This window comes from Toxorhynchites rutilus, chromosome 3 (assembly GCF_029784135.1).
Source record: "Toxorhynchites rutilus septentrionalis strain SRP chromosome 3, ASM2978413v1, whole genome shotgun sequence".
NCBI classification, from domain to species: Eukaryota; Metazoa; Arthropoda; class Insecta; order Diptera; family Culicidae; genus Toxorhynchites; species Toxorhynchites rutilus.
Genome location: NC_073746.1, coordinates 264,301,072 through 264,440,736, shown reverse-complemented (window position 1 = coordinate 264,440,736; position 139,665 = coordinate 264,301,072). Strand labels below are relative to the sequence as shown.

The 139,665-nt window shown below is 38.5% G+C and overlaps 5 protein-coding genes and 2 non-coding genes across 15 annotated transcripts; 3 read left to right on the top strand and 4 right to left on the bottom strand.

The window, feature by feature from the left end:
* Nucleotides 1-24,135: 24,135 nt before the first annotated feature.
* Nucleotides 24,136-50,325, bottom strand: LOC129776763 (uncharacterized). Of its 2 annotated transcripts, none has more exons than XM_055782598.1 (4): nt 50,301-50,325; nt 25,238-26,454; nt 25,043-25,178; nt 24,136-24,975 (listed from the first exon to the last, which is right to left on the bottom strand). In XM_055782598.1, the coding sequence occupies exons 2-4, from the start codon at nt 26,124-26,126 to the stop codon at nt 24,708-24,710; spliced, it is 1,293 nt and encodes a 430-aa protein (XP_055638573.1). In that variant the 5' UTR covers nt 26,127-26,454; nt 50,301-50,325; the 3' UTR covers nt 24,136-24,707. The 2 variants fall into 2 exon arrangements, with proteins under 2 accessions (XP_055638573.1, XP_055638572.1); XM_055782597.1 differs by lacking the exon at nt 50,301-50,325 and adding an exon at nt 49,821-49,899.
* Nucleotides 47,936-48,017, top strand: Trnas-gcu (transfer RNA serine (anticodon GCU)). Its single transcript has one exon. It is a non-coding gene; the product is annotated as a tRNA-Ser (tRNA).
* On the top strand, nt 48,857-48,938 carry Trnas-gcu (transfer RNA serine (anticodon GCU)). The gene has a single exon. It is a non-coding gene; the product is annotated as a tRNA-Ser (tRNA).
* A 15,761-nt stretch (nt 50,326-66,086) lies between the features above and the next one.
* On the bottom strand, nt 66,087-100,595 carry LOC129776757 (protein kinase C). Of its 3 annotated transcripts, none has more exons than XM_055782585.1 (11): nt 99,843-100,595; nt 85,711-85,904; nt 81,639-81,806; nt 77,952-78,025; nt 74,271-74,302; nt 73,338-73,408; nt 72,981-73,262; nt 68,768-69,478; nt 68,455-68,707; nt 68,253-68,392; nt 66,087-68,190 (listed from the first exon to the last, which is right to left on the bottom strand). In XM_055782585.1, exons 1-11 carry the CDS (start codon nt 99,991-99,993, stop codon nt 68,026-68,028), a joined length of 2,241 nt encoding a protein of 746 aa, XP_055638560.1. In that variant the 5' UTR covers nt 99,994-100,595; the 3' UTR covers nt 66,087-68,025. The 3 variants fall into 3 exon arrangements, with proteins under 3 accessions (XP_055638560.1, XP_055638559.1, XP_055638561.1); XM_055782584.1 differs by having other exon boundaries at nt 72,981-73,265; nt 99,843-100,591; XM_055782586.1 differs by lacking the exons at nt 74,271-74,302; nt 85,711-85,904; nt 99,843-100,595 and having other exon boundaries at nt 72,981-73,265; nt 81,639-81,778.
* Nucleotides 100,596-105,552: 4,957 nt separating this feature from the next.
* LOC129776758 (protein HBS1) lies at nt 105,553-117,736 on the bottom strand. 3 transcript variants are annotated; one of them, XM_055782589.1, is made up of 7 exons: nt 117,705-117,736; nt 117,237-117,392; nt 116,967-117,181; nt 116,653-116,884; nt 106,763-107,319; nt 106,297-106,702; nt 105,553-106,238 (listed from the first exon to the last, which is right to left on the bottom strand). In XM_055782589.1, exons 2-7 carry the CDS (start codon nt 117,274-117,276, stop codon nt 105,607-105,609), a joined length of 2,082 nt encoding a protein of 693 aa, XP_055638564.1. In that variant the 5' UTR covers nt 117,277-117,392; nt 117,705-117,736; the 3' UTR covers nt 105,553-105,606. The 3 variants fall into 3 exon arrangements, with proteins under 3 accessions (XP_055638564.1, XP_055638563.1, XP_055638562.1); XM_055782588.1 differs by lacking the exon at nt 117,705-117,736 and adding an exon at nt 117,485-117,696; XM_055782587.1 differs by lacking the exon at nt 117,705-117,736 and having other exon boundaries at nt 117,237-117,696.
* Nucleotides 117,737-132,013: 14,277 nt separating this feature from the next.
* Nucleotides 132,014-132,606, top strand: LOC129776767 (peptidyl-prolyl cis-trans isomerase NIMA-interacting 4). The gene is made up of 2 exons (XM_055782605.1): nt 132,014-132,205; nt 132,262-132,606. The coding sequence occupies exons 1-2, from the start codon at nt 132,127-132,129 to the stop codon at nt 132,576-132,578; spliced, it is 396 nt and encodes a 131-aa protein (XP_055638580.1). The 5' UTR covers nt 132,014-132,126; the 3' UTR covers nt 132,579-132,606.
* On the bottom strand, nt 132,595-135,020 carry LOC129776760 (protein-cysteine N-palmitoyltransferase Rasp). Of its 4 annotated transcripts, none has more exons than XM_055782593.1 (5): nt 135,002-135,020; nt 134,179-134,320; nt 133,363-134,105; nt 133,092-133,309; nt 132,595-133,029 (listed from the first exon to the last, which is right to left on the bottom strand). In XM_055782593.1, exons 2-5 carry the CDS (start codon nt 134,276-134,278, stop codon nt 132,609-132,611), a joined length of 1,482 nt encoding a protein of 493 aa, XP_055638568.1. In that variant the 5' UTR covers nt 134,279-134,320; nt 135,002-135,020; the 3' UTR covers nt 132,595-132,608. The 4 variants fall into 4 exon arrangements, with proteins under 4 accessions (XP_055638568.1, XP_055638567.1, XP_055638566.1 ...); XM_055782592.1 differs by lacking the exon at nt 135,002-135,020 and adding an exon at nt 134,453-134,829; XM_055782591.1 differs by lacking the exon at nt 135,002-135,020 and adding an exon at nt 134,453-134,828 and having other exon boundaries at nt 134,179-134,393.
* Between the last annotated feature and the right edge of the window lie 4,645 nt (nt 135,021-139,665).

Sequence of the window (139,665 nt, the reverse complement as noted above, 5' to 3'; positions counted from 1 at the left end):
GGGTAGCTAGGCCGAGCGCGTTAGTACCAGTGCACCAGTCCACCTAGCCGCCGTTATATAGTTTCGGTCGCCGAAGTGATCGAGTTGGCTGGTAAAGCTGCTCGCGACGATAAGAAAAACCGCACTCAGAACAGAACACATGAAGACAACAACAGGCAGTTGCAGCGAGTGGCGAGTGGCAAACGCAATCGCAAAACGGCAGCAGGTAGCAGAAGAAAAAAGTTTGTTCTTTATACAATCTGCTTTGGTGGCAAATCCAGAACAAGGCGGCATCGAGGGCGTTCGAAATGGTTTTTTTTTTCAAAACCACGAGTACTAAGTTTTCTAAATTGGAACCATTCCATAAAACAAGGCGCTTTTCAGGGCCATTAAACCTTCCAAAAAAGAGTTTAGGAAATAAAGTTCAATGCGTTCTAAAACATTATCCAAAATAATAATAAAACACAAATTGATGTTTTCATAATTTGTTTGCCAGGATCTGATGAGTATGTGAATTTGGCAGTAGTTCTGAGCTTATTGATAGTTGGGGACTTTCAAGATTATTCAATTTTCACCAACTCTTAAATTGTTTCCAGATTGAAAGTACACTAATTTACAATTAGTTCGACATTTAGCTAATTGGACGGACATGTAATGCGACTTATTTAGTTGGACATTTTTGTAAACATAGAGATCCAAATTATGACCGCACATTGAAAGTCGACACTGTACCACTGTCATCGCAAATGTTCAATTACAGGTTCAAATCGCCTCCAATGCGACACTGAGTGGCGCTTCGGTACGTTGCATTGAATGTAATTTACTGTAAAATATGTCACAAGCTGGATGGGAAGAAATTTTCCAACTGTGAAAGCTGAGGCGAGTGGCAAATGCAATCGCTAAACAGAAAGGTTTAGCCGAACAAGATGGGGATATCGAGTGACAACAAAACAATAAACTCTTTAGATTGAAGATAATTTTGTGATCCTGAAAAGGACCCTTTTTAGCCTGCATGTGAATCCAACGAGCGAACAAATCGTAATGAATGTATTTTTTTGCCATCGCTCCCTTTTAACGCTCATTCGTTCGTCTCGTTGGACTCGCCCCTCTGGCTGAGTCTGCCGATTTGTCTCTATCATGTGAGTGTGTACCGCTAGAGTATAAAACACGCGGATCCCAAAAAAATATCTTATTTTCTTTCAAACCGTAAACCCGTGTGGTTGTACGGCATCGGCATCGTGGACGTAACAAAGGAGGACAAGTTAAGGGAAAGGCAAAGTCTCACTCGAAACGTGCAGGTCTCCAGTTCTCTGTTGGTCGCATTCACTGATTGCTCCGCAAGGGTAACTAGGCCGAACGGATTGGTGCCGGAGCACCAGTATACCTAACAGCGATTATAAAGTTTCGGCCGTCGGAGTGCTCGAGTGGGCTTGCAAAGCTGCTCACGACAATCAGAAAACCCGCATCAAGAACAGAGCAGCTTCGGTTCGGCGCTCATCAAGGCAACAATTAGTTTCAGTGAGTGGCAAAGTGCTTCTCCGGCACGTCGCATTAAATGTAATTTACTGAACAATATGTCACAAGCTGGATAGGAAGAAATTTTCCAACTGTGAAAGCTGTGGCGAGTGGCAAACGTAATAGCTAAACAGGAAGGTTTAACCGAACAAGATGGGAATATCGAGTGATAACAAAAACACAACACCAAAGGTTCTTTTCAACCCTCAACATATTCATAAAGAGTAAACAGTAAACTAATCCATTTTTCAGGTAGATAGGTAGGTATTCACGTAGGAGAAGAAAATATAATAATGTTCTCGTAATTGGGATGTTGGTGTCTCCAATGCTCTTTACGTGTGCCCGACACGGGATACTTCCTATTGGGATGTAGCTGACCATCAATCAGCAACGCCCCCTAGTCTGTACCCCATATCTAGCGTGGTGCGTCTTCTCGACTCGAGGAATCCAGGATAGAATGGTCACTAGCCGGCGCAATCATCAGCTCGTGTAGAGTTGTCATGAGCGGTACAACCTTTGGCTCTTGTTGAATCACCAGTGGACTGCACAACCTTCGGCCCGTGTATCTGTAAAGAGTGTGTGTATGTATTGCCGCGACTAAGTAAAAGTTTATAGATCGGATATGAGGGATATGAAACAGGGACACATCTTCTTTCTTTCTTTGTTTTTAAGAGGCTTTAAACTTTGAAGTTCATTCGCCTCTAACAGGGACACAACGAAGGAAACATCATTAAACGTTGACATCGTCGTTTCTGAGGAACAGGTATAGATGAAGCAGAAGATCAGGATCACGGCTACCTAAGATATCCCGGATGTGGACACAAATCATCGTCGTGTCCAGGCCAGAAAAGCGACACATGTTGCAAATCAGTCATGTGTATCAATATGTGTATGAATATGTAATGTTTATTATGCATTTATTATGCGTGGACGTGTTGACGCGTGCTGGTGCTTTGAGCCCAATGCGATAGAGATGCGCGTTTAGGTTGTAGTGATTGGACATGAGCCGAGATATCACGCGAATGAAATCACGACCTACATTCAATCCCTTAAACCAAGCACTCGTCGAGACCTTAGGGATAATCGTGTGTAACCAACGACCGAACTCATCTTCACTCCACATGCGCTGCCAACTAACGAGTGTGTGCTGACGAGGAATCTGAAAAAATTCATTATAGGAAATTTGCCTTTCAAAAACAGGAAGTGGGTTATATCTATGGTATAACCGCAATGGTGACGTAGGACTATCGTTGATTCAGTGATCATTTGTTTGAAGTTGAATCTGAATCCATTCTGAATGAATGACTAAATGAATATTTGAGGCACTTCGAAAACGAGAGCTCTTTCGCTTGCATGTTATTTTCAATGCCAAGAGGAACTGGCAGATTATTTTACAGCAGCGATATCTTTCCGGATTCTTCTCGAAGTCCACCACCAGTGGTGAATGCTAACTCGATAACCACCTGTTAATTGCACTTGATTGAAAAACCACAAAATCAATTGTATTTGGTCGCAGTATTATATGGATAGAAAACGTTAAAATAAACTCTTTCGAATGTAATTTTCAATTCCAAGGGGAACTGACAGATTATTTTTCAGCAACGGTCACTTCTTTCCGGATTCTTCTCGATAATCAGCCAACGTAAAGAGTTGTGCGCGTGTATGTGTGTGCGAGTGTGACGGTTGCTCCGATGTCTCAAGCGGAACCAATTTTCGATGCTGGTATTCTCTCGGTCGTTTTCTCTTCTCTTAATGATAATGAATCCCTTGATCCCTCGCCGTCCAGCTCGTCCAGCTCGTTCAACTCGTTCAGTAACGATGTTGTCTTGTCGATGTCCTCACGAAAAATGAATTCATTTCAAGGAAGGAATGTCTTGTATTATAGAGACTTTAAACTTTTACAGTTCATTCGTCTCTAGCCTTGAGAAAGGCCCTTTGAAAACTCTACTCTACTCTACTCCAGCGCTACCACCTCCACCCTCTTGCCTTGAGAAAGGCACTCGATCCCTCGCCGTCCAGCTCGTCCAGCAACGATGTTGTCCAGTCGGTGTCCACACAAAGAAATGAATTCGTTCCACCACCACAATATCGCTTAAGTATGCTTTTTATCCGTGACTGAATCGAAAGAAGGTGTGGTTTACGATGAAAATTTGGAAGGCAAACTAGAGGCGAATGAACTCTTTGAGTTTGAAACTTTTGGGCGACTGAGCAATAATTGAATATTATATGATTTTCGCGATGCGAAACATTTTCCATTGCGCGCGCGAACTGTATTCGATACGAAAATATTCTACTGATGGGGGAGAATAATCTACAGAAACTTTCCTGCTAATTAGTTGCACTTGATTGAAAAATCACAAAACCAAATGTATTCGATCGCAGCAGTACTATGTGGATAGAAAACATTAAAATAAACTCTTCCGCTTGAACATAATTTTCAATTCCAAGGGAACTGGCAGATTATTTAGCAGTAATGATGACATCATTCCGGATTTTTCTCGAAGTCCACCACCAGTGGTTAATGCTAACTTGATAACCACCTGTTAATTGCACTTGATTGAAAAATCACAAAACCAACTGTATTTGATCGCAGTTTTACATGGATAGGAAACATTAAAATAAACTTTTTCACGTGAATGTATTTTTCAATTCCCAGGGAAACTGGCAGATTATTTTTCAGCAACGATTGAATCTTTCCGGAATTTTCTCGATGCTGAATGGCATCCAAACGAAAAAAAAACCATGCGTGTATGTGTGTGTGTGTGGCGGCTGCTTCGATGTCTTCCCGGGGAACCGTTTTTCGATGCTGATACTCTCTTGGTCACCTTCTCTTCTCCTCCTGCCTCCTGCCTCCTGGCTTTTCTGCCCTCCCTCACAGTTCCTTGATTCCTGTTAATTGCGATCGATTGAAAAATCACAAAACCAAATGTATTTGGTTGCATTGTTATATGGATAGAAAACATTAAAATAAACTCTTTCTCATCAATGTATTTTTCAATTCCCAGGGGAACTGACAGAGTATTTTTCAGCAACGATTAGTTCTTTCCCGATTTTCCTCGATACTCGAAGCCCACCAGTGGTTAATGCTAACTCGATAACCACCTGTTAATAGCACTTAATTGTAAAATATTTGGTCACAGTATTACATGGATAGAAAACATTAAAATGAACTTTTCCGCATGAATATATTTTTCAGTTTTCAGGGGAACTGGCAGATTATTTTTCAACAACGATTAAATCTTTCCGGATCTTTCTCGATGCTGAATGGCATCCAAACGAAAATAGTTCCGCGCGTGTATGTGTGTGTGTTGGCTGCTCCCATGTTTCAAGCGGAACCGTTTGTGGCATCACTGACTGACTGATGGATTCCCTATCGGCCTAAGGTGCACAAACAGGCTCTTGGTGACACCGTTCATCCGCGCTTTCATGATAAACGAAGAGCTTCACCACAACATCGACAACATGCTCCAATCGCTGTTCAATTATAACTGAGTGAATTTCCGAGTGGTGCTCGCTTATATACCGATTGGTGATTTCAATAGCCTGTTTTGAAAGCAATTTTAAGAATATTGAAACAAGTTTTTGGATCAAAAAGTAACAAGTATATAACGCGTAGACATTTTATCTTTCGAATGAAGTGTTAATCATACCATTTCGTTCAGTTGTTTAGGAGCTATTAACGCTCAAAATCTCGGTCTCCGGCGTAACGCTTTCGTTTTCGAAACTTTTATTTTACACCCCGGTATAGAAATGAAAGACGTAGTCCTACGTCAAAAGTGTGCCTTCTGAAGCGCTAGCGAGTCCGCTTTCTCATTCCCCGGAATCGAGCAATGAGAGGGAACCCATGCTAAGGTAATTTAGATTAATTTTTCGAACAAAACATTCAATAGATGTCTTATTCTTGTTAGGAATTAAGATGAGCGTTTATCAACTTTCATTGTCTGAAAAAATAAAATAATGGTCGATGGGCAGTGTTTCAATGATCCCTAGAGCATAGTATATCGCACCCATTTCTGCGACATACACGGAACAAGGATCTTTGAGTTTGAAAGAGGCACTGGGATTTTCATTGAAGATGCCGAAGCCAGTGGACCCGTTTATGAATGAACCGTCAGTAAAGAACATTTTATCAGATCTAACTTTCCCATATTTTTCCGAAAATATCGACGGAATAGCATTGGATTGAAGATGATCTGGGATTCCATGGATTTTTTGTCGCATGGACAGATAAAAAATGACAGAGGAATCACAACAAACTTGGTTGGAGATGCCTGATGAAGGGTGCACGTCGTGGATAAGGTACTCATGGTATGAAGACATAAAACTTGACTGAGGAGTCAGTTGGAGTAGATTTTCGAAGCTATCAATCACCAATGGATTCATGATCTTGCAACAGATGAGAAATCTGTAGGATAATTCTGTGAACCGAAGAGTAAGCGGGAGTACTCCTGCCAAGACTTCGAGACTCATCGTATGTGTCGAATGCAAACACCCCATGGCTATACGCAAGCAACGATATTGTATCCTCTCCAGCTTGAGAATATGAAATACTTGGTTGCTCTTGAATAATGTAATGTAGTTGTTGAACATACGGAAATGTAGTTTTATTTCCTCTTTCTATAAATTACTCTAGAGATAAAGCATAATCTATCATGAGTTTAATAATCGATATCTCGCATACTCTTGTACTCAACTCTGTTTTATTCGTTTGAAGAGTGAGAAGAATTTAGTATAGGTCAACGTTAGAATATTTTTTTAAGAACCGTTTCTACAATTTTGATAAATAATAATATTTTCTATATCTCAGAATAAACCCGAATTTATCCATCTCATGATCAGTATAATCTGAGCTACTTCCATATGGGATTCTGAAGTTTAATCCTCTTATCCTTCCCTTTTCTCGTGTAATTTGATATACGGGACATGAGATTTAATATAATTATTTAAACAGAAACTGGTCAGTAGTGTCGGTCAGACGCATAATTTTCATAAGGAACATCTGATGAGCTTCAAGGAATTTGCCAAAAGCAGAAAATGATTCAGATTTTTTTTAGACGGATATCAAAATCATAGAAAAAGAACTAGAGAATAATTTAAAAGCTTTGCAATAATAGATTATTTTTTCTTATTTGAAACTTAAATATTCTTTCATTCAGAATATGTCTTCAAAAAATATCGTTGAAAATATCTATTACGTAAAAACAAAAGATCAATGGCCTTATTAGATATAACTATCGTTCGAGTCTTGTCCGCCAATTGTGAATGTTTGAATTACAAAAACTAGCTCTGCAATGTTGGAAAAACATTACAGTTATTATTTTATATTCAAAATATCAACAAATCATTCTTCGGCATAAGCTTCGAGTAACCGGTCGTGTGCTGTGAGCGTCTCCGTTGAAGCATTGTTTTCGGTTACCGTTGGCTGTTATTATTTTTTTTGTCGCCCGGGTGTGTTTTTTTCGCGCGTTTTCGAATTGTTCGAGATATCGTGGAACGCAGTGTGAACTCGGAATTGGTGAGAAAGGCTGAATCGTCAAAGCCTGGCAAGGCCAGCCGGCTTTCAGTTATCGCCGATTTGTCGCCATCGCAGTCGAAGTCGGACATCGGTGGTCAGTTGCACGCACACAATACCAGCGCGATTCGCTGCTAACTTACAGCAGTGTGAAGGAGAGCATCACTTCTTAGTGGTGTGTGATAGTGCCGAGCGCTCAAGCGCTTCGATTGAGAAGCAAGCAGCGGTTGCCAGTTCATCAGCACTGGGGTGCATTGTGGTGAATAGAAATAAATAAGATATAAGATTTATTTTTTTTTTAAATTTTTTTTTTAATTATTATTATTATTATTATAAACAAATTATTAGAATATAAGTACCAATTACAGAATGGCAGAAGGAGGGGGAGGATCTCCAGATATGGAGATCTCTGATGATGACTCCCCTCTGGTTGAAAAAAGTTCTAATAAAGGAACAGCGAAGACACTTAAACGCGTTCCTACATCAGAGGATGTTTCGTCCGGGGACGAGTCTGCTAACTCTAGCAAGCCCCCCTCTAAAAAACCTGCAAATACCTCCTCTCCAACCCCCCTCGCTCCTACAACAGCTCAGATTTCGCCTCGCCATCCTGTTGTCCCCGATCCCCTTCAATCCTCGTCATCTCCTTCTCGTCCTGTAGTCTTCTCTCCACGTGTCAAGGTCTATCCTGAAGATGCACCTGGAACTGGTCCGTGGGTTGTTTTCTTCAGGCCTAAGCCAAACGGAAAAGCACTTAATGTTATTCAGATCATGAAAGATCTGGCAAGATACTCCTCCGTGACAGAAATTTCGAAGGTTAGACCGACCAAACTGCGTGTTGTCGTAGCTGATCGGAAAGACGCAAACGGTATTGTCGTCGACCAGAGGTTTACCCTGGAATATCGTGTCTACGTGCCTTCCCATGACGTAGAAATCTCGGGGGTGATAACCGAAACGGGTCTGACGTGCAAATCAATTATGGAAGGAGATGGCAGATTTAAAAAGCTGCCTTTGATTAAGGTTAAAATCTTAGAATGACGACAACTCGGCAAAGTCTCCCAGGAAGGGAAAGAATCGAAATTTACGCCGTCCGACTCGTTTAGAGTCACTTTTGCTGGCTCCGCCCTCCCTGACTACGTTATGGTGGACAAATTGAGGCTACCGCTGCGACTCTTCGTGCCAAAGCCCATGACTTGCCTGAAATGCAAGTCAGTTGGTCACACAGCAGCTTACTGCGCCAACAAGGAGCGCTGTGCCACTTGCGGAGAGCAACATGAGGACAAATCCTGCAGTGCGATTGAGCAAAAGTGTCCATATTGCGGAGGAACTCCGCACGTGCTCTCGGCTTGTGAAACTTACAAGAGTCGCTGGGAGAAGCAGAAGCGCTCTTTAAAGGAACGCTCGAAGCGCACTTTTGCGGAAATTTTAAAGGGCGCTTCTCCATTGGCCCAACAGCAACAACCTTTAACCGCAAACAATGTCTTCGCTTCGCTGCCAGTTGACGAAATGGAAGCGGATACAGCTAACGAGGGCACACCGTACATCTTCCAAGGGAATCCCCGGCGCAAAAATGTGACCACTCCCAAAGTTCAAGTACAAGCCCCTCCGGTTATACCCTCTGTTAGAATGCCTAAAAAATCGAGTGCAGCGGACAAGCAAAATCAGGTTCCTCCTGGCTTCCGTGGGAATAATTCACCTTCGAACGACCCAGCACTCGAAGGAACATCAAAAAACCCCAACTGTCCCTATTTTACCGTCAAGTTCAACTTCCCAATCGGGATATATAAAGTTGACTGACCTTGTGGCTCAAATCTTCACATGCTTTAATGTTTCCGACTCCATCAGAACCATTGTCATATCAATGCTTCCAGTATTAAAGACAATTTTGCAACAATTGATGCAAACATGGCCCCTCCTTGCAATGATTATCTCTCTTGATGTCTAATTCAAATAGAGAGGTCGGAGATATCACTGTTTTACAGTGGAATTGTCGTAGTCTTATCCCTAAATTGGATACATTCAAATTTTTAATTCATAAGTTCAATTGTGATGTTTTTGCTCTGTCCGAAACTTGGCTTTCTTCGCGAGATGATCTCTCTTTCCACGATTTTAATATTATACGCTTGGACCGTGATGACAGATACGGAGGGGTGCTATTGGGGATCAATAAGTGCCACTCATTTTTTCGAATTGACCTTCCACCTATTGGAGGGATTGAAGCTGTTGCTTGTCATGCAAACATCAGAGGAAAAGACCTCTGTATTGTCAGCTTGTATTGGCCTCCGAGAGCTGCGGTTAGCCGCAAGCAACTTGTTGACATGTGCTCACTCCTTCCTGAGCCACGATTGATCTTGGGAGACTTCAACTCTCACGGAACTGCCTGGGGGGAACAGTACGACGACAATCGTTCACTGTTGATATATGATCTTTGTAACAGCTTCAATATGACACTTTTGAACACTGGGGAAACAACACGTGTACCTAAACCTCCTGCTAACCCAAGTGCTCTTGACCTCTCGCTTTGCTCGAATTCACTATCGTTAGATTGCAAGTGGAATGTAATCCAGGACCCCAACGGTAGTGATCACTTGCCAATCAAAATTTCCATCACCATTGGGTCGAATTCTCCTGAATCTATAAACATGGCATATGACCTCACAAGACACATTGACTGGAAAAAATATGCGGACGCGATTGCTCTAGCCATCAATTCCAGAGATGGTTTATCTCCATTGGAGGAGTATAACTTCCTTTTTCGTTTGATCTATGACAGCGCGGTTCGCGCTCAAACGAAACCCATCCCAGGTTCCACCATTTCCCGAAGGCCTCCCAATCTATGGTGGAATAGCCAATGTTCCAAGCTTTATGTAGAAAAATCGAATGCATTTAAAGCTTTTCGGAAACGTGGTACCCCTGAAAATTTTCAAACGTATTTAGCCCTTGAAGATCAATTTAAAAACTTAATCAAAGGGAAAAAACGTGCTTATTGGCGAAATTTCGTGGGAGGTTTGTTACGAGAAACGTCAATGAAAAAAATATGGAAAGTGGCTCGAACCATGAGAAATCGCTCTTCAACGAATGAAAGCGAAGAATATTCACATCGATGGATTTTTAATTTTGCACGGAAGGTTTGTCCTGATTCCGCTCCTGTGCAAAAAATTGTTCGAGATATACCACAAGATAGGTGCGATCTTGATTCCGAGTTTTCGATGGTAGAATTCTCTCTTGCTCTCCTTTCATGTAACAATTCTGCTCCGGGATCGGATAGAATTAAGTTCAACTTGCTGAAAAACCTCCCTGATGTGGCGAAACATCGCTTGTTGAATTTATTCAATCGGTTTCTGGAGCATAATATTGTTCCAGATGATTGGAGACAAGTGAGAATTATAGCTATTCAAAAACCCGGAAAACCCGCGTCCGACTTCAATTCGTACCGCCCAATAGCAATGCTGTCTTGTATACGGAAATTGTTGGAGAAAATGATCTTGTTTCGCCTCGATCGATGGGTTGAAACGAATGGCCTACTCTCAGATACACAATATGGGTTCCGCAGGGGCAAGGGGACGAATGATTGTCTTGCGTTGCTTTCTTCAGAAATTCAAATGGCTTACGCCGGAAAAAAACAAATGGCTTCAGTATTCTTGGACATAAAGGGGGCCTTTGATTCTGTTTCAATAGAGGTTTTGTCAGACAAATTACACTCTCGGGGTCTTCCGCCTCTATTGAATAATATGTTATATAACTTGCTTTGTGAGAAGCATTTGAACTTTTCTCACGGAGATTCGGCAGTAAGTCGGGTCTCTTACATGGGCCTCCCCCAGGGCTCATGTTTAAGCCCCCTTTTGTACAACTTCTACGTAAGCGACATCGACAATTGCCTTACACAAAATTGCAGCCTAAGACAACTTGCAGATGATGGAGTGGTGTCTGTCGTAGGATCAAACGAATCCGACCTGCAAGGACCCTTACAAGATACTTTGAACAATTTTTCAACCTGGGCCATTGGGCTAGGGATCGAATTCTCCACGGAGAAAACAGAGATGGTGGTTTTTTCTAGGAAGCATAGACCAGCAAAACCAAAGCTTCAACTTTTGGGTAAACCGATCACTCATGCTATGTCATTCAAGTATCTTGGGGTCTGGTTCGACTCCAAATGTACTTGGGGGGCCCATATTAGGTATCTGAGTAAAAAATGCCAACAAAGAATAAACTTTCTCCGTACAATTACCGGCACCTGGTGGGGAGCCCATCCCGAAGATCTTATAATGTTGTATCGAACAACTATTCTCTCAGTGATGGAGTATGGCAGTTTCTGCTTTCAATCAGCTGCCAAAACACACCTCATTAAACTCGAGCGAATTCAGTATCTTTGTCTCCGTATTGCGTTGGGATGTATGCCCTCAACGCATACCATGAGCCTCGAGGTTTTGGCAGGCGTACTCCCACTAAAAGATCGCTTCAATTTATTATCTCTTCGGTTCCTCATCCGGTGTAAGGTTATGAACCCATTGGTGATCGGAAATTTTGAGCAGCTGATCGAGCTAAATTCTCACTCTGGATTTATGAGCCCATATCATGAATTCATCTCCATGCAGGTTGATCCTTCTTCGTATATTCCCAACCGTGTTTGTTTTCCTGACTACATCAATTCCTCTGTACATTTTGATCTGTCCATGAAGCAAGATATCCATGAATATTCAGATTATCAACGATCGAGGATCGCTCCAACGATCTTCGATGCAAAGTATGGGGGTATCAATTGTGATAATATGTACTTTACTGATGGGTCCACTATAAACGAGTTCACAGGATTTGGAGTGTTCAACAAAATTTTCAGCACCTCCCACAGTCTTCAGTTTCCTTGCTCAGTGTATATTGCTGAATTGGCAGCGATACACTAGGCGCTGGACAGCGTCGCCTCACGACCTGTTGAACACTATTACATTGTAACGGATAGTCTTAGCTCCGTCGAAGCTATCCGTTCAGTGAGGCCGGAAAAGCACTCGCCGTACTTCCTTGAGAGAATACGAGAAAATTTGAGTGCTTTATCCAGACGCTGTTATGTCATTACCTTTGTGTGGGTCCCTTCTCATTGCTCAATTCCGGGTAATGAGAGGGCTGACTCATTAGCAAAGGTAGGTGCGATTGAAGGCGATATTTATCAGCGTCAAATCGCCTTCAATGAATTTTACTCTTTAGTCCGTAAAAATACCATCGCTAACTGGCAACGCAAATGGAATGAAGGTGAATTGAGCCGGTGGCTCCACTCGATTATCCCTAAGGTTAGCCTCAAACCATGGTTCAAAATTCTGGACTTGAGTCGGGACTTTATTCGCACCTTCTCCCGACTCATGTCCAATCACTGTTCGTTAGACGCGCTACTCTTTCGTTTCAATCTGGCCGGCAGCAATATCTGCGTTTGTGGCCGAGGCTACCACGACATCGAACACGTTGTTTGGTCGTGTGAGGTGTATCTTGTTGCCAGATCGAATTTAGAGAACTCCCTTCGGGCTAGAGGAAGGCAGCCCAATGTGCCGGTGAGAGATGTGTTGGCTCGGTTAGACCTTGATTACATGTCCCAAATATATGTTTTCCTTAAATCTATCGATGTTCGTGTGTGATTATCCTTATATCCTTATACCCTCCATGTCTTCCTTTATGAGTAATTGGTCCGCTTGCTATAAACAGGAGAATGAAATGTAAATTCACAATAGATGTACGATTATCAACGATTATCAAATTTTCTCGTATGTTCGCCCGATCCTGTAGAATGCATCTGCTGTTTGGGCTCCTAATGATGTCACGTGGAACCTAAGGATTGAACGAGTGCAAAAGAGGTTTGTACGGCTTGCGCTCAGAAATGTACCGTGGCGTGACCCATTGAACCTACCAGCATATGCTGACAGGTGTCGCTTGCTTGGACTTGAAACACTTGATCGGAGACGAAAGATTCAACAAGCGACGTTTGTAGTTAAACTACTCAATGGCGATGTCGACTGCTCGTATCTCCTATCGCTTTTGGACTTTCGAGCCTCGGGTAGGATGCTGAGATACCGATCCCTAATGCAGCCGGGATTTCATCGTACTTTGTATGGATACAACCAACCTGTTTGTGCAATGATCCGCATGTTTTCGTCCGTAGAATCAGTGTTTGAATTTGGAATGTCCACGTCACAATTTGTTAATAGTATTAGAAGACTGCATGTATTTTAAAACGTGATAGATTATTCATTAAGACTATTTCTGTCAGATGAATCAATAATAATAAAGAATAAAGAACGAATAGATTTAAGAATTGAGTGTGTGTGATTATCAACATTGTAATAATTTCCTTATACCCCATCCTTTTCCTAAGAAAAATATGTCACCCTTCTAATCTCGAGTTCACCGCGAGTAATCGGTTTCCCACATTACTAACCATAGATTTAAGAAAATTGTTCATATATATAGTGTTAAAAATATATTTAAGATTTCGGCTCCTTTAAACTTATGCAACTGAGCCTGTAAAAATAAACGAATTTATAAAAAAAAAACAAATCAATGCTATACGTAATCAATCATAATTATCGTTTTGGACCAGTGGCCTCCATTGCCATTTTATGGGGTTGCAACTCGCTGTTAGTCTAATCCTTAAAATAGAAACAAAAAATTTCTATTCATTTAAGGCAATCGTAATTAGACCTTTCGCCATGTTTCAATCGGTCTACGGGAGCTACATTTTTAGTCCTCAATTATATCCCATAGCGCATTTATCGAATCCAAATAAACAAAATCATGTTCTCTGGATACGTCAGGATTTCGTTCTAAAAAAACCACCAAGCGGGTAAATTGCTGTTTGTTTATCTTTTCTTTCTCTAAAAGCAAGACAAGATTCAAAATGTTAGCAAAAAAGCTAAATAAATCCTAAATTAAACTTACTCCATTCCGCGTGACTAGCTTCCACCATCTAAAACACAAGTGACAAATATACTTGTTTTTCCCCGTGACGTGACAGTATCGTGGTATTCATAATAACACCGAGTTCATCAAAGTTTTCACGACGGATGAACTCTTCCGGATTCTACAGACACGGTGGCAGCCGTAATAACGTTGTGTACATTCCACTTCGTTTTCACCGTCAAGTGACGTTCGTAATCAGGCCCTAAATTTCACGAGAAATTCCTTAGATACAATGCGCACAGAACTACGGCCGAATGGCTATCGAGAGAGCAATTTCTGTTTTTATTTGTATTTCGACATGCGACAGCTCTACTGGAGTACAGGGTGACTCAAAAGTCATTGAACTCTTCAAACATAAGATGACCATCAATACGGCATCTATAGTCAATAGTTATACTACCAAGCAAGCAGGTGACCACTTTACCCCCATGACCAATTTGCCCCCACTACCTCTATGCAATGTATGACGATTTTTGTTTGTGATCACCGTCTGATTTCCTCTTTTTCCTGCTGTACGGTGGGCGTCGGGCACAAATTACGTAACGTGAGAAGGGGAGGGGTGGAGGCTGGTCATGATCTCGTTACATAATCATAAATTCACGCGCCCCTATATACTTGAACATCGATTCTGGGACCGAATGAGGTTTGTTTCCTGGGCCAATATGATAAAGGACGTGTTGTCCATGGTTTTGAGAAAAACGCGTTTCAAAATTCGTGCATCAATTCTATATTCCTTGATGTGACCTCATACTTTCGGCTGTAACTTTCCAACGAAATCAAATATCGAAAAATACTTTTAGGACAACATTTCTGAGGACATAAGCTTCCCAAAATTGCAAAAAATCAATTTTTAGCCCTTTCAGACCGGGGACTCCCTTAAATAAGTCATACCTAAACGTTAAAATAAACATCGACAAAACCAAATGGCCGAAATCTTCATCAATGACGATCTTTTTCATATACCGCACAAAAAAGAAAATCGCAAAAAAATCGCACATGAAAAAAGAACACAAAACAGGTTTTCCTGTACCCCCTCATTCTTGTGAACGGCTGTATCGATATTTCCTTAAATTTTATCGCTATGATAAATGATGAGATGGATAAAATTCAGGATTAGATACTACATTTCAGCGTGTCGACATTCTAATGAGTAATCATCCCAATTCTTTCAATTCATTTAATACGTTATTTTTTCAGAAACAAAACGTTCGACTAAACGATCGATTTCTATGGCTCGGTACTTGATGATGATTGGGGACAGGTTAAAAAATACTAATGCCACCATCGTTCACTTGTTCAACATCAACGATTAGATTTCATTACATCCTCGAAGGCCAACGATTTTCTCCGGCAGCGTTGTAACAATTATTTTTATCCACTTGTATATATATCGGTGCCATACAAATGAAACACTAATTTCTGAATTACTCGAGAATTATTCAAGCAAACGAAACCAAATTAGGTATATGGAGGTTTTAGGGCGCAATAAATGTTTTCACGTAAGTTAGACACTCCACCCACTCTTTAAGGGGGAGCTGCCATACAAATGAAAGACAAATTTCTGCATGACTCGAAAACTAATCAAGAGAATAGCAAATTTGGCATGCGAAGGTTTCAGGGGACACAAAACGTTTCTATGGCGAATAGACACTCCTCCCGTCTCTCTGAGTGGGGAGGGGGGCTGCCATACAAATGAAGCATACATTTCCGCATAATTCAAGAACTAATCAATCAAACGGAACTTAATTTTTTTCATGTGTATGTTTCATATCAAACATATCAAACTAAAGCTATTTAGCTACTCATTCTTGGAAAAATGCTACGCTTACAAAAATTCTAGGTTTCGGTTTTGTCATTATTGATTGTATTTGTTTTTTACAGTTTTCATGGTCTCGGGACCAATGCGCTATATTTTTTTAAATTTTTTATGGAAAGCTGAGGATTTTTTACATAACATATCTCGAAATCAGGAAAAAGTTTTTTTTTCGTTTTTGAGTTATGATTTTTCAAAGTTAATCGATGGTCCAAAAATCATTTTATTCCTATTTTTTCCACTACAAAAAATCATAACTTTTGATCTGCTGTACAGATTCAGATGATCGATGTATAAAATTAAAGCCAATGAGCTGGTCTTGTTTGAAGATATATTACACTCGGAATAAAAATGGATGTTTTCGCAATTATTGATTATATTTGTTTTTTATAGCTTATATCGTTTCGGGACCAAAGGCGCCCTATTTTTTTATAATTTTTCCTGAAAGCTGAGGTTTTTTTCACATAATATATCCGAATACCAGAGAGGTGTTATTTTCGTTTTTAAGTTCCAGAAGTTCAAAAGTAATAAATTTTTGAAGAAAGTCATTTTTGGGAAAAAAAAGGAGAAAATGATTTTTTGGACCATCGGGTAACTTTGAAAAATCATAACTCAAAAACGAAAAAAAATGTTATGTGAAAAATCCTCAGCTTTCCAGAAAAAATATAAAAAACTATAGCGCCTCTGGTCCCGAGACAATGAAAACAATAAAAAACGAATACAATCAATAATAACGAGAGCAGAATCCGAATTTTCTGCAGGTAAAGTGGTTGGCTTTAATTTGATATGTTGATCATCTGAATCGGTCTAGTAGTTCAAAAGTTATGAATTTTTGAAAAAAGTCATTTTTGGCAAAAATGCGAAAAAATGTTTTTTTTTTTGGACAACCTTAAAATGGATGGTCACCCTAACAAAAAAATAAAAAAATACGGGTCTCATATATAAATCTCGTGTCACGATGTTCGTGATCGAACTCCTCCGAAACGGCTCGACAGATTTTCATAAAATTATGCATAAAAAACTTGGTAGGCATGAGAATAGGACGTAAACTATATATGATACCGCTAGAGTACCGATTACCATATGTTTAATACCGGGCCACCCTATACAGAAAAAAATAATAAAAGTACATATAACCGCAAAGGTTCACCCCCATCTCCTATGTTTCAGAAGAGAAATGTTTATCAATCATCAATTAATTATATAGTGTAGGTCCAATCAGTTTGGCAATAGAATCTATCTACACATTACCACAGCTTACAACACTTCATTTACACAGTTCAATTACTGTAGCAGGAAGTAGTCTAGTACCACATTTTACCATTGTTTCATTCTATCATTGTTGCTACACCAATACATAAACGCCATGAAGGCAATAGATGAATTATATATAGGGTTGGGGAAAAAGAAATGTCGTATTTCTGATCGAAATTTGACGCTTTATTTAACATACTTAAAATTATTCAATTTAAGTTAAATATGTGCCGTTTTGTTCGCAAACGTGTTTCCATTTAGAAGACAACTTCATTTCCCCCCCCTTATAACCCCCCCCCCCCCCTTATTTGCATAAAACTCAGACAGCCAGTTTTCGCAAGCCTCTTTTGAGGCCAACTTTATATCACCAAAAGCGTTTTGCATGGACCGGAAGAGGTGACAATCACTTGGAGCCAGGTCCGGACTATACGGTGGGTGCAATAGGACATCCCACCCGAGCTCCCGTAGCTTCTGGAGGGTCATCAAAGATGTGTGAGGCCGAGTGTTGTCCTGGTGGAAAACAACACCATTCTTATTGATCATTTCTGGCCGCTTCTGGTTTATTTGCGTTGTTAAATGACAGATGGCGCTAAGTTTACTTTATCAAACTTTCATCCTCATATGCGCAAATAACCTTAATTCGGGTAAAGCCATGCGTTTTGCCAGCGAGTTGGAAGACTTTTTGAATAAACATAATGAATTATTGAAATTATATCATACATGCTCGGTTTTCATGGTGAAAATCATGTTATTGTCATCAATTCTAATAAAAGACGAACAGGAGAACACGTGTACACATTCAATGCGTATATTGTTCAATACATTGCAGGAGTCATGGTAGGCGACTGCGCAGCGACGCGAGGAATTGTGATTCGAAGAAGAAAAAATTATCTGAAGTTTATCGTTGACACCCACCGTTCAAACGACGCTCTCCATCTTCTTCTAGTGATTTCTTCGATATGGGGATATATTCACTACATCATGTCATGTATTTCATATTCTTCATTATGAAATCCATATCCATGGCACCTATCGGTATCGAATTATCATCGACACCACGATTTTCGCTAAATGCTCCTTTCAGTTCGGCCTGTAAAAAACTTTTCTGAACTCTAATCCATCAAATTTGGAGCCCTGAAAAGGGCTGTTGATTATATGCTAAGCTAATATAGCACGCTCTCCTCGGATACGATGGGCCAGCTGGATGTCCTTGGGCATGATGTGACGCGTTTTGCATGGATAGCACACAAATTGGTATCTTCGAATAAGCCTCCTGCAGCGTCATAACCGCGGAACTTTGGAAGCGCAAGTCGGTTTTGAAGTCCTGAGCAATTCCACGAACCAAATGCTGCAAAGGTAGCTTGCGGATCAGCAATTCGGTCGACTTCTGATAGCGACGAATTTCATGCGAAGTTCCCGGTCGATAGCGATGTGGCTTCTTCACACTTCCTGCGGCTGGTGCGCTTATCCGAGCTGCTTTCGTGGTGCCTTACCACCGAAGGACTAACGAGCTGTCTGCTTAGTCCCGATGAAACGAGTCCTCACGGTGCGAGAGTAGAGTAAGAAATGAACGAAAGCAAGGGAAGTGTCATTTTATAAAACATAAAAGAATCGAATGTAAACCCCACTCTCTTTATTATATAAGCTTACTGTATACTCACGAATATAATAAGGGTGGGATTTAGATTCTATACTTTTATGGTTTATAAAATGACGCTTCCTTTGCTTTCGTTCATTTCTTACTCTACTCTCGCACCGTGAGGACTCGAGCTCGTTAGTCTTTCGCAGACAGCTCGTTAGTCATTCGATGGTAAGGCACACGAAGTCAACTCGGATAAGCGCACCAGTAGCAGGATAGGTGGAGAAGCCACATCGCTATCGACCGGGAACTTTGCGTGAAATTCATCGCTATCAAAAGTCGACCGAATTTCTGATCCGTAGCTACCTTTGCAGCATTTGGTTCGTGGAATTGCTCAGGACTTCAAAACCGACTCGCGCTTTCAAAGTTCCACGGCTATGACGCTGCAGGAGGCTTATTCGAAGATACCAATTTGTGTGCTATCCATGCAAAACGCGTCACATCATGCCCAAGGACATCCCGCTGGCCCATTGTATCCGAGGAGAGCGTGCTATATTAGCTTAGCATATAATCAACGGCCCTTTTCAGGGCTCCAAATTTGACGGATTAGAGTACAGAAAAGTTTTTTACAGGCCGAACTGAAAGGAGCATTTAGCGAAAATCGTGGTTTCGATAATAATTCGTTACCGATAGGTGCCATGGATATGGATTTCTTAATGAAGAATATGAAATACATGACATGATGTAGTGAATATATCCGAAGAAATCACTTTGGTGAAACTGCATTATAAAATTATTTGTGTACGAATGCCGCAATCGATAGTCGACTCTAATTTGCGCTGAGTAATTTCCTCGGAGGACTCGATTCCTCCTTTGAACATTAATAATCTCTTTCTGGAAAAACGATGTGGTATGAATCACATTATTTGAATGATAGAATGAAGAAGTTTTCTGCCAATTTCCTTCAACCTCCAAACGTATCTTTCTCCCGTTTGTCGTTTTCGCGTTCGCTAATCCTTTCTCACAACACCCATTTCTCGTTTGAGAAATCGTTGAGTAAACATTGTTTGCCAGTGCGCGTAGAGCGGGAATTCCTAAAGATTCATTGCACCTCTAATAAATTGCCGAAAGACGTGGTCTTACGTTGATCGCACTTGATTGAAAAAATCCAAAACGAAATGTATTTGGTCGCAGATTTATATGAGTAGAAAGCAAATAATCGCTCGAAAATGACTTGATTTTCGCGATGTGAAACATTTTCCGTTTTTCATGTTATGCATCCAATATTGGATACGAAAATTTCCACTGATGGGGAAAAAATATTCAGAAGCTTTCCTGTTAATTGCGATTGATTGAAAAATAACAAAACCAAATGTATTTGGTTGCAGTGTTATATGGATAGAAAACATTAAAATAAACTCTTTCGCATGAATGTATTTTTCAATTCCCAGGGGAACTGGCAGATTATTTTTCAGCAACGATGATAGCAACGAGAATTCCGCGCGTGTATGTGTGTGTGTGTGTGTGTGTGTGGCGGATGCTCCAATGTTTCAAGCGGAACCGTGGCATCACTCTCCTCCTGATGGATTCCCTTTTGGCCTTAGGTGCACAAACAGGCTCTTGGTGACACCGTTCATCAGCGTTTTCATGATAAACGACATTAGCTTCACAACAACAGCGACAACATGCTCCAATCGCTGTTCAATCATAACTGAGTGGGTTTACGAGCGGCGCTCGCTTATATACCGATTGGTGATTTCAATAGCCTGTTTTGAAAGCAATTTTAAGACTATTGAAACAAGTTTTTGGATTAAAAAGTAACAAGTATATGACGCGTAGACATTTTATCTTTCAAATGAAGTGTTTATCATACCATTTCGTTCAGTTGTTTAAGAGCTATTAACGCTCAAAATCTCGGTCTCCAGCGTAACGCTTTCGTTCTCGAAACTTTGGTTTTACACCCCGGTATAGAAATGAAAGACGTAGTCCTACGTCAAAAATAGTTTAGTTAGGCTCAGGACTATGTCTTCTAAGTAATTAAACAACATCGAGTAGATATTTTCATTTAAATTTCAGCAACTTGAAGTTGATTTCGAGTCTGCTAATTACGGAATATGGGTTACTATTCGATATTGTTACCACAAACATGGTTCATGAACGTGTGCTGATCTAAAACTTTGATAGCATGGCAGATGGAAAATGCATAATGCATGTCACCATAATGCAGATTTCATCAACGACATGACCGCAAGCCTAGGTGGATGTACAAAGTATCAACGAAGAAATACTGAAAATGATGGACAATCATTCATAAAAATTAACAACACAGACATTGACATTGAAAATATTCGCCTCAGCTGAGCAAAACATTCGATGCTCATATTAATGTTGAGTTCTGTGATTCGATGAAGAGCAACAAATACATTTGCAACAACGAAATTTATATTGATTTCCTTTATTTAATTTGTCTACTTTACGACAAAAATATATTCCTTTTTCCACTTTACATTTAACGTTCAAGAGAACAAACATTTCAGATTCGTTAATGGAATGCATCGGGAAAGGAATATAAGGAACGGTTTGTGTTTTATTTTTATTTTTTGACGGTGGTCATCGACTTGGCGCTATTTTCCTCGGTATGACAAAAACAAGAGTCACGAACGATTCACGTATGTGTAGATTGTTAAAACATTTAAGCACACTTACCACACATTAGTTATTTTTTATTTAACAACCAAAATATTCACTGGAAATAATTTTTATGGCAGAACAACGTTTGGTTCAGCTAGTATTTAAAAACAAACCCCTTAAACTGTAACAGTAAAAAATAATCATCAGCCACCAATTAGTTTCTCAAGTTATTAGTATACAATTCTTCCACAAGTGCAATTCTCTTACAATTGTGTATATGTATGAGATTTTGCACCTTAGAAACTAACGACGTTCTTATTTTTTATTCGTTCATTCCGGTGACAAAAAAGGCTTAAAATCAAATAAGAATAGTCCTGTAATAATGTTATTCACTATACCCAAAAAATATTCTACACCAATAAAATTAATTTATACATTTCATTGAACAATACTCTACGATAGAAAAAAAAAATATAGGAGGTGGTGTCCACGACACGACCGCATTGTTACATTACTTTCTCATGCTCGAGATAAGCGCAGCTGTCATCCTTATTGGAGAAAGTTCTGCAAACGAAACTAAATCACATACAAAGTGGCGGAATAAATTCTTTCTGTTAATCTTAATAACATCGAAAAAAGTAGCTTTGCTTCATTATGATCAAGATTAGCGCAATTACAATCCTAGTTGAAGGCAGTTTTGCGACCAGCACGCGAATCCAATAACTCATAACATTCCAGCACGATATTTACGATGGTCTAACTTGGTATTTCCCAAATAAAGGGTGTGTCACATCAAATTGCATCACGGAAAAAACGCTGTAGAAATTCGCCCAGTAGACCGATCCTTTTCAAAATTTTAGACAGTAAAATAAAAACTATTAAACAACTTTTGGCATTTTCTTTTTATTCATACTTCGAGCCCAAGCCCGTATGCTCGCACCTTCCTATTTACCCCGTCCATAAGGTTCTGTACAACGTCAGGTTGTAGTTTTTTTTGAACAGAAATCCATTTTCTCTTGAAGTCCGCCTCCGATTTGACAACTTTTGGGTTCTTCCGGAGGGCCTGCTTCATAATCGCCCAATATTCCTCTATTGGGCGAAGCTCCGGCGCGTTGGGCGGGTTCATTTCCTTTGGCACGAAGGTGACCCCGTTGGCTCCGTACCACTCCAACACGTCCTTTGAATAGTGGCACGAAGCGAGATCCGGCCAGAAGATGGTCGGGCCCTCGTGCTGCTTCAATAGTGGTAGTAAGCGCTTCTGTAGGCACTCCTTAAGGTAAACCTGCCCATTTACCGTGCCGGTCATCACGAAGGGGGCGCTCCGCTTTCCGCAAGAGCAAATCGCTTGCCACACCATGTACTTTTTGGCAAACTTGGATAGTTTCTGCTTGCGAATCTCCTCCAGAACGCTGAATTTGTCCTCTGCGGAGAAGAACAACAGGCCCGGTAGCTGAAGAAAGTCCGCTTTGACGTAGGTTTCGTCGTCCATTACCAGGCAATGCGGCTTCGTCAGCATTTCGGTGTACAGCTTCCGGGCTCGCGTCTTCCCCACCATGTTTTGCCTTTCGTCGCGGTTAGGAACCTTCTGAACCTTGTATGTACGCAGGTTCTCCCGCTGCTTGGTCCGCTGGACGAATGAACTTGACAAATTCAGCTTATTGGCGACATCCCGGACCGAACTTCTCGGATCACGTCTAAACTGTTTAACTACGCGCTTGTGATCTTTTTACTGACGGAGCATCCATTTTTGCCGTTCTTCACCTTCCGGTCGATGGTTAGGTTCTCGAAGTATCGTTTTAGTACTCTGCTGACCGCGGATTGGACGATTCCCAGCATCTTACCGATGTCCCGATGTGACAACTCCGGATTCTCGAAATGAGTGCACAGGATTAATTCACGACGCTCTTTTTCGTTCGACGACATTTTTCCAAATTTACGAAAAATTGACAGTGAAGCATGGCCAACGTGATCTATACACTCTTATCTGATTATAAGCGAAAGCTGAAGATATAATTCCTAAAAATTAAATTTCTACAGCGTTTTTTCCGTGATGCAATTTGATGTGAAACACCCTTTAATTTTTTGGCGCACAATCTTAACGCCAACGCGCAATGTCAAAGGCAGCAATGAAGCCCTTATGATGACGGAAATCAAACGATGTTAACTACTTGGAGTTATGAATAAGACAGAATATTTGCCTCAGCATAGATTCATTACTCATACCCTAGCGCAAACATTGCCCTCCCGCTATCTTCCCTTCTTGTTTATCTTTAGCATAATTTGCATCACCAAACAATCGTCCATCATAATTTCCAGTAAGACGCATCAATACATAGAGCAATCCTACCCCAAATCAGCTCTCCAATTTTTTTTTCAAACCTTGAATATATGGTGGCGGTTACCTAAAACCACATTTTTTTTAATTATAAAGTGAGCAATTTCTATTGCGGCTGATTTTTTATAAGGGCGAATAAGTTCTATCCAAAGAATCATAACTCGAAATCTAGAAGTCTGTTTGAAATATGATGTGTTGTAGGGAAATCAATGAACTATTTAAGAAAAATAATATTTTGAATTTTTTTAAATGTATGAAATTTCAAGACTTTGAGAAAAAGTAATGATTTAAGAAAAGTAATGCAAGAAATGGAATCTAAGTGTGATTCTACATGGAAAACTATATATAACGTTTTATTCTAAGACTAGGCGTTCTCGAGATATGACCAATTGCATATAATGAAAATAATGTTCATGAAATAATAGAAAATGCATATTGCCGTTGTACATTACGACTGAGGTAGAAATTCTAAAAACATTTTTGTATTGTATGAAATTGGTCATATTTCGAATTGCTGAAATTGCTCTATAAAATAATATTAGAATGAAAAAACTGATCCAAACTACAAGCATTTTCTTCGACCAAATTTTTATCGTTCCACCCTTCATGACGATAAAATTATTATTTTGAGTGCATGTTGTTACCGACAGATTAGCGTCCCCTCAGTCCCAACAAGAATTATGTGAACATCAGTTGCAGTTTTTACAGGAAAGTGGTATATTTTTGTATTGAAATTCGACTTGTTCAGCACTGTAGAGAATAGTTTACACTTTGGCAAACTACACACACGACTTTCTCGTAACGGTATCAGCGTGAACTTAATCATGATCTCAACTGATAATACACAATACAGGGTGGCGCATAAGTCACGCAACCGATTTGCACAAAAAATCGTATAAAAAAATGTCTCACGATATAAAATCCTTATTCTCGAATAAAAAACGATACAAAGTCGACAAATGATCCGCCCAGGAACCAACACGCTCGATGGTTTTTTTTCCTTCAGAGAGCGTTGCTTGACTTATGCGCCACCCTGTATATAATTGCATAATTGACTCGTTACCGAAAACCGTTGTACCAATTTCAGTTCATTAAAACCTTCACACACATTAATACATCAACATCGCATCACGCTAAACTCCCATCCTAGATCTCACCAATTGCTTAAACAGTGCGGATCCCGGTTTTCCATTACAATCTCGTCGATAACCGCACGTATTTCCGCTGAAATGTCCGTATTGCGTAGATCGAACTTTTGCAGGGTTTTATTCTCACGAACTCGTTCCGCCAATCGTTCGCCCATCATTAGACCGAGTTTGTTCGACGAAAAATCCAAGAATTTTATACTTTTATTGAAGCGAAGTATCATCAGTAGGTATTCCTCTATTTCTTCGTCGATGGAACAGCAGCTTAGATTGAGCCTGTAAATGAAACATACTCAACATTTAAAAAAAAAACTACAGATGAAAACAGTTTTGCTTTAATTACTCTTTCAACGGGAGATAGAAGACCATGGTTAGAACAAATATCGCGCCTTCAGTGAGAATCGGATTCAACCGTAAATCTAACCGTTCGATTGGTCTTCGTCGAATCAAATGAATCAAATCAAGTATACTTTCAGAGGCTGTGAAATGATCATAATTCAGAAAACAGAAAAAAGGATAAAAAAGAATGTTTACTGACACAGAAAATTGTTGGTAAGAATCACTTCTTTCGCTTTAGGTAATGATTCCTGAGATAAAGCCTCGAAAAACGCACGAATCCCAACGTCTCCACAGCGACAATGCGGAAATGCTATAGTGGTCAAATTTGGACAACCTTTATCCATTGCTGCAGCCAGACGCTTCATCATGGCAGGTTCTAGTTTAGTGCTATGCAGCCGGAATTCGGTCAATTCGTAGCAACGTTCCAAGCCCCGTGCCATTAGTTTCACATCTTTGTCAGTGATTGATGCACAACCAAGGTAGAAATTATGACCTGCATTTTTCACGTCGTACGTGATATCAACTTTTCGTAGCTCTCGCAGGTTCGATAAAACCAAATCCAGCGGAATGTGATCGTTATTATCTCCGATTGGTGGTTGCAGTTGACATATTTTAAGTTCTTTAACATGCAAAGAACATAGATTCACGATTGGCTCAACGCTTTCCTGCGCGTAATCTGCGGGATTCATTTGCTCCAATGTCTCCGAAACATGCTTCTCCAAATATACTCTTATCCAAGGTTTCCCGTTTATATCCACCGGGTAGTAATTTTTCCATCGACTGACGAACGCGCGCTTCCAAAATGCATTACTGCGTATCCGAGAGCAAAGGATGTCCAGCGGAAACTCAATATCCAGCAGATCCAACAGAAAATGCCTATCTTCACACAAAGGAATTTCACGAAAAAATGGTATACTGAGCCAATTGTGGGCAATCGCTTTCAGGCAAAGTATTTTAAGTGATTCGGGATTACAGCTGTCCCAGTCAAGATTAATTGCATCCACTTGGCGATTTTCATCACGTGAGAGATGAGCCGGACAAAAGTACGCCCGAAAACTGTTAAAATCCAATGTATTGGGAAATTTCATTTCTTCCTTAAGCTAACGGACTGGTTATTCGCGGAGAAAGTAGCGTTTGATCGATGCCGTCGCTGAGTACTAACTGAGGCACGTTCCTTAACAGGAGCAGAGCGCGATTCTGAAAATGGTTTATTTTGTGGAACGCGCCGCAGCGAATTTCGGCACAATGCAAGCCGATCATCGGGGAACAGTTGGTGTGAACATTTTATTTTGCTACCATTGACAACCAGAGACAGAGTGGCGTTTGTTTATTTTTATAAACTAGCAGCTTCTGTTTACATTCGAATATACCGGAGGCGTTGGACATCATTTTCCCGCTTTCGCTGTCTATGTGTTCCTATAATTAGATTAATAATGAATTTACTGTTGTCTGCCTTCGTACAAGTTTTGCACTCTTGACACTGCAAATTATTAGGAGTAAATGGTCGATGGGTTGTTTTGGCAGGAGCGTTTGTTTTCAATGAAGGTGGCGTCCTCAAAATATGTGGAAGATCGTTCAGCACGGAAACACAACACCTGTTCTTGTGAAAACAATTACAGTGTGTCTAACGATCAATGGTTTTTTTTCATGACAGCGATTCAAGATCAACATTATTTTAGTATACTGAAGATAACAGCATTATGTTGGTTTGAAACAACAAAAAGCATTAACATTAATTTTATTGCATTGCACAATGGTTAAGTAGCATGCATTTAAGTGGAAATTAGCATTTAGAGCTCGACAGTTATTCTCTAGACAAAAACTGTCTTCGACAAAGTTGTTACATACGATAGAGCGCTTATTTTCATGTTGCCAAAAATAGGGTGACCAACATTTTCGATGAAATAAAAAATCTAACTTTCTTATCTCTATAGATAGAGGTAAATATAGTTTGACAATGTTGTAGTCCCCGTTATTTAAAACATCTTTGTAGAACGAAGTTTTTTTCTATCTCTTGAAATAACCGATATAACGCCTTTTTCCTAATTTGCGTTGGGGTCACCATTAAAAACTGTTTTTTGCTCTAACTTTTATATTTCAAATTCTACATACAAACTGTCTTCGAAAGACTTTTAGAACATACTGATACAAACATTTTGTGATGCAGAAGTTGTCATTGGTTTTTGGGTGAAAAACCATCAATAACTTTGAGTAGGATTTAGACATTGACAAGTTATGTACCGCAAAATGTCTTGATAAGCTCTGAAAGTCGTATGAAGATAGCTTTGATGCAGAATTTGAAATATAAAAATTAGAGCAAAAAACCGCTTTTTCATGGTCACTCTAATGCAACTTAGGAAAAAAGCGCTAAATCGTTTATATGAAAAGATAGAAAAAAGCTTTGTTCTACAAAGTTAATTAAAATAATTAGGGCTACAATATACTCGAACTATGTTTATCTCTATCTATAAAGATAAGAAAGTTAGATTTTTTATTTCATCGACAATTTTGGTCACCCTATTTTTGATAACATAAAAATGAGCACTCTATCATATGTAACAACTTTGTCGAAGACAGTTTTTGTCTAAAGAATAAATATCTCCCACAAAGTTGTTTTTTAACTAAGTTGCATTAAGCTAACCATGAAAAAACCGGTTATTTCACTCTAACTTTTATATTTAAAATTCTACATCAAAATTGTCTTCGTACGACTTTTTTAAAGCTTATCAATAACAACATTTTGCGATGCAGAATTTGTCAATATCTTGATCCTACTCAAAGTTATTGATGGGGTTTCACCCAAAATTCAATTTTAATTTACTCAAATACAAAAAATAACATATCTTTGAAAATCACATATTATATAGACTGAAATTTGTTCTTTCAAATTCCGTCAACAAACTTTTTTTTTCATGTTTGTCCCAGAAAGAATGGCAAGTATAATAGAGATGAACCAGGCTTTGGCTGAAAATCTCTTTAATAAAGAAAGAAAAAAAAAGAATGGCAAGCAATTGCAGAGAGCGTATTTTTTGGGAAGAAATATTAATAACTTTGAGTGAAGTTGAGATATTGACAACTTCTGCATCGCAAAATGTTTGTATCAGTAGGTTCTAAAAGTCTTTCGAAGACAGTTTGTATGTAGAATTTGAAACATAAAAGTTAGAGCAAAACAAACAGTTTTCTTAATGGTGACCACAACGCAAATAAGGAAAAAGGCGCTCTATCGGTTATTTCAAGAGATCGAAAAAAACTTTGTTTTACAAAGATGTTTTAAATAACTGGGACTACAACATTGTCGAACTATGTTTAACTCTATCTATAGAGATAAGAAAGTTAAATTTTTTATTTCATCGAAAATATTGGTCACCCTATTTTTGGTAACATGAAAATGAGCGCTGTCGAAGACAGTTTTTGTCTAGAGAATAACTGTCGAGCTCTAAATGTTAATTTCCACTTAAATGCATCTCGTGGACCATTGTGCATTGCCAGATCTATAAAAAAATTGTAGAATTGTTTCCGAAGACATGACTGCATAGTTAACGTAGGATTATGTTTCCATATTTGTTACACGCCGAATTTGAATATCTCGAAACTGCTACAGTCGCAGTCGGCCACGTGTTAAGGGGGTAGTACACTATAAACTTCATGAAAAGTATGTGATTTTCGTGATTTTTTTAAACGAGAAAATAAATTACTATGATTAATCTGATATCACAGTTTTATTAGGTACATATTGCTTAACAAATTAAAAAAATTGGTGTCAATTGGACTGTTCCCTGAATAGCCGCAACTGGTCTGTTGAACTATTGCAGCCAAAACCTTGTAAACTGGTGGGAGTTCTACAAGTCTTTCTAGTGGACCGATTTCAACCAATGATTTTTTAACGTAATCTTGGATATATTTCCTGCCATCGTACGTAGGATTTTTCAAAATATTGATTTTTGACGAAATGACAACATTTTTTGTAAAAAAAAATGCGTTTTACCCCAAAAATCAGGAAATTTAGTGGAGAATCTGAGAAAACCTATTCCATCGAAACCGGATGGACCGTTCTGGTGGTAGAACTCGCACCAGTTTGCAAAACGTGGTTTCGAGAAAATTTCGGATTCGCGCTCCTTACGCAAAGACGTGGGTCCACTAATTGGCTTGTAACTTTGGAACTGAGCTTCGAACAAACCTGGGACAAAAACTACAGTAAAGTAGACATCCCAGAAAACATTTTAGGCCAGAAATATTTTTTTATGTTCCCTCCTCTTGTTATATGCCAAAAGTGCGGACAGCGCGATAGCGCTGTTCCTTCTTGATGTTAATATAATATTTTTGGCTTGGCACCTCTTAACGTAGAATTTTGTCTTTCGGGGACATTTGCGAAATAGAACTTCACGCGCTTTGTGCGATAATTGCGAATGAAATTGTGTAAAAGTAATATTCTCATTATTTAAAAAATATATATATTAGGCTGCCAAAAAAGTCCTGCGGTATTTTTTTTGAATTTTGATTTGTTCATAAAATTAGTTACAATCATCTGTTTTAAGTCATTCGCTATCCAACTCTTGACGAGTAAAGTTCAGTGTCGGTATTGTGCGTTGCCACTTTTGCTATTGTGCTATTGGTACGAGTGAATCGTGTACGAGTGAAGGTCATTGCTGTCCGCTTTCGACCTGACCTTTTGTTAAGTGGAACGAAGGAACAAAGGAAGCAGCGTTCTTGCAGCGAGCCGGATTGCGGCTGTGGAACTGATTCGGCATAACGGGATCGCCATCGCGTGACTGTCGCAAACGCGATTCATCATCACGTGGCTGCGTAAGCTATTCTTGCGCTATTGTGTTGTCTCCGTAGCGCGTAGCCTCTGTCTCTCCCTGATTAGGGCAGTAGAGCGCATTATTGGAACAACTTATATATTAAGGTACACATATTTATTATTAATATTATTATTCAATTCATTTGTTCATTGTTTGATATTATTATCATAATTTTTTTTTTGCTATTTTTTTTTAAGATTATTATTAAAATCAATAATAATTTAGAAATAAGACAGAAATTTTTGTAAAATGGAGAATAGTGGAGGATCTCCAGAGATGGAGATCTCCGATAATGAATCTCATACAAGATCTGGGAAAAAACATAAACGAGTCCCTCATAAGGAAGATAATTCTTCTGGGGACGAATCCGCTCATCCTACAAAGCCCCCCTCTAAGAAAATTACAAGCCTCCCTTCTCAACCCACTGTTACTTCCACTCCCCCTCTCCCATCATCGATTTCGCTTCCCCCTTCTGATGCTTCCGATCCAACCCAATCCTCGTCCTCGTCCTCATCCTCATCCTCGTCCTCGTCCTCGTCTTCCCCCTCTGTTGTCTCCGCTCCACGTGTCAGAGTTTATCCAGAAGATGCACCTGGAACTGGCCCTTGGGTTGTTTTCCTCCGGCCAAAACCGAAAGGAAAAAACCTTAACGTGATTCAGATCATGAAAGATCTGGCCAGATACACTTCTGTATCTGAAATTCGCAGGGTTAGACCAAACAAATTGCGAGTTGTCGTGAATGAACGGAAACACGCAAACGAGATTGTTGCTGATCAACATTTCACTCTCGAATATCGAACATTTATACCCTCCCATATCGTAGAAATTGAGGGGGTGATAACTGAAACGGGTCTGACGAGCGAACAAATAAAAGCAGAAGGAAAAGGCATGTTCAAGAAGCTCCCCTCAATGGAAGTGAAAATCTTGGACTGTCGCCAACTCGAGAAACTTTCCCATGATGGGGACCAAACTAAATTTACGCCGTCCGACTCGTTTCGAGTCACCTTTGCTGGTGCCGCCCTCCCTGACTACGTTATGGTGGACAAATTGAGACTACCTGTGCGACTCTTCGTGCCAAAGCCCATGACTTGCAACAAATGTAAGTCAGTTGGTCACACTTCGGATTATTGTGCCAACAAGGAGCGCTGTGCCACTTGCGGAGAGCAACATGAGGGGAAATCCTGCAGTGCGACTGAGCATAAATGTCCATATTGCGGGGGATCCCCACACGAGCTCTCAGTTTGTGAAAATTACAAGAGTCGCTGGGAGAAACAGAAGCGCTCTTTGAAGGAACGCTCGAAACGCACTTTTGCGGATATTTTAAAGGGCGCTTCTCCACTGGCCCAACAACAACAACCAATCAACACACAAAATGTCTTCGCCACGTTGCCCGTTGACGAAATAGAAGCGGACACAGCTAACGGGGGCACACCGTTCATTTTCCAAGGGAATCCCCGGCGCAAAAATGTGACCACTCCCAAAGTTCAAGGACAAGCCCCTCCGGTGATACCCCCTGTTAGCATGCCTAAAAAATCGAGTGCAGCGGACAAGCAAAATCAGGTTCCTCCTGATTTCCGTGGGAATAATTCACCTTCGAATGGCCCAGCACTCGAGGGGACATCAAAAACCCCAACTGTCCCTGTTATTCCGTCCAGTTCAACTTCCCAATCGGGATTTATAAAGTTGTCTGACCTTTTGGACCAAATCTTCAAGTGTTTTAATGTTTCCGACTCCATCAGAACCCTTGTCATCTCAATGCTTCCAGTATTAAAGACAATTTTGCAACAATTGATGCAAACACGGCCCCTCCTTGCAATGATTATCTCTCTTGATGTCTAATTCAAATAGAGAGGTCGGAGATATCACTGTTTTACAGTGGAATTGTCGTAGTCTTATCCCTAAATTGGATACATTCAAAATTTTAATTCATAACTACAATTGTGATGTTTTTGCTCTGTCCGAAACTTGGCTTTCTTCGCGAGATGATATCTCTTTCCACGATTTTAATATTATACGCTTGGACCGTGATGATAGATACGGAGGGGTGCTTTTGGGGATCAATAAGTGCCACTCATTTTTTAGAATTGACCTTCCACCTATTGGAGGGATCGAAGCTGTTGCTTGTCATGCAAACATCAGAGGCAAAGACCTCTGTATTGTCAGCTTGTATTGGCCTCCGAGAGCTGCGGTTAGCCGCAAACAACTTGATGACATGTGCTCACTCCTTCCTGAGCCACGATTGATCTTGGGAGACTTCAACTCTCACGGAATTGCCTGGGGGGAACAGTACGACGACAATCGTTCATTGTTGATATATAACCTTTGTAACAGCTTCAATATGACCGTTTTGAACACTGGGGAAACAACACGTGTACCTAAACCTCCTGCTAACCCAAGTGCTCTTGACCTCTCGCTTTGCTCGAATTCACTATCGTTAGATTGCAAGTGGAATGTAATCCAGAACCCCAACGGTAGTGATCACTTGCCAATCAAAATTTCCATCACCATTGGGTCGAATTCTTCTGAATCTATAAACATGGCATATGACCTCACAAGACACATTGACTGGAAAAAATATGCGGACGCGATTGCTCTAGCCATCAATTCCAGAGATGGTTTACCTCCATTGGAGGAGTATAATTTCCTTTCTCGTTTGATCTATGACAGCGCGGTTCGCGCTCAAACGAAACCCATCCCAGGTTCCACCATTTCCCGAAGGCCTCCCAATCTATGGTGGGATAGCATATGTTCCAAGCTTTATGTAGAAAAATCGAATGCATTTAAAGCTTTTCGGAAACGTGGAACCCCTGAAAATTTTCAGACGTATTTGTACCTTGAAAATCAATTAAAAACCTGATCAAAGGGAAAAAACGTGCTTATTGGCGAAATTTCGTGGGAGGTTTGTCACGAGAAACGTCAATGAAAAAATTATGGAAAGTGGCTCGAAACATGAGAAATCGCTCTTCAACGAATGAAAGCGAAGAATATTCACATCGATGGATTTTTAATTTTGCACGGAAGGTTTGTCCTGATTCCGCACCTGTGCAAAAAATTGTTCGAGATATACCACAAGGTAGGTGCGATCTTGATTCCGAGTTTTCGATGGTAGAATTCTCTCTTGCTCTGCTCTCATGTAACAATTCTGCTCCGGGATCGGACAGAATTAAGTTCAACTTGCTGAAAAACCTCCCTGATGTGGCGAAACATCGCTTGTTGAATTTATTCAATCGGTTTCTGGAGAATAATATTGTTCCAGATGATTGGAGACAAGTACGAGTTATAGCTATTCAAAAACCCGGAAAACCCGCGTCCGACTTCAATTCGTACCGCCCAATGGCAATGCTGTCTTGTATACGGAAATTGTTGGAGAAAATGATCTTGTTTCGCCTTGATCGATGGGTTGAAACGAATGGCCTACTCTCAGATACTCAATATGGGTTCCGCAGGGGCAAGGGGACGAATGATTGTCTTGCGTTGCTTTCTTCAGAAATTCAAATGGCTTACGCCGAAAAAAAACAAATGGCTTCAGTATTCTTGGACATAAAGGGGGCCTTTGATTCTGTTTCAATAGAGGTTTTGTCAGACAAATTACACTCTCGGGGTCTTCCGCCTCTATTGAATAATATGTTATATAACTTGCTTTGTGAGAAGCATTTGAACTTTTCTCACGGAGATTCGGCAGTAAGTCGGGTCTCTTACATGGGCCTCCCCCAGGGCTCATGTTTAAGCCCCCTTTTGTACAACTTCTATGTAAGCGACATCGACAATTGCCTTACACAAAATTGCAGCCTAAGACAACTTGCAGATGATGGAGTGGTGTCTGTCGTAGGACCAAACGAATCCGACCTGCAAGGACCCTTACAAGATACTTTGAACAATTTTTCAACCTGGGCCATTGGGCTAGGGATCGAATTCTCCACGGAGAAAACAGAGATGGTGGTTTTTTCTAGGAAGCATAGACCAGCAAAACCAAAGCTTCAACTTTTGGGTAAACCGATCACTCATGCTATGTCATTCAAGTATCTTGGGGTCTGGTTCGACTCCAAATGTACTTGGGGGGCCCATATTAGGTATCTGAGTAACAAATGCCAACAAAGAATAAACTTTCTCCGTACAATTACCGGCACCTGGTGGGGAGCCCACCCAGAAGATCTTATAATGTTGTATCGAACAACTATTCTCTCAGTGATGGAGTATGGCAGTTTCTGTTTTCAATCAGCTGCCAAAACACACCTCATTAAACTCGAGCGAATTCAGTATCTTTGTCTCCGTATCGCGTTGGGATGTATGCCCTCAACGCATACCATGAGTCTCGAGGTTTCGGCAGGCCTACTCCCACTAAAAGATCGCTTCAATTTATTATCTCTTCGGTTCTTCATCCGGTGTAAGGCTATGAACCCATTGGTGATCGGAAATTTTGAGCAGCTGATCGAGTTAAATTTTCGCTCCGGATTCATGAGTTCATATAATGAATTCATCTCCATGCAGGTTGATCCTTCTTCGTATATTCCCAACCGTGTTTGTTTCCCTGACTACATCAATTCCTCTGTGCATTTTGATCTGTCCATGAAGCAAGATATCCATGGATATTCAGATTACCAACGATCGAGGATCGCTCCAACGATCTTCGATGAAAAGTATGGGGGTATCAATTGTGATAATATGTACTTTACTGATGGGTCCACTATAAACGAGTCCACAGGATTTGGAGTGTTCAACGAATTTTTTAGCACCTCACACAGTCTTCAGAATCCTTGCTCAGTGTATATTGCTGAATTGGCAGCAATTCATTGGGCGCTGGACAGCGTCGCCTCACGACCTGTTGAACACTATTACATTGTAACGGATAGTCTTAGCTCTGTCGAAGCTATCCGTTCAGTGAGGCCGGAAAAGCACTCGCCGTACTTCCTTGAGAGAATACGAGAAATTTTGAGTGCTTTATCCAGACGCTGTTATGTCATTACCTTTATCTGGGTCCCTTCACATTGCTCCATTCCGGGTAATGAGAGGGCTGACTCATTAGCAAAGGTAGGTGCAATTGAAGGCGATATTTATCAGCGTCAAATCGCCTTCAATGAATTTTATTTTTTAGTCCGCAAAAATACCATCGCTAACTGGCAACGCAAGTGGAATGAAGATGAATTGGGCCGGTGGTTTCACTCGATTATCCCTAAGGTTAGCCTCAAACCGTGGTTCAAAAGTCTGGACTTGAGTCGGGACTTTATTCGCACCTTCTCCCGACTCATGTCCAATCACTGTTCGTTAGATACACTACTCTTCCGTTTCAATCTTGCCAGCAGCAATCTCTGCGTTTGTGGCCAAGGTTATCACGACATCGAGCACATTGTTTGGTCGTGCGAGGTGTATCTGGTCGCCAGATCGAATTTAAAAAACTCCCTTCGGGCCCGAGGAAGACAGCCCAATGTACCGGTGAGAGATGTGTTGGCTCGGTTAGACCTTGATTACATGTCCCATATATATGTTTTCCTTAAAGCTATAGATCTTCGTGTGTGATTGCCCCTACATCCTTATACCCTCCTTTCCTTCCTTTGCGGGTAATACGTCCCCTTGCTATAAATAGTAGAATAAGTTGAAATGTAAATACACTATAGATATACGAATAGATTTATAAATTGAGTGTTCATCAACATTGTTACAATTTCCTTATATCCCATACTTCTCCTAAAAATATGTCACCCTCCTAAACTCGAGTACACCGCGAGTAATCGGTTTTCCACCTTACTAACCATAGATGTAAGAAAATTGTTTATATATATAGTTTTAAAATTATATTTAAGAATTAGGCTCCTTTAAACTTAAGTAACTGAGCCTGTAAAAATAAACGAATTAAAAAAAAAAAAAAAAAATCTGTTTTAAGTCAAATATGCGCCGTTTTGTTCGATGACTTGTTCCCAACGAGATGCCAACTTCATAATACCCCTGTTATAGAAGCTCGCTTCCTTATTGGCAAAAAACTCGGATAGCCAATTTTCACAGGCCTCTTTTGTGGCTAACTTCTGACTTCCTAGCTCGTTCGCCATGGACAAAAACAGGTGGTAGTCACTTGGTGCAAAGTCCAGACTATACGGCGGATGCAAAAGAACCTCCCATCCGAGCTCCCGGAGCTTCTGGCGCGTCACCAAAGAAGTGTGTGGCCTGGCGTTGTCCTGATGGAAGACAATGCGGCCTCTGTTTATCAAAGATGGCCTCTTCTTCATGAGTGCTACCTTCAAGCGGTCTAGTTGTTGGCAGTACAGGTCCGAATTGAGCGTTTGGCCATAGGGAAGCAGCTCATAACAGATTATTCCTTGACAATCCCACCAAACACACAGCAGAACCTTCCTGGCCGTTAATGAGGGCTTGGCCACCGTCTGAGCCGTGTCAGCGGGCTTCGACCACGACCGTTTGCGCTTCACGTTGTCGTAAGTGACCCACTTTTCATCGCCAGTCACCATCCGCTTCAGAAACGGGTCGATTTTGTTGCGATTCAGCAGCGATTCACATGCGTCGATACGGTCAAAGATGTTTTTTTTGCGTCAACGTGTGTGGCACCCATACATCGAGCTTCGTTGTGAATCCAAGCTTCTTCAAATGGTTAATAACGGTTTGATGACTTATCCCCAGCTCTTGGCCGATGCTACGGCTGCTACTATGCCGGTCTTTCTCGGCTAATTCAGCGATTTTATCGCAATTTTCGACGACAGGCCTTCCGGAGCGTGGCGCATCTTCGACGACATCTACACCAGAACGAAAACGTTGAAACCATCGTTGTGCGGTGGAAATGGAAACTGTATCGGGTCCATAAACTGCACAAATTTTATTGGCAGCTTGAGATGCATTTTTGCCTTTGTCATAGTAGTACTGTAAAATATGTCGGATTTTCTCTTTATTTTGCTCCATATTTGCGACACTATAACTCACGAACGACTTAACCAAACAAAACACTGTCAAGCAAAAATACCTTTCCAACAAGCTATAGTATGACTCGATACAATGAATACAACTAGAACTACACGCTTACAACGACATCTCACGGAAATACCGCAGGACTTTTTTGACAGCCTAATATATACAAATAAGGAAGTGATAATACATTTTATAAAACCCACTTTTTATGTGTGTTTTTTCATTAATACAACTTTTGTGACCTAAACAGTTATCTGCGTTCTTTAGTATTTTTTCAAATATATCCAAACTCATCCGCTTTTTTAGCATATGCTCACAAAATTTGCTCCGCACTCAAACGGTTAAGGAAACGCTTTGCGCTACAAATAAATGTATGGTAAATCAGCAGGTCTCATTTCAACCCTATTTTCTTATATTGACTATTTAAATTGTCAGAGTCTTTCACTGCTATAAAACTTGTTCAGCTTTTGATGAGCTTTAAAAAAAACAATGAAATGGTCGGGATTCAAACGCGTGACCTTTGCAGAAATGATTTTCAAAACGTTTCTCTTGCATACTACACCCACACCTCGCTATACGGCCGCTCTTTTCGATCGAAAACGTGGGCCGTTATAGTGAAATGCAGTATTTCACTATAACGGCCCACGTTTTCGATTTACGGCCTAAAATGTTTTGTTATAACGGCAAAAATAATTTTGAGGATTGGCTCAAAAATCACTTTTGTACAGAAGTGAAAAAATATTTGCGATACAATAACTTAAGCAACATACAAATTAGGTATGTATTCATACACATATTCCATGTAATATGATGTTGTTTCATTTTTGTTTATAGATTATTGTTGGTTTTCATGTATGTATGTTGTATGTTTTTTATGTTTTATGTTTATGTTACGTATGCATTTTTGATTTACATGAAATAAATTTAAATGAATTTAATGTTTGATTCAAATAAAATAAAAATTAAAAAAAATAAATGCATTTTGAATCATAAATCACGTTATATATTATATTTAACAAATTTGGAACCGATCTGATTGAATTTGTATGAATTTGTATTAGAATAATTGATTCCTTATACGGCTTTTCGCTTTGTGGCCGAATTTCGTGGAACGTATCTAGGCCGTAAAGCGAGGTATGGGTGTATCCAGTATCAATGGTTGAACAAAAGCTTCAATTTGGTATAAATAAGCTTTTATTCAACGTATAGTTCAGCATATCGGTTTGTTAGGCATGTTCCGTCTGCTGGGAACTGTGGGGTGGACTGTATATGTCTGGTTGATCCACTCATGGAGACAACCGGTGCGTGGAAGGAACCCTTGTGTTCCTCACCTTACTCTTCTGGGTGGGAGCCCCTGTGGCTCCGCTCCATGCTCTGAAAAGAGCAAGTAAACTCTTTCCTCTCTAAGGACGTGTTTTAGGAAATCTTTTTGTTGGATCTGGGTCAGAGTAATGCAAGGTGGGCGCATGATGTTTGAGAACTTTATGCTATATACATTTTATTCTTCTTAAATTCACTCATTTCAATATGTACACTTGGTTGCATTAGTTTCATTGCTGCACATGCGAATGTGCCACTATTCTGCTACTGGAGAACTGTAACCTCGCTCATGTGGTTGAATTGTTTTCATACTGCTACTGATGTTGAGGTTATGCTACTGCTGTTGCTTCTCTTGCAACGTTTGGTGTTTTCTTCTTCTCTTGCTGCTCGATGATGTTGGGGCTACTCTTGCCGCTGCCGGTACACAGTGATCGCGGCTCGTGCGATACTGATACTTCTTCGTCTTATCACACTCTTGCGATGATGTGTTGACTGCTTGCTCCTCTTGCTGGTGTTCTCGATTTGCACTTGGTGATGGTTGAATGAATACTGTTTATTCGCGCTTTTTTTTTTTTTTTTTTTTACAAATTAAATGCATTTTTATTCAGATGTTTTGCTATTTGCATACATATTTTACAGTTCAAGTGACACAGTCTGGGCTTTACATCTTCGGTTCAGCTTTTGGATTTAAAATCATACTGTTAAGCAAAAGTTCCTTATTTATAATTTGACAGTTGTTCACCATTTTAATGGTATTGTTTGAAATTAAATTTGAAAGAGACTACTTATAAACTACTAACTAACTAACTAATAACCAACTAACTAATCTACTATATACAACTTTTTTATCAGGTCAAATTCAGAGGATCTAGATTTCTCAACAAATTTAGCTTTTGTTTCATACATAATTGCATCTAGTTTTTGGATATTAGCCTCTTGGTGTAGATCCGAGATCCTTGTGTCAAAAGGACGATCAAGAATCATCCTCAATGCACGATTTTGCGCCACTTGGAGTTTGTTCCTGTGAGTCTGAGCACATGACCCCCACACCACAATTGCATAAAGGATGGCAGGAGCTATGATTTGATTGTAGACGGCCAGTTTGTTCACCTTTGAGAGACGGGATCGTCGACAGATCAGAGGGTACAGAGATCGAACCAAAGCGGAACACCTATTCAAATTCTTCTCCACGTGCTGACGGAAGAGGAGTTTCTGATCTATCACTAGCCCCAAATATGTTACTTCAGCGGACCACTCAACCCTTGTGCCATTCATCACCACAACGCAAGATGGAGGAGGTTTGAGTTTGGGAGACTGCCTGTGCAGGAACATGATTGTTTGGGTTTTGGAGGCATTGATTTTAATTTTCCATATGTTAGCATATTCAACAAAGGCGTCAAGGCATCGTTGAAGCCTGTTTGTTATTTCACGAGGCATCCTCCCCTTGACGGCAATTGCGGTGTCATCTGCGAACAGAAAGGACGCGCAGCCATCTCCCAGGGGAGGAGTGTCAGAGGTGTAAAGGCTGTACAGCAAAGGGCCCAGCAGACTTCCCTGCGGGACCCCTGCCTGGATGGAAAATGTGTTTGACAAACAGCCATTCAACGATACCCTGAACGACCTTTGCTGAAGGTAACACCGGATGATTTTCACGAGATAAATTGGAATGTTAAAGGAACAGAGCTTATATACAAGCCCGTCATGCCAGACACAGTCGAAAGCCTTTTCGACATCCAACAGTGCCAAGGCTGTGGACTTGGATACAGCCCTGTTCCTTTGGATGGTGTTCATCACTCTCACTAGTTGGTGGATAGTCGAATGCCCCCGTCTAAACCCAAACTGTTCAGGCAGGAGGATGTTGTTGACCTCAACAAATTTTTGCAATCGGAATAAAATGATTTTTTCAAAAAGTTTGCCCAGCGCTGAAAGGATGCTGATAGGTCTGTAGCTTGAAGGTAGAGTTGGATCCTTCCCGGGTTTGCAGATCGGCACGATCTTCGCTTCTTTCCAGATGCTTGGATAATAGTGCAATTCCAAGCATCGATTGAAGATGTTGCTGAGCAGCGAGTAGACTTTGGGAGTGAGCCTTTTCAGGATCAGGTTGAAGATTCCATCAAACCCGGGAGCCTTCATATTCTTAGTGGCCTTCAGCGCTGAGCAAACTTGTTCTGCATTGACCTTATCTTCCCGAGGTATGGCACATGGGGAGGTATCTAGTTCTTGGACGCACTGCGCAACCTGCTGTTCGAGCGGACTAGCCATATGCGAGCCAAGCAAATGCGACGATGCAATGTGATTGCCTATCGCATTCGCTTTCTCAATAGGCGCAACGAGGAGACTATCGCCGACCTTGAGAGGAGGAACTGGTTTCGGATGGTTTTTCAGCACTTTGGCAACCTTCCAAAATGGTCTGGAGCGATCATCCAAGTTTTGTACGGTGCGCCCGAAGCTGTTGTTTCGAAGAGAGACCATCCTGGAAGCAATCTGCCTGTTCAGATCGGCCATCTCTTCCTTTCTGCCGAGATCCCCGGTCCTCTGAAACTGGCGTCTACGCACATTTCGCAAGCGGATCAATAGTTGAGTGTGAGAGTCAATAGCAACGAACTTACCCCTCACAGGAACACGCCGCACACACGCCACATCAGCCACGGAGATGGCGTATTGAAGACCCTCTAATGCTTGGTCGATGTCCTCCACTGAATGCAGCAGCGGGTTCTCCTCGAGGTGATGGTTCACCATCCTTCCAAACGCCAGCCAGTTGACGTGATGGTAATCCTTTCGAAGGTAGATGGCTGGAACAATGTTGACCCCTACTTCAGCAACCACCGGAAGGTGATCGGAGCTGAGCTCGTTTACCGCCACCGGCTTGGTCAGCATGATGTTTGAAAGGAAGATGTCCAAAGTCGATGGATTTCCCGCAGGTGAGGTGAAGGTTGGCTCGTCCGAGAACTGTACCGCATACTGCCCATGTTGCGCGTGGTCGAAGAGAAGCCGCCCGTTTTGATTTTGTCGGTAGTTCCGCCAATCCTCATGGCGGGCGTTGAGATCACCCCCAACAACAAAGCGAGAAGAGGTGCGAGTGATGGCAGTCAAGTCATTTTGGAACTAACGCGCCATCCTGTTGCTGTTCGGACACTGATGAGGACAGTACACGGCAATGAAATGGATGTTGCCGTTTGTCAATGCGACCTCCACACTAATCGCCTCGATGACCGACGTGCGAACGTGCGGAAATATGTAGAGCTTCAGGCCTTTCCGTACGATGACCGCAACACCGCCCCCCCTAGAGCTGGTGCGATCAAGCCGGATGATGTTGTGATCCGGCAGCCAGAAACTGTCACCGGATTTTAGGTGGGTCTCTGAGAGCAGACCCACGTCGATGCTGTGTCTGCCGACGAAATCGGCAAACTCGATGGCTTTTGCTCTTATCGAGCAAGCGTTCCAAGTGGCAATTTTCAGAGACCTAAGAGCCATATTCAATGATAAACTTACCAAGCACATTCATCTGCTCGGGCTTGTTGCGGCACGCGCGGAGGGCGGTCATCTTGTCAAAAATTTCCAGTAGCTCCGTCGGGGTGAACTTTTCGGAGTTGGTTTCAGTTTGTGGTGGGCGCCAAAATCCAGGGGGGGTGGGAGACGAGCGCTGTCCGGCGGGCTCGCCGGAGGTACGTTGAGGAGGGGCAGCTCGATCCCGAGCGCTTGGATGAGTTGTTTGCTGAGTGGGGCGAAGCGGAGGAAAATCTTCTGCTCTAAACGACTTCTCCTTCTTCCGCCCCGGTTGATTGTTGATAGACGCCTGCTTGCGGATATGTTTGAAATTTTCGCGTTTCGGGCATTGCCGGTCCGAACCCTGATGAGCGCCGCCACAGTTGATACATTTGTACTCCACTTTACCAGCTTTGTCCACTGGGCAGTCATCAGTGGCGTGGTCCTTAGCACACGTGCTGCAGCGAGGTTTGATGTTACAGTTGCGGGTGCCATGTCCAAAATTCAGGCACCGCTGGCACTGGGTGACGTCGCGACGGCCGCCACGGTAAGGTTCCCATCGGATTCTCAGGGAAAAAAGAGAGCGGATCGCTTTGAGGGCATTCAGCGTCACCGTCCCTTTCTGAAAGTGCACCAGAAACAGACAGTCCGGGTACATCTTCTCGTTTTCACCTCTACGTTTCATCCGGTAAATGGCGGTTACGACTAGCTTAAACCGATCCTTGAGTTCAGCGGTGATCGTCTTCGGGTCGTAGTTAGACAGGCCGCGAATAACAGCCTTGAAGGGTTTGTCCCCCGGGATGTCGTGGGTGAAAAACTCAATATTGGCATTCTTCAAAAACGCCACGACCAGATCAAATTCATTCCGCGTACGGAGGAAAACTTTAGTGCCGATGCCACATAGCTTATATTCTGCTTTAACGCCCATCGATGCAAATTCACTGATGAGTTTGTCGAGAGCGACCGCCTTCACCACCAGCGGAGGGAGTTTGATTTTGGATGCTGCCTCAGTAGCAGAGTTTGCATTTTCAACCGTCGCGCCGAAGTCGCCTACTTCAGTGCCGTTCGATGCGGTGTCACAGTCGCGAAGGCTCGACTCTGTGCGGGCACTTTTCACCGCGCCACCATCGCGTGCATCATTAGATGACGCTTGCCTTGAAAATTTATTGCCCCTGGCAATGCGATCATTTTTTGCAGGGCTCGAGCCTGCCTTCCTCTTCTTCTTGCTCATCACACACTACGCGAAGCGTCAAATTTATGACGCGGTAAGAAGAAAACACACGATACGAATAACGCGAAAAACGAAAAGAAAAAACCGCACGACGATATCCAAGTTGGATTACCACTGGTGGGGTCCAATCTTAGATCGAAGCGCAGCGAAAGCAAAGTGAACTGGACTGCTCAACAGTCCGATGCCGAATGTGTTTACTCGCGCGGTCGGGTGGCTGCTTTTATGCTCGGCTGTTGCGTCACAAAAAAAGGGGTAGGATTTACAATCTGATTCGTTTCCCTTTTCAGTGCGCTTCTCGGAAACTGACGTAAATAATTGGAAAATAAATTGGGTAGATTCTCCCGCAATAGCGGGTGTACCAGTAATAGTATGCGAATGAAGTTGTTCATTATTGAGATATACCTGAAATTATTTACTGTTATCAGATGATTCCTAACAACTCTTTGGAAGTACTTCTGAAACCTGGTGACTTATGATGTTTAACTGATTTGTTCTAGGATGATCAGAATTTGAAATTTGTAGGCAATGAAGAGTTTCCATAACCAAAAAAAAAACAACGAAGACATTTTGCTAGCACGAAAAGCACATAAAGAACGATTCTTAACAATTATTTCCACCTTAATCTGTATAAATACTTTGAAATGTTCGTGTCGATTTTGAGGAAAAGCATCAGTTTTTATAGATAGACATACATGTATTGAATCATATATGCACATTTAATTCAAAACATTTATATTAAACATATGGAAACGCATGGGTGGTTTGAGGTTAAACATAGAACCTAATAGTTTAAAAGATATATACGAGGGTCATTTAAAAAATTCAAAAATAAAAACTACTTAATTGTTTGGCTTAAACCTTTTTTATTTTTCAACATAGTCTCCTTTCACGCTTATACACTTCGTTTAACACTGAGGCGTGAGCTGTTGCGTTGTCTTGATAGAAAAAAAATCACTCGATATTCTCGATTCAAACGAATTGCAAAGACAAAAAACGGACCAATCTGGCCGAAACATGGTGTGTGTTCTTCCAAGAGATGCTAACTAAGCATAATCTGAATACGCGCCATGAGCGCCATCGCGCGGAATTTTCACACGACCATCGAATCCCAAAAAATTGGAAAATATTCTTCCAAGAATGATGATGTTTTATGACAAAACTTGCATAAAGACCAATGCGACGTCTGTCACCTCGAAAACCAAAAACAACAAACATGTTTTATGGTTTCGCCTAATAATAGACATTTATAATGCCACATATTTATATATATATATATAGATATATATATATATATATATATATATATATATATATATATATATATATATATATATATATATATATATATATATATATATATATATATATATATATATATATATAAACTTGTATAGGTATAGGTATATATATATATGTAGATTAGATTTTTTTTTTTTTTTGACGTAGGACTACGTCTAACCGGAAGATATAGGGGGTGAAATGGAAATCTAGGCACTGAACAAGTAGGAAAAAATGCAAGATTTGGAACGCTTATAACTCGAGCATTTCTCAATAGATCGCAAAGGTTTTTGCATCAATTGAAAGGAAATATATCTACGCATCTATCATAACGAATAACATTTCATTTTTCTTGAGATAAATAATTGAATAATTGTGAAATATCAAGCATTGTCAAAATGCACTATGTGCCCATTTTTGATTGGTCCATTTTGTGCTCCTCAAATCGTACCGACCAAAACGGGCAACCAGAGCAGCAGCGAAATAGAATGAAGCACGATTGGAAAGGAAAAAGAAAAAATGAACGAAACATTGGTCGCAGTCTAACACATGCGTAATTCTCGAGCCAGCCAGTCAGCTTAAAAATCCCCGCTCCGCTGCCGTAACGATCATTCTTTGTGTGGACACCGACTGGACAACATCGTTGCTGGACGGGCTGGACGGCGAGGGATCGAGTGCCTTTCTCAAGGCAAGAGGGCGGAGGTGGTAGCGCTGGAGTAGAATAGAGTAGAGTTTTCAAAGGGCCCTTCTCAAGGCTAGAGACGAATGAACTGCAAAAGTTTAAAGTCTCTATAATACAATACCTTCCTTCCTTCCGTAACGATCATTCTCATTCAAACCGTACACCACATCAGTTCGCATCACAACACATCAACAAACCAACCCAAGCAGCCGTATCTGGACATGGCAAAGGAGAAAAAGTGAAGGGAAAGGCAAAATCCCGCTCGAACCGTGTTTAGTTTCGGCCGCCGAAGTGATCGAGTTAGCTGGCAAAGCTGCTCGCGACGATAAGAAAAACTGCATTCGGATCAGAACACATTCGGTGGACATCAAAACAACAGGCAGTTGCAGCGAGTGGCGAGTGGCAAACGCAATCGCAAAACGGCAGCAGGTAACAGAAGAAAAAAGTTTTTCTTTTTACTTTGGTGGCAAATCCAGAACAAGACGGCATCGAGGGCGTTCGAAATGGTTTTTTTCAAAACCACGAGTACAAAGTTTTCTAAATTGGAACCATTCCATAAAACAAGGCGCTTATCAGGGCCATTAAACCTTTCAAAAAAGAGTTTACGAAATACAGTGCTTTCTAAAATAATATCCAAAATAATAATAAAACACAAATTGATTTTTTCATAATTTGTTTTCCAGGATCTGATGAGTATGTGAATTTGGCAGTTGTTCTGAGCTTATTGATAGTTGGGGACTTTCCTGATTATTCAATTTTCACCAATTCTTAAATTGTTTCCAGATTGAAAGTACAGTAATTTACAGTTAGTTCGACATTTAGCTAATTGGACGGACATGTAATGCGACATATTTAGTTGAACATTTTTGTAAACATAGAGTTCGGGGTCCAAATTATTCGTCATTCGGTTCGGTGGACATCAAGACAGCAACAGGCAGTTGCAGCGTGTGGCAAACGCAATCGCAAAACGGCAGCAGGTAGCAGAAGAAAAAAGTTTGTTCTTTACACAATCTGCTTTGGTGGCAAATCCAGAACAAGGCGGCATCGAGGGCATTCGAAATGGTTTTTTTAAAAACCACGAGTACTAAGTTTTCTAAATTGGAACCATTCCATAAAACAAGGCGCTTTTCAGGGCCATTAAACCTTCCAAAAAAGAGTTTAGGAAATACAGTTCATTGCTTTCTAAAACATTATCCATAATTCCTGATTATTAAATTTTCATCAATTCTTAAATTGTTTCCAGATTGAAAGTACAGTAATTTACAATTAGTTCGACATTTAGCTAATTGGACGGACATGTAATGCGACTTATTTAGTTGGACATTTTTGTAAACATAGAGATCCAAATTATGACCCCACATTGAAAGTCGACACTGTACCACTGTCATCGCAAATGTTCAATTACAGGTTAAAATCGCCTCCAATGCGACACTGAGTGGCGCTTCGGCATGTCGCATTGAATGTAATTTACTGTACAACATGTCACAAAGCTGGATGAGAAGAAATTTTCCAACTGTGAAAGCTGTGGCAAGTGGCAACAAATCGCTAAACAGGAAGGTTTAGCCGAACAAGATGGGAGTATCGAGTGATAACAAAACAATAAACTCTTTAGATTGAAGATAATTTTGTGATCCTGAAAAGGACCCTTTTTAGACTGCATGTGAATCCAACGAGCGAACAAATCGTAATGAATGTATTTTTTTGCCATCGCTCCCTTTTAACGCTCATTCGTTCGTCTCGTTGGACTCGCCCCTCTGGCTGAGTCTGCCGATTTTTCTCTATCCTGTGAGTGTGTACCGCTAGAGTATAAAACACGCGGACCCCAAAAAAATATCTTATTTTCTTTCAAACCGTAAACCCGTGTGGTTGTACGGCATCGGCATCGTGGACGTAACAAAGGAGGACAAGTTAAGGGAAAGGCAAAGTCTCGCTCGAATCGTGCAGGTCTCCAGTTCCCTGTTGGTCGCATTCACTGATTGCTCCGCAAGGGTAACTAGGCCGAACGGATTGGTGCCGGAGCACCAGTATACCTAACAGCGATTATAGAGTTTCGGCCGTCGGAGTGCTCGAGTTGGCTTGCAAAGCATCTCACGACAATCAGAAAACCCGCATCAAGAACAGAGCAGCTTCGGTTCAGCGCTCATCAAGGCAACAATTAGTTTCAGTGAGTGGCAAAGTGTTTCTCCGACACGTCGAATTAAATGTAATTTACTGAACAACATGTCACAAGCTGGATGGGAAGAAATTTTCCAACTGTGAAAGCTGTGGCGAGTGGCAAACGCAATAGCTAAACAGGAAGGTTTAACCGAACAAGATGGGAATATCGAGTGATAACAAAAACACAACACCAAAGGTTCTTTTCAGAACCATCAACATATTCATAAAGAGTAAACAGTAAACTAATCCATTTTTCAGGTAGATAGGTAGGTATTCACGTAGGAGAAGAAAATAAAACAATATATTTAAAATATATATTTAACAAAAGCTGTCCCCTTTGTATAGTCCTACGTCACTCCGGTTATGTCCCCGACATTACCCACCCGTCTTTTTTTTTTGCAGAGTCTACAGTTTGCACTCAAGAAATTATGAATCGATTGATCCGTTCAAAAGTTAGGAATTTTCAAAAATAAGTGTATTGGCAAAATAGCAGAATGCCCTAAATTGGAAATATGTACCCTAAGGGCGAAATAAAAAAAAAAGTTGTCTAAAAGTTTTCGAATAAGGAATACATATGAGCATAATCAGGGATGATTATCTTTCAAGTACAGTAGAACCTCGATTAACCGCGGAATAGTCTGGCTCACCGCGAATAACGAAAATCTCGGATAACGCAATAAAAGACTAAAAATGAGTTCAAAACACGAAAAAAAATATTTCAGCGTGAAAAATATGTTTTATAAATACAGAAATCATTAAACTATCCATTTAGAAGGTCGTATACACCAGTGGTCAGATAATGTGAAAAACTATGATCAAAACAAAAGTTCATGAGCCCATCACTCACTGAAAAATTTCGGAACAGGCCTATGGATTTACTATGGAACTCGCTGTCGCGCATAATCCACACCGCGGATAATCGGAGTTCCACTGTACATCCAATTTTATGTGTCATCTCTATTTGATTAAATAAGAACAAAATTCGGACATTCATAGCGAGTTCTAGTAATTAAACTTAATTCACATATTATAACTGACGAGGTGGCCGAGAGGTTAAGGCGTTGGACTGCTAATCCAATGTGCTCTGCACGCGTGGGTTCGAATCCCATCCTCGTCGGGAAGATATTTTTTTTGCTCAGTTGTAGCTAAACAAATTTATTTTTGTTCAACGATTTTGTTTTGAAATATTCTGCTCATAACTATCATCTGATATAATTATGGAAAGCGGAATTCTATCATTTTGAGCAAACGAACCATTCAACCTTTGTTGGTATAATCGTGAACCGATTACTCGAGATTACTGAATATAAATGTTTCACTTTGTGTCGAATGTCACAAATGCAAATGCATTATTGAGAAGATCGTAAAAGAGATCCAAAATAGTAAGTTGCTTAGTTGAAAACCATATAGGTACTTTCAGGATAATTAATATATTCAGAACGTGACACATAAACATCTTTCATTCATTCATCTACATTTTTTCACAATGCGTTAAAAACGTCGTGATGCCAACTTGTTGATGTATTTGTTTTATATGTGCATTGCTAAAAAATGAGTTTTTAGACTACTTCTATACATAAGTTGCTGTATGTGCTCTACATCGAAATAATATGCTGTTAATGGAGAAACGAGAAAAACACTTGTGTTTCCAAGCAGCTGTCAAACAAAACTAAAACAGCATCTTTTGCCTAGTCATATTGATATCGATATCGATAATGTAGCGTTTTCGACCCAGTGTTTCATCTGAAAGGTATGCGCACATTTCCGACCAACATTTCGTGAGCGGAGCGTGAGCTGCTTCCTACGTTCCGACGCCCTTGGCATTAGATAGACGTATTCTTGCAATACACTAATAACATTTTCTGTCAGTGTACCCTTCTAATAGAGTATCTTGTGATGTTAGCCAAATTCAGAGAAAAATAGTGTAATGCCGTCAAGCACGCCTGCAGACGTGTCGACGAGGTGGCCGAGAGGTTAAGGCGTTGGACTGCTAATCCAATGTGCTCTGCACGCGTGGGTTCGAATCCCATCCTCGTCGAGTAGTCTTTTTTGTGTAGTTCAAGTATAAAAATGCAGCACATAAGCCAACAAGAGATTAACTTTCTATTATATTATTTTTTGAAGAATTTTATTGAGTGAATAAAATCAAACTATTAAACATTCTTAGATGTACCTGTTCTTCTTAACGAAGAAATATTTAGATGATGTAGTGACTTGGCGAAGGATATTATGATTTTTGGAATTATTCTTGTGAATGGAAATAGGAAGGCAATCCGTTAAAAAAATAGGACTCCTCCTGATAGAAGGTCCAAGAGAAAGGAATCGAAATTAGCATAATGTCCACCAATGAAATCACAAAGACTCTTCAATTGTTCCACACGAACACACAATTGGCAGACAAGCTCTTTCTTTGAGAATACAATTCAAAAAACAAATTTCACCCAGATGTGCATTCGAAAAAGTATTGCAAATAACGACAAATGAATACACTTTTTTATACTCAGGATACGGTACGGATTGTGAGACAGACAAGACAATCAAATATGATCGGTGCTGTCCCGTTTCAAACCGGTGAGCCTAATTATGACGTAATTATTTTCCATGTACAGGGTTTTTCAGATTAAACGCTCACGCCACAAATTTTAATAACTTCTACAAAAGTGAACCGATTTTTTTTAAACGGAAATAAAGCTTATTTTAGGACATTTTCGATATGATCACCCCTTTTTTCGATAAAACGTTTTAAACAGTGAACAAAATTCTTCATGCACAACTCTAACATTACGATTTCGATGCTATTGAAAATCCAAGTTGTTTCTTCTGTAAGTTACTCCAAATTTGGTGGCCTATTAACATAGCAACAGTCCTTCACGTATCCCCAGAGGAACTAATCGACGACTAGAAATGTTGAAATTCTTACCATAAGAAGACAAAGTTTCATTAAGGCTTCGGTTGCTCGAGTAATCCGATTTCACTAAAAATACACGTTCTTGTAAATTGTACATCTTGACACTAAAAATCATCCGATCAGACTGAACGAGTAGCCGAATATTATCGTCCCGAAGTGGGGAATGCAGTGTTACCATCGACAGAGTGAAAACAATTTTTTATAAGGAGTAATTCGATTTTTTCGCGTGAGCATTGAATCTGAAAGACCCTGTAGTATAGATATCGCAGCATTCCAGCGTATAACACAAGGGTTACGGCCCGGCTTGGTCCGAACAATCGGATAAGAAAGAAACACATTCTTGTTCGTTACACAAAACACTCTATTTACACGAAAATTACACATCTGAAATTCTAATCAAACATCTTCAGAAAAAGTCCTGGATCCGCACCTGGAGAAACAAGAATAATCAATGCTTTATGCTTCATACATAACAATGCGTACTTACATTACATATTTTTCGGGAACATCACAGAAACACTCACTACGAGCAATTGAAGAATTGCATCAAATAATATAAACAATAACAAACGCAATCCAAACAATAATAATAGAACTGACAAGGCGTTTCGAGAAAGGTATCGGTCAAATTCTATTGCTATAGAACAAAGCTCAATTGTTTATAGCGAATAATCTAGAACAACCCGAGCAAAGACACAATCGAACTATAGACAATAGAATTACTGCAGCGTGTACCGTATAAATAGAGCACGAAATGTTCAGTTCATCGTTCAGTCGCAAAAAAGCCACATTTCAGTATAAACCCACCAGCTTTGACTATATACGAAGTGTGACAAGTCCAATCAACCCTTGGAATTTTGTTTCATTATACACCTATTCTGCAAACACATTTTAAATGTACTCGACAATAATGTTTCCACTTCGGTAGCAATGATACCTGTAAATCCTTCCAACCCTGTAGAATTACATTATTTTTCTCATATCTTCACCCTAGAATGATGATTCGAGAGTTTGAAATTAGCGCTAAACAATGAAGTTGCAGTGTTCGATTTGAATAAACGAAAATAGGATACGGGATTTGGGATTTTAATTATTGCGTTGCTCGTTGATTTAATCACATATTTTATATATATATATATATATTTATTTCTTGTTATATAATATTTTTGGTAATTATATATTAATTTTCATGCTTTCAGATATTCTGCATGTAACCATTTCTGTCCTGTCTTGCGTCGGATTTTTCTAAAAATTTATCTCCTCTCGTCGCAATACCATCTGTGGCTTTATCCGTTTGTTCGACTTTAGAATCATTAACATTTGTAACTAGTACTCTCATAATACGTCTATTTCCTCCTGATGATTCGGTTAGCAGAAGTTTATTTAAAATATCTCTGTTTTCACCAAACATGTAACAAGTCCTCCCCGACATCGGATAAACTTCGCCGGAATCGCACGAGTTTATTTGATAGAGGAATATATCAAACTACTATTTGTTCTCATTGTGTGTTGCTGCTGTATGACAGAGTCTCACAAGAGCTCACCTATGACTCCATTAACTCAACAGTAAACTCAAAAAAAGGGCTCCGTAAAGCTTATAGAATAAAAACGACGTATTTGGGTCGTCATTCGTTTAGACTTCATGGATTGTTGCAGGGAATAGTAATTTAGTTACGGTGGGATGTTTCCGGGGGGAAAGTAGGTTGGTTCACCTGTTCAGTTGTTGACGGTTTTTCTAGTATGAATTTCTCTGTTATTTGGTTTAAATTTACTAAACAATAAAAATAAAAGTTAAAACTGAACAGCTGTCTGCAAAGAAAAATGGCAAGAACATTCGGATTTCTTTATTTTACACTAGAAAACTCACGATGGTACGCTAATGACAATCGTAAATAAAAAAGCATTAAATAAATCTCATGATTTTGTTTCCCTAAATACAACATCAATTAAATATGCACAACAGTCAAACGTTGTTTTCTTCTTTATGCAATATTTCCTTGTATTTTGTTGTTGTTGAATTTTCTCGATTTTGTGCTCGTCTGATTACCCTATTTTTATTACACATTGCATCCGCTACTTGCCTTGCATTGTTTAAAACCACGATTCGTATTCTTGCAAGAATATAATATAAAAGTGATCAGAACGTCGCATTTGATGACACTACTCATCACTTTATTCTTCTTTTCACATTTTTGGTAACATTCAGTGCACTAATTACTGCTGTCAATTATCTTGTTTTAAATATTTATATCCACACAAACACGCACTGCGTTAGTGTGCTTTGTGCATCATTTAACAATGTCTGCGCTCTGCTTTACGTTACCATTTGTTTCATGGTATGTTTCATACTTGTAAATCGTTAGCATATATTCAAACAATACACGTTACGCTTTTCATTTCCAACGATTTCCTCCACACTTGCAGCAATATGATTTAGATTAATAATATAGTGGTTCTTTAGTCTACCTAAACATTTAACTAATTTACACGGATTTTGCTTTATTGGTTTCTTTTTGTTATTATGTTTCTGTTATCTTGTCTTATACGGCTGATTATTCCTGTTTGGAACCGAAAAAAATATGTGATAAACGACAATAAGCTAGCTAACGAAATTACCATTTTGATAAATAAATATCTGAAATCTTCACTCTTAGTCTAATTTAGGATAGGTTTGACGGTAGGAAATTTACACTGTTGAACGAAATGTACTTTGCTCACCTTTACTGACGCCTGTGTCTAGCTATGCTTTTCTGTGTCAATTCGCCGCTAAACCGAAAAATCAAAAATCGATAAATTTCATATCTGCCTATCGCTGGATACTGTGTATTTAAAATCTCATATTTTTTTTAGAACATTACGTTATTCTGTATTATACAATCAGACGGATTTTCTTTTTTTTATTCCTTCATCATTCATTTTGTAAATACCTAGTAAAACATGCCAATAATTCTTTCTTTAGTTAGATGCATTCCATACCTTACCCAATTCTTTGTTTTGCTTTGATAACTCAGTAGAGAGGATGTACAAAATAAAGCTCTAGAATCTAGAATAGAATTATTTAGTTTCTCCTTGAATAAAATATGAGAAAATTCGATGAACGACAATTAACTAGAGTTTGCGCATGAGAACGATTTGGCAATAAAAAATATAATTGACGTACACCTCCGACTGGACGTGGACGACATTTATAAGTTCAAATAATAGATTTTGTCTATATTTTGGCATTTCTCCCGTTACAGTTGACGTTTTTATAGAAATTTCGCTAATTCTTGGACATACATTTAACGACACAAATAGTACTGATATAATCAATCTTGTATAGGTAGTTAACCAGTTCACTAACTCTTGGACTCAAGCATAAAAAATATATATATGTGTATGTGTGATTTTGATTGTATTCGCCGACCTGTCCACCGGCTAGAAATATATTGAAACATAACTTTTATGTTCTCCAAGCGTAGTAAACCGCCGTTGTTTGCGGTTTGAATCCTTGTGTATACTTGTTTTAACAAAGGTGTATACTTGTTTTAACAAAGGTTGTGTAAAAACAGAAAAACGAGCAAACTGTACTAAAAAAATTAGGAACTTCCTTTTGTTAGAGAAATGCGACTGTAGTGAAAAAAATTAAACCCAGTTCAGTGATACTACCGTAACTCCACCTAACTATGCGCACTTTCGTATTTTTTAGACTAAATATACCAGTTCGCGTTGACGGCATTGACGGTTCGTCTTCTAATAAGTGAATTGAAAATGGTAAAGGCTTTTCATGTGGAGTGAACAAACTTTGATAATGAAAATTATTAATAAAAAGTGTTTGGTATCTAAACGTGACTTATTTGAAGTGATTAAAATAAATAAACTCTCAGAAAAAGAGGATTTATATCAGCAGCTTGTTCTGGCTATGGAGATCACAAGAAAAGGTATTTCGAAATGCCAAGCAGCAAAAACCCGGAAAGTACTCTCCGTGCACAACTGAAATTAAATGGTAACATGAAACGCCCTGGGAAGCACTCAGTTTTGCGGAAGAAAAAGAAAGAAAACATCGTCCAGTAGGTAACCGCGACATCCAGAGCCGGGTTTTCAATTGACACGAAACGTTTGAAGACATCCGTGGTATATTTTCTGCGAACCATTGAAAGGGAAATAGGGGATATAGTCTGATTTGTTTATTTTTGCGATGACAAATGTACAGTGTCGACGTCTGGTGGCGATATTACTGCCTTTAAGCTAAATTATTCTCTATCAGATCAGAATGACCAAGTGCAGTGTAAAATTATAAAAGTTTGAATGAAAATTTCTACTTCATTTTGTTTGATTACCTAACACATGTAGTCCTGACACTCATTTAACCATTCGTCGATGCATTCCCTGTTCGCTCCACAAATAATTACCATTATAATTTACAATCATCATCAGACACAGCTTTCGTTTAATATGTTTTTGCAATTCCGAAAAACACCCTTATATCATCACAATCTATAGTTAGTTTCGCCTTCCAATGAAACAACACGAACCTTAATGCCGTCTACGCGGATATACTCTTCAAAATTCAAAATCAGAATCCGAATTGGATTATGATTCCAATAATACAAAAGCAAAAGCAGCAGGTTTCCCATTTTCATAGTCTTTATTTTTAGATTTTCCAAAACAAAACTCGAAACTTGACAGTTCAGTATACAGAGTGGCGCATAGGTCACGCAACGCTCTCTGAAGGAAAAAAAAATGGGTGGGTTATAGCTATGATATAACCGCAAAGTTGACGTGGCACTAGCTTAGCTTAGCAATCATTTGTTTGTATTGATTAAATTTTTGATTGAATTAAACAATTTCCGAATTCAATCGAATTCAATATATTTGCTTTGTAAGTAAACGGATTGAATAAATGCCATGTAAGGTCAAATCATGCATTGTGGTGGATTATGTTCTTCGTTACAAGTAAATTTAATGTCCTTTTTCGTTTAGTACGATACCTCCGACAAAATATGTGAACGGGAAAGTTATCAAACGATTATTTTATTTTACATTTCCTTCTGAAGTTTGCATCTCTCAAGTGTACGTACTTCTCGAACCGCAAATTTGTTTGATTTGATGAACTTCAGGTACTCAGTGCCAGAAATTCAGTGAGTAGAAGATATGAAGGCATTTCCTTCAATGCAATATTGAATAACCGAGCCAAAGCGTTGTGTTCGTACCCGTTTTTGTAATCCGTGTTAGGAAACATTTTTCGGAGTGCAAAAAAAAAATGCGGGTGCAGAAGTACCCCCGGCTTGCATGAATCAACAACTTCAACTTATACCGTGTTCAGGAAACGTATTCTAACTTGCACAAAGGCAGGTGAGTACAAAAGTACTCGCAGTTTGAATTTATTTGCAAAACCCATTTCCCCAGACATCTTGGTTTTGAAGACTGTGTTAAGCAAACACATTTCAGTTGGAACAAAAATACCCCCGACCTGCATGAATTTGCAATGCCAATTTCCCCAGACACCTTGGTTCTGAAGTCTATGTTGGGGAAACACATTTCAGTCGAAACAAAAATACTCCCGACTTGCATGAATTTGCAATGCCAATTTCCCCACGCTCCATGGATTTGAAGCCTTTGTTGGGGAAACACATTTCAGTCGGAACAAAAATACTCCCGACTTACATGCATTTGCAATGCCAATTTCCCCACGCTCCTTGGATTTAAAGTTTGTGTTAGGGAAACACATTTCAGTCGGAACAAAAATACCCCCGACTTACATGTATTTGCAATGCCAATATCCCCACGCTCCATGGATTTGAAGTCTGTGTTGGGGAAACACATTTCAGTCGGAACAAAAATACCACCGACTTGCATGAATTTGCAATGCCAATTTCCCCACGCTTCATGGATTAGAAGTCTGTGTTAGGCAAACACATTTCAGTCGGAACAAAAATACCCCCGACCTGCATGAATTTGCAATGCCAATTTCCCCAGACACCTTGGTTCTGAAGTCTATGTTGGGGAAACACATTTCAGTCGGAACAAAAATACTCCCGACTTGCATGAATTTGCAATGCCAATTTCCCCACGCTCCATGGATTTGAAGCCTTTGTTGGGGAAACACATTTCAGTCGGAACAAAAATACTCCCGACTTACATGCATTTGCAATGCCAATTTCCCCACGCTCCTTGGATTTAAAGTTTGTGTTAGGGAAACGCATTTCAGTCGGAACAAAAATACCCCCGACTTACATGTATTTGCAATGCCAATATCCCCACGCTCCATGGATTTGAAGTCTGTGATGGGGAAACACATTTCAGTCGGAGCAAAAATACCACCGACTAGCATGTATTTGCAATGCAAATTTCTCCACGCTCCATGGATTTGAAGTCTGTGTTAGGCAAACACATTTCAGTCGGAACAAAAATACCCCCAACTTTCATGTATTTGCAGGCTGCTTAGTTTTGATGGCTGTGTTGGAGAAACTGTAAATCGGGCCTATCAAAACAAAGTAATTAGGGCGTTTAGATAACGCTTAACATTTTACAGTTATTCAGTTGTTTATCGAATAATAAACAACATTTTATTAATTACGATAGATGCGTAGAAATATTCCCTATCAATTGATGCAAACATCTTTCCGATACAGTAAGAAATATTCGAGTTATAAGCATTTGGAATCTTTCATTTTTTTCCTGTATGTTCCGCGTGTAGGTTTTCATTTTACCCCCCATATACTCCGGTTAAATGTAGTTCCACGTCAAAAAAAATAACGATCGCGCTACAACTATCGAGCGCTGAAGATAGAAATGGTACGAGCGCTCAATTGATTGGTGCACGTTAAATGCTGGAGAGTCAATTGAACGACATCAGTTTGTGCCACTTTTGAAAGAAGCAGTAGATGATATGGCCAATCTCAGTAGTACTCTGAAAAATGGCTTTAGGAAATGTGGACCAAGCTGCTGCTAATTACGACAGGATCGGAAAAAAACACTGAAGAATCAGTGATTACTTCCGGCAATACAATAGTAGAACATTGGCTGGTTTGGAGGAATTCCTCAATGTAGCGACTTCGCCCAGTGCTGTAAGCGATGCAAATCTGTTTTATACATGGCAACAGATAGAACATGAAGCAACTAGGATTGGGCGATCTTTTGAAAAAAAGTCGATCTTGATGGATCGTTTGTTTGAGTAGAAAGAATCGATCCGAAAAATCGGAAATCGAAGAGAAAAAGATCGATCCAAGATCGCCCGTTCCTATTCACTGTCACTTGTTGACGTGGGACTACGTCTAACCGGAGTATATGGGGGTAAAATGAAAACCTAAACACAAAACATGCAGAAAAAAATGAAAGATTCCAAATGCTTATAACTCGAACATTTCTTACTGAATCGGAAAGATGTTTGCATTAATTGATACGGAATATTTCTACGCTTCTATCGTAATTAATAAAATGTTATTTTTCGTTGGATAAACAATTGAATAACTGTAAAATGTTAAGCGTTATCTAAACGCCCTAAGCACCTCGTTTTGATTGGCCCGATTTACGGTTTCCCCAACACAGCCATCAAAACCAAGCAGCCTTGAGGAAATCGGCATTGCAAACACATGAAAGTATGGGAACTTTTGTTCTCACCGAAATGTGTTCCCTAACACAGACTTCAAAACCAAGCAGCGTTAGAGAAATCGGCATTGCAAATACATGAAAGTCGGGAGTATTTTTGTTTCGACTGAAATGTGTTTCCCTAACACAGACTTCAAATCCATGGAGCGTGGAGAAATTTGCATTGCAAATACATGCTAGTCGGGAGTATTTTTGTTCCGACTGAAATGTGTTTCCCTAACACAGATTTTTAATCCATGGAACGTGGAGAAATTAGGCATTGCAAATACCTGCAAGTCGAGGGCATTTTTGTTCCGACTGAAATGTGTTTCCCTAACATAGATTTTGAATCCATGGAGCGTGGGGAAATTGGCATTGCAAACACATACAAGTCGGGGGCATTTTTGTTCCGACTGAAATGTGTTTCCCCAACACAGACTTCAGAACCAAGGTGTATGAGTAAATTGGTATTGCAAATTCATGCAGGTCGGGGGTATTTTTGTTCCGACTGCAATGTGTTTACCTTCTAAACGAAGGTGTCTGGGGAAATTGGAATTGCAAAAACATGCAAATCGGGGGCATTTTTGTACCGACTGAAATCATCATACCAAACGTAAAAAGACTGTCATTAAATTTACTTGTAACGAAGAACATAATCTATCACAATGCATGAATTGACCTTACATTATACAATCTTCTCACTCACAAAGCAAATATATTGAATTCAATTGAATTCGGAAATTGTTTCATTAAATCAATACGAAAATTAATCAATACAAGCAAATGATTGCTAAGTTAAGGTAGTCCCACGTCACCCTTGCGGTTATATCATAGATATAACCCACCTATTTTTTGACATCCTCGAAAGCAACCCAAATGTTGACATTATGTTTATAATTTTTTTTTTTTTTTATTAATCCGATTATTTGTACAGGCTCAGTTACATAAGTTTAATGGAGCCAAACTCTTAACTATATTTCAACTAGCATATATCAACATGTTGTTTCCTTAATTCTATGGTTAATGAAATAGGAAACCGATTACTCGCGGTCGACTCGAGTTTAGAAGGGTGACACATTTTCATTAGGAAAAGGATGGGATGTAAGGAGATGTGTGTTTACACTCGCATTTTTTTTTTTTTTTATTCTTTTTTTTTTTTTGAGAGGCTTTCAGCCTCCTGGGCTGGTTCGCCTCTGTGTTTACACTCGCACTCACATTCACATTCTCATTCACACTGACACTTCACACTCAATTCTTAAAACTATCCTTACATTTAATATGTGTTTACAATTTAACTTATTCTAATGTTAGTAGGAAGGGAACCGATAGCTCGCGAAGGACGAAAAGGAGGGGAAAAGGATGTACTCACACACAATCACACTCGAAGATCGATAGCTTTAAGGAACATATATTTGGGACATGTAATCAAGGTCTAACCGAGCCAACACATCTCTCACCGGCACATTGGACTGCTTTCCTCCAGCCCGAAGGGAGTTTTCTAAATTCGATCTGGCGACAAGATACAACTCGCACGACCAAACAACGTGTTCGATGTCGTGGTAACCATGGCCACAACCGCAGAGATTGCTGTCGGCAAGATTAAAACGAAAAAGCAGCGCGTCTAACGAACAGTGATTGGACATGAGTCGGGAGAAGGTGCGAATAAAGTCCCGACTCAAGTCCAGACTTTTGAACCACGGATTGAGGCTAACCTTAGGGATAATTGAGTGGAGCCACCGGCCCAATTCATCTTTGTTCCATTTGCGTTGCCAGTTAACGATGGAATTTTTACGAACTAAAGAATAAAATTCATTGAAGGCGATTTGACGCTGATAAATTTTGCCTTCAATTGCACCTACCTTTGCTAATGAGTCAGCCCTCTCATTACCCGGAATTGAGCAATGTGAAGGGACCCAGACAAAGGTAATGACATAACAGCGTCTGGATAAAGCACTCAAAATTTCTCGTATTCTCTCAAGGAAGTACTGCGAGTGCTTTTCCGGCCTCACTAAACGGATAGCTTCGACAGAGCTCAGACTATCCGTTACAATGTAATAGTGTTCAACTGTCCAGCGCCCAGTGTATTGCTGCCAATTCAGCAATATACACTGAGCAAGGATACTGAAGACTGTGTGAGGTGCTAAAAAATTTGTTGAACACTCCAAATCCTGTGGACTCATTTATAGAGGACCGATCAGTAAAGTACATATTATCACAATTGACACGCCCATACTTTGCTTCGAAAATCGTAGGAACGATCCCCGATCGATGATAATCTGGAATTCCATGGATATCCTGCTTCATGGACAGATCAAAATGCACAGAGGAATTGATGTAGTCAGGAAAACAAACACGGTTGGGAATATACGAAGAAGGATCAACCTGCATGGAGACGAATTCATGATATGAGCTCATGAATCCAGAATGAAAATTTAGCTCGATCAGCTGCTCAAAATTTTCGATCACCAATGGGTTCATAACCTTACACCGGATGAGGAACCGAAGAGATAATAAATTGAAGCGATCTTTAAGTGGGAGTACGCCTGCCAAAACCTCGAGGCTCATGGTATGCGTTGAGGGCATACATCCCAACGCAATACGGAGACAAAGATACTGAATTCGCTCGAGTTTAATGAGGTGTGTTTTGGCAGATGATTGAAAACAGAAACTGCCATACTCCATCACTGAGAGAATAGTTGTTCGATACAACATTATAACATCTTCGGGATGGGCTCCCCACCAGGTGCCGGTAATTGTACGGAGAAAGTTTATTCTTTGTTGACATTTTTTACTCAGATACCTAATATGGGCCCCCCAAGTACATTTGGAGTCGAACCAGACCCCAAGATATTTGAATGACATAGCATGAGTGATCGGTTTACCCAAAAGTTGAAGCTTTGGTTTTGCTTGTCTACGCTTCCTAGAAAAAACCACCATCTCTGTTTTCTCCGTGGAGAATTCGATCCCTAGCCCAATGGCCCTGGTTGAAAAATTGTTCAAAGTATCTTGTAAGGGTCCTTGCAGGTCGGATTCGTTTGATCCTACGACAGACACCACTCCATCATCTGCAAGTTGTCTTAGGCTGCAATTTTGTGTAAGGCAATTGTCGATGTCGCTTACATAGAAGTTGTACAAAAGGGGGCTTAAACATGAGCCCTGGGAGAGTCCCATGTAGGAGACCCGACTTACTGTCGAATCCCCGTGAGAAAAATTCAAATGTTTCTCACAAAGCAAGTTATATAACATATTATTCAACAGAGGCGGCAGACCCCGAGAGTGTAATTTGTCTGACAGGACCTCTATTGAAACTGAATCAAAGGCCCCCTTTATGTCCAAGAATACTGAACCCATTTGTTTTTTTTCCGGCGTAAGCCATTTGAATTTCTGAAGAAAGCAACGCAAGACAATCATTCGTCCCCTTGCCCCTGCGGAACCCATATTGTGTATCTGAGAGTAGGCCATTCGTTTCAACCCATCGATCAAGGCGAAACAAGATCATTTTCTCCAACAATTTCCGTATACAAGTTTCCGGGTTTTTGAATAGCTAAAACTCGTACTTGTCTCCAATCATCTGGAACAATATTATGTTCCAGAAACCGAGTGAATAAATTCAACAAGCGATGTTTCGCCACATCAGGGAGGTTTTTCAACAAGTTGAACTTAATTCGATCCGATCCCGGAGCAGAATTGTTACATGAAAGGAGAGCAAGAGAGAATTCTACCATCGAAAACTCAGAATCAAGATCGCACCTATCTTGTGGTATATCTCGAACAATCTTTTGCACAGGAGCGGAATCAGGACAAACCTTCCGTGCAAAATTAAAAATCCATCGATGTGAATATTCTTCGCTTTCATTCGTTGAAGAGTGATTTCTCATGTTTCGAGCCACTTTCCATAATTTTTTCATTGACGTTTCTCGTGACAAACCTCCCACGAAATTTCGCCAATAAGCACGTTTTTTCCCTTTGATCAAATTTTTGAACTGATTCTCAAGGGCTAAATATGTTTGAAAATTTTCAGGAGTTCCACGTTTCCGAAAAGCTTTAAATGCATTCGATTTTTCTATATAAAGCTTGGAACATTGGCTATCCCACCATAGATTGGGAGGCCTTCGGGAAATGGTGGAACCTGGAATGGGTTTCGTTTGAGCGCGAACTGCGCTGTCATAGATCAAACGAGAAAGGAAGTTATACTCCTCCAATGGAGGTAAACCATCTCTGGAATTGATGGCTAGAGCAATCGCGTCCGCATACTTTTTCCAGTCAATGTGTCTTGTGAGGTCATATGCCATGTTTATAGATTCAGGAGAATTCGACCCAATGGTGATGGAAATTTTGATTGGCAAGTGATCACTACCGTTGGGGTCCTGGATTACATTCCACTTGCAATCTAACGATAATGAATTCGAGCAAAGCGAGAGGTCAAGAGCACTTGGGTTAGCAGGAGGTTTAGGTACACGTGTTGTTTCCCCAGTGTTCAAAACGGTCATATTGAAGCTGTTACAAAGGTCATATATCATCGATGAACGATTGTCGTCGTACTGTTCCCCCCAGGCAGTTCCGTGAGAGTTGAAGTCTCCCAAGATCAATCGTGGCTCAGGAAGGAGTGAGCACATGTCAACAAGTTGCTTGCGGCTAACCGCAGCTCTCGGAGGCCAATACAAGCTGACAATACAGAGGTCTTTGCCTCTGATGTTTGCATGACAAGCAACAGCTTCAATCCCTCCAATAGGTGGAAGGTCAAGTCGAAAAAATGAGTGGCACTTATTGATCCCCAATAGCACCCCTCCGTATCTGTCATCACGGTCCAAGCGTATAATATTGAAATCATGGAAAGAGAGATCATCTCGCGAAGAAAGCCAAGTTTCGGACAGAGCAAAAACATCACAATTGAATTTATGAATTAAAAATTTGAATGTATCCAATTTAGGGATGAGACTACGACAATTCCACTGTAAAACAGTGATATCTCCGACCTCTCTATTTAAATTAGACATCAAGAGAGATAATCATTGCAAGGAGGGGCCATGTTTGCATCAATTGTTGCAAAATTGTCTTTAATACTGGAAGCATTGAGATGACAAGGGTTCTGATGGAGTCGGAAACATTAAAACACTTGAAGATTTGATCCAGAAGGTCAGACAACTTTATAAATCCCGATTGGGAAGTTGAACTGGACGAAAAAATAGGGAAAGTTGGGGTTTTTGATGTCCCCTCGAGTGCTGGGTCGTTCGAAGGTGAACTATTCCCACGGAAGCCAGGAGGAACCTGATTTTGCTTGTCCGCGGCACTCGATTTTTTAGGCAAGCTAACAGGGGGTATCACCGGGGGGACTTGTTCTTGAACTTTGGGAGTGGTCACATTGCGCCGGGGATTCCCTTTGGAAATAAACGGTGTGTCCCCGCTAGCTGTGTCCGCTTCTATTTCATCAACTGGCAACGAGGAAAAAGTATTGTGTGTTGAGATTGGTTGTTGTTGTTGTTGGGTCAGTGGAGAAGCGCCCTTTAAAATTTCCGCAAATGTGCGCTTCGAGCGTTCCTTTAAAGAGCGCTTCTGTTTCTCCCAGCGACTCTTATAAGTTTCTTTCTAAAATTTGTCAGGTGATGAGATTAAAATTAATGTACACTGGAAAAAAATCTAAAATCGAAATAGTCGATGGAAAAAGATCGATCTTCATGATTTTTTCGGGTATAATGAATCGATCCAAAAAATCGGAAATCGAAATGGAAAAGATCGAACTTCTGAAAATCGATTCAAGATCGCCCAATCCTAGAAGCAACTCCAAATCAGGGCGATTCGGAAGCGTTCTATGGATTCACCGAATCAATGGTAGGTAGTTTATACCAGTAGGAAGTACGGAAGCATTATAAACACAGTAGAACCCTGATTATCCACAAGCGGATGATCCGCGGTGTGGACAATGCGCGACAGCGAGTTCCATAGTAAATCTATAAACCTTCCAGGAATATGTCAGTAAGTGATAGGCTCATGCTCTTTTGTTTTGGTCATGTAATTCACATGATCTGACAACTGGTTAACACGACCTTATAGATGGATAGTATAATGATTTCTGTACTTATAAAACACAGTTTTTATGCTGCTTTTTTATGTTTGTATCTCAATTTATTGCGTTATCCGTGATTTTCGTTACTCGCGGTGAACTTGCCATACTATTCCGCGGATAATCGAGGTTCTACTGTATAATCATTCTATTACCCTCTTCAGATCACTTCACTTCACTTCTCTGTTTTTAAGTGGCTTTAAACTTCGCAGTTAATTCGCCTCTAATGTTAGATCAACGTAATCGTATTGACTCGGCATTTAGTAACGCACCGTGTCAAGAGAAATAAAGGCCACTGAAAGACGGTACACATTCGACACTCGATACGGAAAACAAACCGCATCTATCTGGCAACATTTAATCTGCAGGTATGCGAAGTGCTGCTTACGACGAAGCTTTCCAAATGGCTTTTCCGAAACACTCCTTGCCAGCTTAAAAACCAAGCAGAGTTACAGTTCGTCCACCGCGACCCGCTGTGGTCACTAGTGAAGAGTACAAGAATCGTTACAATGATTTGGAAGCTGAAAAACATAATCATGAACAAGAACGATCGCAGGAGATAGACCGCTAAAGAAGAAAACTAATGAATGAAGAGCCCAATCCCAGGAACAGAGCAAAGAAAGAAACAAAATCACTGCAGATAATTTGTAACTATTACATGTGCAATAATTTGAATAATTTCAATAAATAACGTTTGTCTTCTCCACTTTTCTATCAAATCTCACCCGCGAAATAGGAATTTCTCAGGATGACTATCATCATAAATCGAATATATGATGCAAACATGTTTTTCAACAATGTTCGCGCATAAATAAGAAAAATAACCTTTTCAACAGCCGGGGTGCGTAAAATTAGGAACACACTTGCGTAGAGTTAGGAATAATATAATTTAGGTGGACAGAATTAGGCACACAGCATATGTTATCAAAAATTATTTCTCTAAATAGTTTTCTGAAGCATTGCATGTGATGTTCTTTCTTAATGTTACTACTAATGATATAGTTTCTAGACCGCATTGACTGTTTTGTGATACGGTATATATTATTGTTACAGAATGGTTTTAGTTTTGAAAAGTCTCAACTGCGCAGAATATGGTTGAGTTACGGCACTCCTGAAATATACGCATCATACAAAGATGGTTCAAAAGATGGCACAAAGTTGCCTAACATACTTTTTTTCGACATTAAAAAACCACCTGTGTTCGAACACATTCGTATGACGAGCTAAATAAACACAGTGAAGCATGTTTCAGTGAAAATTCGAACAAATTCCTATTGAACATCAAAATGTATTTTGTTGAATGTTCTGGACGAATTTCATGCCAACTCGTCAGATAGCAGCGAAACGTTGTGGGTGTAAACACATTGGTCTTTTAAGCAACTTTACATACTTGAAATAATAAAAAGAGGAATCGACTACTTTTTAGAAGGGGCAAAAAAATGTATTGATATTTTTACAAAAAATAATAACTCAAAAACTAAAATACCTACAAAATTTGGATCAAAGGATGAAATGTAGAAAATTGTTTAAATTTTCATAAAAAATACCGATTTTTTAAAAAAAAAACAACTAACATTTTTGCGTGTAAATTCTCGTGTTTGATATGTATAGAATAGAAAAAAGTTATAAAATTTATAAAAGATAATTTATGAATTATGAATTAAACATTAATAGTAATTTTTCAAAGAAAAACAACGAAAGGTTATTGACCGAAAAACTTTTTATCTTGAAAAGTGCGTGATTTACATGCTCAGCTAACTTTTTCCTATTCAGAAACATGTCGGACGCGCGAATTTACACATAAAAATGTAACGAGTAAAACATTTTTTCAGGGGTTTCCTTACAAAAATGCCATATATTCCAGAAACTATAAAAGATAGAAAGTTGACGCCATCCTCCGATGAATGGACGACATAGTGGAAATTCCTAGGGCTATTTATATAAGTTTTTGAAAATAATAAAAAAAAATGAATTTTAATTGTTTTTAGCGAAATTTTTTTTTAATTTTTCGCATTTTTTTTTTGAAAATTTAACAATTTCCTACATTTTATCCTTTGGATCTTTTCAAAAAGTAGTCTAATTCTTTTTTGAATGTTTCAAGTATGCAAAGTTGCTTAAAAGACCCATGTGTTTACACCCAGAACGTTTCGTTGCTATCCGAGATGGTGCTGCCAACGGCCAGTAGAGTTGGCATGAAATTCGTCTCTGGTCGATATACCAAATACGACAACTATTTCCACATCTATATATATTTATATATATATATATATATATATATATATATATATATATATATATATTTATATATATATATATATATATATATATATATATATATATATATATATATATATATATATATATATATATATATATATATATATATATATATATATATATATATATATATATATATATATATATATATATATATATATATATATATATATATATATATATATATATATATATATATATATATATATATATATATATATATATATATATATATATATATATATATATATATATATATATATATATATATATATATATATATATATATATATATATATATATATATATATATATATATATATATATATATATATATATATTTATATATATATATATATTTTTTTTAGCCGTATGCAATCAATGGTGGTGATTTTGGTACATGTTTTGTCAATCAATGCAATTCCGGGATCGTTAGCGGGATATTTAATATATAATATATCGATTTGTACTAAACATTGTTAAAATTACGTTACAAAACCTTTGCAAATTAGTTTAAATTTAAAATTCGTGATTCGAATCCGAAATCAACTTCACTAGTTGAATGGAAATTCTTTATAGGTAAAAATCTGCCAAAGAATAGCGAATAACGAAATTCTCTTTTTTTTATTTCAACAGCGATTCAACAAAGCTTTCCAGCTTGCTTAACGACAACGAAAAAGAATACATTAGGCATATAGCTATCAGAATGTCAAATAATAACATTTCAAAAGTTTAGTACGACTATAAATCACTCATTAAAAATTTAATTTATCTAAAGGGGATACTACAAACGATTCTAATGACTAGCATAAAAAGCGCAAGAGAATGAACAATACGGCATTCTTATGGCGGGTTTACATTAGGGAGATCTATAGCTATAGATGGATTTATTCACGTAAAAGTAGGTGTAAACGGGTGAGAATAAATATGATACACTTATTCGAGGTATATATAACTTGAATAAATTCAGCATATGTAAACGCTTGTGAATTTCTCACTGGTGAGAAATCACTAAAGTTGGATGCAGTTCTACTTCAGGTGAATAAGTTCACCGAAAATATGAATATATTCATTATAGAAGTTCACGCTAGTGTAAACGGTTGATGCGATTTCTATAAATCTCATCATATTTCTTCACATGAATATATCACTAGTCTAAACTCACCCTTAGGGTGGGTTTAGACTAGTGATATATTCATGTGATGGAATATGATGAGATTTATAGAAATCGCATCAACCGTTTACACTAGCGTGAACTTCTATAATGAATATATTCATATCTTAGGTGAATTTATTCACCTGAAGTAGAACTGCATCCAACTTTAGTGATTTCTCACCAGTGAGAAATTCACAAGCGTTTTCATATGCTGAATTTATTCAAGTTATATATACCTCGAATAAGTGTATCATATTTATTCTCACCCGTTTACACCTATTTTCAGGTGAATAAATCAATCTATAGCTATAGATCTCCCTAGTGTAAACCCGCCATTAGGAATATCGAAGTACACCGAACTGTTATATTATGCACCACAAGATGGATTCGAGAGATCGCAATGATTGTGGGTGGTGCGGTGAACCCGGTGACTGTTTGGCAGACTTTTTTAAGTACTCGAACAGACAATTAAGTCTCCCATCGCGAAAACTGAACACCAAAATGATTACCCTAATTTGAGGAAGCGGACATACATACCGAGTTAATTTTGCAACTGCTAAAAAGAAGCACAAATTAAAATAACCATAGATTAAAAATAATTTAACAGTAAAATATTGCACTACCGAAAGCTCTGCTTTAATATAGTTTTTGTTAACGTAATAAAGCTATTTTGACTCGCTAAAATTACTCTAAAAGCAAATGGTTCCATCATTTGCTCGATTCATGGCAACTGATCCAGTACGTACTAGAATCTAAACAGATTCTTCAACTAATTGATAGTATTAATAACGCTATCAAACAATACAATGAAACTACGCTATAAAATCGACTGGTTTCCTGGCATTAGCAATAACTCTTCCATCGTCAACTCTAAATCTCAATGTAAGAACATGTCGAGCACTTTGCAATACTTCTCAATACAATTTCGTCAGTATCGGGGTCGTTTGTATGCTGCACTGGTAATAAAAAAAATTACTAGCAAGTCATTATAAAATTTCTTATAACAATCTCGCTCCTTTTCCTCTAATGCTCCTGCAATGGAGTGACACTTATTTGTGTGTGTGTTGTGTGCATAGTTTTGTTTTACTCTTTGGTATTATCACTTATAAGCGGTAAGCGCGCAATGTATAGTATGCGTTCTGTGGTTGCTTTTTTTAACAAACAATCTTACGTTCCGGACCGAACTCGGGATTCATGAAGGAGAAACCGGCGAACTCTTCTTGATTGATACAACGGATGATATCGTTCGGCACTGGGGTTAATACTGGATCCTCTTTGGTAAACTCTGTGTCAAAGTTGAGGGCATCACGAGCACTTCGCTGAATTATTATAATTCAATATCGTTAGGACATGGTCATGATTTAAACAAACAGTAACTTACCACTCGTGGTCGGAATGGAGGTCGTACTTTCCTTTGCTCCAGTGCATCCCAATCCATGTCCTTGAAGAACGGATGGGTTCGAATCTGATTTTCACCATCAGTGCAACCTAGCCGCTTTGCGGCGTTCTTCGTCATGAATCCTGTGAAGCAACCAATTAATTCAGTTTCAATAAGTAAATAAATAGTTTTAAGTATTCTATACCCTTCAAAATCGAGACTGCCTCACGTGACAACCAAACCGGGTAAAGCACATCGTCCCGCAAAATTGCTTCGAACAGATCATCTTCATTGTCAGCTTCGAAAGGTGGTTGCCCCGCCATCATCTCATACATGAGAACTCCCAGTGCCCACCAGTCGACCGAGGGACCATAATCCAGCTCTTGTAAAATCTCCGGGGCGATATAATCGGGGGTGCCACAGAATGTTGATGTCAAATTGTCACCAGTGATGCCCTCCTGGAAAAAATGTATCGATTATTACTTCCCAAACATTACATACTTCCGAAACAAACGCACCTTACACATGCCGAAATCTGCTAATTTGCAATGACCTTCGGCATCCAGCAGAATGTTATCTAATTTCAAGTCGCGATAAATTACGCCATTGCGGTGTAGAAATTGCAGTGCAAGCGTAACTTCAGCGGCATAGAATGCAGCCCGTGGTTCGTCAAACTTACGCGCGCGCTGGATCTGGAACATTAGGTCACCTCCGTTAACATACTCCATCACGAAGAACAATCGATCCGGCGTCTGGAAGCACGATTGTAGCGCGGTAAGGAAAGGATGTTTGGCTGCCATAGCCAAAATCCGCTTCTCGGTCATTGTGCAGTCCACGTCATCGTCTTGCAAAATCACATCCTTTTTCAGGACCTTGATAGCGTACACTTCATCGGTGCCTTTCCGCTCCGCCAGCATAACCTTACCGAAGGAGCCCTTTCCGAGCACCTTGATGAAGTTGAAATCATTCAGGCACGTTTTGCCAAACGACAGCCCACCGCCTACCGTACGATTGCTATCTTCCTCCTGAGATGTCACACCAGCAGCGGCACTGTGCTTCGGTTGCTGACTAGATGATGTTGCCCGATTGCCTTGATGCTGCTGCAGTGCACCAGGCTGTGACAGCAGACTGTCCGTATCTTGGCCGCTCTTGGTAGAGAACGAATCGAGTGAGGTCTCGTCACTGCGTTCCGAGGTGGATGAGTTATCACTAGGCGCTTGATTTAAATACTTGAGGAATATTGTTGAGATTTGATAGTTAGTAGGGGTATTAATATGGTGCTATAGTGGTGGATGGATTGCGGCGGAAGGCTAAATAAAAATAACATAATGATGTTGTCAAGAAGCTAGGACAGTCAACACTTGAGGCAACTCGCGCTGTACGTAGATTCGAATAAGTGAATATGTGTACAAATGACAGAGTATGTGGTAGGTTGCATGCGGTTTTTGTACAATCCATTGGGCAATGACTAATTTTTCAAAATATTCTAAAACGTGGTTTATTGGAACTTGGTTTGGATTCGTCATGTTTCACACATAACAAATGCTTAGTTTGCTTTGCTTTGTTTCATGAAATCGTTGCATTTGGTGTCATATCACATGTAATACAAGAGTTGCCATCAATGCATCTAAAAAGAGCACTAAGGTTAGAGTCCGGAATCACTGTTCATTTTATGGCAGTGGCGGTAGTAGGCGTATCTGAAATCTTCTGACAACAAATTGTTTGGAAAATCTGTATTCTCGACGGTAAAAATTCCACGTTGATCCGTTATGTTTTGAACAAGTTGTGCAGGATGGAAGCCGAAAGAAAAAAATTGATTCTGGATACCGCTATTAAGAGCCCGGCGTGGTCAGGTAGTAAAATCGCGAAATAGTTGAAAGTGGCTGAACTGCCAGAGGAGATGTGCCCAGGAAATTTAAGTTCGTTTTCACTGATAAATTTGCCAGGAAATTCTTGATAAGGCAAGGAATGAGCAGTTGTGGACAGAAAACCAAGGTTATCATCACAAACAAAACGATGGACTCGAAAATGTATAGGGAAGAGTGCCTGCAGAAACGTCTCCTTCTTCTTCTATCTAGTCTTAAGGCTTACAAAGGTCTGGTGAAGTTTTGGTCAGATTTGGTAAGCTGCCACTACAGTCGATAGGTGCTTCAAAGGTACCGTGGCATTGGGTCGATTACATTGAAAAAAACCTCAATCCTCCCTAATGCCACCAATTTCGTCCATTCGAAAACTTTTGGGCAATTGTCAAGCGGAAATTGAATAAGGATGCCAAAGTTACTAGGGATATAGAAGATACATAAAGAGATCGTGCAATAAAATGGCCACTGAGGTTGACCAACAACGAGTCCATACTTTGACTGTTAGGCGACACAAACCAAACCTCCTAGGGCTTTAAAGTGGCATTTTCAGAATGATGAAATCCTGCTAGAGCTTTCAATTGGCCCTCACTTCCCGGTCTTCGCATGTCTTCAGATCACTCCAACACACAATCATAAATCCCATATAATGATTCTGGACTAGTGAAAAGAAGGCTTGAGCCGCGACTTGCAAGTTCATCTGCTAGTTCGTTTCCCTCTGTACCACAAAGGCCAGAAATCCAGAATAGCTTCAACGAACCAGTCTGACTTAGTTACCGTAAGAGGCAAATATATTCCCACACAATTTTTGAAGAGCACTTGAGAGCTTCAAGGGCATCAAGTAACGCTTAACTGTCTGAGGATGTAGATGTTATCGTGTCTATATTTTCTATTGAGACAGACATTTGTACACACTATTAGTGTAACCATTTCAGCCTGATAAAATGTTGACCAGTTTCCAATAGCTACTGTTTTTTTTATTCTGGGGACATACGCCTGTTCTGATCAGTGTTGCAACATATTCATTTGTACTGGAAAGGGAAAAGATCATTTCATCTGTACTTTTCATTTCCATACACAGAAAAATCAGTTTCATTGGCATTACAAATATTAGACAAGCCATTGATCAATTGTTCTTTGCTCTGGTAAAACTTAGACTGCATAACAGTTTACAAATGGTCCGAGCAGCCTTTTCACACTGTTTAATCGAATTTTTAGATGTCAAAATGGCGTTCGTTGTGTCATTCCTCTTGACTTTTGTTGTTGATAAATTCAGGAAAAAACGCTCGACGGTTGCCGCCAGGCATTTTGAAGTATCCGAATTTCGTCCACCAATCCTGCACATGTTCGTTTCCTGTACCAGTGATTTTCGTCCGGAAATTCCTTTCACTTTGAGGATTGAATGCTTTTTCCAACTCTTGTAAATCCACGTCGCAAAAACCTTATAAAATCATCCAATACTACATTGATGTTTCATTAAATTAAAATGGTTCTGAGATTTACACTGAAAAAAAATGTACCTACCGTACAGAATCTGTACCAAAAAAACGAAAAAAAAAACTGTACTTTTCCAGAGAAATCTGTACATGTGGAAACACTGGTTCTGAAGCTTATTTTCGACCCATCAGTATAACGGGTGAATCATACTTAGGGGGCTAAATTCATATCACGTTTTCCGCTGAATGCGCTAAAAGGGAGAAACAGCTGCTTTTTTCTCCTTTTCGTTTGTTTACGATGACGGTTTCGGGACAGAACAGTTTTATCCGAGAGCGCGTCTTTCGGACGCTTGGACAGTAGACAAAATGACTGAAGGGAATGTGAGTCAAAAACCACAATTTACAATATGTCTTAGACATTGGAATAAGTGTCATCTGCAACTACGATGCCTTTACCCTCGAAGCTAATGTTATTTTGAAAATCTCGAAAAAAAGGATTAGCGGGGTAAAAATCGTCAACAATTAAGTCGCACCTGTGACGTCGCTCGAAAAAAAACAACAAAAACAGAAAGGATTAATCGAATTTACTTTACTGAACAGTTTCTCCAAACAACAACGGTGCAATAAAATAGCACTGATCTGATAATAAGTGACTTGATCGATTTTCTCTTCATCAACTTTTTCTTTCGTGAATAACTCAACTGCAAAACGTTCCAATTTGATTTTGCTATAGAAACCGATAATTGAGGTTCTGACCAGTGTTGCCACATTTTAATCTGTACAAGAGGGATTAAAAATCTTACTCTACTTTTTCTTCTAAGAATCTGTACCATCGAAAATATTCGTCGTAGAGAAAAATCTATTTTATTAGCATAAAAGATACTCATCTATTTACTACAAATATCACCTTTAGATTTCATTCGTCATTCTGATGATTTTACATAGTTTATTTCTGAATCTAGATTGCATGCTATCAGTTATACAGAATACAGAATCTGTACCAAAAAAACGGAAAAATCTGTACCTTTCCAGATAAATCTGTACGTATGGTCCTGATCTATTGCCCACATTGCCAAATTAGCTGAAAATGTGTTTTCAGCTAAGTTATGACCAAAAGAGAAAGTTGATGAAGAAAAAATCGAACATGTCCCTTACACTGCTTTCCTTTTGAGCCCCTTAATTGCAGTTGTTTGCGAATCAATAAAACTATCATGAATTAATTAATAATGAACCTTATCTTTGAAATTATCAGTTGTTGCGGTTTATTAAAACACAACAAATTTGTTAGACCTACAATTGATTACAACTTTAAACGTTGTCTTTTTATCATATCATCGTTTGTTGTCTCTTAGAACCAATTTCTCAAACAATAACAAAAAAAAAACAAAACACTTCCGGGAGCACCATGAAAACTGAGGCTACACTTTTTAGTTTACCTTAGATCTACGTGGTGGTGTTTTATCCATAGTGATGCCCATCTCATTTAGCAACTCAGCCAGCTGCTTCGTGTTGATGCCGCAGTTATTCGCGACGTTGCCCTCGCAGCGCCGGTGGATATTCATACTACACACCTCGCACTTGAGACCCTGTCTGATGATGCCGTACAGCAGTGAGCCGCAATGGTCGCAGAACGTCAGCCGCTTGAACGAGTGCACTGAAAACCTATGTGGTATATTTACATTGAAGCGTTGGGCCACATCTTGCGTCGTAGGTTTGGTCTGCTGTGGATAGCAAAATTTCATCAAATAGAATAATACGACCATACATAATCTATTGAGCTATTGTAGACATACCTCATCCTTTTTCTTTGGACATTTTGTAACAACTGAACTATGGCACCTTTTGTGAACCACACATGTGCAAACTGAAACAAAATAAGTTATTGATTTATGCTACAGCTAATTAATATACCTAATTGAATAAAAAGATTATAAAAATCTCAAATTTGCAATGTCAAAGACGTTTTTCATTCGTTAAAAAGCATATTACTGTGTTAATGTTGACTGAGAATTTGGATAATGTTATAAAGGAACATCATAACTGTCAAACATTAGTACATATAGGTAGTGTTTGTTGTTCAAAAGGTGTTATGGCGAGAATAAAACGAAACATCGTTAATTTAACGGATGGTGTAAAGCACATCAGGAAACGCATTTTCATGAAATCATAGAAATAGAAATGTATATAACAAGAGAGATTGATAGAAAACCCAACAGCCATGAGTAAAGCTTGATTCTCACCTAACGAAATGGCACTGTGTAGAAACAGCAACATAATGTCTATGTTGCCTATTCTCACTTGCAGCAGCACCGTCGCGTCAAACGCCAATGAATGATTTATTTTAGGCTAAGCATATAAATTAACCAACATTATAATTAAATATTTGCAGTACCAATCTTGACAATATTTGAAGTTAACGTTTGCAAACGCTACGTGACTGTACTGGTATAGCGGAAAATGTATAATCTAAAATAAGACATTTTTTTGCATTCGACAATACCTCGCCGCAGCAAGTGTAAGTTGCAGGCACCGTAGATATATTACGCTTTCATTTTCATTGTAGTGACTTACGTTGAGTGAGAACAGGCCTTGAAACGGAAACTGCAATCAACATTCGATCTGTGATAGAAAAGTGTTTGTGATTCTGGGCACAAAAAAAAGGAAAAATCACAACATTCATTAAACAGAAAAGACACGTTCCGTGCAAGATAGAGTGCCCTTCTTACCTTGACATTGATAGCCTTGTTTGCCTAATCCCCTGTAACGTACAAGAGTAAAAAGAAAAATAGTTCCATAGTTTGATTTTTTTTCCTATGAGTGAAATTATACAACATTGCGTATACAAAACAAAATCTGACAAACTGGTTTTTGAAGAATGACGACGACATGAATAGTTGTTCAAAATAAAACATGCTCTAACTATGGTTTTATATTTGTTATAAAGCGAATGTGAGTGATCGCTTGCTTCTAAAAATATGAATACAAATCAATTATAGAGTGATCAAAACTAATGGTTCTGAACATAGTACAGTGGTCATTTTCACTATTTTTTTTATTTATGGTATCAACTGAATTCACAGGATTCTGAAAATATGACATCTGTTTTATAAACAAATGACCTTTTTTTTTTCTTCGGAAATTCAATAGACTTGTAAAATAAAGCTCCTAAGCAATGATTAGGAACCAAGAAATGATTTCCAACTAACCGAATCAACTTAAAAAATATAACCGACCGCTTCTTGAACTTATGCTAAATTCGGTATCAGTCATCCGCAGTCCCTTCTTCAAACAGAATTTTGAATTACTTTGATAGAAGAGCGTGAGAACATATCCTGTTCCAAACATTAATTCTGATCAATGGCTCCGAATATGGTTTGACCACGCGCAAAACACTCCATTCGAAACAATTCGAGGTCGCAACAAAAAACGCATCGAAACTGCATTGTCAGTGAGGTACAGGGTTCGGTTCAATCATGCCCTACTCAACCAATTAACACAAAAAATCTGCTCCCAGGGGTTACGGGGTGAATAATCGATCTAATGTTGGTTCGACAAACAGAAAGACTCAAGGATACACCATGCGTATCAAACCATCAAGTTATAGAATGATACAGACATCACAGTATCCGCGATAAACTGGATATCTTCAAAACACTATAACTTTTGAAATATTGCAGCCATGAGTGAAATATTTCGAACAAACATAGGTTGATGTCTGTACTAAATGAGGTTGTAGGAGTACAGTAGAACCCCGATTATCCGCTAAATAGCCCGGCAAAGTCAGTACGGATATCGAAAATCGCGGATAACGCAATAAAGTACTGAAAATGAGGTTCAAACACGAAAAAAATTTGTTTCAGCACGAAAACCATGTTTTTTTAAAAAAAACATTAAAATATTCATCTGTAATGCCGTGTACCCCAGTAGTCAGATAATGTGAAAGCCAATACAAAAACAAAATAGCAAGAGCCTACCACTCACTGACAGCCATACAAATTAAACACAAATTTCTACATTACTCGGGAATTAATCAAGCAAATGAAACCGAATTAGGCATATTGAGGTTTTAGGGTGCAATAAATGTTTATATGGTGGTTAGAATCTCCACCCCCCTCTCTAAGGGGGGCTGCCATACAAATGAAACACAAATTTCTGCATTACTCGCGAATTAATCAAGCAAATGAAACCAAATTTTGCATCTGGAGGTTTTAGGGTGCAATAAATGTTTGTATGATTGTTAGACTCTCCACCCCCTCTCTAAGGGGGGCTGCCATACAAATGAAACACAAATTTCTGCATTACTCGAGAATTAATCAAGCAAACGAAACCAATTTTGGCATGTGGAGGTTTTAGAGTGCAATGAATGTTTTTACGGTGGTTAGATACTCCTCCCTCTTCTCTAAGTGTGGGGGGGAGGCTGCCATACAAATGAAACACAAATTTCTGTATTACTCGAGAATTAATCAAGCAACTGAAAGCAAATTGGGCATATTGAGGTTTTAGGGTGCAATAAATTATTCTATGATGGTTAGACTTTCCACCCTCCTTTCTAAGGGGGGCTACCATACAAATGAAACACAAATTTCTGAATTACTCGAGAATTAATCAAGTAAACGAAACCAAATTTGGCATGTGGAGGTTTAAGGATGCAATAAATATTTCTATGGTGGTTAGACACTTCTCCCGCTCTCTAAGGGTGGGCTGTCATACAAATGAAACACAAATTTCTGCATAACTCGAAAGCTAATCAAGTACAATTTGGGATGTGAGGGTTTTTGGGTATGAGAAATGTTTCTATAATGGTATGACACCCCTCCCTCCTCTGGAATTGCGAGGGGGGTCCCATAAAAATATTACACATATTTCAACCAAAAATATTCCAGCCAAACATGACAATTGAAAATTTTCGGAAAACTCTGAAGGAAAATTCGGAAAATTAAATTACTATATGTTCTACAATTACATAATGACAAGTGATGTTAGTCCATTTGATGTTTACGCTAGCAAAATTGATCTTTGTTCGAAACTGGAAATGGATTTTAATGTGATGAAGCGCACTCCTATATTTTCTTCTATCTATACAAAAAAGAAAGGATCGCCAGATGTGTTGATAAGAGCAGAACTCGAGGAAGGAATTGTCCGATTTAGGGCTGTCTTTATTCTATCATATTTTTCCTATAAAACATTTATTCCATGTAACGGAGAAACATGTTATTTACAAGTGGTTGAAAAATCTTGAACGAGAATTGTGTCTGAAAATAATCTGATATTGTAATGAAGAGTTTTGTTAGAAATACTAGGAATTTTATAGTAAAAAAAATTTAAACGGAGACGAATAGAAGATCAATCAATGAACAGTTCTGCGATTGGACCCATGAACTTGCTGATAGTAAGAAAACGCGAATGTTGGAAGGTATTGATAACAAAAAACAAAGGTATTGGTAACAAAAAACAAATTTTTGGCGGGACGAAGTTTGCCGGGTCAGCTAGTAAATGATAAAAATATTAGATGTATGGATCGTGATGTGAACAGAAAGGAATCCGAACCTTTCGATTCAAACTGTGGCTCGGAAAATAAGAATGCCGCCAGAATGCGTCCACAAGTAGACGAACGTTCTGGATTGAAGCCATACAAAGTTAAAAGAGCCTAACAATAAACAAAATTCAACAGTGAAATCACGTGCTCGAAAACTGTATTGCGATTATTTGACGAAGTTTTCATGTGTTGTCATGACCGATGAAACTTACGTTCTGAACTCTTGAGGAATTTCGTTCGCATTCGATTCATTTGATACTTCATTTTCGGGAGTTTGAAAGTTTTTGTTAGACGAGCGACAGAGATGACGCCTGTAGAGTTTCGTGTGATTTAAACTGGGATTTTAATTATAAATTTTACATAAATCTTCCGAGTTAAAGTGTGGGCCACTTATCTTGCATGACAGTGAACGCTCAGCTATCGGGACCGCTTTGATTAATTCACTGCATCAGTACGATTGGGAAGTTTTGCTTTACGGATCCAACATTCCTGGTAGGCTGATGCCACAACTGAGCGCTTTGGATTTAGTTATTTATAAACATTTCCCATGATATGTAAGGTTAACTTACGATAGTTAAAAGACAAGTTGAGCTATCAATAACAATCAAGAAACCACAAATGTCGTCGATTTTTTCTCTCCAAAATATGAAGATCTATCCGAGTATATTCATTTTGTTCTTGGAGTAAGCTATTTGTAAAACTTAGGAAAATAGTTTCCCCAAACAGTCTCATATTTGGAATGTTCATACTTAGTGTTCTAACACATGATATAGCAAGTGTTAAGATTTTCGAAGGAAGTACAGAAAGAAATTCATGAGAAACATAAGGGAAATAAGTGCAACTTCAATAGTAATCAGCAAGGAAACATTACCATATGAACTCCCGACAGTGAGAACAAAACGTTGGCTGGCGCAAAAATGTGGCCATGAATTTGTGTCCATTGACCTGAAATCAGAAAGAAAATAACGGTTAATATTCAAATATACAATATTATTACAAAAACATGTAAAGTGTAATTTTGTAAAAGTGATAACAATAGAAATTTGATTACATGCTTTCTCGCTTACAATCTCGTTATCTATGCGTAGTTTCGCGTGTATATTTCCTCAACAATGTGTTTAATAAGTTTAACGACATAGGTTCAAAATGTTGAAATTTTCATATGCCTATATTATGGAATGCGAGCATATACAGAGTGTTAGTTAGCTTTTGGTGATCTCTTGTTTGATGAAACAATCACTGTACACATAGTGCAATTCCACGTCAAATCAGTCGAAAAACGGCCGATTTTGACGCGATCATTTCCCGTTTTTTATATCTTGAACATATGGTGGCGGCTACCCAAAATCACAATTTTCATTATCATATGACCAATTTAAATTACGACTCGTTTTTCATAAGGGCGTATGCAGAAACATTGAACTTTTTTTTAAATTTTTAACTCCAAATCAAAATGTCGGATCCAAATATTATGTACGACAAAGTTGTTGGAAATAAGTATGTTGGAACTATTTAGGAAAACTAATATTTTAAATAAACTGTTAAAAATATTACTTCGAAAATTGAACCTAATTTTAAAAACTTTTCTATCTTGAAAGACCCCCTTCGATATTTTTTAATATACTTTTATAAGAAAACTTCAGTTCACCAAATTTTGACATGATGGTGCAGTGTCGGACACTTCAAAATGGAGATATGAATTTTAAAAAAATATCAAATTTCAATACCTTGCGACAATTAAAAAAAAGTAATATAAAAAGTTTGATCCTCATACAATTTTACATGAAAAACTATATCAAACGTTTTATCCTAGGATTAACCATTCTTGAGATATTTCCAATTTCATATTAGGTACACCGGGGTAAGTTCAAACGGAAGCTATAATTTTTACTTGGAATGATGGATTGGAGTGATATATTTTTTCAATGAACAGAACCTTTTACCCAGTCTTATGGCAGTCATAACCAGAATATTGGGACGCCTTCACGCAATCCGCGCCTTTGTTTACTTTTCATCGTTCGTGAAATCAAAACGAACATTTTCGCGCGCTGACCTAATCGGTCCGAAAACACTGATTTTTATTAAAAATGTTTTCAGAATTGCACGTCAGGTAATCAAATAGTGATAATTAAGTATAATGATAATAAAAACTAAACATAAAATACCGTTAATTCCGTATAGAATTTACATTAACACTACATTCCATCTTACTCCGTGATTTTTTAACCCATGGGTAAGTTGACACAGAAAAAAGACTTTGTTGCAGGTTTTAATGTATAAACTAGAGCTGTACGTTATTTATTGATCTCTGTATGAATGAAGGATGATAAAGCCCAAAAACAAGAAACATTTTTATTTTGTTCCGCAGTATGTCAGACATGTCAAATTTGTTCATTTCTCAACTACGTAACTTAGAATACGTAGAATTTTCCAATATTTTCTATTGCAACGAATAATGCACCAAATTTAATTATACACTCAAACTAGTGTTGGCTGAAAACATTTCATCTTTGGCAGAAATAATGCTTTTTTGTGTGCTGGAGGGTCAAATGCGCAAAAATGATCTGTTTTAAATGCTTAAAAAAGATTTGTATGTATGGGAGCAGACATTTTTTTTCCTTTTTTCTTTTTTCATTTCATTCGGGATTGTGACAAAGAAATGTCAATGGGGATCGAACCAAGGTCGGCTGGAAAAAGCTACTAGTGCTGTTGTATAAAAGCCTGAAAATATTACACCTCACCATGAAACGTAGTTGGAAAATGTTTTCTAAGAGGAAAAAGAAGAGCATTAACGAGAATAGATATCTTTCTCTGTCTGGGCCATGTATTTGGCAAACTATACGAAAAACTTTCATATGCTTCTTTCTTTCTTTCTTTGTTTTTAAGAGGCTTTAAACTTTGCAGTTCATTCGCCTCTGTCATATGCTTTCATTTCATTGTGTCTCCTATTATTTTTCGGCTCATTTAATGTAATAAATCGGGATGAAATAACATGTGCTAAAAATTAACTTTGGGTGTAGGATGAAACTTTATATGTAGTTTTTCATGTAGAATCGCAAATAGATTTCATATTTCATATTACAATTCTTAAATGGTTACGATTTCGCAAGGTATTGAATTTGAAGATTTTTTCAAATGCAATTTCATACAAATTGCAAATTTCAAATGCATATCTCCATATCTCCACACTTCAAGTGTTTGACACCGCACCACTATATGTCAAGATTTATTGAATTGAAGAAGTCGAATAAGAATATATTGAAAAATATTGAAAGGGGGATCTTTTAAGATACAAACGTTTTTAACATTAAATTCTTTTTTGGAGTTAGCGATAGGCTGATAGAGCGTGGAATTGATCCATATGATTAAATCTCAGCCATTACATAGCTATTCCACTTTGCTTGTAAAAAAAAGATTGCAAAAAGCAATAGCAGTTCGATATCGGAGAAAACAGTGTTTAATCTGTTTTAATCTGGTTGATCAAAACAATTAAAACAACAACATTTCCATTTTATAAATTTAACTTATTTTTACTAAGTGTATAACATGTGGGGTTTTTCAGCTTTCAGCAGTAAATATGCGCAAGTTAAAACGAGCTTTCAACAAGCCTTGCTCAAAACTAAAAAAAAGTTCAATGACTCTGTTCTGTAATGGTTGAGATATACCATTTTAAATCATGTACCTTATAAACCACCCCTTAGAAGATTCTTAATAGTCTACAATCGTTATAGATCGAAAAACTCCCATCATGCATAAAATGTAAGAAATGAAAAAGGACATCTCCGGAATTGCGAATCATGAAGACAATTGGAATCAAAGCAATAGAAAAAACTATTCGAATGAACCATTTTTGCATATTATTAAAGACATTCCGTTTTGCTTTTTTCCCTCTAAAAATAGAATCCATTACTGTTATTTGTCTGTTGTTACTCCTAGTGCCGATGACACCTACAATCATCAATACCTGCAAGAAATATCTCAGTTCTCAGTTCATTCTCGAAAAAAAACAACACACCCAGTTCGATTTGTGAACGTTGAATGGTTGGACGTAGAACATAATAGCTTCTGCCGTTGTCGATTTTTCATTCTTACTAAACACGATGAAAGTGCTGCATATGAATATTAGTGACAGCGCATCTCCATCGAATAGGGACGCAACAAGCCGCTTGTGGGGGAGACACTGAAACACTATGGTTTCTCGAGTGCTTTCTAGAACACACTTGTTGATGCACAATAAAGGAGCAGCATTAGCGAATCAATAAACCGCTGCCCAGTGTACCCTTCAGATAGATAGCGGTAGTTTTGTTTTGGTTTTATTGCTAATTTATCATGAATTGGAAGTGAAATTATTATGTTCTATGACTTGGTGAAATTATAATTATTTTTAAATTAAACGGCAGGAACCAATTTCAATTTCCAGCTGCCGAAGAATATTTTCTAAAGTTTTGTAGTGGAATGTACGGATTGGATTGTTCTCATCAAATATCCTATTGGGAGTATTGGAAGAGGTGCATTTTCATAGCACGTAGCAAATAGAAAACCATGAAAAACAACTAACCTGATGAACGCGTCTCCTCATGGCACCGCGTCGTCTGTTCAAGAATGGCTGGTCTTTAACACCAGTTCGACGGCATGCATGCTGCTGCTGTGAAGCCATGCTATTAGCTTCCTGGTTCCATCGTAGATCGATTTTGACGTGCAACCGGCCCTGTGGCTCCAAATCCACCTGTGCATTGTGAAGAGAAAATAAAATTTAAATATCATTTTTTTTTCTATATAGTCATCGTCAATCTGTTTTCATTCATCAGTTCAACGGTTTTTCTGCTCATTATAGCTTAACATATGAAATAGTAAATAAACCTTGTTTACCACTTCTGCTGTTGTTACCACCTTCATGATGACACCTGCTGGTCTGGAGACATCGAGCGGGAGAGGAGGTTACACCAGCTTCGCGACCTACTATAACACGTCCTTATCTTCTAAACATCTACACATATGTTTTGTGAGTAAACAGAATCAGACCGAACTGATAGCGGATGTGTTAGGATGTGTTTGCACACTTTATCGTGATGATTTTTAACAGCAACAAAATACACTGCTAAATATAGAACGTAAACATCGACAGTTTGGCTGCGGTTGGTGCGTAGTTCGTAATCCGCACTGTAATAACTGTCTAGTTGTTTGCATGCTGTTTGTTATCTTTTGGATAGTTATATGTAGCTTCATTGTTTAGACATGAAACTATTAAATCATAAATGGTGTAGGACAAATAGGACTAATCACAAATATCGTTATGACAGTTCCGGGTTTCGATTCTCGGTCATAGCATGCATGAAGTAAGGTATAATTTAAAAAATAAAAGACCCGTATTTTTTTATTTTTCGTTAGGGTGACCATTTTCATTTTAGGGTTGTCCGAAAAATCAATTTTTTAATATAATGTATTCATAATTTCATTGTGAACTTTTGATCCGTTTGGATTTAGAATCATCTTCTGAATGTGTCTTTTATTCCCTAAATTTCGCATTTTTTGTTTTGATTTTCGACATTTTTTATCAACAGCTACACCCAAACTAGCGTTGGCAGAGATGATGCCATTTCGTATGCTGGAGGGTCAAATGCGCAAATAATGAGCTGTTTCAAACGATTAAAAATGGTTTGTATGTATGCGAGCAGACATCTTTTTCTGTTTTCTTATCTCATTTCATTTGGGATTGTGCCAAAAAAAAACTCAATACGACATAAATGTGAATCGAACCAAGGCCCGCTGGAATGCAAAGCTATTTCACACGACCACGCTATCCATATAGTTGCCAGTGCTGTTATAAAGAAGCGTGATAATATTACACTTCATCATAACATCATAACAGGAAAGTGTTTTCTAAGAGGATAAAGAAGAACATGAACGAGAATATATCTTTCTCTGTCTGGGCCGTGTATTTGGCAAACTATATGAAAAGCTATCATATGCTTTCATTTAAATGTGTCTCCTGTTTCGTTCGTTATATTGGCTCTAGCATATATATTATACAAATGATACATATGTATTGGGGAGTATGACATTTTCTGTTATTTTTCAGTTCATTTAATGTAATAAATCGGGATGCCAAAACATGTGCTAAAAATTAACTTTGGGTGTAGGTACTATTTCTCACACTAGACTAAAATGTCTCAATCTTTCCTCCAAGCATATTGAAGAATGCCCATTACACGGTGCGATTATCTGATCTGACAGTCGAACCAATACCGAAAAAAAGAAACGACAAAAACTCCGTTTGTATGCATTAATCAACCGATTCGCATTCATTTCAAGCGATCAGTAAATGTCTGGGCTGCAACATGCACTGTGTAAAAACGGAATAGGAGCTCATTTACACAGTACGAGTATTGGGGGTTCTCCGTAGCTTATGAACTTATGAGCTTTACTATGAAGTATACGTTTGGTTGGTTTGCTTTTGAGTTACAGAGACTTCGAACTTTTTCAGTTTCGAGATAATATGGAAAAATTTTGGGTTTACGCTCAGACTGCGTAAATAAGTTGGTGGATCCATCAGGTTGAGCTTAAACTGCAATATTTCCTCGCTACACAGTGTCTCCGTAGAACGAACACTGCATTTGGATTCCAAGCGTACGCTAAGGATGCGCTTGATTAGCAGTGGTATATGAGCATTATGACTCGTGGTTCATGTAAGCCGGTAGTACTTCTGTACCCGCATGCATTTTTGCACTCCGGGGTGTGTTTTTCTTACATTCATCAATAACATCAATCGCCCCTTTTAGAATTTTGAATTTGCGAACTTTATGATGAGAGAAGACTGTTATTGTCGATCATGTTAGGTAAGCTATGTTTGGACAGCTACGTGCAACGATTCGTTTATGCTGACCTTGATGTGAAATATTTTGAAGACTTTCTGAAGAAGCCAGAAGATGTTTGCGATGCAGAAGAAGCTGAAATGGGTTTGGATGTAGCTTGGAAGTTGATCTTCAAATCGATTTGTCGTGACTTCTATATTCAACTGGTGGAACATAGCTACAGTCTTGATAAACCCTCAAAATTTCGTCAAGCTACCAAACCTTAATGATTTGATACGACAATTTCCTCAATTCGTTGAAGCAAGTAATAGACAAGGCTTGGACTACGAGTTGAGTTGAGGAAAGTCGAATCTTATGGGGCAAAAATTGAGTGACTCAGATGTCAAAACGCATGATGAGAAATTTTTGTATTCATTGCCAAAGCAAAGTCCGGAAATCCCGTTGGAGGACTCTATTTTGAGAACGAAGAACTATGTTGAAGGAAAATTTTAAGGCAAAGTTCAACAAAACCATGTAAAAACATCATACAATTTAAAGGCGAATAACTTTTTTTTAATTCATTTTGTTGTATTGACACGACTTTAACAACCCCTAAATAAGAAAAATAAGATCAAAGTGAAAACCAACCTTTATTTAATTTCTTTCCATTAACTTTCCGATACAGATTTTTTATACAGATTGTTGACTAAAAATATAGATGTACAGATTTTTTCAGAAAATTTCACAGAATTATATGGGGCAACCCTGCTTACAGTTATATCATAGGTATAATCCACGCATAGTTTTTTTTTCTGAAAAGAATGAACTTTTAATTTTGAGGCCTGCATAAAAGAAACCAAGGTGATAATGTTGCACGTTGCATCAGGCGAGAGGTATTAATTATTTGACTGTGATTTTCTGTTTTCAGTTCTACTCTAGACAGTGATCGATCAGTCAACGCCATATATTGAGGCTGATACTTAATATGAAAATCAGAAAGTATGTTTCGCAACCTTCAAAATAAAATTACGGTGCTCGATTTTGATGGCTATCAAAAAAATCTTCTGGAGAATTAATTCTCAAATTTCGTTTCTTCCTAAGACAATATTGAAAGTGATAAACATCTCTTTCTTCTCAATCGGCGAAAAGCAACAGGCGAAATGAATGCAATAATTTCGTAGTCCTACGTCAACAACGCGATCGTGTCTTAGAACCGCCCTTCTATTTTTTTATTTTTTATTTTTTTAATTTATTGTAATGTAACTAAGGTTTACTCGCGAGCAATTTTGAAATGTCTAAAAATACACGTGAGAATCCTGATAGAATGTGGCCCCAATTTCCATCATATGCACAAAGTCTGTGTTATAGCCATAAGTAGTAGACTCATCCTACATACCTTTTCTAGGCTAAAGGTTGTTTAACGACTTCGTCTTTCCTCATTGAACACATAGAATTGTTTCGCTCTTCAACCGCGTTAATTCGATAATCCGTGTAATAAAAACCGCGTGAAAAAAACCATATCAATTAAAAGATCCGCGTTTATTCGAAAATCCGTGTGAAAAACCTCGTAAAAACTCGCTTCTAATATATGAAGTGTATGCGCGATTTATCGAACATTGTTTAAAAATTTCGTTACGTTTTAAGTTTTTTTTTCAATTGATGACACGTGATACATTTTTGTCGCTCAAAATGCAATGAAGAGCAAACTTAACTTTTCAACCCCGACCAAATCCCAATTGAAAATGACACAATAAATACAGGAATGAAAAAAACAAGAAAGTTGCTAAAAATATTCCACAATAATCGATGATAATAAATAAAACATATGACGAAACTTACCCAAAAGTCTTGCTGGTCGGTTTCATTCCGCGTAACTAAATCTTCGAATGGAATTGTCGTGTTGGCTACGAACACATCCGTTATCGGACCCTCGTGGAATATCGTCATACCAAGCACGTTGGCGTTCTCTACTTCATGTATAAAACTTTCATTCCACAATGGATCGGATGTGCGTGGTTTTGTCGTGGATCGGTCTGTAATTGAAAATAAATTAATTTAGATTCTACGAATTAGATGAGACTAACGATCGGTAATGGCACGATAAATAATTTCTCATATAATGTATGTCTTAAGGGTGTGTCACATCAAATTGCATCACGGAAAAAAAGCTGTAGAAATTTAATTTTTAGGAATCGTCGTGAATTAATCCTGCGCACTCATTTCGAGAATCCGGAGTTGTCACATCGAGACATCGGTAAGATGCTGGGAATCGTCCAATCCACGGTCAGCAGAGTACTAAAACGATACTTCGAGAACCTAACCATCGACCGGAAGGTGAAGAACGGCAAAAATGGATGCTCCGTCAGTGAAAAAGATCACAAGCGCGTAGTTAAGCAGTTTAGACGTTATCCGAGAAGTTCGGTCCGGGATGTCGCCAATAAGCTGAATTTATCAAGTTCATTCGTCCAGCGGACCAAGCAGTGGGATGGCCTGCGTACATACAAGGTTCAGAAGGCTCCTAACCGCGACGAAAGGCAAAACATGGTGGGGAAGACACGAGCCCGGAAGCTGTACACCGAAATGCTGACGAAGCCGCATTGCCTGGTAATGGACGACGAAACCTACGTCAAAGCGGACTTTCGTCAGCTGCCGGGCCTGTTGTTCTTCTCCGCAGAGGACAAATTCAGCGTTCCGGAGGAGATTCGCAAGCAGAAACTATCCAAGTTTGCCAAAAAGTACATGGTGTGGCAAGCGATCTGCTCTTGCGGAAAGCGGAGCGCCCCCTTCGTGATGACCGGCACGGTAAACGGGCAGGTTTACCTTAAGGAGTGCCTACAGAAGCGCTTACTACCACTATTGAAGCAGCACGAGGGTCCGACCATCTTCTGGTCGGATCTCGCTTCGTGCCACTATTCAAAGGACGTGTTGGAGTGGTACGAAGCCAACGGGGTCACCTTCGTGCCAAAGGAAATGAACCCGCCCAACGCGCCGGAGCTTCGCCCAATAGAGAAATATTGGGCGATTATGAAGCAGGCCCTCTGGAAGAACCCAAAAGTTGTCAAATCGGAGGCGGACTTCAAGAGAAAATGGATTTCTGTTCAAAAAAAAACTACAACCTAACGTTGTACAGAACCTTATGGACGGGGTAAAGAGGAAGGTGCGAGCATACGGGCTTGGGCTCGAAGTATGAATAAAAAGAAAATGCCAAAAGTTGTTTAATAGTTTTTATTTTACTGTCTAAAATTTTCAAATCGATCGGTCTACTGGGCGAATTTCTACCGCGTTTTTTTCGTGATGCAATTTGATGTGACACACCCTTTATTAGGGTGGCAATGAATGTATGGGAAAAAATCGACCCTCAAATTTCAAAAAGTTACCCTATACAAAACGCTCACTACCTCGAAAAAACACCCTATGCAAGAAAATCAGCTCAATCGGACTTAAGGGAGAGTGGCGCAAAATGGTCAAAGTTTGAGTTTTTTGAAAATCGAAAAATCACCCAAGTGGGGAGTAAAGGAAATCGGGGTTTTCGAAAAAAGATTTTGATGCCAAATGTCTAAAGATTGCATGAAGCGTCGAATTCTAGTGTCATTTTTTGTCAAAAATCGACACTCTGGTTTTTTTCGGAATACGAGACACTAATAAATGAAGTTCGAATGAGCTAATATTTGCAAATCAACATTTCGCAACAAGTTATGAAAGAAAAATCGAGATAACTATTTTTATTGGCACTTAAAACCATACGTTTCGTCTCGTATTCCAAAAAACACTAAGTCCCAGAGTGGCGATTTTTGACAAAACAATTTTTTTTCGAGATGACACAAGATCTCGACGTTTCATGCAATTTTAAGACATTTGGCATTTTTTTTCTAAAACCTCGATTTCCTTTATCTATCCCTTGGGTGATTTTTCGATTTTCAAAAATCTCAAACTTTGACCGCTTTGCGCCACTCTACCTTAAGTTCGATTGAGCTGATATTTGGCATAGGGTGTTTTTTCGAGGTGGTGAACATTTTTTATGAGGTAACTTTTTGAAATTAGAGATGACCATTTTCATTGGCACCCTAATGTCTATGGTTGTATTGCTGCATCATATAAATAGTGATTCCTTAACTAAACATTTACTAAACAACTAATAATTTCAGCCACAAAATGTTGAAACGTTATCAGCGAACTGTAAATATTGGTTGGGAATATTCAAATGAAATCCATTTTGTCAAATTAAAGTCTACTCGAAGAAAATAGACTCGAGCATTCCCAACAATCTATTTAACACAATTATTCATTTTTTTACTTTTGATGTCAATCTCGTGCCTTTTTTCATATCTATAACAGCAGCTAAAGTTGATGAATCTGCAGTTCAAGATACACTATATTATCTTATCTAATCACTCGTTATTATCATTTACTGAGCAGACAAACCCAAAGCGAATGTAGTGCATGTGCTTGCCTCCTGAGTAAAATATTAATCATTCTGTGTGTTTTTTTCTTTGTTGCTGTCAAATTCATGAATCGCGTTCGCAGCATCCAGCGTGACCAAAACCTTCTCCCTTTTCACCAGAGCTCGGATGACTCTCGTTATGTCAAATTAAAAACGATTTATTCGAAAGTGGGCCAAAATAAAGTGTCACAATAATTGTGATTTGCCTTCGTTCCAACCATTTTCTATGTTCAATGTCAAACTATAGCCGCAGAAACGAGCACACTACACTCACTCACCACATGGGGTGCGAAAAAAATCCACTATGCTCAGTTCAATGCCAAATCTGAATGGTAACGGACATAATGAGCCAACCGGATCTCATTCTCGATCCGTGGCATAAGTTTTCCATTGGGATTATAGATGCATTTCAATTTCTAGTTGGCACCAGAATAGCGGATGCGTTTCATCACCCCCCACTTTTGCCACTTTTTCTCTGCACACGTGTTTGGGAATGGCGGAGCCCTTCGAGTGTTTTCTCAGTTCTACACCAACCTTGATTGCCGCTGTAAATTTCAGTCGTTTGCTGCGAACTTTGAACATTTGTATATTAGTACGATATACTATATATTCTAACGTTGAGATGTCCATCATAAGCGAATACACTCGGAAGCCGCACACAATCCTCTCTTGAATCGTGCGTTGGAGAGCGCAGCAGTGAATATTTAGCGACATACAAAACAACATGAGTAGCCGCACGTCTGTCAAGAAGAGGATAAAACATTTTACGAATTTGATTATAAAGATGCCTCAATTAGTGTCACATGTAATTGAAGTTGAAACATCAACTTCAGACACATTCATTTAGCCTGGAGCAGGTCACATAATAAAACGAAAAGGTCAAATTAGTTATTTTGTTCATCGCACATTATGATTTTGAACAAGGAATAGTATTTGACTATGACTTCCTTTTTTTATTTTTTTATTTTTTATACATTATATTTTATAACTTGAAGGATCCTTAAACACTCGTACAGAATGGATCATTTTTATTTTGATTAGGATCAATTTCACGGGACTGTTACGATTTTAACGAACAATTTTTTTTCTTGAAGTCCTTCGACTTCCTTCCATGTGTTTTCCAAAATTTATTCGTTTCACCTCGAGAGAATTCGCATCTGCTTCTCGTTGCCGTTACACCAACTTTGATTCACACAAGAGTCTATCTCTTTCAACTTTCTTAGTCTTAAAGTCTTCAAATTGTTGAATTAACTAGCTCGATATTTTTATTGATGCTATCGCTCCGACGGTTGTGCTATGCGATAAGTTTATGTTTCAATCATAAACTTGCACGCATGTTTTCATAAAAACGTTTGGTGCTAAAAGGCCCTGTCGTTAATAGGATTTGTCTGTCTTAAAATTTTGGCGAGTTTTTTTTTTATCCATCCATCCTTGGCTGCACCATGTAAAATATGCAATACGGAGAGTATCCATCGTCACCAGAAAAAAATGTGTTAAGATATATTTTTTCGCAGGCATTCTTGAAAAACTGCAAGTTGATCTGATGCTCGAGAACGCCCCAAGAACATTAACGTAACCATTTACCACCCCCTTCTTTTTTACGTCCCAAAATCTGACATTCGGACCCATCTGCAGTCTTTTTACAGTCTTATTCAAAGACTCGTTTAAAACAACGACAATGTATATCTTGTATTATGCAAAGTTCCAGCGAGCTCAGATTTAGGATATGGGACAATGTCCTGTCGGACCCTCTCAGTACTCTGGCTGCAAACCATGTCTGCGATGTGATTTGTGACACTTCTTCTCATCTTTGATAATATGATTTTCAAACATGAAGATATCAATAGTTTTCGAAGAAGGAAAAAGGGAGGGAATTGGTTGAGGTTGAACTGCAGGAACTGATTGTACAAGTAAGAGATCATTTGCAACACAACCTGGAAGTTCCTGGTTCGAGCTCTTGGTTTGAATACAGAACAGTACGCGCTTCCTGGCTAGTGTCGATTTGCTTTAACCATGACGAAAACTCCGGATCTTGCAGCCAAATACCTTGGAAGGTGGTTTTACGTGCCATTTCGTACTTAGTACTGTTATGTTACAGATAATAATGATATGTTTTGTTAGCTAGAAAGCCGTTTATAAAAAACGGTGAAAACTTATCAAAACATCATACTTTCTCTTTAGTCGACAGGGAAAGAATACCAGACAACTTTATGATTTCATCGTACTTCTCTTTCTGCTTAGACGTGGTACACAAATTACGTAACGCTTAAAACGCTAAACACTAAATTCTGCTTTGATGGGATCGCTAGGTTGATCCACAAATGAGCTAACGATTCCCCTGCATACTTAAAATATTTCGTTTCCAGATCCGGGTTCCTGTTTTGAGTTTTTCATCCGAATGAGATCCGCTGTGATCACGAGGAAGTATTAAGTTTGCTAACTCGCGGGAAAGAGGAGCCATCCAACGTTTAACTCGGTTGAAAGCACTGCGCCCTATCTTGAGCTTTCCGGTTTCACAGAATCCCACCCAAATCATGCACGAGCATCCACCAAAATTTCTGGTTGAATAATACCGTACCTTCTCCCGTAAATCACGCCAACACCCGTTGAAAACATCAGGACCATCCAAATTGAACTTTATTTCGTCAGTGAAGATAACCTATACATTGAAGAACTTTTCGTTATGGTATATAGCAAAATGTATTTTTTTGGAAACAATCTTTTTCACAACATATCATGTCCCACTGTCGGTTCATGTGAGCTTTGGCAAAACTCAGACGACTTCCGATGTGAGATGGTATAGGATGAGGAGCTTTAACCTTTTAAGCCCTCTTTATATGAAGATTTTCTACCAAAACTTGACGAATTGTCACCCGAGTAACATTTAAATTGAAATACTGCTTTATTTGCATAAACGATTTTGAGGTAATCGAAGCTGTTCCATCTATTTCCCGCTTATCCTGGTCAGAGAGCTTCGATTTACGTCGAGCTCTCTCCTTTTCACCGTATCCTTGAGGATTCACCAAGTAATTGAGCACTACTTAATGGAATCGTCCAATCCGACGAGCAATTTCTCTGATACCCACATTTGCTTGGTGAAATGCATCGATTTGTCTTTCTTTTCTCTCTGTAAGCACTTTCCCTCCGACATTTTCCAGATTTATTAATCATAACAACTAAAACAACGGAAAATGTAACTGGTCTTATAGAAACTTGACACTAGAAAAATACAAAAACCATTCGTTTACACTCAGCGGTTGCACACACACACATATGAAAATCATGCAGTGTATAGTAGTCACCAATACCTACACACTAGAATATAAATTGAAGCATTGTTTGTTTACAATGACACAAAGCAGCAAGATCATTACCTGGTCTTATAGAAGTTGGATAGAGTGTATACCGGTAATTTATGTATTTAAAGAAAACGCTTTATTTATCACATAAATTTATATTACCGCTTCCAAAACCGTTTTTATGTTTTCAATTCTGTCAAAACGGGTCCCATGAAGCGGTTGTTTGAGTTTCGGAAATAGGAAAAAGTCACACGGGACAAAGCAATTATACGTTGGATGAAGGCGGGATCATAATTTTATCGTTCAAGCGTGTCTTCAACCACTTGATTGCGATGAAATTTTTGAAAGAAATTGAGCTCATTTGGCACTGGTCGTACTGCGATTTTTCTCATGCACAAAAAATCAACCACAATATGACATACGGTCTCATGAGAGATATTTAGCACTCTCGAGCACAAGCTAGCTCTCTCGAACTTGAGACTTCGCCGTCCGCACGTTTCGTAAAAAAAATATTCGCTTGGCGCCGGCAGCGCTAATTTGGATTACTTGGCTTGTCGCTGGCCGTTCTTGACATTATCGGGAAATTATAAATTGTAAAGTATTACTAATCTTAACGTTAGTTCTCATAAATTCTCAACCCTGTTCCCATACTTTCATGAAATTTCGAAGATATACATACGTAAATATTACAAACCTTTTTCTGTATTCCCCCCACTATTAAGATGCTTCACTTGCCAAATCGATTAACTCCATTTTTTGAATATTATAAAACTTTAATATCAAAGCACTTGATTAGCTTCTAACTGTACATATTCAAAACAAATTTCTTTAAAAATAAGTATTAACACCGCTAAATGACAAAATCTTTTTAGCCATTGAATAATAAATAATTTATGTCAGAAGCCAATCTGATTACCTCCATACTATGTGTTTATAACACAACGAAAGCTAATTAACCCGGTGCACTACTTTTCATCTCCTACGGAGACATCTGTAAGTTGTTCGTTTAATTTCGCTATTCGCGTTGATGGCATTGAGTTTCGTATTACGAATTTGGGGAGTGAGCATGACAATACGGGGTTGCAGAAGGATTGAACCCACTCTCAAAATGAAAATTATAAATAAAAATTATTTTTCCTAAATCAAATTAGTACTCTATGTAAATGAAAATCTCTTTTGCCTGCAAGTAGTGAAAAAATGTCGTACAAAAATTGTGTCTGAAGATAATTTTATATTATAATGGTAAGTTTTGGTGAGAATATCTGAAAATTTATAGAAAACTAGCTGACCCGGCAAACTTCGTCCTGCCAAAAAATCATTTTTCGTTATCACACTCACGTTTTCTTACTAAGCGCACGTTCATAGGTCCAATCGCAGAATTGTTATACAGATACAGAAAATTTGATAGAATGAAGACAGCCCTAAATCGGAAAATTCTTTCCTCGAGTTTTGCTCATATCAACACATTCGGCGATCCATTTTTATTTATATTGATATAAAAAACTATAGGAGTGAGTTTTATCACATTCCATTTGTGAGTGAGTTTTAACCTTAAAATCCATTTCTACTTTCGAACAAAGATCAATTTCGCTAGCGCAAACATCAAATGGACTAACAACGCTTGTCACTATGAAATTGTAGAATATAGGGGAATTGAACTTAGGCAAATTTTCCCATTTTCTTCAGAGTTTTCCGAAAATTTTTCTTACCATAATATGAACATTTCTCGTACCCAAAATCCCTCACATCACAATTTTGGTTCCGTTTGCGTGATTGATTCTCGAGTAATGCAACCCCCCCTCCCTAAGGGGGGAGTGTCAAACCACCATAGAAACGTGTATTGCCTCCTACAACCTCAATATACCGAAATTGGTTCCATTTGCTTGAACAGTTCTTGAGTTATGCAGAAATTTATGCTCCATATGTATGGTAGTCCCCCTTCCCCTTAGAGAGAGGGGGAAGTGTTGATTCACGATAGAAACCTTCACATGCCAAATTTGGCACAATTTGCTTGATTAGTTCTCGAGTTATGCAAAAATTTGTGTTTCATTTGTATGGCAGCCCCCCCTTAGAGAGGGGGAAGGAGTGTCTACTCACCAAAGAAACGTTTCTTGCCCCCTTAAACCTTCAAAAAAACTCAAAAAAATGTAAGGGGTTGTATCTAAGACACGACCGCATTTTCGACGTAGAACCACGGCATTATATTATTCAACCCGCTTGTTTTGACGTGGGACTATGTCTAACCTTTCAATATAGGGGTCTATTTCAAAGTTTCGAGTGGAAAAAATGTAAGGTAAATGTAACCACAGTTGCTAGCGAGGAGTGATGTGATGTGGGTGATGTCCGCTCGTTGTGTTTCACTTACTTACTCCTCGCTAGCAACTGTGGTTTCATTCCATTCCATCAGTAGAAAAAACTCCATACTCCTCCTTCCCTTGTCTTTCCCGACAGGAAAAGAATCCATTCTCGCTCGATGTTCGCCAGCAACGATGTTGCTCCGATGACCACCAAACGAGAAGTGGTCTGCGTTCACATCGTGGATGGCTTATTTATACTAATCAAGTTGGAAACGGGCAGAAACGAATGCATTAGTTGTTCGTTATTGACGGTACGGGTGCGAGAAGCACACAAATCGGCAGAACAAATTTATGGGAAAATGGGAATGCTTCCAATTTTCATTAATTTAAAACGTTTAGGGATTAAGGAATTGTAATGCATATCAAACAAATCTTAGAGAATTTCCAATTCGATTGGTATGCAAATCATCAGAATCCGTTCGCAGTGAAAATAGTTATTAACGTTAACTTTATTTCATAAAAACGTGACCTGTTTTCTAATCTGATAAAGAATAAATTGCCTCATAGGAACTAATGTCGTATCCAGTTGTCGACACCGTACCGCTGTCAATGCGAATCGCTTACACGTACGAAGTTCGAGAAAAATAAAAGAAAATTCAAATGGACTGTGTTCGAGCAACCTTCTTACTCCCCAGACATCGCCCCTAGCGACTATCGCTTATTCCCGGTGATGAAATAGGCGTTCGGTGGTCAACAATTCGATAACACTGAAGAAATTCGTGACGCAGTTGTACTTCAAAAAGTTGGACGCTACGCACTTCGCGCTCGGAATAGAAAAATGGCACGAGTTGAAAAATGACTCGAACATTACGACGATTATGTAGAAAAATAGAAAATACAACGTAGATTACGAAAATCACCTTGTTTTTTGTCCTAACTTTATTTTTGCGCGATTTCTGAGGCACTGAAACTTATTTTTTTAAGGACCCTCGTATCAGTTATGGCACTACTCCATCAACACTCAGCCAAAACTGATGCATTTTCTAACTATTGCCAACACTACCACACGTATGCATTATCGAACTCCAGACCATTTGATGGAGCTTGTGAATCTTCAATATTTTGGTTAGTTTTATCCTCATCTATACGTCGTTTTTTGTTTGGAACACACTTATTGTGCCAAGTCACTGCCCAACAAGATCAAAAATACGCATTGTAGCATCCAACAGATGGGTATATCCCAGTGAACGTATTTTCTCAATTACTATTGATGTTAACCGACGTAGTTTATTACGGTTACACTTGGGGTTGCTAACCATTTCCCGTACAACACCGAGTCTCACTCGTAGTGTACTTGCATAACATAGGGCGCTAGAACGCTCAGACGAGTAGTGAAATCACTTTTATTTATCTGATTTGTTTATTATAGGTTCATTTGCATTCTAGCTGTAAAAGAGCCGAATTTTAATCGTGTACATGTCACATGTTTATCGTATTTATAAATAGCACATTACACAGTTGCCATTCTTCGGCGTAAGAGTATTCCCTTCTACACCATTGCATATGGTACATTTGCACAGTAGCCATTTAGGCGTAAGAGTATTCCTTCTGTTCTTCCATTATCCAGTTAATGATCATGGTTGAGTTATTAATAGAACAGCAGCCCGATGTGTCTTGCAGAGCAGAGCATTTGTATGGATGAATCGATCTTATTTCGACCGTGGATCGATCTCCATCGCTGATGATTGTTGCGTGGACGTAATTATTCTGTAACATCCGATTTCGATTCTTCAAAGTCCCGCTTCAAGATAAACTGTAAAACATCCAATGCAATCTCATCTATGACATCATTAGAATTAATTTCAGCGGCCTTCGAATGTCTATGGAGTTTCCAGCAAAAGCTGCCTTTCCAAAACTTCGTAGTTGCCAGATCTTCAAACCGATTTTTTCAGTTCGCTGTCAGGTGTAACATACGTCAAGCTTAATTTGTTTCAAAAATTTCGGCTTCTTCTTTAGACGATTTTGACCATTCTTGTAATTCCCGATGAAAATAACAAATGAACTCCAAGATTCCCTCTTCCATCGTTGGCCCGGGACCGGAAGGTCTTTCGCCTGGTTTGCACAGCTTTTGAGGAATTCTCCTTCCAGTAGCAAATTTTCAATCGTTGGATTTAAAAAAAACTTCCTAATGATCATTCGACATTTTAACAGCGAAAAAAATTGAGTCTGTATTGAGTCTGATCACAACTTCACTCAGAAATGGTTCTTTGGTTTGCTAATATTCTGCGCGTGATCTAGATAACTAGATAACGCATTAAAAGTACAGATAACACAGAAGTATTAAACCATAATATTCTGGTATGAGGGACCGTGTAGTAGATCCAACATTTGAGTCGCACAATACTCCAGTGGCAGTGGCCAAGACGAGAAAAAGGGGAACAATTTCACAGCAATGTACAATAAAAGTGTTAAAATCGCTTTCTTCATTCTTTTTTTTTTGTTTTTAAGAGGCTTTAAATTTGATTATGTGAAGGAAAAACCCAGCAAATTCCGTTCCTTTCCTTGCAGAACATAGGTCGCAGGCGCAAATCAACGAGAGTAAAAATGATATTCTTGATCAGGTTTTCAACTAAAACCACAATAACAAAACCGGATTCCTGAAGTAACAGATCGGACTCGATTATATATGATTCGGTTATATACAATTTTCGTTTCTATTATATACAGTTTGAAAAAAAAAGCTATACAGGGTTTTCCATTTCGGGCTTCCGAAAGTATACAGCCCTGCGCTGACAACCGTTTGACATAGCTGTCAACCAAAGGGTCATATCGTTAGTTGAATGTCTGCCATTTTACAATATGGATCGTTTTAGCATCGCACAACGTGTTAATTTTGTTAAATTATACTGAAATTATGAATTATGATGAAAAACCGGCAAATGTGGAATGCGTCGGGCCTACGTCGATTGGGTGAACGAACAACAACAGCAACAAAATGCTGAATTTTCGCATCAAATTTTCTTCAGCGATGAGGCACATTTCTAGCTCGGTGGCTATGTGAACACCCAAAATTTCCGTATATGGGGCTCAGAAAATCCACACGTGATTGTTGAGAGGCCATTGCTTCCGCCAAAAGTCACTGTTTGGTGCGCATTATGGTCTGGTGGAGTCATCGGGCCGTATTTCTTTGAAAATGAGGACGGCAAGACGGTAACTGTGAATGGTGAGCGCTATGGCCGCATGTTAACCGATTTTTTTTTGCCAAAAATTGAAGATATGGATACGGATGACATGTGGTTTCAGCAGGACGGCACCACGTGCCACACAATACGACCGAACATGGCCATATTGCGAACGAAATTTGAGGGACGCATAATTTCGTGTTTTGGTGATGCCAATCATGCGATTTGAACCCGCTAGACTTTTTTTTTGTGGGGTTATGCGAAAGACCGTGTCTATGCCAACTCTCCGCAAACTCTTGAACATTTGAAAGACAACATTCGTGAAGTTATGACCGAGATACCGCCCCATATGTGCCGAAAAGTCATCGAAAATTACCTGTTCCGGATCAAGGTGTGCGAGGAAGCCCTAGGTGGACATTTGAATGATGTTGTATTTCACACATAATGGCATGAACCAAACTTTAATTTGAAATAAAAGTTTCATCGAAATTCAAATTCTAAGTGTGTTTTATTTCAATTTACTTTCGGAATTTAAAGTTGGAAAACCCTGTATATTTGATATGACTTATTTCAAGAAAAAAAAATCCTTTGGAAAATCATAACTTAAAAACGATAAGAATGAGCAATAAGAATAAGAATGATCTCTGATACAAAAACAAAATCCAAATTTCTGAGAGTGTAGTTTTTTCCAAAAAAATAAAGCTAATTGGCTTTAATTTGATATATCGATCATCTGAATCGGACCAGTAGTTCAAAAGTTATGAATTTTTAGAGACACCAGGAATATGTACATCATTTGAATTTTTGCTGTTCGGAATTTGAGTCAGTGACAAAAATGGTATTCGGAATTTGAGACATATGTAATTGAACATATTTTTAGTTTCTTACCATGAGTATGTAGTTTTTAAATAAATTTCATTGTATTCAATTGAAAAAAAGGCTCTATTGTATCAAAAAATCATATTAAATTCGCGAAACAGTACCGTTTTGATTAATGAGACACTGTTTAATGGCCAACAAAGTTTAAGTGTTCGGATTTTGTGAGAAAACGGTAGTTAACTGTACCTTCAATTAGAGGAAGCCAACAAAGATCGAACATTATATCGATTGTTCAATAACCAAATTATCAAACAGAATCGGTTTACCAATTTAATCGTTCACCTCAAATATAAATAGTAATACCTCATCAGAGTGAATACACAATTAACCATGTAAATCAATTTATAGAACGTAAAACGAACTCGATATAAAAGTAGTAAGATCAACAATACACGTTCGTTAAAAAAACATCTTCATTATGGTTTGTGGTTGACTATGACAGTATCTTGGCAGTTGATCTTAGAAAGGTCAAAGGTTGCTGAACGGCTTTTTCATCCCCCGCATTAACGCCTACTTGTGATACTGTGAAATGTTACAAGCAAGGAAACTTCCAGACAAAAGGACCTTCCGTCTACCAGAAATTGCAGTAATGATCTTAATATTTCCCTTTCAAACATAGACATCTATTTCAATATAATGTGTCTTCTGTTCTTCATTTTCATGTGAGACACAACATTCATCATTACTGCCGTTTCGGTTATCAAATTCTGTCACTAGTGCAACCTTTAGCATGGATGCACCGTCGAATTTTCAGAATGCGAATCTTTCTGCTAAAGATTTCGTTATCATGCGATGTGTATTGAAAATTAGGGAAATCAGGAAAGAATGTGGTCAATGGTTGTAACGAGAAAACGCGGAAGGAAGTGTGTGCGTGAAAATGAATGAGAGGAATGTTGAAATATTCCGTCCATACTGTGTGTTTTCCTCAGTCATGATTTTTCTCACGTTCCGTTACATTATGTTCACTGGCTATAACTGAAGCAGGACTGCCAGTTCACATTGGGCTGCTACTAAAATTCCATTGTTCATGAAGAAACTCACGACTCAGATCTCTCCAACGGACAGTTTCTATGCCATGTTATGGATTCATAATTTCATCCGTAATTTTGTTGAATGTATAAAAATAAATAAAAACAACTAAGTACAAGCAACCGGAAAAAAGAATTTTTGGTTCAGTTCCAGAAATACATCTGTCAAGTGATGAATATTTGACAAAATAATTTTGAATAAATATTTACCAACATAAACAAGGTAATCTCATGTCGATGGCAACAATGTCGTGCGAGCTTATACGCGCGTATTGGGCGAAGCATACGCACGTACACACTGTCCTCAACTCTCTCGCTCTATCTCTCCCACCACGATTTTTTCCCCAAAAGGGAGAATTTTCTTATCCGTTACTTTCGCTACACACACTATGAGCTCTAGGGAAATCCAGGACCATAGAATCCCTTCAGAGCATTTGCCTGAACCATTTCAGCTTTTCGAAAAATTGAACAAAAATTTGGCGGCCAGGAATCCAGAATTAGATTGGATGTGAGATGCTATTGTCCCAGTCAAAATAGGTGTGTGAGAAAATTTCTCCCCTGATTTTCCCGAATAAATTTCCATCCTCCTTCTGACTGGCAGCCATTTTCATTTCCCACTACAATTGTGATTTTCGAATGTCAATATGAGAGGAAGAATTTTCTCATGCAATATTTTCCTCTTCACAATTCCTCCTAGCGGTGGAGCAATAATTTTCCAGCGGAAATTTTTCCAAATTTCAAGGTTTCTAGTAGTTATATATGACGCAGCTTCCATACCTATTCCATGAGGCTAAATTATACAATCTCTTTTTCTTTTATTAGTTTGCAATTTAATATTTTTTTACCTATGAACTTTTCGTCGACATCTATCGAGACATACGGATCGATGAGTTGATCACCGAGTCTGCCGAAAGTCATCGTATGTCGCGTCTGGAAGTCCGTAGGCCTCAGGCCACAGGCTTCACAGACTTTCAAACGTAGTGTACCCGTAAACATCTTCTCGTCCTTGGAGTCCCAGTTTCCAGCTTTGAAGGAGATGCGTGTTGCTTATATCCTAGATTTGGGGTTCAGGCACGATGAACGAAATCGATATTCCACACTAGTTTTGCTTTTTATTATTTTCCCCTTCTTCACACTCGACACTTCATATCATTGCTATGCAGGCTCACAAATCTTCACGAGATCTATTTGTACCCCATGAAAATTTCTCGCTACGAATCCAAGTTGCACTGCACCACAAAAAAATTGATCACTCCCGCACAATCCAAAAACTTATGATACCTAATACATATCACAAAATTGATAGATTTTCCTCCTTTTCTGTGTGTATCTTTCTGCTATTGGTCCTTCAACCCAGAGGAGAAAAACGTCGAATTTTTCACTTCCCGTACATTTCTGCACCATCAAACCTTTTTTCACTGACTGACTGACTGACGGGCTCAGAAGAAAACGCAGCCACCAGCGCTAGTGAGCGAGAACAATATCGCTCTTTGCTCGGAGAAACGGGACTTTGGGACGGATTTTGGATATATGGAACACATCAAAACCTACTGTATCAGCGTATATCAGTTTTGCCTTGTAGCAACTATATTCGCGGAGAATTCGACTCTCAGTGACTGGACCTGTATTGGTATGAATGCCCTTACAAGTGTGCTAACTTCGATGATGATGGTGAAGTTCTCACGTTGGCACGAGTATGAGATTTTCCTCTCTAGTGAAGGCTAGCTTTCTTCACCCATCATTGCGTTGTGTATGCATCAACATCCATGGGAGCTCTCACTGCACACATTGTCATATTTCTGTTTCTTATAAGATTTTTGACAGCTGTTTTGTAGCAAGAGCAATATCGCAATTTGCTGAAAATGACAGGTGGTCATTACACTCAGAGAAATTATTAGCGCAATATTTTCGTTTGGAGTTCTTTGGAAGTTGAGATATCTGACGTATGAAATTTCATACGCTGAGCCGATACAGTATCAAAAATGGAAATCATCGAACAAAACGATTTTATTTCATAAAATCCAACTTCAACAACCATTTTCATGGTTTATTCACTTTCGTGTACTGCCGTTCTACACATAATTGCCCCACGATTCATAGGGATTGCATAGAACATAGTACAGTTATGCGTAGAACGGCAGTGAATCGGATTTAGTATCACTGAGTATGGTACCGGAAAAAGCACTCCGAAGGGTGCAAAACCACTTCACACTTCAAGCAAATAAATGTCGTACATCGGTTGCAATACGCACACCTTCGTTGGGTACCAGTTGGATTCGTATTAATGAAATGATTTATTCCGTCAAACCTAACTTCCGACGACTTCGAGAGTTTAGGCTTGATCTGCATGAACTCGATCCTTGCTGGATTTATGTCACTCATCCGAATTTAAGTCATTCTTTCCCAGTGTCTGGCTCTCCGCTTCTTGCTGCTGCCCGAGGAGCATTCTTGTGGTTGGCCTCGTTCAATGTTGCTCTCGACATTCATTTGTTTGCCAAAACCGGAAGGGCCGTCCTCCAGCATCCACATCGCTGTCGCCACCGCTTGGGGGCACGATGACAAAGTCAATATCATTTGTTGACACTAGATTTTCGAAAGCGTCTCTGTTAATTGTAATAATTGTACAGCTCCTCCGGATTATCGGGAAGCTGATATATCCTATTGAAAGAAAAATATATTGTAGTTGCACAGCGTATGAAATTTCATACGCTCAAAAGTGAACATAGATTTTTTGCAGTTTCATAATTTTCTTCGGATTTTTTGCTAGATATAATTTTTTACACTCGTTTAGTAGTGTTGTGTCACAGATTTGAGCAATTTAGAATCCTTTAAGAGATAAAACTTTGATAAATTTATGTTCACTTTTGCGACTCCATTAAACTCGAACTTTGCAAGCTTCAATACACAACAAAACAACAAAAACGACAGATAAAATGACACTGACACAAAAAACACTCTTAAATTGTCATGTGGTATCATTCAAAATGCGCTTAACACTTTAGTTTCATCAAAACCAGTTTTTCAAAACGGGCATTTTTGCGTATTAAATTTCATACGCTGGGCACTAATGGGTTAATGAATTTCTAGTGAAATTTAGTTTAATTGAACTGATATTTGCGACAAATCAACAGTTTCGACGTCTGTGCACATATTCTAGGAGAGGTGATCAGATATTTTGTTTAATTTCAGCGATTATTTCGCATTTTCTCGCACGCAAACCTATGTTCCACTGATTGTCCGGTTTGTATGAAACACAGGATACGATCCTTTGGCAATGCTCGACCGACCTTTAGCGAGCGTCGGACGGCATACATTTGCCTGATGCATTACGTTTGTCCGGTTAATTTATGAAACTCATCGATAATACCGAAGTAAAGTGCTTCTTCTACCCTACCCTGAATACATCCATCAGTAATTCTCAGTGGCGATGCGAATGATATGAAAGGAGTCCTGAAGAAGAAATTAAAACCTTAAAGCGTAAAAGAGGAAAAAGAATCACAAAGAAAGAGTAGGGGGAAGTCACGAATACTACTCTTCTAATCCTAACGTTTCATACGTCAGTCCTCCCTTACTGTGTGTCATCTTGATTAGGAAATATATGCCAAAACCAACGTAGTGTTTCAAGTGTTATCAATTTTGCCACATCACTGATTAATCCCACACAGAGTCGATTTGTTGCAAGTGAGAGCACGGATAAGTGCGGAAATGACTTGTTCTGTAGGAATTGCAGAAGCAAAATAAATAAAAAAATAATTACGCTCGTACTTTGGACGTTTCGATGACTCGTATGTCTCTAAATCGACTCAGCAACGACATGATGAACGCAATCTAAACATTCGTGGAGAAGCTCGAACCTTTTAAGGTGAAGGTGGAAGGAAGCCACAAATGGCTACCACAATTGCGCTCATTTCTTTCATCGCCCTCCCTCACCCCTCGCCCGATATGCCAAATAATCCAATAATTTGCGAAACAAAGTGTAGAAAATTATCTTTTTGGCACACTTCCCATCAAGTATTATCAACTAAACCCTAATCGATTACTCACAAGATATTAAATTTTCATTTGACGTCGCAATGTATAATGAAAAACGTCGAAAAACTTAAGCTAGTGCTCTGAAAGTTAAATTTTAATTTTTAAATTTTCCGCAATGATTTTGTTATATTGGTGAAAGCATCGTTAATTTTTTCGACACTGACGCCAGACAACATCATCGAAACAGCTATAAATACCACTCAATAAAATGTTATTCCTATTCAATAAAATAAAATTGTGTTCATATCAATACAATAATTATTATAATATAAGTTTTAGCAACTTTAACATTGGTTAAGATAATTGTATTGCAGAGCTTGGAAGACTGCCACGGCTGCCTCTGCTGTCAAAATGGGTAAACGGAAAAGTATTACATTCAATCAAAATGCCTCGGCCGACGAAGAGAAGGGTTAAAGCTCTCCAACGTAAATATGTAAAAAAATACGATCAACGAAGGAAAATATTAAGGAATTATCAACTATAACCATCTGTTTGATGGTCTGCTTTGGTTTCCTCAAACACCTTGTTTTTTTTTAAATTTACTGATTACAATAACTTTGAATTTGTGACATCTCGTGCCGTTGCTATAAGGTAACATCGCAATTCTTTCCTTGCTATTTTTATGCTCTGGAACATTTTTTCAGTCTCAATGGCTAAAGTATAAGTGGAAATATACTTCCAAAGGGCGAACAATTGATTCAATTTATTACAGACCATTTCGTAAATTCGTAACGAAATGACTGAACAATTTTGGGATGCTGAATGTGAAACCATTGTCAGGAACAGTTATGGCATATTTTTTTACTACGCGCAGAATTTAGCCAGAAGAGCGATACAAATAACTTCCAGAGTAAGGTTGAAGAAATCTAAGAATAAAGAACAAATCGCTACTGTGCTACTGTGCCCAAAATACATAACGTATAAAAAACGAATTTTGAGCCACCTCTCTCTATAACGCAAGACATTAACACATTAGAAATAACACAATCTCAATCTTTGTTTTTTAACAACATCATATCTTTATTCATTTAACATTATGATATTATGATTCAAAATCCACATATCAAATATAGTTACATAATCCTACGTCAACTGTGCAGTCATGGTTCGAATACAAACCTTCAACTTTCTTTTGACAAAAAAAAACAAAAAATAGAAACAAACATCAAATGAATGGTTGTATGGTTAGCGTAACAGCCTCACAATCCGATCGGCCTGGGTTCAATCCCAGCTGGCGTCGTTGGGATTTTCTGAGGCGAAAAATCTCTGGTTACGTCTTCCTTCGGAGCGGAAGTAAAAGAAGATGGCCCGGCTCATGAGTTGTTGAGTCTGATAGGTAGGAACAGGTGGAGTCGCCTCCCTGATGTCGGTGATTGGCACTAAAGTGGCGGAAATAGGCCGACGAAAAATAAGCGAAGATAAAAAAAAAAATCAAATGAAACAATAAATTATTTCCGTTATTTTTTTCCAAAAAGAATTAGGAAAGTCCACGTGGACAAAAGGGGAAGGGATATAACAAATGTCCACGCTTGTCCACGGAGGGGGAGTGTCACAAAAAAAGTAAGAGTAACAGAAATAACACGTGAGAAAAAGCGATATGTCACAAGTAGACTAGAAATATTCTGACGCGGGAAAAACATCCTGGGTATACCCATGATGTTTTTTCTGCGTTTTCTGCCATACAGAAAATACGTAACTTTTATTTTAAATTTATTTTTACGTTTCTGTTTTTCGGAATTTATTCTGAGGTCTATGTAATGCGTCCAAAGTCCCCATCTAACGAGGATGAGGAATTGAGGCGACTACAAGTTGCCGAAATGACGCGATCTGAGTCGGCCGCTCCCGTGGCCGAGTGGTTAGCGTCATAACTAACATGCCGGGTGTTCGGGTTCGATTCCCGTTCTGGTCGGGGGAATTTTTCGTCAAAGAAATTTCCTCCGACTTGCACTGTGATCACGCGTATTCTAGAGCTTGCCACTCAGAATTCATTCAAGGCGTGTTATTTGGCATAGAAATCTCAACTAAGTACTAATAAAAATGGCGCAAGTAATAATACTACGTTGAGACGGCGAAGTTCCTCTAGGAACGTTAGTGCCATTGAAGAAGAAGAAGAAGAAGAGTCGGCCGCCGAACCATCACCGGAAGCGGCGGTCTCTCGCACACAAACCTGTGTTCCACTGATTGCTCAGTTAGTTTGAAACATAGGATAAGATCCTTTAGTAAAGTCCGACCGAGCTTTAGCGAGTTGTTGCCTTATTTTACTCATGATCTTATCCGGGAATCGTTCGAACGACATTCGGAATGAACTTTGAAAAAAAAAGGATTGCTATTAATTTAATAAATTTGTACGTAGTAATGAATCGTTCGTTTCTATTTTAAAACTAGTTGTGTTATACATGTTTTGCATATCATAATGTTAGGTACGCACGCTCAACAGAGCACCATAATTAGGATCACATTGCATTAAAGGGAACTGTGATATTTGTACTTACATTTATGCTTGGCGCAAAACGTTATATTTATTTCGAACAAATTTACATTCGTTTGGCCTTAATATTCCAAAAAAAAAAACTGACTCTATTTAACAATGTCTGTAACGAGTCCGGCAGCAATGGTTACTCCACCGACTCGCAACATGATTCTCCCGAGTTCTTTGCAGTCAGCGTAACGCTCCATGCAAATAGGTCGCTGAAATTCAATATCAACCAGGGCACATGAATTGTTACCCAAAAAACGGGGATTTTTCTTGATCACTTCGCCTGTACCTTTATGAAGTTGTGCTTTCAGTTTGTAAATTATTGCTGGTTCAATCAGTGACTGGTGATGCAGAAGGACTGGATAGCCCATTGTAATGGGGACTTTGATATTAAACACCACAATACGGGCGCGAATCCTTGTTGACAGAGGGATTGGATTGTAGATGTCACTGAGTATGTACCCTACAGCAATGTTCGCAACATCGATGTTTGCCAACGTGATGGAGACCTGGTCGCCAGCAAAACAGGTCGTATATTGCACCTCTTCTATCGTAATGTTCTTAACAACGGCTTGCTCTTTGCTAGGACACACGAGCACTTTGTCGTTCGCACAAATGATACCGGATTCAATGCGACCAGATATACAAAACACAGATCCCGTACCTTTGAAAATATCCGAAACTGGCATTCGAAAGGGTTTATCAATCGAGCGCTCTGGTGTTTTGAAGCAGTCTGAAAATGTTATTCGAATATAACTATCGGATCAACTATACTCAATGAGAATACTCACCTATGACCTTCAGCAATGTGGGACCTTTATACCATTTCAATAGCTCGGGATCAGTTGGATCTTTGACTAAATTTTGACCGGTTAGGCCTGAGCAGGGAACGTAAGTCACATCAGACTCCTTGAACCCAGCCTGCTTTAGGAACACCTTCAATTTGCTTACGATTTCATCGAAACGGTCTTTAGACCAATTCACTGTGTCCAATTTGTTCACAACTACTCCCAGCTGATTCACACCTAATGAACGCACTAGCAGGGCATGCTCTCTCGTTTGGCCTCCTTGTTCGAATCCTGTCTCGAATTCACCCCTCGTGGCATCAACTACAAGCAGTGCAACGTCCGCTTGATTTGCTCCTGAGATCATATTTGGAATGAAATCCTTATGTCCAGGTGCATCCAACAGCGTTATCTAAAAAGTAAATAACATTAAAATTGGTGCTCTGCTGCATTGCCGCTCCGAAACAAAAACCTGTTTATTATCTGTTTCAAACTTCGAACATCCGACGTCCATTGTAATGCCACGTTCGCGTTCCTCTCCTGTTTCATCCAACACCCACGCATACATAAAACTCTGCTTGCCTAATTTTTTACTCTCATGTTCATTTTTCAACATTACTCGTTGAGGAATATTATCGGTGTCGTAGAGTAAATGCCCCATGAGCGTACTCTTGCCAGCATCTACATGTCCTATCACTACCATGTGAATATGTTGCTTATCCGAGCCGCGCTCCTTCTTGAACAGGTCCTGAGCGTTGCGCTGTGGCTCTTTTGGGAGCTGTTTAAACGATTGATTCTGTTGCTTCGATTCATCGCTTGATTCTGGTGTATTACGACCAGATGCCGAAGGTGAGAGAGTCCTGGGACTAGTGGGGACATCGAAACCGAGTGTGACGCCAGCTCTTTTGACAGTTGGCGTAATCAGTATAGAAGGCTTCAATGGATCTCCAGTCGGGATAGCCGTTGTCAGCAGCGACTGATTCTGGTGGAGCAGCTTTTCTGATTTCTTCATTAAAAGTGCACTTATACCTGGGGAAAGTTTAAAGTGTATCTTGGAGCAATATCTTTTTTCCATGAACACAAATCTAATAGGGTTAGTATATATTGACTATTGACTATTATTTCTAGTGAATATTTTGGGTGTTAAATAAAACATAAAACTAATGTATTGAAGGTGTGTTTGAATGTTTTAACAATCTATAAAATTAATCGAATGTGACCGATAATAAAGAACGAATGAAACGATCTGAATGAAGGTTTGTACCAGCCTGTTTGAAACCATATTATTTCGTCGTTTACATTAAATCAAGGAGTATTCATACCGTTATTCTATATTTGAAACTGTAATTTTCCTTCCTTTATTCAAGGACTTGCAAATGTATTTATTGCTCTTCAACAAAACTGCATGAATATGAGGATTGAATGTTTTGCTCAACGTAGGCGAATAAGGTACTATGAAACGATTTTCCATGTCAATGTCCTCACCTCACGAAGTTCGAGATTCAGCTGTGAGGCCACCAGACATGAATTATGTACCGCAGGCATCGGGTGACGAAGACCTGCAGCTTTTTTATGTTCTCCGGTAATACACACCACGTCTCGCTGGCATACAACAGCACGGATTTCACGTACGAGTTGAAGATTCGGATTTTGGTGTGAAAACTTATCTGGTTGGTTTTCCACACATTTCGTAAACTCGCAAAAGCAGTCCTCGCCTTCTTGATCCGTGCACCTCTGTCGATCCTGGTACCACCATCCGACCCTATCTGGCTGCCAAAATATTGAAAGCTTTCTACGATCTCCACTGCTTGCACCGCTACTGTGAAGTTCGGGCGATTGTTCACGTTTACATCCAAGGATTTGGTCTTTTGAGACCTGCAGCAGAGGAGCGTTCCGCAAGGTAATCCAGCTTATTCTGCACATCCGGGCGCCGTTGTGTTATTAGTACAACATCATCAGCCAGCTCGAAGTCGTTCAGATTATTCATAGTAACAGGCTGCCAAAGCAGCCCACGGTTCGGTACGTGGTCAATTGCACCCGCCATGATCTCGTCAAATACGATGAGGAATCGTAGCGATGATGGTATACATCCTTGCCTCACACCGGCGACTACCCGGATCGGGTCGGACAAAGCTCCATTCTGCAGGACACTGCACGTGAAAGCCTCGCATTGCACTTCGATGAGATTGACGATTTTATCTGGGACTCCTTTGAGTTTCAAGGCACCCCACAGATTTTCGTGATTGAGTCGCTCAAAAGCTTTTTCGTAGTCAATGAAAACCAAATATAGGGACTCTTGGAATTCGTTGATCTGCTCCAGGATGATGCGGAGTGTGACAATATGGTCCACACAAGATCTTCCGGCATGAAATCCTGCCTGCTGCCGTCTGAGGGTCCTGTCGTTCTTCTCCTGTATCCGTTCTAGGATGACTTTGCACAGATCTTTCAGAACAATACACAGTAACATGATGCCTCGCCAATTATCGCACACAGTCCACCTACGCTTGTCCCGCCTACAGGAGCGTTTAACTTCCTTCTCCAGAACCGCTTACTGTTAACGGGTTTCGTTTTTGGCTCCTATGGTTTTCGCCCGCTCAATCGCGGCTTTAGCTCCTCTACGCTCCTCCATCATCTGCTAGGTTCCATACGTGATCCACTCTTTCCTCTGGGTGTGCAGCTGGCCCAGGTTATTCTCACTACTCTCGATGAAGGCGTTCTTGATGGCCGTCCACTGTTTTTCTACGTTGCCACATTTCAGAATATCCTCTGCTCGAGTCTCAAGCCCACCAACGAACGACCTTTTCACAGCTGGATCTTCTAGTTGGCGTATGTTGAATCGCAGTCCAAGTCTCTTCACCTGTCGCTGGATCCGTGAAAGGCGGCACAAGTGGATCTCGCCAACCAGAAGGTGATGGTCAAACGTGATGTTGGCGCTGCGTTTATTCCGAACGTCAAGAAGGCTCCGTCTCCATTTTCGCAGAATACAAAATTACGATACGTTCGGGTAATTCTGATTCGATCGGATTTCAGAATACGGGTGAGTAGTTGTTCAGTAGACAGATTTGGAATTTCCGAGGAAATTACACTATCCATTTTCTCAGGGCCACATTTTGCCGACTAACCAAACTAAAAATGTGTGTATGGGGTAATCCTCGCTTCTTCAACTCAACAGAAACATCCAGCAAAATGTGGGATTCAATCCGACCGCACTTCATTTTTTATTTGAACACACACGCAATGCTTTGCCATGAAATTACACATGACAATGTACTGCGTTTTGGATTGACAATAGCAAAAACTGTGTAGGCTTTGTTTATGATAGCGTCTCACAAGTGAATGTATTCTTCATTACGCCGCTTTTGTTGATTGTGTCCTAGGTATTGCAATCATTCGCACTTTACCTTCGCGTACATGTCGACCATAAATTGTTGGCACAGCTCACGACATCGTAGAATGGCGTAGTCCGGACCACGTCGAAACATCCTATGATATACATAAAAATCCATCGCGCGCACTATCTTATTTGTTCGAGTCCTCTAACCGCATGTTCATAAATATTAATTCCAAATTAGAAAAGATGTTCATAATGTATGAAATATCTGTGGCGGGGTCTCGTTTTTTAATGTTTGTGTAAGGGTGGGTTTAGACTAGTGATATATTCATGTGAAGAAATATGATGAGATTTATAGAAATCGCATCAACCGTTTACACTAGCGTGAACTTCTATAATGAATATATTCATATTTTCAATGAATTTATTCACCTGAAGTAGAACTGCATCCAACTTTAGTGATTTCTCACCAGTGAGAAATTCACAAGCGTTTACATATGCTGAATTTATTCAAGTTATATATACCTCGAATAAGTGTATCATATTTATTCTCACCCGTTTACACCTATTTTCACGTGAATAAATCCATCTATAGCTATAGATCTCCCTAATGTAAACCCGCCATAATACTGTAGAACCACGATTACCAGCGGAATAATCTGGCAACGTCACCTCCGATAGCGAAAATCGCGTATAACGCAGTAGATGACTGAAAATCTAGTCCAAACGGATTTTTGATCACAGAAACCCTACTGACTAACACTATAGTCACACATATTCTAGAGTTTGTCACTCAGAATATATTCAAGGCGTATTGCTTGGCATAGAAATCTCAACTAAATACTTGAGAAGGTGAACGTTAGGTGCCATTGGAGAACATGGCGAGAGTCGTATGAATGGTGTGTGTCAACGATGAATTCTTCGAATCACAATTTCTCGCTACACCTACCATGATTCCAGCAACGCTTGCACATTGAATCTGCATACTTGCTCTTTAGCTTGTGTTTTTTCAGGATTGAGGACAATAGCGGGATCGTCATTTTGTAATCCGAGCAAGTGTGAATTGAAAAATTTAAACACTTCATTGTGCAAATTCTAAAAGGCTTCCAGCTCAAATTGAGCTTGCTTGTGTATGTATGGATGGAAGTTCGATGAAGAGGTGTAGCGCTATCTGTCATTTAACCCTCCTGTACTCGCGTGCAAAATCATAACACGTTTACTCGCGCACGGTGTCACAGACCGAAAATTGAATTTCTCTGTAATGTTGCCATTGTGTATTTTTCAGGCTTTATTTGCATTCATTTGAAGAAGAGGGTATAAATGAATGAAAAAACTCCAAAAAATATGTTTTCTTCGTCTTTATTATCGTCATCTAATTCAGCCTCCTTTAAAGCTGAGAGAGAGGAGCCAGCTGAATGACAGATAGTTTGTTTTCTTCTTATTCTTTTTACGCATTCTCATCAAGAAAATTCCAAACTGACAATTTCAATCAAGCAAGTTGTTGTCATTCATTTATGAGAAAAGTGTTCAAACTTGACGTGAAACTTTGTTAGTGAGTACATTTGTGCGTTTTATCTCCGATTTGATTTTTAACATAGGACTGCGTCTAACAGGAATATATGGGGGGTAAAAATTTGAACACTGATCATATTATTTATTATAATAATCATATTATAATAAAAGATGTACCAGGTCAACCCACATCATGGCTTCTAGCGGCATCGGCCCATTCAAACATTTTTTACTTTTGATAATTTCGATATAGTTGTCCTAAAGAATTATTTCTATGATTTCTAAAACAAAATCCAAAATTAGAAGCAAACTGACTTTTATGATTCGTTTGTCGGTGGAGATCTTGTGTGAATTTATGGGTGTTTTGGGCCCATTTGACTTTTTCCGATCGTTCATTCAGTTTTCGCGAATTCTTGTATTCTTTCACTGGTTCCAGGTTGATCTATTGCTGCAAGCTCGACGAATCGATTTTTGCAATGTGGGCGATGATTGTCTATCTCCGATGCAATTTGAATGTGCAGCGTACACCCAGATTGTTTTACGCGGATTTTCCAATTAACGCGGTTTTTTTACGAGATACGTATCCCCCGCGTAAAAAAACCTGTGTGTATGTGGAATACATAAAATAAGAGCTTATCTTCCAATGAAAATAGCCAACATTGATTTCTCTCAGGTGCATTTTGAGGGAATTTTGTTTGTGTCCGATGGAAATAATACTAGGTTGACTAAAAAGGATGCTGTGTCTGCATTTTTAACAGGCATTCGGATGAAGATGAGAATTATACCACCAGTCTCTCGTCATCTTTGCCATGATATTCCTGCCCATCACTGATGGACCATATGCAATATTCAAATTTGACATGCAGGTTTAATCAAGGCAATAGTATCACTGAAGATCCAATCGAATTGACCGATAGTGAAGGTGAACCAATAGATTCTTTCTAGATTCTTTCTCCCCTTTATGTGTAATATAATTTGTATACCATTTCCCATATACAACATATCTGTCGTCCAATCAATCTGCATAAATGTTGCGCTCACTCTGCCCTCCCTCACAACACCCACTTCCCGTTTGTGACATTGATGAGTGAACAGTTTTAGTGCGAGTGTCGAGCAGGAATGAATTGTCTTTCTCAAGATTCATTGTACTCCTAATAAGTGCTCGAAAGATGTAATCTTACGTTGATCGCACTTGATCGAAGAAATTACAAAAAGAATGTATTTGACCGCAGTATTTGATAAACTCTTTCTGAAAAGAACTGGATTTGATTTGCTGAAAACACTATCTTGTTTTCTCTCGTGTTGTGCGTTATGTGTAGCGATGGTAGGTTTTTTCGAAGCTGCTACTGATTTCTATGAGTTCGGCGTTTTCGGCTTGCATGCAACGATTTTTGAGGATTTGTTTGGCTTTTGCTTTCGGGCAGCCACACCAGCAGCTTTCTTCTTGCTGGTCGCCTTCTTCACAGCAGCAAGTTTGTTTTTTTGCAGCAGTAACTGTTCCAAAATGATCTAACCGCTGTACAATTATAATTGAGTGGAGCTGGCACCTACTTATATACAGATTTTTGTGATTTCAATAGCTTGCTTTCAAAACAATTTTTGAGCTATTGAAACAAGTTTTTGGATCAATAAGTAACACACATATAACGCGTAGATTTCTTTCTTTGGAATGAAGCGGTTATCATACCATTTCTTTCAACCGGCGAAGAGGGTTTATTGCTCAAAATCCTGTTTCTCCAATGTAACACTCTCATTCTCGATGCCTTGAACTTACACCCCAGTATAGAAATGAAAAATGTAGTCCAACGTCAACATTATTTTCACATAAAACGTCTTGCAAAAAAATATCATGTTGAAATTTTCTACATATTTCAATACTTCCCCTTGGTTCACCGTGACTGGTTCGCGCTGACATAGGGGTGATCACAACAAACGCGAGCTGGCTCCTCTCTCTTAGCTTTAAAGTAGAGTATTTTTTGATACTCCAACACAAATAACGAAATTTGAATTTTTCACTGTCATTAATTGAAAGTAAGCAACTGAATATAATTCATGGAAGTACAAAGAGCTTTAAAATAACATAAAAACGTATTATTCGATTGTGGTTTCATTGGAGTAAGAATCAGAACATAGCATAAGTGCATGCTCGAAACAAACATATTTGTTACATTTCATGCAGTTGTTGCGTGTTTTTCGGGTCTTTTATCGAAGAGAAGAATGTATAACGACCTTCTGGATAAATATTCCACGCCACTAACATTAATTTATACATTCCATTCAACAATATTCTAGAATATGAAAAAATGCACTTGTCCAAAAAAGTTACTCCTATATTCGCGTCGGTGTGTCAGACCGAAAGTGTAAAAAAGTGACACGTCCCCTTCTTACCAACACATGGGATACGCTAAACGATGACGAACGACGAATAGAGATGAAGCTAGAGAGAATCGCAAAGTAGTGGAGTTGATGTTTTCTGAGAAATGAACGAATTATTGATTTCTCGGTCTGGAAGACCAATGCGCGAGTATAGGAGTCATAACAACGTAAATAAATTGGTTATGTTTGAAAAACGAACAACGGTAAAATTATTTGAATACTGCTCAAACAAACATACTAAAATCGCGATTAAAAATAAAAAATGTTTTTTAAATTTAGGGTTATATACATGAATCTAAATTTATAAAAAAGGCAGTCAGATTTTTTCTGCATAGCGCCAACCTAATCGATATTAAATATATGGTAGTCGGATTCCTAGCGGTACCATATATAATTGACGACCTATTCTCATGCCTACCAAGCTTTTGTGCATAATTTCGGTCGAGCCGTTTCGAAGAACGAAACGAAGCACAAACATCGTAACACGAGATTTTTGGATATATAGAAATTGAAACAAAAATCAGTTTATAATAAATCGATAGAACCTACTATAGAGAACACGGAATTATTTACTTCGGAAGGTTTCACAACCAACAATAACATTGAAGACATGTTGAATACTTTGCTTATCTATTTGAACATCGAATATTTAAAATACCATTAAAAAGTGACATGTGTAAAATGTGGTGCAATAGTTTGTTATTAAATAAATGTAGACTACAAATACAGCTGATCAAAAAAAAAAAAAATATTGTTCCTGGTTTTTTCAATTGTTCATCTCAGGTCCTCGGTAGCATTAGGCGCTGAATAATGGTACCAGAACAATCACTGCTATTGGTATCTGCAATTCTTTCTCATATGCCCAAGAATGATATCATCCGGTGAAGGAACATTGAAACGGAAAGGCACTACATCGGGTTTGCTTATGAAACCATGTTGGATACGCGTTTTCTGTCGTTTCCGATAACGTACACATAAAACTTTGCCTAAACCAGAGGACACCGTAGAAATATTAACAAATGTCTGTTTCATAATTGCGGAGCAATCGATCGAGCAAGATTCGTCTATAATCGGTTTCGTCTCGACAATGTCACAATCAATGAATCCATAATGGATTGGTACTTCCTTCGATTGAGTAATTTTTGGACGAAGGGTAACTTCAGATTTATCTTTTATCAAAGCTGATTTCAGATCTACTATCCAATCCTTCGTCCCGAGTGGTGTTTGCGTTTTAAATTTTGAAGTAGAACCGTTGTAACCAGGTGGTGGTCTAATAGATGGCGTGTTGAAAATGTTTGGTACAGTAAAGCCAACGCCTAGTGGGCTTCCGGTCGGGGTTTCCCCCTTGGACTGTAAGTGGAAACGTGCCAAGTCGGTTAGATTGGAAAATGTACTTTCTGAAGGAGACGATGAAACCATTCCGCTGTCGCTGGTACCGATTGATAGGTCGGACAGTTTAGGCGTTAACGCATGACCTTCAGTCTCATCATCAGTTTTCTCTTCATCGCTAATATTTACGACATCCATTTGATTTTTCTTCACGCGCATTTTAACCAAATCACTGAGATTAGCAATCAGCGTTGGGATTTCCTTTCCTTGCCCTGGACAGGTTCCGAAACGCACCGCAGGTAGACAAAATTGCGGCGTTTGTTTCACTGTTATATTTGCTGTAAAAATTTTGGGAATTGTAAAATCTTACCTTCCGTAAGCAATCCAAGCAAGGTACACATTCGTTGAAAACACCAAATTGAACGTGAAAATAGAAGAGACATTTGGAAATATGTTAAAAACTGTCAACACTACATTAACTACAAGATTGAGAGAGAGTATAGATAATTCTGATGATAGTAGTCTACGCTCACCCGATTTTATATGAAATAAGCGAATATATTTCACCAGCAATCGTAAGAGCATTGCATGAATTTGCGTATGGTCAGTGTGTAACGTTGTGATTATTTTGAAACAGAAAAACAAATGACTTCAGAAAAAACGGAAGAAACTTGAATTAACAGCAATCAAACTGCCAACACTGCCACAAATTCTTGCAAAATGTTGTGAAACGCTATCACAACGTGAAACAGGAGGCATTAGGTCGTATGAATAAAAAAAAGAATTTACTTATTCTGCCCGTTTCCAAGTAAAGTAAACTTTGCTAGTATTTACTTGAATCCGTATGAATAAAAGTTTACTTTACTAATTTGATTTTCGAATTCGAACATAGTTTTTACTTTGTCAAACATCTATCAACTGATTGTTTAGGTTTCGTTTCAAAACGTTCTTTTTGGACAAAGCGTGAATTCGCGATGAAAAAGGAATAGGTCCCTATCTCGTTAGTGTAATACCTATCATATTAGAAGACACGAAGCCAGTTTTCAAATGTTAAAATTTGAATGAAAATGTTCACATCATTTAATCACTTAAAACACTTTTTCCGACTTTTATTTAACCCTTTGTCTATACATTTCCAACATCATTACTGAAACTTTTCGTTATAATATAAAGTTGTCTTCAGAAACAATATCGTACAAGAGTTTTTCACCACCTGCAAACAAAAGTGTTTTTCATTTGAACAGAATGCCAAATTGGTACGGAAAGGTTATTTTTCATTCATAATTTAAATTTTAAAAACGTGTTCATTCCGCCTGAAAATCAATCAATTTTTTACGCTCCCCTGAACTAGTAAACGAAGCTCAATGCCATCAATGCGGATCGTTAACTTGTTTAACTTCAAGCACAAGATAGCAGCATTAAACATAAATCGGATATGACATCAAAACGAATGATAGTGTTTTCAGATCCAAAGTATGCTCATGAGCATACTTGATAATATCGAAGTAAATACTTGATGAATGCTGTTTTATTCATACGAAATCAGCTAAACATCCATTTTCGAAAAGTAAATATTTTGTTGTTTCTTTTATTCATACCAAACGTAGTAAAAACTTAATCTCACTGCTCGAATGAAGTAAAGGTGAATTTTGTTTTTATTCATACGGCCTAGTAGAAAGAATGGTTGTTCAGTCTCAGTTTTTTCGAAAGATTCATTTGGTGCAGATATGTTATAACGATCCAGATTACAAAAACGCGTGAGGGCATTAGAAATTGCTCATAAACGGAAAGGAATAAAATTTTCAAATAGTCACCTTTTTCGACAGGTTCCAAATTATCCTTCCTGACGTTTTCGACGGAAGTAGCCGACGCCTTGCTACTGTTCAGAACTTCATCCAAAGCTTTATTGAAATCGTAATTGTGTTTCATAATTGCTTCAACCAGTTGCCTATCGGTGACTGATTCACCGACAATGTTCCTAATTTCGTCCATGCACGAAACCAATCGCGTTCGATCTACGTCATTCAATTCCGGAAGTTGATAGCACTAAAGACAAAATGCGGAAGTTAGTTTTCAACTGTTGCTGGTTTAAAATTGAAAAACTAATGATACGATTCGTTATAACAACCTCTGAATCTCGTCTTGCGTGTCTCTTGTCTTCTTCGCGATCTGCTTCCAATTCATCATCATCCTCTTCTTCAATATCTCGGTTGTTTGCCAGGAAAGCAGACATGCTCTGCTCACCTTTTGCCCTATCATAGATCCATTGTTGAGCATCCGTTGGAGAGATACATTCGTCTTCCACTGACTGACCGTAATGATAGTCATCATCATCATCGTATTCTGGAACACAAAATTCACAATCACCAGAGATAAAAAAGTGAACCAAATATTGCACCTTCGTAATTCAACGAACGAACATTCCGATGGCGAGACATTCTGCTTCAATATCACTGTTTTTCTCTTGTATTTAGCACAAAGATTCTCAGAACATTTGAGTTACGTTGTAAGGGCACCCTAGCCAATTCACACCGTACCCGTCGTTAATTCATTTCTTGAAAGATTTATAAAAAAATAAATTATTGATTACGTCTGATTGCAAAGAAAATAAGCTGCCAATAGAACAACAGAAACACGCATTATCACTTTAGGTATGTCAGTTGGCAGTGATTCCTATATAAAGGTAGGTTTAGAGTTCCCGTGAACGTGAACGCGGACAAACACTTTTTTGTTAATAATTCATCAGTCCATATATAAATCGCGAGGAAAACATCTTGAAACGATAGGAAGAAACATTTTCTAGTCGAAAAACATGTTTAAACACAATTCATATTGATAAAAGTGGATTAATTCAATATTTCACAACGGTTCTGAATTTCCACCGTGGAATCGAGATGTTGGTGAACTCACCATAGTTCACCGACTTCGGTGAACGTGAACATGAAAACAGTGGTGAATATAGACGTCAAAATATTTCCCCGTTCATGTTCACGTTCAAATGTCCCAAGGCATTCTGAAAATTATTTCACCGTGAACTGTAATAGGATATGTTTAGCAATTTTCTAGTTTTGAATGAAAATTTTGATATGGATGAAATTTCATTCAATCGGATCTCTGCGCGGGTTAAAAAACTTCGTTGCTTTGGGTTGATTCGTGAACAACTGTATATTTTAACCGAATTACTTTATTGAAGATCGATGTTTATTTACTTCACGTTTATTGCCGAACTTTTAATATGAACGTGAACGTGAACAAAATTATTCTATTCACCACGATTTTTTGAGTTGTATGTTCGCAATGTAGTTCACCGTGAAATGATCGTACTCAAGGCGCGTAGAAGTATATCCTAAGGTGGGCCAACTTGCTAAAACCACTCTTCAGCCATCTTGGAAATCTACTGTGTTTTGTTTGTAAACAAAACACAATACGCTTGTGCCGGAGCTCGCTCGTGATCAGTCTGTCTCTTTCACGCTTCAAGGAAATAATTCCCCTTCTGCTTTCTTCCGTACTGTTTTCATATACCGCTCCCCTAACCAACTTAGTGACGAAACGGCCTCACCTAGTACCATAGACCCGTCTTGGATCGTACTATTCCACCACCTGTTCAAGTTCACGTTCACGGGAACTCTAAACCAGGCTGAAGGGTGGAGAAGACGGTGGAGTGTGTGAGTATATAACTTCGATATCACACACTTCATACCTCGTGGCGTAATTATTTATACATCTCGTTGTCTACTGCTTCCATTTGAATAAGCTATTTTAGCTGTGTTTTTAATTTAAAAAATAATCGTTTTTTAGTAACTCACAATGTCACAGTATGAGGAGTGAAAAGGATTGTCGGTTAAGCACAAACCCGGAGTTCGTTAGTTCGACTAGAGAGGCAAGTGAAGCTGTCAAATTCTGACAGAATTTTTCCAACTTGCGAGATAAGTGTTGTTTTTTTGGATCTGAAAAGTTCATTAAAAAATTCAAGTTAAAAAAAAAATATATATATAAATATATATATATACAGAAAATTGTCTCTAAATCAGCTAGAGACGAATGAACTGCAAAAGTTTAAAGTCTCTATAATACAAGACCTTCCTTCTAAATCAGCATACCGAGGCACCACTCAGTGTCGCATTAGAGGAGATTTTGTCCTGTTATTGGACATTCGCGATGACAATGGTATAGTGTCGACGTCTCGTGGCGACTTTCAATGTGGGGCCATAATTTGCGCCCCGAACTCGATGTTTACAAAAATGTCCAATGAAACTTGTCGCATTACAGGTCTGTCCAATTAGAAAAATGCTGCATTAAATGGAACTTACTGTACATGTCTGATAATAAGCTAGATTTAGAATTAGAGTCGAATCCCTATGCAAATAAAAATAGTCTATTTGATGACAACAAAATCGAAACTCGTTGCCCGCTGTCACAGTTTCCTCCACTACCGCTTCCGCTATTTCTGCTGCTGCCACAGCTACATGCTAGAATGAAGGCCTTAGCATATGAGCTCTACTTTGTGGTTAGAAAACGAATGATGTTTTCGGAAGCTACAGACAAATTTATTTCATTCTACTGGCGGTAAAATCACAAGGGTAGTGGGTTATAATATAATTCTTGAAAAAAAATAAAATTAAATAAATTTAAAAACATAAAAAATATGAAATGTAAAATTATATTCCACTGTTACGCCGGATTTTCAATCATCCACATTGAGCGCGATTTTTTTTTCTACAATAATGCCGGATTTACAATCCTTCACAATGAGTGCGATTGAAAGCCTGCATTGTAAAGGAAGCATTATGCCGGATTTACAATCATCCACAATGAGCGCGATTTTTTTCTTCAATGGCGATTTCATAGCAATCCCCCATGACAGTGCAAAAAAAGATAGAACTCTTCAAGCTTTGGCTACGAAAATCGCGTTGCTTTGATGGGAGACACTACATACAACAGACAGGTGGGACAAAATATGCTTGATGGGTGGAACGATATATCGAAATAAATGTTCAGTTCTATACATATGAAACGCTTCATAAAATGAGAGCTGAATCAATCACCTATTGCAAGAGTTTTGCTGCATAATCATAAGTATTTTTACAGATTTTTGTTAATATTTGAATGAATTCGTTAGTTTTTCAATTAGGCGTCGTGCACAAATTACGTAACGCGATAAGGGGAGGGAAGGGGGTCGAGGTTGCGTTACTTTCTGTGTATTAGAGATAGGAAATTGCGTTACGTAGGGGGGAGGGGGTCCAAAATCCGGACTTTTAGAGTTACGTAATTTGTGCACGACGCCTTATTAATTATATGGAGTTTTATACTTGCATTCACATTTCTAGCGATATAATTTTGTTCCACCAATTTAGTACGACCTTGTCCATAACAAATAATGGCAGTATAGCTCGGTTAAAAGTTCCCTTGAACGTGAACTTGAACACGTGGTGGAATAGTACGATCATTTCACGGTGAACTACATTGCTAATGCTTTCTTCAAATGCAGGCTTTTAATCGCATGCGATATACTCACTCGCGATATTTTTCAGTGCAGCTCTTTACAATGGTGCGCGATATCGCGAGATGATCTGTCATAATCTGTCGGTCAAACCAAGACGGGTCTATGGTACTAGGTGAGGCCGTTTCGTCACTAAGTTGGTTAGAGGAGCGGTATATGAAAACAGTACGGAAGAAAGCAGAAGGGGAATTATTTGCTTGTAGCGTGAAAGAGACAGACTGATCACGAGCGAGCTTCGGCACTAGCGTATTGTGTTTTGTTTACAAACAAAACACAGTAGACTTCCAAGATGGCTGAAGAGTGGTTTTAGCAAGTTGGCCCACCTTAGGATATACTTCTAGGCGCCTTGGGTCAAACCTGCGTTTCTCTAACCAAACTGCCATTATTTGTTATGGACAAGGTCGTACTAAATTGGTGGAACAAAATCATAACGCTAGAAATGTGAAAGCAAGTATAAAACTCCAGATAATTAATAATCGAAAAACTAACGAATTCAATCCAATATTAACAAAAATGCGTAAAAATAATTATTATTATGCAGAAAAACACTTGCAACAGGTAATCGATTCAGCTCTCACTTTATGAAGCGCCTCATATGTATAGAACTGAACATTTATTTCGATATATCGTTCCCCCCATCAAGCATATTTTGTTCCACCTGTCTGATGTATGTAGTGTCTCTCATCAAAGCAACGCGATTTTCGCAGCCAAAGCTTGGAGAGTTCTATCTTTTTTCGCGCTGTCATGGGTGATTTCGCGCTTTGCTCTGATTGGTTGACGAATAAAAATCGTTATTGAAGAAAAAAATCGCGCTCATTGTGAAGGATTGTAAATCCGGCATAACAAACAACTCAAAAAATCGTGGTGAATAGAACGAATTGCATCCATATCAAAATTTTCATTGAAAACATGAGAATTGCTAAACATATCCTTTTACAGTTCACGGTGAAATAATTTTCAGAATGCCTTGGGACATTCGAACGTGAACATGAACGAGGAAACATTTTGACGTCTATATTCACCACTGTTTTCACGTTCACATTCACCGAAGTCGGTGAACTATGGTGAATTCACCAACATCGCGATTCCACGGTGGAAATTCAGAATCGTTGTGAAATATTCACCTCTATTCCGGTACACGAACGGGTTTGAAATTAGCAAAATGATGCATTTTGTAACCCGTTCGACTTCAAATAAGCACTTTTATCAATCCGTTCGACTTCGAATTATTTCGAAATTTGTTTTTCATCAATGCAAGGATGCCAAATTCGCAGACTTGTTCGCAATTTTACTGATATTTAATTTTCGTCGCAAGCTCTATTCTCCTGCGGAGTTATATTTTCAGTTGCAGATTACAGTGATATGGTATTTCTCTTCTTTATGGTTTGGTTCACTTTCCTGCGCTAACAACCTCTTTTTTAGACATCACTTTGCGATTCTAACGGTTAAAAAGGTAGCTGGCGGATATTTACTCATTAACATTTTCGTAGCGGACTTAAAAAAACATCTGGCATCTCTGGAGGCGATGACGTTTATACCAGGGACAGACATACAGCTGTACTTGCGTTGTACGTGTACAGCGTTGTACGTGTACAGCGTTGTACGTGTACAGCGTTGTACAGGTACCATCGTACCATAACAGACATACTTTGGTTGTACATTGTACCGTATGTCAAACTGACAATCAGATATTTTTCCAATTTCCACCACATATTTCAATGAAAAAGGTTTTTATTTAGTGTCTAAACTATCAAACACAACAAAAAAGTTTCCAATCTGAGTTATTAACTTAAAAGAAAGTCAATGAAAAGAACGTTTATCAAGTGATTTGATTCTGCTTGTTCATGCTACCCACCACTAACCGTCTATGGCGCTGCGCACAGTACAACTGTAGCCATGTACAGCGGTAAAACAGGTCGGTACAGGTACAGCGATTGTACCGAGTTGCTTGCATGGTTCTTGCGCTGTACATGGTGACAGACATACAATTTTCGAAGTACAACGCAAGTACAGCTGTATGTCTGTCATAAGTATTAGGCTAAGGTTACTTTGGATAGGAGTACGCACGAAAATTTGATTGTACGAATAGAAACAAACAATTTTGTTCGATAGAAGCTGACGAATACGAACGAAGCAAGGGGGAAGCAATGTAACCACACCAATACAACTCAATGTGGTTGTTTAGCTTCACTATTGCATACAATTCGTACGACCACTTTTCTGCATCCAGTGTCACCGCCGCCTTACTCTGGCAAAACCCAAAACGCAAGATGTGTAGAATAAAGGTGTGACCGTGTGGTCAATAAGTGCGCGAGGGGAAACGGTATAAATATACAGAGGATTGTGGGAAGGGATTTGACTGCAAATAGAGATGTCTAAATTTTTCGTTTATTCGATTGTCGATTAATCGTGGGGTGATTTTTATATATTCGATTGATTCGAATAATTGTCTTTCAGTATTCGATTATTCGAGCGAATATTTATTTCTTGTAATCAAAACAAACAGACATTTATGATAAAAAAATATGTCATAATTTTGAAGTTCATGATGTTTTTAGGTTGATTAAAAAAAGAGCACACCATGAAAATGATGCACAATACAGGGCGGACTTGATTATATACAGTTTCTGATTCCTTTTCATTGTATATAATCGAGTCAGAAAAAAGTTTTTAATCGTTTTTTGTATGTTTTTTCATTTCTTGAATATAAAACAGGAATTTGATTTTTGATTCACCCCCTCAAAGTCAGAAAATACCTTTCTCGCATGAAAAAAATAAATTTATCCAGATTCTTTCAGGAGGTAATAGACGATCATATTTGATGAATAAAAATCCTTCTACGCATATATTCGAATTTCAACAATGAAATAGTTATAGAACTACTTTTTTTTTTGTTTCGGACTTGTTGCCTCAAACTGGCTCTACTTTGAAAACTACGCTACGGAAGACGATTCTGTTGCTTTCATTTGAAATATGAGAAAATTTTGTACAGGATATAGTAGTGGAACATCTAAATTAGTTGATTTTAACATTTTGGAAGTGGAAAACTTGAAAGTTAATAATATTTAATGTGTTATTATTAATTTTATCCTGAAAATTTATATTGAACTAGATCATTTCTATTAATTAAATTAAAGCTCTCTAACCGCTCTAAAATTTGTTTTTTGACACCCAACTTCTGCTTTTTTAATTTGGCAACGATATAACGATATAACTGGTGAAAACTCAAGCAAAATCTTCAAAAATGACGATTTTCACCCCACTGTACATGTAATAGCCACTTAAATTTCACCTTATCGTAAAAAGGTTACCTTCCTTCTTGAAATAAGTCATACTTAAAATATAAAAAAAAATCTTGTTTTTCAAACTGTATATAATCGAGTTCAAAATTGTATATAATCGAATCACATATTATCGAGTCTGTCGATATTAGTCGAGTATGACATGCATTTTTTTTGAACCAACCAAAATTTTGGCTGTTCAAAATTATCTGTTCTTCGAATGTTGTTTGTCGAAATAGCTGATTTGTTTGAATATCTCTGCTTGGTCATAGAATCATTGATCACTAGTATGGTATATTTTCCTCGGCGCTCTGAATTTGAATACTACTATTTTAGAACGGGAGCTGAGACCACCTTCTTCAAGTCCGCATTTTACTCCTGCACACCCTGAATTCTTCTTCCCAGTCTCCTCCACCACCTAGGAATCAAGCTTCTACCGTAAATGATTTAGCATATTCTATGAATTTCGACGAAACACCATGACGGTTAAAAAAAATTTGCACTGTATTTTCTGAAAAAAATGGTTCCCTTTTTCATTAATCGCGATTACTTTGATAATTATTCGATTTGATTTTTCATTATTTGATATAAAATTACTGATACAGATATTCGATTATTTGAATTAATCGAACGATTAACCGACGTCTCTAACTGCAAAACGCGGGAAAAATACCTCCATCACCGACCGACACCGAAAGTCGATTTATTCTCTTGAGCTGAAACATATAAGATTGAGTATATTACAAATCTAACCTTAACCGTAAAAGACTTACCTTTCAATTTTTCAATGCTCTTATTCCCACCAAAACAATACCTCACACAAAGAGCAAAAAAAAGATATTGCAAAATATTGCAGATTGTTTACATACAAAATCCAAGATGGCTGAAAGGCCTTTCTCATAAGGGTGCTCATACACTGTTTGACCGAAGCCAAATATTTGCCTCTTTTTGACGGATAAAATTTGGTCAACGTGTACTGATCAAATATATTCTACACAAAACACGACAAGCAAAAATTCAATTATTGGATGCCTAAAATATTTTTTCTGTCTGTTCTTCGAACCTGTCGGTACATGGTTAGGTTACCTTGAATATTTCAGTTGATTTTTTCCATGATCGATGTTTGATATTGTTTACTACTGTTGAAAATTGAAGAGTGGCAAACAAAATAGTGTTTGTACAAATATCAAATCAAACCTTATCTGTCAAAAAATAACAAATATTTGACCTCCGGGCAAACAGTGTACGGCCACCTTAAGTCGCGCTACCGTATTGTATCTATCGTGCCTAAAACGAAAACATATTTCTCAATGGTTTTCATCTAAGATAAGATCAGACAATAGGGGGTCTTTTACGGACCAAATTTCTGTCAGATACGGACCAAATTTCTGTCAGTCGTTCTGATTTCTGATTGGTCGATTTCGATAAATTTTGTAAACAAAGTCGATTTTTCCAGTGTTGCCAATAAAAATAAATTACGTTGGGTTTGTATTGAATTTAGAAAAAAAATGAATTTAATTGATATTACGATACTTAGTTTAGAGGAAATGTGAAGGAATTGTATACACGTTTTACCTAATTATTTTGTTACTATATTTTGATTGAATTGAAAAATTTATATATATATATATATATATATATATATATATATATATATATATATATATATATATATAAATTTTTTTTCATCCATTTCATGTCAAACCGATATAGTGCTCCTCAGATTTCCATGAAAAGTGGTAGTTTCTTTCTTTATTGCAAAATATTAGACCCGTATTTTTTATTTTTTCGTTAGTTTTTGAATTACGTTTTGTATGAATAAAATGCCTTCCTAACGTTGTTTTGGTTGTATTCCTGCTCATATAATAAGATAGAATGTTTTGGTTCAGACAATGAGAATCTGCATAACGCTGTAACGGTTGTCAGATTAGATTTATTTGCTAAAAAAAATCCCAAATTTGTTTTGGAAACGATTATATTATAGATATGGGTGTTTAAAAGACTTATTTTATCCTTTTAAAGCATATTTTTGAGATTGTCTATTTGAAAATATGTAATAATCATTGAATTCGCACCAACCAAATGTTACGATTCATTAAAATAGAAATTTGAAAAATCCGATATTTTATAATATTTGGCAGCTCTGGCATCTTCATGTCATGGCTTCGTTTTTGGACGACGAAGAAGAGTAAGAAGCCAGTTGTCTGGTCTTGTCTTAAGGCCCATTTATACGTTGCTAGTAGCTGACTTCACAACGAGCAGCTACTGACCCGGTGAACTCGCTTGACAAATGGTTGACTCGCCTTGTCCGTTCACACAATGTGAGCTGCTGACAAGAAACTAGATACTAAGTACGGGTTTACCAGAGATGCCAGACGATTTTTCAAATGTCCATCAAATAGTCAGAAACAGCAATCAGGTCCGAATTTGACAGATGATTGATCCGAAATCAACTTATTTATTGGCTGTTTTCGGCTTAGGTTTTCAGTTGAATTTATCATTACACAATTTTAAATTTTATCGCGAGACACACGCTGGCCGTGTTTACAAATACTTTGTGCTGAATTTCTTTGAACTGAGGGTACTATCCGAAAAAAGCAGAAAGAAAAAAGGATTCGGGCCAGGAATTGGATGCAAAGAAAAGGAGTAACAAATACAATACTGGAGTAACTCCACGATGATGATCCCCGAGAGTACAGAGCAGTGTTGGAAATAACACCTGAAAAAGTGAAAAAACTGTTGGATTTAATTGCTCCACAAATACAACGCCAATATACACTCATGAGTGAAACTAGAAATGATGTGCCTTTCTTCTGGAATATGGAATATATATCAGATTATTGTCGCTATTTTTTAGAACCTCGAAAGCATCCATAGCTTAATTAATTCCGAAAGTATGTGGTGCTACAAATGGCAGTCTAAAAGATTTTTCAAAATTTGATTTACTTCGCGTTGACAGCAGCTTCGTGTACCAATTTGTGAAATGAAAATGATAGTAGATTCGCCGGAGGAATAAATACGTCTCAAAAACTAAAATAATGAATGAAAATATACTTTTTTCAAATCGAATATGTATTCTGTTTCTTAGAACAATACTTTTTTTTGCAAGTTGTGAGTGAATTTTGAATGAAAATTGTGCCCGATGATGATTTTATATTTAGATTCCCAATAAAACTGTCTCAATAAGAAAACGTGCCCCGCCAGTGTGCCAAACAAAATAACAACGATTCCGTTTAGAAACTATTAGGGTTTTATTTGTTTTTCCAATATTTTTCAAGTCTATAAATATCTTCGCATATTTTCAAATATCTTAAAAATAGAGACATTTGTTTACATTTGGCATCCCTGATTCGAACGCTAAATTCTGTTTTTTGACGTTTTGAGGGATGCGAGTGCGAGTAAATTCAAAAAACTTTGAAGTAGCTCGCACGCCGAATCACACATGACACTAACTGGCATGATGTGTTCACACGGTGTGAGTAGCTGCACTGCAGTAACTGACTAGATCGACTCGTATGCTTACTCGCACCGTCTGAACCCGGCTTTAGGTTTTCATTAGCTGATAGTTCTAGATAGAGATGGGCAAAACAGTTCACTTTAATGAACCGTTCAGTGACCAACCGTTCACTTAAGTGAACTAGTTCTTTTGAGCAGTTCACTCACTCTTTCGTACATTAGAGGGATATGCCAAATCATGTATAAAAAAATTGAAATGTTATGTAGGACTGTTCTTTTCATTCATAAAATGCTGTTTGTTAGCAATAACTCTGTGTCCGAATTTTGTTAAAAATATCTTAGCAGAATAGAAAATCAAACTATGATTTTGAAATTTTGATTTATTTTGAGCAGTGATTTATTATTTTCAGCACAAACTAGCGTTGCACTTCTTTTCTACAATGTTTTGCAATAACTGCTATAGCAAAACTGTACCAAAACGCGAAAGACTTTCTCGAAATTATCAAGCACAATATGATATAATATAAAAACATTTCATATCAGCGACACAAATTTTTATTTACTGTTGAAAAATACTGAATCGTTTCGCTTTCACCTGTTTTTTTTTCTTGTGATTGCATATCTTACTGAAATATTTACCCTCAACTTGAAAATATGAAATTAAAACTTTATTTGATAAATAATCGAACAATCCAATTTAAGAACCATAAAAAAAACGACCGTTCGTTCACTCTTTTTGGTGAACTAGTTCTTTTGAACAGTTCATGAACGGTTTGCCCATCTCTAGTTCTAGATGTTTGCAGTGCAGACTTTGAATATTTTACAAAAAGATCAAAAGGACTCGAGGGTATGTATATTTTCTATTCTCAATATCGATTATTTGCGATGTGAAATACGAAGTTTTCTTACATTTGAAAATGTAAAGTGTTGTGTCATTTCGGTTGATTTTATAATATAGTTTTACTATCATTTTTCAGATGCCACAATCAACCGGAGATGTGGAAACCTTTGCCTTAAGGCTGAGATCTCTCAGCTTGTCGCTTATCATCAACACGTTCTACCCGAACAAAGAAATATTCTTGCGTGAATTGATCACTAACTCTTCGTATGCTCTCGACAAAATTCGTTATAAATCGCTCATCGAACCCTTAAAATTGGACAGCGAACAAGGAACTGTTTATCAATCTCATATTTAACAAGGAAGCTGCATTTCTGACTAACATCGATACTTGTATCGGAATGACCAAAACCGATCTGGTATATAACCTTGGTACGATCGCCAAGACCGGAACGAAAGCATTAATGCAAGCTTTGCAAGCCGGAGCCAACATATGGAAGATTGCTAGAAACTGTTTTCATTTACAGCATGCTATCTTTAAAGATTATTATAATTAAATTGACTATTTGATAGATGTAAGCGTTAATATTTTTTATTTTCTTTAGTATTTCTTCGCTTTTTTACTCTTCGGCTCATCTTCATAGACAGATATTGCCCTAGGTTGCATTTTAGAGTAGACTGGAACAATCCAATAAGGATTTTCTTCTACATCCTTAGCATATTTGAGAAGTGTCTCACGAGGATCTTGATCATCTTCCACTCTCTTGTTCAGACCAAGATTCCTAATTACATACGACGTCAAGGTGCCTCCGGAACTAGTGACACGCCCCCTTTGTTCACAGGTAATGGGAAAATTTGGTCATTTGGATTTATTAAGAACCAATCGATCCTTCTCCATCTTCTTCCGATGAGAGCGAGACTTCTCCTGATGGAACATCGAAAACGTGTGGGGAGTAATGACTTGGGCGGCTCCGATCACTTCCGCATCTTTTCCGGCGATAGGCACGATCCGCGCAGAGCTTGACTCCTCTCATACTTCGCTTCTCATCGCACAATCCACAGATAATTCCATTTCTACACCCAAGGAAAATCTGGTTCAACTTCGGATGCCAATGAGTTCGAATTACATGTGAATCAGTAAATGGAATAATCGTTCCGAAAGTGGCTTGCGGAAAAACTTTTGTTTTTGTTTTGATTTCACAGTTGTATGACAGCTGCGATGAAAGTTCGAAAATCACCGCCCTTTAGGATTAGTGGCGAACGGGCAGAATGCAAAATATTCGAACTCGTTCGGATTGTGAAATCCAATCAATCCAATCGCCGATCGTGAACCGGAATGAGGGTGATTGAATCAATCCACTTTTATCAATATGAATTGCGTTTAAACATGTTTTTCAACTAGAAAATGTTTCTTCCTATCGTTTCATGATGTTGTCCTCGCGTTTTATATATGGACTTATGAATTATTAACAAAAAAGTGTTTGTCCGCGTTCACGTTCACGGGAACTCTGAACCTACCTTATGATCAGAGGTAAGGCGGGTCTTTGGTACTAGGTGAGGCCGTTTCGTCACTAAGTTGGTTAGAGGAGCGGTATATGAAAACAGTACGAAAGCAAGCAGAAGGGGAATTATTTGCTTGAAGCGTGGAAGAGACAGACTGATCAGGAGCGATCTTGTACAAGCGTATTGTGTTTTGTATACAAACAAAATAAAGTAGACTTCCAAGAAGGCTGCAGAGTGGTTTTTGCACATTGGCCCACCTTAGGATATACTTCTAGGCGCCTTGATTAGAAGGATGCATAGAACAGAAGTTGATGTTTAGAGATGTACATGGTCGGCTCTTTAAATTCGATAATAATTTTTTTCCATGCCTTCATTGCCTCTCAGGCTAAGTCCCAAAAGGGTCGATTTTCGGCCAAAAAGTTTTTTCTCGAGATGGCACCAGATCTCGACGTTTCATGCATTTTTAAGTCATTTGGCATCGAAAAAAAAATCGATTTTCCAAATTTCCTGTACTAACCCCGTGGAAAATTTTCGAATATGATAAAATCAAAATTTGAACGCTTTGAGGCACCCTAAATCATGTCCGATTGAGCTTAAACTTTGCACATTTTTTTGGGTCAATGAACAAAATGTACGGTTTTGAAATTCGATGATGAATTTTTTTCCATAGATCCATTGCCACCCTAGCTGATGCAGCTTACAAGCGAGATTCATTTGTGATTACAGTAATTTACGTTTAATACGACATTTTGATAATTGAACAGACCTGTAATGCGATAAGTTTGATTGAACATTTTTACCTCTAATTGGACATTTTTGTAAACATCGAGTTCATACATGTTCAACATATGTTACTCATCGTTCTTCTAGTAAAAAAAATTTAAATTACAACACTTCTACCAAGTCATTCTTCACATAATATGAATAAAACAAGGTAAAATGATCATTTTCTAACCTTTACAGCGTAGACAGAATATTTGAAACCGGAAAATTTGAAAAAAAAATCTGTATATTTTAATGAATTCAAACGAATTTCATTCGCGTTGACGGCTAAATGGTGTCGACATCTGGATACGACATTAGTTTGTATGAGGCCAACTATTCTCTATCAGATTAGCCGGCTCTAAGGTAGTTTTAAATTGCTAATACTTGTATGAAAATTTTTTCTTGGCGTTATTTACCTACTAGAAGTACGTTGTTCTGACCCTAATTTAAATTATTTTCTATGAACTTTCAGATATTCTCACCAACATTTACCATTATAATCTTTAGACACAATTTTTGTATGATATTTTTCACTACTTCAAAGCAAGATTTTCATTTACATAGAGTACTAATTTGATTTGGAAAACATAATTTTCATTCATAATTTTTATTTTGAAAGTGTGTTCATTTCTTCTGCAATATATTGTTCATTCCTTCTACCATATTGACATGCCTACTCCCTCATTTCGTAATACGAAGCTCAATGCCGTCAATGCGGATTGACGAATTTACGCAAAGCTGAATCAGCTCATGCGACATCTACATTAGAGCTCAGAACCACAAAAATGAGGGTGTTTATTTATTTTACGCAATGAAAAGCAAGATTCGGTGGTTATTATTCATTTTATTTTAATTTAGAGTCATTTCAGCCATTGAATGTCGTCAATATATGGTAAGAAAGTTGGAGTTTTGTATATTTACGATGGTTTCTACACGCGATTTGACCAAAGTCATAGATAATCTTCGAAAATTTTAAGTTTGATAATGCATACCGGTTATTGATACTATGGATAGATGCGATGAAATCGATATCATATCAAATTGGCTGATATCTTTGATTATGTAGGGGCCGATACGAGAAGAATTTGCAGTATTTTTAGCGCAAAACACTCTATTCATCGTTTACTTAGTTGAAAAAAATAAAGTTACAATACTTATAACAATCCATTCCTCGTAATACACACAGCACATTGTAAAATGATGATTTTCTAATATTTTCAGCGTGGAAAGAATACATGAAACCGGGAAATTTGAAGATAAATTCTGATTCTTCTAGAAAATTTGAACGAATTTCATACCAAAAAAACAAAACATCCTCATTTTACTCGCTGCGCCATCTGGTTGTAAATCCAACGTAAATTCGTCAATACCAAACATCATCGTTTTACTCGCTGCAAATCTAAAGGTGGCCGTACACTGTTTGCCCGGAGGTCAAATATTTGATATTTTTTGACAGATAAGGTTTGATTTGATATTTGTACAAACACTATTTTGTTTGCCACTCTTCAATTTTCAACAGTAGTAAACAATATCAAACACCGAACATGGAAAAAATCAACTGAAATATTCAAGGTAACCTAACCATGTACCGACAGGTTCGAATAACGGACTGAAAAAATATTTTAGGCATCCAATAATTGAATATTTGCTTGTCGTGTTTTGTGTAGAATATATTTGATCAGTACACGTTGACCAAATTTTATCTGTCAAAAAGAGTCAAATATTTGGCTTCGGTCAAACAGTGTATGAGCACCCTAACGTAGATTCGTCAATAATTTACAGACATTCCGAATTTTCCACAGACAATTGGAAAAAAAATCTGGCATCTCTGATTGTTAGCCAGTTCACTGTCTCAGAGATCACACAACATCAAAAAATTGTAATCTTGCTAAAAAATATTGCGATATTTTCCAATGAGCTGTAATCATCGTTCAGTCAACTAGATATGCCTCCAAAGAAGGATGCTAAAGGTGGCGCCAAGGGAGGTGTAGGTGGAAAGAAAGGAGCATCCGGAGCAGACGAAGGTAAAAAGTTTCAAAAACGTGTCATTTGAATATCCATCACTGCTAATGCATTTCAGCCGGTGGCAAAGAGAAGAAAGGTGGTAACGCGGTAAAAGTTCGTCACATTCTGTGTGAAAAACAAGGAAAAATATTGGAGGCATTGGAAAAACTTAAGGAAGGACAAAATTTTAACGTCGTTGCCACTAACTATAGCGAAGACAAAGCCCGCCAAGGAGGGGACCTGGGCTGGCAAATACGTGGGGCTATGGTAGGTCCATTTCAAGACGCTGCTTTTGCGCTACCCATATCAACGATAAACGCGCCGAAATATACCGACCCGCCAATTAAGACAAAATTTGGTTACCATATTATTATGGTTGAAGGGAAAAAATAAAATAATGCAGTTGTTTCATAAAAAATGATTTTAATCTTTAAGTGTTTTCCTTGTTGGACCTCCATATTGACTTTCTACGGACCTAAACCATGCTCCAGTGGTGTAGAAGCAATAAGCAACTACGTACAGAGCCAAATAGTTGTTCAAACTTTCGAAGTAGGTTCTCTCGATGTAAATATAACCCACCTCCTCCCGCGCAAAGAAAAAGAAGTTTGATAGCACTGATAAGATGAAGACGTGTGTCCCAACCAAAGCGTTAAGACGGGTGTTGCTTCCAAAGATGTTCTTAACAAAACCTTCCAGCACGATACATATCCAGTTCAATGCAGACCAAATTAATATGAACGTATACAAGCCGTGCCAAATGTAGATGAATATGAATGTAATTGAGCTTGCCAGCACTTTACGCGTGTGAGATGAAGTTTTGGTACACAGTTGGGTATAAATATATCTGAAATGGGGGGAAATGAATGGATGTTAAATGTGCTAAAGATCTTTAATGCGTTGGTATACTTGAACAAAAACTCATATAATCCACGATCAAAATATTTCCACATATCGGAATAAAGATGAACCCTGCCGATACAAATGGGTTTCTGTGGCATCTCAACTCCATCGAAGCTTCCGAAAGCTATTCCAATGCCATAGAACACAACATATTTTACGTAGAAGAATTGGCCCATAAGATAACCTAATCCATACAGTACCCAAAGGTTAACACGCTGCAATAGCTGCAAAAATCGTAAGTTTCAATAGTTTTAAGAATATGAAGCATACTTCTTACCTCCACATCCAGTTGGATAATATTAATGTAGAAGAAATGCTGTCCAGCTTCCATAACCAGTGCCCAAAAGTAGCAAATAAGCAGTCGTATAACCAACTTTTTCAGTCGACAAATTCTATTTGTATTCTCAAATGGTCCACTTATTTTGTGGCACTCCTTGAAGCGATCGTAAATAATCACCGGGCCATATAGTAGAAGAGGAAAATAAAACGAATATCCCAGCATGTCTATCAATCGAAAGTCTTTGGTGTTTGCTTTCGTATTGCTTCGCTCTAAACAGAAACATGTACATTTTATAACGTTCCATGATATTATGATACTAAATTCTAAAAGTTTATCGTTATCAATGTCGAGTAGAACATTGAGCTTATCATAAAAGAATAGAATTTTAATACTATTAATCAGTGCTATCCATAAAAAAGCTTTAACCCACAGTAAGGTTATGCTGGTTAACCAATAGTTGAGCGCGAAAAATGTTAAATTTTGAAAAAGAAGAATAAAAAGAACTTTATATCCATAGATGTGAAGTATAGCCACCCCACCGAATGTGGCCAATATAAGAGAAATGCGTTTCACTCGCAGGATCCTGATAGCTTCGAATATAACTCCATGGATGAGGAAAATCACCGCGTTGCTAATAGCGTATTTTTTGTATATTTCCCATTCCCAGTCGTAATCATCACGACGACGTCCTTTGAATACAGACCATCCTTCCTCGAGGTAGTAATAGTTCTGGAGTCTATCTGAGAATAACGTTATAACGAATCATTAGAAAATGTTGGTTGGTGAGTCAAATTATGTTTATGTTATACAAACCATCACTGATTTCGTAGTTTTTATAGAACGAGTAAAGCAGGCATGCAATATACAAAACAATACAAACGGCTGCATCAGCTGATGTTTGGATGGGCCACATTTTGAAAGTACTGTAGGACTATGTATTGGCTCAGAACCGACACTGGAATTGTTGGCTCGTTAATCAAGCGAGATACACTAAGAATAACGGGACGATAGTGTTCATATTTGTTGACCTGTATTACACACATTAACCACTTGTTGCAGATCTCAGTGTTGTGTTTCGGTTACTCACTGTAGATATTTATCGATAGTAAGGGGTTATATGATAAGTTGAAATCAACATGTTAGCTGACGAATGCAAGCGCGAGACTGCAGTTTTACCAACGAATGTTTTAGTGTTGCTTGAATGGGATCTATATTTGTAAACAAATTTGTTTATTATATTGGGCACCTTACACGATCAACCGGATTGACAATAAGTGTCTTCAATATCGTGACAGCTAGGCTTTCAACATCTGATCTAACCTCAATCAATATTTTTCCACCTTACACGGTCAATATCGCCCTCAACCCGAGACAACGAAAATATCCGCGATGGCTAGTGGCGACATTTGAGTTTGGGATCCAAACTATTCTCTATCAGATTAGAAGGCTATAAGGTAATTTTCAATTGGTAAAATTTGAATGAAAATATCTACTTGGTATTATTCAATTAGTTGAAGCGCGTAGTCCTAACCTTAACTTAACCTATTTCCCCTGAATTTTCAGATATTCCTACTAAAATGTATTATTATAATATAACGTCAATTTCAGACATAATTTTTGTATGAGATTTTCTCACCACTTGCAGGAAAAAAGTGATTTGCATTCACATAGAATACTAATTTGATTTGTAAAAGTTAATTTTCATTCATAATTTACACTTTAGAATTCGGTTTTTCTTCTCAAAAATACATCATAATACTCGTTTCACAAATACAGACTGTTCCTTTCAGTTTCGTAGATGCCAGATTATTTTAGTTTGCAAAAATATATGCAGGTTATTTTATCTGCAAGCAAATGTTTTTATTCCATAAATGAGACTATGACAGTAGAACCCCGATTATCCGCGAGCGGGTGATCCGCCCTGCGGATTATTCGTGACTGCGAGTTCCATAGTAAATCAATAGGCCTTTCCGGAATTTGTTAGTGAGTGGTAGGCCCATGCTCTTTTGTTGTGATCATGGCTTTTACATTATTTAGCCACTGGTGTACACGACCTTATAGATGGATAATTGATTGATTTCTGTATTGATAGAACATAGTTTTTATGTTGAAACATCTTTTTTTGTGTTTGCATTTTTTTTATCCTTTAATGGGTCATCCGCGATTTTCGTTAATCGCGGTGAGTTTGCCCAACTATTCCGCGGATAATCGGGATTCTACTGTAGCTTGAATTAACACATGATGTTTTTTCATCTGTGCTTTTCCAAGATCTTCTCATTATCCAAATTTTATAGCGGAGTGTGAAGAAACACACAACCCGCGCACTAGCGCAAAGAATGACCGAGTTCAACGTTAAAAAATTCCTAAAACGTTAAGTTTCATCCACTCTCTCACCATCACTTTGTCAGTTTACTTTGAAGTTTTGATTTGTATCGTGAAAAGTACCGTATTTTGCTATTCAAAGTATCGGTTTTCCAAACCAAAAGCTTCCATTTACGATTCCTACAATTTCAGTGGTTTATGAATTTTAATTGCAATCGCAAAAAAGACTAACAAAAATTAAATGTGCGCTTGCATATCTGGCAACTCAGTCTGGAAGTCCGTGAGGTAAAACGTCAACATCATGCATCCATATGAAATGTCACGATATTGAAGCCCGAAAATCAGAAAATCCGGATTTCTGCGTTGTCGGCCATGTTCAGCTGTCATTATGCTCTCAAATGTCATCATATTGTCAATAAATTTGACCGTGTAAGGTCCGCTTATGAGCAATACGCGATGACAGTTGCACAGTGCCGCCGTCTTGTGCGGACTTTCAAATTTGGAGCCATAATTTGGGTCCCAAACTCGAAAGTGTAATCTTTAACAGATTAAGCTTGTTTGAGAATGAGCGATTTTTCCAGGTGCGAAATTGGTTCTTGCGAAATGTTTTCGCTAAAGTCGTTCACATTGAGTTATGAAATCAAGCGAATCATTCTGTCCTTACAACAAAAACAAGTTTAACGAGATTGGTGAAACAATTTCATATTACTTACAAATGTGGTTTCAAGTATAAAGGTTGATTATCAACCCTTCACAATAAATACAAATTTACGCGAATTTTTGAGAGCTTTTTCCGCAACCAATCAGAACGAAGCGCGGAATAACTTGCAAAGAGCAGAAAAAGACCGAACTTCCTAAGCTTTTGCTGCGAAAAAAATACGAATTCGCGTTGCTTTGACAGTAGCTTCTGCCCACATCAGTAAGTTGGAGGTAAGTCTCCTGTTAAAGTTCACGAGTTCAATTCTCACTCCAGACATTCTTCCGAAATGGAAGTAAAGTGACGAACTAGCCAAAAATGTTGAAAGGTACTTTAATGTGCGATTCACATAGAACATTACGGAAAAGAACGTCTACGTTCCGTCAACGTCTCCACCAATTCACACATGCAGTCAATGCTTGCACCAGCACAGTCACGTCAAATGTCAAACGAATAATCTATTCAACGTTATTCATGGTGTCGCCATCTACAACAATTTTGAATTGCAACGCCCTCTTCAAATCAGTATGTCTAGAATCACAGTGCTCCCTTGGCCGAGTGGTTAACGTCATAACTAACATGCCGGGTGTTCGGGTTCGATTCCCGTTCTGGTCGGGGAAATTTTTCGTCAAAGAAATTTCCTCCGACTTGCCCTGTGATCACGCGTATTCTAGAGCTTGCCACTCAGAATGTATTCAAGGCGTGTTATTTGGCATAGAAATCTCAACTAAGTACTAATAAAAATGACGCAAGTAATACTACGTTGAGACGGCGAAGTTCCTCTAGGAACGTTAGTGCCATTGAAGAAGAAGAAGAAGAAGAAGAATGTCTAGAATCAGTCCTAAATTTAGAAAAATTCAGTGAAAATCATTGAACTATATTACTTAAATGCCTAAAACCTGTAGTCCCGACCCTTTTCAACAATAATAATATATAGACTGTTTTTCTCAGCTAGTCGTGAATTGATTTTGACTGAGAAATTTGAAACTGGGAGATATGTTGGCATAAAAAATGCAGCCAAAATCAAAACAAAAGCCGAGACACAAAGCCCAGACAAAAACCCTACGAGCCATCCATCTCCGTCAATTATTCTTTTCTACAAATCCTGCCGGTCGTTTTCGTTGAACGTATGCTTTCATATGAATTGCATGGTAGAATAACTGACGTAACGGAACGTGACGGGACGTGAACGTGACTTGGATGTTGTATGTGAATCGCACTTAATAGAGAAAAAAAGTAAGTTGGAACAAGACAATTAAGATGGGTGCAACAAGATACACAAAATTTCGCTCAGTTTCACATCGATGAAACGAAGTAAGCAATATTCGAGGTTGCTGCAGGATAATAAATAATTTTCCAAATTTCTATTTATACTGCATGAATTTTCGAGCTCGAGTTATAATTGAACTCACATTTGTGAGTAATATGAATCACTAATCACGAAGAACTTGTTTCCATTGTAAGAACGATGGTTTGATATATTCGCATGATTTCGTAATTCAACGTGAATGACTTTACCGAAAACATTTCAAGAGAACCAAATATTCCTAATGGGCACCTTACACGATCAAAATTATTTACAATAAGTGTCTTCAATATCGTGACAGCTAGGCTTTCGACATCAGATCTAACCTTTATCTATATTATACCACCTTTCACGGTCAATATTGTCCTCAACCAGAAACAACGAAAGTATCCGCGATGACTAGTGGCTACATTCGAGTTTGGGATGCAAACTATTCTCCGTCAAATTAGAAGGCTCAAAAGCAATTTTCAATTGAAAAAATTTGAATGTAAATATCTACTTGGTATTATTTAGTTACTTGAAGCACGCAGTCCTAACCCTAACTTAACCTATTTGTTCTGAATTTTCCGATACCCCTACTAAAACTTACTATTACAATATAACGTCAACTTCAGACACAGTTTTTGCATGTGATTTTCTCATCACTTGTAGAAACAAAAGTGATTTGCATTCCCATAGAATACTAATTTCATTCGGAGAAGTTAATTGTCATTCATGATTTACACTTCAAAATTCGTTTTTCCTCCTCAAAAACATATAATAATTGCGCCTCTTTTTGGTACTTTAATGCATCATCCGCGATTTTCGTTATTCGTGAGGTTGCCCGACTATTCCGCAGATAATCGGGATTCTACTGTACCTTGAATTAACACATGATGTTTTTCCGCCTGTGATTTCCCCAGATCATTCTCCAAATTTCGTAGCGGAGTGTGAAGAAACACACAACTTAGACTAAAGTGGCTGTCCCGCTTGCTAGTGCATAAAATTTACCGAGTTCAACAATGAAAAACGTAACGTTTCATCCACTCTCTCTAACCATCATATTGTTAGTTTATTTTGAGGTTTTGATTTGTATCGCGAAAAGTACCGTATTTTGCTATTAAATGTATCAGTTTTCCAAACCAAAAGTGTTCCTTTATGTTTCCTACAATTTCAGAAGTTTATAAATTTTAATTGCAAAAAAGACTTGCATAACAGGGTGCGCGCAGAGTCAGGACCGCGGAAACATGTGTGTTCGATTCGAGCGCGACCTAAATTTAAGTTAGTAAATAAGAAATTTAAGCTAGTAATACAACGGGGCTCGCGCAAAGTAAGCTCCATGGAAACGTGTGTGCACGATTCGAGCGCGAGCCACATTTTGTATTAGTAAATAAGAAAATAAAAATTGTAAACTTAAAGTTTAATAAAAGCATTCGAGTCGGTCAGGCTCGAGGAATTGATACTCAAAACTCGTACCGCGCCGGGCACGTCGTTTTATTCCCGGGAAAAACCAGTGCCGGAGACCGCCGGCAACACATGCTCTCAAATGTCGTCATATTGTCAATAATATTGACCGTGTAAGGTTCGCTTAAGAACAAAATTGACAGACATTTTGAAAAAAAAATCTGACATCTGACATACATACATAAGTGTGTAATTCATCGAACAAGTGCAAAGTACGTAGAATAGAAGGTAAGGCATATTTCATGTGTAGACAAACGGAGGGCGCATGTGTTACACACACAACGAAGTTAGTAATAAAAAATCCTCAATTTGTTCGAAGTTCTGAAGTATTTCAATATTTCTTGATATGAAAAATTCTAAAAATCATAAAAAGGACAAAATCGCAAGTCGAGCCGACGGTAAACACGATAGTGTACCGCTTTCTCACTACAAGTAAGGTTTGTTGAAGTACCACTACAAGAAATGTTGAAGGACCACTTCCCGCGATGCCGGAACAGAATAATTCTAATGTAGATGTGTGTAAACATATCGA

Excerpts from the sequence above, each read along its gene's own strand:
- LOC129776763 (XM_055782598.1), bottom strand. The coding sequence starts at position 26,126 with ATGAAATTTCCCAATACATTGGATTTTAACAGTTTTCGGGCGTACTTT. Across the intron at positions 25,179-25,237 it reads TCTTACCAACAATTTTCTGT|CCTCTGAAAGTATACTTGAT; the intron begins GTCAGTAAACAT and ends ATCATTTCACAG. Across the intron at positions 24,976-25,042 it reads TTCTATCTCCCGTTGAAAGA|GCTCAATCTAAGCTGCTGTT; the intron begins GTAATTAAAGCA and ends TTTCATTTACAG.
- LOC129776757 (XM_055782584.1), bottom strand. The coding sequence starts at position 99,993 with ATGTTTACGGGTACACTACGTTTGAAAGTCTGTGAAGCCTGTGGCCTG. Across the intron at positions 73,266-73,337 it reads GTCCAAAGAAAAAGGATGAG|CAGACCAAACCTACGACGCA; the intron begins GTATGTCTACAA and ends TGCTATCCACAG. Across the intron at positions 68,191-68,252 it reads CTCCATTCCGACCACGAGTG|CGAAGTGCTCGTGATGCCCT; the intron begins GTAAGTTACTGT and ends ATAATAATTCAG.
- LOC129776758 (XM_055782589.1), bottom strand. The coding sequence starts at position 117,276 with ATGTCTCGCCATCGGAATGTTCGTTCGTTGAATTACGAAG. Across the intron at positions 117,182-117,236 it reads TCGTTCGTTGAATTACGAAG|AATACGATGATGATGATGAC; the intron begins GTGCAATATTTG and ends TTTGTGTTCCAG. Across the intron at positions 116,885-116,966 it reads ACGCAAGACGAGATTCAGAG|TGCTATCAACTTCCGGAATT; the intron begins GTTGTTATAACG and ends TTTTGTCTTTAG.
- LOC129776767 (XM_055782605.1), top strand. The coding sequence starts at position 132,127 with ATGCCTCCAAAGAAGGATGCTAAAGGTGGCGCCAAGGGAGGTGTAGGT. Across the intron at positions 132,206-132,261 it reads AGCATCCGGAGCAGACGAAG|CCGGTGGCAAAGAGAAGAAA; the intron begins GTAAAAAGTTTC and ends AATGCATTTCAG.
- LOC129776760 (XM_055782593.1), bottom strand. The coding sequence starts at position 134,278 with ATGTGGCCCATCCAAACATCAGCTGATGCAGCCGTTTGTATTGTTTTG. Across the intron at positions 133,310-133,362 it reads TTATCCAACTGGATGTGGAG|CTATTGCAGCGTGTTAACCT; the intron begins GTAAGAAGTATG and ends CGATTTTTGCAG. Across the intron at positions 133,030-133,091 it reads TTATATGAGTTTTTGTTCAA|ATATATTTATACCCAACTGT; the intron begins GTATACCAACGC and ends CCCCCATTTCAG.